The sequence below is a fragment of the Medicago sativa genome, chromosome 7 (assembly GCF_051527215.1).
Source record: "Medicago sativa cultivar Bolivia chromosome 7, Bolivia_mono, whole genome shotgun sequence".
NCBI classification, from domain to species: domain Eukaryota; kingdom Viridiplantae; phylum Streptophyta; class Magnoliopsida; order Fabales; family Fabaceae; genus Medicago; species Medicago sativa.
The window spans coordinates 63,164,215-63,308,055 of record NC_140755.1 but is presented as its reverse complement, the minus strand read 5'-3'; the positions used below and the strand labels follow the sequence as shown (position 1 = coordinate 63,308,055).

At 34.8% G+C, this 143,841-nt stretch overlaps 2 protein-coding genes, 3 long non-coding RNA genes and 4 pseudogenes across 7 annotated transcripts; 5 read left to right on the top strand and 4 right to left on the bottom strand.

The window, feature by feature from the left end:
- Positions 1-10,028: 10,028 nt before the first annotated feature.
- LOC146907548 (uncharacterized protein At5g02240-like) lies at positions 10,029-14,019 on the top strand. The gene is made up of 7 exons (XM_085722395.1): positions 10,029-10,438; positions 12,111-12,382; positions 12,732-12,768; positions 12,863-12,960; positions 13,060-13,121; positions 13,246-13,369; positions 13,687-14,019. Exons 1-7 carry the CDS (start codon positions 10,156-10,158, stop codon positions 13,804-13,806), a joined length of 996 nt encoding a protein of 331 aa, XP_085578521.1. The 5' UTR covers positions 10,029-10,155; the 3' UTR covers positions 13,807-14,019.
- Positions 14,020-17,281: 3,262 nt separating this feature from the next.
- LOC146907547 (scarecrow-like protein 9 pseudogene) lies at positions 17,282-20,393 on the bottom strand (annotated as a pseudogene). Its single transcript, XR_015017475.1, has 2 exons — positions 20,284-20,393; positions 17,282-19,922 (listed from the first exon to the last, which is right to left on the bottom strand). The product of XR_015017475.1 is annotated as a scarecrow-like protein 9 pseudogene (transcript).
- A 39,237-nt stretch (positions 20,394-59,630) lies between these two features.
- On the top strand, positions 59,631-61,226 carry LOC146907546 (uncharacterized). Its single transcript, XM_085729123.1, has one exon. The coding sequence runs from the start codon at positions 59,631-59,633 to the stop codon at positions 61,224-61,226; it is 1,596 nt and encodes a 531-aa protein (XP_085585249.1).
- Positions 61,227-67,006: 5,780 nt separating this feature from the next.
- LOC146907545 (mediator of RNA polymerase II transcription subunit 20a pseudogene) lies at positions 67,007-67,915 on the top strand (annotated as a pseudogene).
- Positions 67,916-76,608: 8,693 nt separating this feature from the next.
- LOC146907544 (mediator of RNA polymerase II transcription subunit 20a pseudogene) lies at positions 76,609-76,926 on the bottom strand (annotated as a pseudogene).
- A 5,366-nt stretch (positions 76,927-82,292) lies between these two features.
- Positions 82,293-84,124, bottom strand: LOC146907543 (uncharacterized). The gene is made up of 4 exons (XR_015018279.1): positions 84,027-84,124; positions 82,865-83,417; positions 82,614-82,689; positions 82,293-82,526 (listed from the first exon to the last, which is right to left on the bottom strand). It is a non-coding gene; the product is annotated as an uncharacterized LOC146907543 (long non-coding RNA).
- A 5,313-nt stretch (positions 84,125-89,437) lies between these two features.
- Positions 89,438-91,287, bottom strand: LOC146907542 (uncharacterized). Of its 2 annotated transcripts, XR_015019123.1 has the most exons (5): positions 91,008-91,287; positions 90,426-90,488; positions 90,290-90,310; positions 90,137-90,205; positions 89,438-89,602 (listed from the first exon to the last, which is right to left on the bottom strand). It is a non-coding gene; the product is annotated as an uncharacterized LOC146907542 (long non-coding RNA). The 2 variants fall into 2 exon arrangements; XR_015019122.1 differs by lacking the exon at positions 90,290-90,310 and having other exon boundaries at positions 89,450-89,602; positions 91,008-91,282.
- Positions 91,288-91,449: 162 nt separating this feature from the next.
- Positions 91,450-92,323, top strand: LOC146907541 (mediator of RNA polymerase II transcription subunit 20a pseudogene; annotated as a pseudogene).
- Positions 92,324-137,596: 45,273 nt separating this feature from the next.
- Positions 137,597-139,552, top strand: LOC146907540 (uncharacterized). The gene is made up of 2 exons (XR_015019246.1): positions 137,597-138,814; positions 139,237-139,552. It is a non-coding gene; the product is annotated as an uncharacterized LOC146907540 (long non-coding RNA).
- The last annotated feature ends 4,289 nt before the right edge of the window (positions 139,553-143,841 follow it).

Here is a 143,841-nt window from a genome sequence, read left to right as displayed (position 1 = left end):
TTATAAAAAATTACTATATACAACTATTTGTTGGAAATTTAGGTCTTAATAAAAATAGATTTCATAAAACATGTTCAACAATTAAAAATTAATAGCGGAAGCAAACAAATATTGAACATGATTATGATCGGATCTACGACATGTTTGATTTATCAAGAATAAGAAGAATTAGGTATTAGAAAAACCTGATTAAAGCTTTTATGGCAGCTCTCTAACAGCAACAACAAACCGAGAGATGATAGAGATGATGTGATCTGAAAACAAACAGCAACGGTTAGCGGCGGCTGATTTGGTTCTTCCTCAACCGGTACCTTTATGCCTCAAGTTCTCTTCAGATGGGGAGAAGAGAGAGTTTGCCGTGTACGGTATATTGGGGACCATAGCCTCTTTTATATTGGATGACCATTAGGGTTTTCCATTATTCCGTTAATGGGCCATCCGGACATCCACTCATTGAGTCCATATCAACTAATTAAATATTTAATTAATTATCTAATTAGAAATCTAATAGCCTTATTACTTAATTTGATCACTAATCAACTAAGGCTCACAATTGATAAATAACTAATATAATTATTGTTACAATATTTGCCCACATAATGATATTGGAATATAATAAATAATAAAATATTCCAACAATCTCCCACTTGGGCTACATATCTTAATAATTATATCAGAATTCTTTAGGCGCGCAACTGAATGCTATTTATCTTTAGATTTCAACTTTACAATATGGTCCACCTCATACATTAATAATGGGACCACCGCGGCTGTCGTCACTGACGTATAACGTGACGGAACCCCGACGACCAGCATATCAATGCACTTGATGACATATATCGATATGGATGAGTGGCATGGAAATTTCATGCAATGTGAACTCTAAATCATGTCTATTTCCAACTGGTCCAACTAAAGTCTTTAATGAGATCAAAGTGATGTTTGCAAATTCAATATTTGCTCAAAATGATACAGAATGGTTATAACAAAATAACCTCATGAACTTTATTTCTGCAGAAAATCATAACATAAAGTCTGTATCGATACAAAAATAAAAGTATAGAACATAAAATAAAAGAGACTCCTACTAATCTAAGATATCCTGAATGACAACAACCATATGAAAGACCTTATGTGTCAAGTCTTTGATTAGTGGGTCAGCTAGCATAAAGTTTGTCTCTACATGTTCTATCATTCAACAACAATAATCTATAATGCAATAAAATTTATTGTTGAATAACTATACGACTGAATTATGTCACTATATAACTTGAGTGGTCTTTCAATATATTTAACGATATGCAACCAAGTGACATAAATACTTACAATCATTTCTTGAGTTAGGATGTGCATCATATACATACATCCAAAAGTCAGAGTCTAACACACTAATGATCTCCAAATTGTCAGATCTCTGATGTGAGCATAAACTCTCTTGTTCTCTTTAATAATCCTTAAGGTTGCTTTTAAACAATTCAAACTTTGAATTGCTCAAGTATCTGCCAAACAATCTGATTATATATGCTATTTCCAAATGCATATAAATAAGATCATACATTTGAATTGCTCAAGTATCTGCCAAACAATCTGATTATATATGCTATTTCCAAATGCATATAAATAAGATCATACATAAAAATCCTATAGACAAAGCGTAGGAAAATACTTAATTTTTTGAATTTATAAATTTTCTAATGGGCAATATTTGAGACTGAAAGTCTCTTTCAGTGATTGTCACCTATAATTTATTATGTCAATTTATTTTCAACTTTATTGATATAAATCTTTTGTGATATCTTAATAATACCTTGAGAAGAATCTCTAAGTATCGAAATGCCTAATACAAAAGAGGTGTCCCCAAGATCTTTCATCGCTAAACTTTTGTTAGAGATTTTCTTGGTTTCACATAACTGACATATATCATAGTTGACTAAATAAAATAAAATCGACACATTTAAACTCAAAATATAAATTTACTCCCACTGAGCTTACTAAATTCACAGTTCTCCAAAATATTATCTCAAAACCAAACGAGACAATTACTTTATGAGAATTTGTGGTAACACTAAAGAGACAAATTTCTTAACTTACAAGTGGATTTTATGACTTTGCAAACTATCTACTTTGTATCAATTGACACAAAAGCTTTATTTAGTTGCACCATATTGTATCATTAATGTCACCATTAAGAAACACCATATTGAAATCCATCTGATGCAGCTCTAAAATTATAACAAACAAACTAGTATCATGACTGTCTTAATAGAGTCTTTCGAATAACCTAAATAGAATTTCTCTTTTCAGTCAATTATTAATGACACTAGAAGCCCTAGTTCTTGAGGGTGTTGAGTTTGATCTATATGAATTAATTTCATAACTTGATTGAGATGAAGAACAATAATGTCCTTATGAGGTTCCAAATATACTATAACAATAGTAACTATATGAATTAGTTTAGAACTAATTCTTCCTCGTTCAATTTTGTTCTATTACCATATCTCTCCCCCAAACTCAATATCCTCAAGAAAACTTAACAATTTATGTCTCAAAATTTCCTTAATTTGTGGGACGAAAAAAAATTATAGTTTTCAAACCCTTAAACATTATAGAATGTCATAAGTCATAACTGAAATGACTCTAATAATTGAACTTAAAAGACACATTGAATCATCATTTAAAAATAAAACTCAAAATATCTTGATTTATTCAAAAAGAAATTAAAACAAAAATTAATTCAAATAATGATTCACCAAACTGTCTTTTAAATACAAAATTAAGCTAGTAATGACAATCCAAAAATAGTTTGAAACTGAATAAAATAATCTTTTAAACTTTGTCCATTCTAAATTGATATATCTTTCAACATCATTGAACATAAGTCAGTCAAGAATACCTTTCTTTATTTGCCCTTATCTTTTGAGGTATTTTCCGAATGAGCACTGTTTTATTGTCTCTAGCTTCAACTTTTTCTATATTTGCACACTTTATGAATTGATTCTTTAAAGGATCATTTCTAACTTTAACAGTTATGAACTTATTTATGCAAAGAGTACTAAATGCTGAATTTTCGAACATGTCATATGATAGTCGAAATTACTGAATTTTCGAACAAGTCATCTGATAGCCGAAATTACAGCATCTCAGCAAGATTAAATATTTACATAATGTGCTCCTAATATTTTCTTTGCCTGATAATCTTAATGAAATACTCACTCTCCAATGAGAGCTTGTCTTTCTCTATATTGCTTTAAATGCACTTTAGTTTAAGAAAAGAAAATATGACAAAAATATGTCTTCTTAAATAACACCTCAAATAAATATGATATCTTAGCTTTATTATCACATGTGACCTATAGAATTTGGTGTATACTCACTTGTCAAACTTGATTCTCACATTGGTACTGAATTTGTGAGAGAATGTGAGTTTTACCATTCTTATCTAAGGTCTAGATCCAAGAACAATAACAATGTTATTCTTTAAATCCTATATTAGAATTTAACTTAAATTAGCAGATACATAAACTATTCAATGTTATTCTTTAAATCCTATATTAGAATTTATACATAAACTATATTAGTTTAAAGAGAACAAGAGTATTTAAAGTACTCACCAAAATACGTAGTGCACCATCAATATCAAGTCTTTAAACAATAATATCAATTGCTAGTGGTAATTTACAACAATGATCAAACAAGGACAATTTACTTTGACAAAGAATAAATTCTTATAATTGTCATATGTTTATCATAATATATGTGAATGTAAACTCTTAAATATTTAAATAAGTTTACACCAACACAACATCACCACACATGTCAGTAAAATATTAAAGAAATGTGCTTCTTTATTTGTAAATAAAAGACCTTAACAAGATACCAAGCGCACCATTAAAACACAATCTTTGGATTGCTAAGAATTAACTGCAAGCGGTACTCTCAATGCAGTGATCAAACATTGGTGATAAGTCCTGTCAAATAATAGTCACCTTTGGGCATCCTATTACCCACATGGATAATTTCGTTATAATCACCACATGTTTACCCTCGCAAGTGCACAATTATCCGGCCAAGTTGCGCCTTCCTTGGGGCCGAACAACAACTCGCATGAATAATTTTACACTACATCTTTTGTAAGCTTAATTGAAATCAATTTACACAACAGAGGTTACTTGGGCAACATTATTGTTTCAACTGACTCAACTAATTTTACTAGACAATTTTAATATAAATTAAATGGGGTGATAAATCCTGTCAAATAATAGTCACCTTCGGGTATCCTATTATCCACATGGAAAATTACTTTATAATCATCACACATTTACTATCATATGTATGTAACTATCCAGTCAAGTTGTGCCTTCCTTGGGGCCGACGACAACTCACATGAATAATTTCATACTACGCCTTTTGTAAGTTCAGTTGAATCAAATCTACGCAACAGAGGTTACTTTGGCAACATGTTGTTTCAACCAAAACAACCGCAATTACTAGACATTTCAAAATAAATTAAATGAGAATGGTCTTAAATTTACAAGGCACTACTGACATAATGTAGGCCAAATTAGTTCTTTATGTTGCTAAGTAATCATGAGGTCACTCGGCAACCCTTAAGTGTGAAGACAAATTCACGAATTTGAAAGAAGATGGAAGTCACAAATCACACCAATGTGTGTATGACAATACTTAAGTGTGAAGACAAACTCACGAATTTGAAAGAAGATGCAAGTCACAAATCACACCAATGTGTGTATGACAATACATTTACATATATTGCATAAAAGCCACAACAAACATAGCATGAAATATGTCCAAAATGCATGATAAGACAAAATATTATTGTAGAAAACTTAAAACTTAATAACAATAAACTCTAACATCATAATCATGCTATAAGAAAAATATTCAATTTCAAACCAAAAGAAAATTGAATCTTATATACACCAAAATATTCATGCCACAATTGATTCACATATACCAATTGATTCTTTAAATAAAATACTGAATAACTCTAGACTCAATTATTTCCTAAATCAGGAAATATACTTTATGTTTATAAATAAACAAACAAAACTAGAATTATTATTTCTCAAACTTTTAAGAACCAAATTCTTAGCTTATGTACCAAAAAAAAATGTTCATAATATTTTGAGATTCATTATTAAAAGGCAATAAATATATCACAAATATATTTTAATCTTTATGTGCCTACTTTTCAAAATAAACTTTAAGTACAAAATCTTTGTGAATCAAAACTAATTTCAAATAGAAATTAAGCTGCAAGATATGATAATGATATTTGAAAATTATATTAACCAAAAAATTTGATTTAAATCAAATTAACAAAATCAAAATAAAATTCAAATCATTATTAAATCTCAATAGTGCACAAATACACATATGTGCAGCAAACTCGATCCAAATAAGAAAAAAAAATATGCATCCTTATCTATAAAAAATTCTGAAGCTTTATAGACGGACCCAAAGATTTAATCAGCCGTAATTTTATAACAAACAAAAATAATTTGCTCACTGAAACCAAAAAACTTTCAATATGATTTATCCAAATTCACATGAAATCAATTCACGTGAAAGTCAAGACACAAATCACAACAAACCAAAGGAAACATATAAAAATTCATGAACATTCCAATTCATTAATGATTGCTAATAGAAACCATTAATTATTATACCAGAGAAACCATTAATTATAAATCACATGTAGTATATGGTTTCAAATCACCAAAGGCAATCAAAGAAAAACAACTAATATATATGTTACATATGCTGATGTTATTACGTGCCTTTACAAACCTGGATTATCATCCTTAAAAGAAACTGCTCAATTATAATCAACACATAAAACAAAAATTGGCTACTGTATAACGGAAAACCGATAGCAACCTTAATACAAAGCCTTGCTTATTTAACCGTGACAAACCCAATATGCAATCATATATGTTTTTATGATTGCAGATTCGAACACGCACCTCATTATATAAAATATTTTTACTATGTTTTTATCCTTTGAGTTGTATTAACAGAACCAAGTAAATTGTCATATAAAAGGGTTAGAATTAACTAATTCCATGAGTAATTTTAGAATAGTTGTAGAGAATCATGATAGAAATGTTGATTTTAGATTTGATAGTGTCAAGAAGTTGATACAATGGGTGTAAAATTACCTTATACAATGATTCTAAGATAACTAATATAACTAACTTCTAACTAATCATAATTAAATTCTAACTACCTTAACTTAAATGATAGTAAACTAATTCAAATTCAAATTCAATTATATCTGAGCTTTTTAGCCCTCTTTGTAATAAAAAAAAATCAATTATATCTAACAACTCGCTGTAAGTTAGAAGTGTAGATTAACAATTTTAACTTGAGATGAATAATCCAATCCAAGAAAAAGAAAATACAATGACACGGTGTAATGAATTAAAAAAAAATAAATACAATCGTAATCACATTGACCAAACATGAAAAATAAAATAAATGAATCGTTTGGAAGAACCTAGTTCAATTTTTAGATGAAACAATTCTTAGTCAAAATATCCTTACCTCAAGGCCATACTCCAGATTATGAGAGCTTCTTTCCTATGTGAATGCCGAAATGCATAGCTTCTAGAATTCTTCGATCATAAATATTGTGTTCACACCAATATTTTTCTAACTTTTTACCGGACATTCTTTTTTATGGAAACTTTTTATCTTGGATTTTTTTTTTGCTATTTTTTTTATTATGAATTTCACATAGGCTTTGTTTGAGAGTTTGGAGGAGGGGAGGGTTTTGGGTGTGAAAAATATATAGAAAAATGGACAAATCTTTCACATTTTTTGAAAGAGCAATTTTTTAAAGAGTGATAAACTAATACTTATGATTAATATATTTTTAATTTTAAGAATATTATAACAATATGGATTGAGTTTGAAAAATTCATATGAACCCCCTAAAATCCTCCCCCAATATAATTTTAGATTTTCCCCTAATGAGGGAGATTTTGTATTACGAATAAAAAATTAACTCTCAAAGCCACCTCCTTCCAATGTTTTCTATTTCTTCCACTTGCTACTTTTTTTTTTTTGCCAAAACCCTCCCCTCCTTCCTCTCCAAACTCCCAAACAAAGCCATAGAAAATTATCCCTTATGTAATTATGTTCAATTCCTTTCAATTATTTGTCATCGTAAGTTGTCAACATTCAATCAAATTCATGAATAAATTATCAACAAATCATTCCGCATGATGAATTAATTAATTGTCTAAAAAATTATTAATTTTATCAATCATTCATAGCAATCATATTTGAAGATGATGAAATGTTCATTGACATTCTTGCCACTCTATTTAATTTGTATGAAACAAACCATTAAGCTATAACTAGGTTGATTATAACGTGTTTTAAATGCACAACATACATCAAACTCATGATTCATGAAGAATACTAGTTGATACGCAAGTTGCTTACATAAACTAATATAACGGTCTTCATCATAGTTCCACGTAGCAATGTAATTTCTAATTAATTAAGTTCAACTAAGCATAGTCTAACTAGCTAATCCCATCGTTAAAATAAAATAAAAAAATATTATGCTTTAAGAGGTCCCAAGAAGTTTTTTTTTTTGGGGAGGAGTTCCCAAGAAGTTAAAACTTTTATGTGGAAGCGACCATGTACAATGGGAAAACAATTTCAATACCCTTCAACACCCACTTTTTCAATTCTCAACACTCCACATCATTTTCTCTCTCTTAATTCAACACTCATTCAATTTTTACCACTCCAATGGTAAACATTCAACACCCTACCCCACCACTTTTTATTTCTTATTCATATTTAATTTTTGTTTTTATAATTACATAAAATTATAATTATCAATTTAAATTAAATTAAAATAATACAATTAATTTTTTTTAAAAACAATATTTATTTAAATGGGTAATCAGAAGAATTTTGGGTGTTGAATTGATTGTTATTGGGATCCATTTCACTAATCAAAGACTAAAACTTTAAAAGAAAGACTAATAATGAGATTAAGAGAGTGAAAAACTTGATTTTTTTTCTGTGTCCAAATGAAATGATCCAAGTCTCATTTTATAGAGAAAAAAAAATGACGAATTTTGGTAAAAAAAAATAAAAAAAAAATTATTTGCAATGAAATAATTGAGTCCAAATTATTAAGAAGATAAAAATCCAAGCAGCCAATCGTAGCAAGCCACGTGGCAATGTTTTTATCACTTCCTCTTTCTCTTTCCGCCTTTCCTGTTCCTCACACTCTCCTGTCGGCGCGTGCACGTCACGCGCCAGTTTTGGCCAATCTCGAGCTTCCACGTGGCAGGTCGGACAGCATTTCAACAAGTTGAATTAATTCACCCTCTCTTTCCTCAAAGTGATATTCAACAAGGGCACTGCAATGGCTTCAACATATTGAATATGGGATTCAATAACCCATTGTAAGTGGTCTTATAGGTGAATAATTACCCCTAAGTTAGTCAATGATGATATATAAAATATTATAAAGCAAAGGGAGGGGTCATTTCTATTCTCACCTTAAAAATGCGTTACAAATATGAATTTGCACAACCGGGCTTGTGATAGTTGAACATCATTTTTTTTAAACGGGCTTAGGGCTTAAGCCCAAATCAACTATCACAGGGAGAGAATGGATGAAATTTTCTTTTCCCACATGAAATTTTACTATAAAACCCATAGAAAATACCATTTTCTCTCCAACTGCAGTTAACTACCGTTCGCTAATTCATGGACAAATCAGCTCATCGTTTTACCTCACACACCACCTTGTCTAATGGCTAAACTTGATAGAAATTATATGTTTGACGATCATCACATTTAGGGATTTAATTATCCTATTTAAAAAAATTGGAGGATGAATTTTATCACTGTTTGGTATATATTTGAAGACCAACCAACAAACATATTCACTCCACACTATGAAGCTCGGATATCTGATACGATACGATACTGATACGTTGATACGAAAAAATTTTAAAATATAAGATACGATACAGCTGGGATACTTTAATAAAAAAAATTAAATTTAAACTGCATATTGAAACTCAAAATACAATTTATGGGCAAAACTCAAAAATAAATAAAGACAGGCGCAAAACTTAGACAAAAAAGACATAGAACAATGATAAGGCACAACAATAAAATTATCTTCACATGACAATCAACAATAGCATCGTTCTCAAACAAACAAAAAGACACAAAACAGATGGCGGACAACAGTAAAATATAAATATAAGTAATATTGATAATAAATAAAGTGACAATTAGTCAATTACATTCCTTCAAAAAAAAAAATTAGTCAATTACATATATGATATATCAGGATGAGAACACTGTTATTTAGTTAATTACATATATCTCAAAATGATAGAAACATCATGTATCCGTGTGTATCGCTTGCGTATTCCCTATGTATCTGAAAAGTATCAAACAATTGTTTTTTAAAAAATAAAATTTAATCTCCGGATACTCTCTCAATACATATCGGAGTGTATCAGACATGTATCGGTGCAGGAGACGTATCTGATACGCTACGTCGTCTATTTTAAAGTATCCGAGCTTCCGAATTTCCGGATGCAATTTGACATAAAAAAAGAGCGAAAATTCAATTTGCTTCCCGACAATTTTATTACCCTTCGATTTAATCCTCAACAAAAAATAATACTAAATTAATCCATAACATTTTCAAATTGAGAACAAATTATTCTCTCTTTATAATAAGCTGGGAACTAATTTGTCCTCGATATATAAATTTGATGAACTAATTTTAGCATTATTTTTTGTAATGGACTAAATTGACATGAAGAAAAAAAATTGTGAAAAACCAAATTGATGTTAAGTTTTAAAAAATAAATAGCAGCAAGTTACATTTGTCACGTAACGTGTGATGATCTAAGATAAGGTAAAGGGATAAGAAAATCTGAAATATGAAAGTATAAACAAAAAGAGCAACAAAAACCCTATTTTAGTGCTACACTAACATCAGAGGCAACAACTATAATCAGAAACAACAATAAAAACATGCTATTAATAATATACTTGAACTAAAGTCTTGCATTCTTCACTCACTTCAAAACTTTCCTTAATAATAACAATGATGTTACTGTGTGAACTACTTTGATGGTTATTATGGCTACTACTACACGTGTTCCTTTTGTTTCTGCTACCACATTTTTTGCTAACCAATGCCATAAATATTCTTTGGTGGCAAGGACAATTCATTCACCAGTTTCTTATGCATCATTAAGGCTTTCTTGTTATTCTACTTCTTTGGTTTCACTTGCATTACCAAGGAGTTTTGAGGGTGTGAAGAGAGGTGCAAATAGAAGAAGTGTTGTTGTTGTTGCTATGGCTGAGTCTTCAAAGAGTACTGTGCTTGTTACTGGTGCTGGTGGTCGTACAGGTTTGGTTTGATGGGTTTTGTTTAAATTCTTTGTTTTTTGCTTTAGAGAGAGAGAGAGATAAAGAATTTTTGGACTAGAAAATGACATTTCATGTTTTATTTTTGTTTCTTGATTTTGTTGCTGAAATGTGTGAAAGTATAGGAATATAAATGCAGGGTTTTGTAGATTTCATTGGAGTAATATGAGTTTTAATTAAGGTTTAGTGAATGTTAGAATTATTTATGAAGCACAGATAGAGACATGAACACCAGACACGACACAGACACTGATGCGTCAACACCGATAATAATTTGAACAAATGACATAATTCGATGTAATTATATGTGTCAGTGTCGAACACCGATTTTGTGTGGTGTGTAGCACAGGACACGCCTAATCCGAGGAGGGTCCCAACATTATATTGAATATGTAAAAATTAAGATTGTTAAAATTGAGGTTTAATTTAGGTTTAGTGAATAGTAGATTGTTAAAATTAAGATTTCTGACTTGGGGTATTAATGTATCTAACTTGACATAAACTGAAAATTTCTGATTTTTTGTATGGGTTCTATTAGTGACTTGGTGATGCAAATATAATTTAAGATTCTCACATGAGATTAGGCATCAAAATGAGTTTATAGTGGGAGGAATCTCTTGCTCTACCAGCCGGTTTTGTAGGATTCAATTACCTCCAACCTAAATTTTAAGATAGTATCATAGCCTGTCCAGGTCACCTGCTATAGTGGGAGTCATTCAAGTCATGCTCTAGATGTTGTCTTCGGCATGAGGGAGTGTGTTAAAAGTCAGACTCAAAATCAGGTAAGAAAATGAGTTTTTAAGTGGGAAAGACCTCTACCTATGCAAGGTGATTTTGTAGGGTAGAGTTAGCCTCAACCCAAATTTTAAGATGTAATATAGGAATTTGTGTATAGTTCTGCTTCCTAAACCAAAAATTAGGTCTACAAACAGAAAATTAATGCATATACCGGGTTCGAAAAAACAGTATCGGGATGCAATTTAAACCACAACATTAAGGTTTTTGATGTCTTTGTGGCCACAGGCCCACCACAAATCGCGATTAGTCTCACTTGACTGCGATTGTTTGAAATATTAAGAATTTTGATCTAACTGCATTTCTTGTTAATGACGCAATGGCAAAAACGTTTGTGTAGTATTTGCATTAGTTAGCAGTAAATTTACAGTTACAAAGTTTTTTGTTCGCATTAGTCTCTCTTTCGGCCTTCAATTGGAAATGTATGCTACTGTCCTAAGAACCTAAACTTACAGAGGTTTTTGTTTGCAATATAGAAAGTGATTATAGTTATTTCAATTTAGTTTTTAAGTAGCATTCAGACCGGTTTGAACAATTTTTCATCACATTGCTAAGATCTGTGTAGTTTCAAAGGTTGGATCATATAATCCGGACTCGACTTTTGTTACTAACTGACCCGAAAGGTAGATTATGATTCATACTCTAACCACATTCTATGAATCTTTCTTCAAAAGTACAAATACCAAAGACAAGTATAGCATTATTATATTTCTATTTCAAGGCTCAAAAAGTTCTACGCCTGGTCCATCTATATTATAAAGTTGAAGTAAATTACGCTGAAGACTACATGTGTTAGTTGATACTATCCTTTTTATCACTTTCTGATTTCTTAATCTGGTTTAATTGATGTTACTTCGCAGGACAAATAGTTTATAAAAAATTAAAAGAGAGACCAAACGAATACGTCGCTAGAGGGCTAGTTAGAACAGAAGAAAGCAAGCAGAAAATTGGTGCTGCAGATGATGTTTTTATTGGTGATATAAGAGATACCGAAAGTCTTGTTCCTGCAATTCAAGGTATAGATGCTCTCATAATCCTTACTAGTGGAGTACCACTGATGAAACCTGGATTCGATCCAACTCAAGGAAAAAGACCCGAGTTCTATTTTGAAGACGGTGCATACCCTGAACAGGTACTATTAGGCTCTGTTTGGATAAACAACTTAAATTAAGTATTTATAATACACATGTTTGTTTATAACCTATTTCTGTATCAAAAGGTAAAATAAAGTCAAAATGTTTTCATAAGTTATCCTGGAGAGCTCATGGAAATAAGCTGAAAACAACATATGACCATGCCATAAGCTGTTTTCAAAATCTCTCTCAAACAGTCGCAAGTGCTTATGCGGCATGTTAAAACATGCCACTAGATGAGCTCAAATAAGTCAAACCAAACAGGCGCATGATACATTTTCCATATGGCATGCTTAAGTTGACAATATTATCCTTTTTTATTCATATTTTAGTAATTTTGTTTACTAGGTTGACTGGATCGGACAGAAAAATCAAATAGATGCTGGTGAGAATCTATGCCTTTTCTACATAATCATAGATCAGAATATAAACTTAAAAATGCTTGTTGTATTGAAATTAATTTTTATCTACATGAACAGCTAAGGCTGCTGGAGTAAAGCAGATTGTGTTAGTAGGGTCTATGGGTGGAACAGACCTTAACCATCCTTTGAACAGTTTGGGTGATGGGAATATATTGGTATGTAAATTGTAATGTTTCGTTCTACAAAATTTTGGCACAACGTTTATGAGAAAAATGCATGTTTGGTAACGAATGTTGTTTTTGTATTGATTGTAGGTTTGGAAAAGAAAGGCTGAACAATATCTGGCTGACTCTGGTATTCCGTATACGATTATAAGGTACACCGGTTTCTATTACACTGAACAACATCTGTATGATTCCTACTTTTATTTGGCATCTAACTGGAAACTAATTGAATTGTATATATAACGAAAATTTTCCCATTTTTCTAAATTGAGTCAGGGCTGGTGGTTTGCAAGACAAAGAGGGAGGTATCCGAGAACTCGTCATAGGGAAGGATGATGAGCTTCTAAAGACCGACATCAGAACCATAGCTAGACCTGATGTTGCAGAAGTCTGTATTCAGGTATCTTATTTAATTATTTTATCAGCTGTATGTGCAAGCAAGTAAGCTCTCTCCAGTCAATGGTAGATCGCGGTAATTAGCGGTTTGTTCAAGGTCTGCTATAGCCATTATTTGACAAAACGTCGTACTAAATAGTATGTTGCAGAACAATAGTGTGATTTGTTCAGATTCTGCTATGCTCCAGCAATATAACATTGTTATAGATGCTATTTGACAAACCTGGCTCTTTATCTCTACCAAAACACAATTCCACCATTTTCTTATATTGTTGCTTAACTATGTGATTTGGATGTCCCTTGATTCAATTTGTTGAACAGGCACTAAATTTTGAGGAGGCTCAATTCAAGGCATTTGATTTGGCATCAAAACCTGAGGGAACAGGTTCACCAACAAAGGACTTTAAGGCTTTATTTTCCCAGATCACTACTCGTTTTTGATTTCGAATATCGATGTCATTATCTTAAAATGCTTGTTATTTACATTTGAGATTGAACCATAAGACAACTATTAGTGCTATCTAAAGCAAATTTACATTATGTTTTGGTAATTTAGAAAAAGATTGTATCTCAAGCAAATTATAGACTTTCCCAGTTCTGTAAACTTGAGAAACACTCATGTCTAGTTATCAGTGCAACAGTTCATTATCTTCATTTTAATCGTTTTAAGTATTTGTAACTCCTTTCAAGTATATGAATCTAGGTGTTAATCATTGCATATGAATGAAAATAGTTGTTTGTTGGGACAAAAACTAAAATCTATCTGTATGATGAGACTTGTTTACTATTTTGTTGTAGCATTGATAAAATTTCAAATTAAACTCCTTGTTGTAGCATTAATCAAGTTTTATTTTATCATAATCCTCCAAATCCCAAGGAGCTCTGACAATGAGTATTTTGTTCAGAAGGTAAATAAAGTCTGATTATGGATTGTTCGAGTTAGAGTTTGAACATAGGAACTATCTAAACTATTAGACCTTAACTAAAGTTATTAACCACTTACATCTGGCCGATTGGTTTTACAACCTAGTATATTTGTCCTGTTTATGGTGAAGAATTGGCATAATCATGTTTTATTTTGTCATAATCCTCCAAATCCCAAATGGAAAGGAGCTCTGACAATGAGTATTTTGGTCAGGAAGTAAGTAAAGTCTGACTATGGATTGTTCGAGTCAGAGTTTTAACTTAGGAACTATCTAAATGATTAGACCTTAAATAAAGTTATTAACCACTTGCATCTGGCCAATTGGTTTTACAACCTAGTATATTTGTCCTGTTTATGGTGAAGAATTGGCATAATCATGTTTTATTTTGTCATAATCCTCCAAATCCCAAATGGAAAGGAGTATTTTGGTCAGGAGGTAAGTAAAGTCTGACTATGGATTGTTCGAGTCAGAGTTTTAACTTAGGAACTATCTAAATGATTAGACCTTAAATAAAGTTATTAACCACTTGCATCTGGCCAATTGGTTTTACAACCTAGTATATTTGTCCTGTTTATGGTGAACAGTTGGCATAATCATGTTTTATTTTGTCATAATCCTCCACATCCCAATGAAAAGGAGCTCTGATAATGAATATTTTGGTTAGTAGGTAAGTAAAATCTCACTATAAATTGTTCGAGTCAGAGTTTAAGTTCATGAACTACCTAAACGATTAGACCTTGACTAAAACATATTAACCACTTGGATCTGGCCAATTGGTTTTACAACCTAGTATTTTTAAGTCTTTTGTGAGACCAAACCTAGTCCTTTGATTAAGCTCTTATTGCAAGATAAGGCTTGACATAAGAAAAGACAAACTTCTTAGTCTTCTCAATAAATGCTTTGGACCTCATAAACTCCACAAAACAAATTGACAAATCTAAGGATAACATTCACTTTGTGGTTGGAAGCTTCTTTCAAAGATCAAAAGGTCATCCACAAAAAACAAGTGAAATATAGGTGGCATGTTCCTGGATTGTTTAATGGGTTTCTACTTATCATTTTGGATTGCCATCTAAATGAGATTGACACCAATCTCTCCTTAGTCAACATTTTTGAGGCTAGGTCATGGTTTTTTTAGTTTCTTTCAACGTTATGAGATCATTCATTGTTGGTTAAAAAGTTTCGTTAACTTGTGTCCTTAAAACACATGTAAGAAATTTAAAAATAACACTTTAATATTGATAAAAACAATGTTTTGACTTTAATAAAATTGAATTAATGCACAACTTTTAAGGCATTTATTTTTACAATGAATTCATTAACACGTGTCTTTAAGATACAAGATAACACTTTCTTTAAAATCTTTCACAAACTTTTGATCAACCATTTCAAATGACGTGGTGTTTTTTCACATGCAGCTTATCAATCACTAAAGTAATTATAAGCTCAAAAAATCACTTTTGCAAGATTATTTGCACTATTTATTTGTCATCTAGCTTGTTTTGTTCAAGAAAAGTCATCATAACTGATCTAGAAAGTCTGGCATTCCCCACTAAAGACTTTGTTTTTTTTCTTCTTCATAAAATTCCAAGCACATGTTGACTGACATTGACAAATGGTCACTTTCAATAGTCTTATTCTTGTTTTCCACTATTAGGAGTGCATCAAATAGGTTTTTGCTGTCCACATGAAATCAAAGTAAATATGCAGTTTCTTTCCATTTTTCCTTTTTTTGGTATTCTAATTTAGTGCCTAAAATCAAGATATTTTTTTTTATAAATGATTTGTCACTATATATGATGTGACAAATCATCATGGTATCCTCCATTCTTTTGACGTGTGTAACCAATCTGATTTGATGAAAACTATTACTCCCTCCGTCCCGGAATATCTGACCCATTTTATAAAAAAAAGTGTCCCAAAATAACTGAGTCATTTCAATTTTCAATACAACTTTCATCATTCCCAATATAATATAACACTAAATAATACACCATCCGGTCACTATTATAAGCAAAAATCAACATTTTAGATTCATTCAATTAATGATGTATATAGTCTTTATTATAGACCACATACATCATTTAATGAATGAATCTAAAATGTTAATTTTTGTTTATAATAGTGACCGGAGGGTGTACTACTTTTATCATTCACAATACAATATATTCCACTTTCCCCTTTATTTATACATTTTTCTTAATCTGTGTGAAATGAGCCAAGGGCTCAGATAAATTGGGACAGAGGGAGTAATGTTTTTACTATAAATATTAAAATTATACACTACTCTCATGTCTCGAATAAAAACGAAAACTAATAAAAAAATTATATATTCGATTCAAATTTTAGACCAAATACATCAATTTTTTTATTGATTTTTGCTTATATTAGAAACTAGGGAGTATTGCGTTGTGACATGAACAATATGTATTTAAATCTCTTAACCATTTAATCACAACAGATTTGATCCAACTAGTATATATGAAAAATTATATGATAAGAATGTCAATCGTTTAAGCGTGTGTTATGTTAAGAATGTCAAACGTTTGAGTGTGTGTTTGGATGTTCGATGAATCACCGCCACCACACTGTTGCAATTGCACCCCCTCCAATCACGGTTTCACATAAGCTCCAAGTGTTAGCTTCAATCTCTAGTGCGTGTTCACCGCGATTGAGGGAACATCCAAACACACACCAACTAGAATTCACTTACTTCAATAAATTAGTCTTCGCAGTTACACACACGAAAATACCTTCGTTTAACAAAAAACCGTTAGAACCAGTTTTGAAACTTATTTCAGTTAAAAACCTGATTTTAAATCCTGTTTAAAACCAAACCTAGTTATAAAACACAGTTAACAATCCATCTGGTGTGCATTCCATAATTCTAATGAGGAACAGAGAACATAAGGCTCATAAGATTCTGTTTAAACATAAAACATACAAGCTATAAATAAACTATCAGAAGGATTGAGACAGAAACCTCAAAATGAGTAATATCAATTAAAGGATATAGTTTTATTCCATGTCAAAGTTATCAATAACATTACATTGAATCATTTCCATTTGACAATCCTCAATTTACCTATCAAACTAAATACTTCCTAAATGATATTATTTTTTCACCTTTGATCATACATATTGAGCATAGACTATTAAATTATCAGATTAAATTGTTAGCTCAAAATACATTGAACAACAATGACAAGAACCAGCATTGTTGACTAGAACTGAGAAATGGGATCATTGCAGTACCTGTTTTCCTCATATGTCAAAAAACTAATTCACAAAGCACTAGTGAGGTGCACTTGGACTATCTTAGTTGTCAAGCAAGTTTCCAACAAGAAAGTGCGTAAACGATTCGCCCTTTCCAACCTTGTAATAACCACTTGCTATCTTCGTCGATTACAAAATCCTTGTGGTAGCTAGACCTTACTTTCTCCACTGCTCTTTCTACCGTGGTTTTCGCAAAAGCCTGTTGCAAAAACCCGGCTCTAAGAATACGAATTTGCCATTGCCTGTATGTCTCTGGCCTCTCTACCCTCTCACAACCTTCACAAGCTATAACATTCAATGCTTCCTTCCCAAATATCTCTTTCTCAATTAGCATCCTTTCCCAATCCTCGCGAGGCACAATACTTTCAAGCATATCGAAAAGTGAAGAGAAGTGAAACAACGCCTCCCTAAATCGAGTAACAAAGAAAGGAGCATTAAAGGCTCCATTAACAATGCCGTGAATGAATATATTCGGTTTGATCCTTCTTATCAAACTGAGGATTTTATTCCTTGGACTGTCGACTACCACAGATTCATCCAGCAAGTTTCTACCACGGTAAAAACAGGTAACAACTAGGAATTCATCTTTTTCAATCTTGAGTTCCTCAAGCTGGATGGTGTCCCATTTTTTTGCTATGGCATTATACTCAAATGGCACATTAAAAGATTCAGCATACGCTGCCAAGCGCGAACCGGTTTCTATAATTCTCTCTGCAGGCCTGAAACCAGGTTGTGGAAAGTCTATTCCTGTGATCCGAAGTTTCGGCGGTCCTCCTGGTCGTAATGAAAGTCTTTGTATGAAAGTAGGCCACTGGAAACCATAGAGGATACCAAAGTCTATAACATGGACCCTCATTGAACTTGCGGCAGATTTAAATATAGTGACATTCGAGACAAAACTAGTCATCTTCCGGAAAGGGCAAGCTGCAAGGTATAGATGATAAGCTTTCAGAAAGTCAGCAGCAGATGTTCTTTTACTGATTAGTCCTTTATAAATTTGGCTTCCTGTACCAGCCAAACGTGCCTCAAGGCCATCGGCAAATATATGAGCCAACCGCTGATTTCCATCTCCAAAAGGGTTTGAGTGCTGTCTGATCTGCTTTAGCAACTCATGTGCACTTTTATGGTCGTCTGCCGCCACAGCTTGTGCACAAAGAACAAGCAGTGTTCTCAAATCAATCACTTCCTTTTTCCCGTTTTGTTTTTTACCTCGCCCTTTCCTACTAGTCGTAGCTTTCGATGTATTACTTGGCAATGTTATAATCTTTGTTTTTACTTGTAACGCCTCGCGACGAGCCGTAAAATGCGTCTTAGCATCTCCTAAACTATGAAGCAGGAACGTATCCATCATAGTTGAACGCAACAAAGGTTCTGAGTAAATCGCTGCTTGCTTGCTGCTTCTATTTTCTTCTATGTCTACTCCTCCGTGTGGATGCTTCCTTCCCTTGGATCCAAAAAGAAAAGAATCCCTCTCATCCTTCTCGTCCTTAACCGATAGTTCATCTTTCATCACTCTAGGCTCTAGCATCGAATACTTAGCAACATCAAAATTTTGAAAGAGGCCATTTCCATTAGGGAGAAACTTATTAGCCTCCTCAACACCCTTTTGAAATTGCAAAATTGGTTGACTCTCACTATTCTGATCCGAAACCTGTAGATCACTGTCTGGAGAATCCAGAGTCCCTTCCACAGTACTTCTTACACTGTTTGTCGAGCTATAAGATGATTGTGCAATGCTATTTCCTTGAAAACCATTATGAGGAAATTGAGCTTCCCTTAAGTTTCCGCGCAAAGAATTGTTGGTAAAAATGCTACTAAGATCACCATCATCAACACAAGTACCATAATTATCAAAAAAGTAATTATCTCCAACACCGTCAGTTTCATTACTAAGACTCTGAGGATTTCCTAATGGCGAAACCGGGTACTTTTCGCCTATAACTTCGTAAAATGATTTCTCAGCAATTTGAAGATCTAAAGAATCTTGAAGCATACATGTTTTATCTTCCATATCTTCTTCCATAAGGATGTTATTGATGTAACTCAAAACAGCATCAGAAAATTCACACTCCTCAGGAGAAGGTTCCTCATGTGTCGAAATCGAGGTCGTTGTTGAAGAAGGTGTATAATCAGCAGGTATTATATTAGAACCAAATTCAATACTTTGATCAAAGAAACCATTTTCAAATCTTTGATTCTGAAGAACAGGCAAAGATTGATTCCTCAACTGGATCTCATTTGTTGAACCAAAATACCCTTTAAGATTTTGATCCATCATAATCTATTTTTTTCAGCTTTTTCACTTAAAAATTCAATCTTTAGTCCTAAACAATCTTCAAATAAATGGCCCTTTTCCTTCAAAATCAAAACATAATCATCAAAATTCATATTAAACCTCATCAACATAGGTCATTAATTGGGTTGCAAAAAAAACATAAAAAAAGTTTGAAACTTTCAATGATATTTACACAAGAAAAAACTATCATTCTTACACTTTATTAAATAAAAATTATACAATACACCAAGAGCTATAGTTTCAAACATGAAGCTCAATAAAGTGGTTGAAAATCAAATAATCATAACAAAATAGTAAAAAAAAAAAAAAATAGTAAAAATGAATAAGCAGATACAAACTGTGAAGCTATAAAATAAAGAGTAACATAAAAACATAAATAAAGAAGACATGGAAGCAGTGGAGACAAGTTTGGTTGCTTACCTTTCCTCACCACTACACAGACAGCACTGGTTCCAAGCAGAGAAGTTAGAGAGAGAAGGAAGGAGAAGGAGAGAGAGTGCGAAAAGGGCGCTGAAATATCATACTAAGATAGTAAGATGTGTTTGTTATAACATGTCAAAAAATAATCATTCTTAAAGGTTAGACTAATAAAAATATTTAAAAAGTGTAGCTACCAACTAAGCCCGGATCTATGAAGCCCCGATACGAATACGGATACGGGTACGATACGATACGGGTACGCGAATACGTCAAAAATTTCAAATTTAGGATATGATACGGCTTGGATACGTTTACAATTTTTTTTAATATATATATATATATATATATATTAGACATAAACGCACAAAAAATAAATAGCGTGAAATCTTAAAACTAATTACACCAAGTCAAAATACAATGGACCATTCACCAACTAAGATATCATTTAAACCAAAACATACCATATAAACAACCTGCACTATGATGATACCAAGGTAGTATGAAGATAGTCACCCTTTTCAAGTAATGGCCAATAAAAAAAAAAAAAAAAAATCTTCAAAAAAAAAGTAATGGCCAATATAATGATCCCAATTTACAAAAATTAATACTTGTGATCAAAATACAAATAAAAATTTTAAATAAAAATTAAATTAAATCATTCGGATACTTCTGGGATACGTATCCGGGAGTATCCTTAACGTATCCTTAAGGTATCCAATATATTTTTAAATAAAAATTAAATTAAATCATTCGGATACTTCTGGGATACGTATCCGGGAGTATCCGCGGAGTATCGGTATCCGATACGTATCCGACACGGGTACGGCACCATTTTGGAGTATCCGGGCTTCATAGGCCCGGATACTCTAAAATAAAGATGTATTGGATACGCATCAAATATCAATACTTTATATATACTCACGAATGCGTACCCGCGAAGTATCGAAATTAATTATTTTAATTTTTAAAAAATATTTTATCAGATACTTATATGATACTCCACATATACACAAGAATATTTATAAGATACTTCACAGATACGTATACCAGAAAAAGATGAATGGTCAAAAGTGAGACAATGTTGTAAAAATTCATACTCACGAATACGTACCCACGAAGTATCGAAATTAATTATTTTAATTTAAAAAAATATTTTATCAGATATTTATATGATACTCCACATATACACAAGAATACTTATAAGATACTTCACAAATACGTATACTAGAAAAAGATGAAGGGTCAAAAGTGAGACAATGTTGTAAAAATTCATTTGAGATGTATATGATTCAATTTTAGATATGCATCAATATAATTGTTTCTCGATGAACCACTTAAAATTATATTTCTTGTAGATAAAGATAACGAGAGAGGTGATTCAGTTAATCAACATTAAATATATTATGGCTTACAAGAAAACTTTACATTTTTTTATTTTATTTTGATCACATGTATTATTTTTTAAAAATTGTCTTTTATAATAATATAATAATGAAGAGTGATCAATGTTTATTTTCTTCAAGTATTTTAAGTACATGTAAGTTTTATTATAAATTTTTTGTTAACGTATCATAACTATATCGTATCCTAAATTTTAAAAAAAATTAACGTATCCGCGTACCCGTATCGTATCAAACCCGCACTCGTACCCATATACAGGCTTCATAGGTACCTACAAATGAGCGAGACCATATCCAATGGGGTCTTTCGTCTTTAAGACTTATTATGTACGAGATATCCATATTAAAGAGATTAAATGATTGTTAGGTATTACTATTTGTGCAAAGTGCTAGGTTGGAGAGATTAAGTGATTGTTAGGTATTACTGTTAAAAAAATAAAATAAAAGGTGATGCATACTCCTGTTACCCGTTTAAATACTCAAAAATAGGTTTCTCCCTTGTGAATACTATAACTCGGTAGAGTGTTTTTTGCCTATACCAAAGTCAAAGTTTTGAACTTTTATGTCTTAAATTATATATATATATATATATATATATATATATATATATATATATATATATATATAGGGTTATGATAGAAGACACCTTTTGTGAAGGTGTCTTTTATCAAGTTACTCTATGAGCATTTGTTAAAAGACACCAACTACTTTTTATGAAGGTGTCTTTTATCAAAGTTATAACTAAAAAAGTGAAAATCACACCTTGAGGTGTGACTTGATAAAAGACACCACACTACTTTTTATGAAGGTGTCTTGTAACATAACCCATATATATATATATATATATATATATATATATATATATATATATATATATATATATATATTAGCAAAAATTATCAAAAATTGGTTTTTTAAAAATATTCATTGAAACAAATATGTGAAGGTATTATATGTTATCATTTTTTTTAAAAGATCATTTGCTTTTTATTATCATTTTTTTTAAAAGATCATTTGCTTTTTATATATTAGTAGAAAAATATGAATAAAATTTGTACAAAAGAGAAACGAAAAATATGTATAAAATATGTATAAAAATTTGTACATGGAAGCTTTCAATTTGTCCATGCTTGGTAAGCAAAGTTGGAAACTCCTTTCAGACTCGTCTTCTCTACTTACCCGAATCCTCAAAGCTAAATATTTCCCGCGAATGGATTTCTTGGATGCCCCTCTCGGTCATAATCCAAGCTATACATGGAGAAGTCTTTGGAGTACTCAACATTTACTTACCTTAGGCCATAGATGGAAAATTGGAGATGGTTCTAAAATCAAAGTGTGGAGCATGCCTTGGGTGCGTGACCTTCCGTCCCTTAAGCCATCCACTCCTCCTCCACATAATTATGAGGACTTAACTGTTAATTATCTGATGCTACCGGATCTATCTTCTTGGAACCATGGCCTCGTTCATTCTTTATTTAATCCCGGTGATGCTGCTGCAATTTTATCTACACCACTCTTTAATAGACGAAGTGAAGACACATGTATATGGAAGGCTACGGTCGATGGATCTTACTCAGTTAAATCGGCTTATCGCATTTGCATCGACCTCCTTAGTGATTCTTTACCGCTGCCCAACTCGATACAATGGCAGCTCCTTTGGCACCTCCATGTTCCCCCAAGAGTCCGGGCCTTCCTATGGCGTGCAGCTCATCATTGTCTTCCTACACGAGATAATCTTTCCAAGCGAGGCGTCCCTTGTTCCGAAACCTGTGTATCATGCGATCTCCTAGCTGAATCTCACATGCACTTATTCTTTGTCTGTCATAAAGCAATGGCTTGCTGGAACCTCCTTGGCATAGGTGGCATTATTCAAGAGTTACTACACAGGGCAGATTCTTTCCAACAAATGCTTTTTGACTTATTTAGCAAACTCCAGGATCAACAAAGGCAACTAGTTGCTATGACCCTTTGGAGTTTGTGGAGGAGTCGCAACCTGTTACTTTGGGATGACAACGACACTACTCCAATTCTCACTGTCACTCGTGCCCAGGACGCTCTTCATGAATGGAGTTGTGTTCAAAAAGCAAAGCACCCGGCGCATCATGATGATCAACCCCCTACATGGGAAAAGCCTCCCCATGGCTCAATCAAGTGTAATGTTGATGCGGCTCTTCTCAATGGCAACTCGGTAATGTGCTATGGTTTTTGCTTTCGAGACTCTTCCGGCCATCTTCTCTTTGGTAAGTCTGATTTCAAAATCTTGTCGACCACCGTCCTAGAAGCTGAGGCTATAGGTTTTTTGGAATCCCTCAGAATGGCAATCTCCAAAGACCTACGCAATGTTGCTTTTGAAACAGATAGCAAACTTTTGGTTGATTTACTAGGAAATACTAATCATCCACTCAATGAAATTGGTGATTTAGTTTCGGAATGTAAAACTCTCTTGATAAGTAACCCCGACTATGTAGTGTCGTTTGTTAGGAGGCAAGCAAATAGTGTGGCTCATAACATTGCTAGAGCTGCTCTATCTAATCCTAGCCCCCATGTCTTTTATGATGTTCCTACTAGCTTGTACTCTTTGTTTATGAATGAAATGCAGTAAGTTTGCCTTTGCTCAAAAAAAAAAAAATATGTATAAAATATACTATGTTAATAATGCACACCGTGAAACTAGATCAATCATTGTAGGATAGAAGAGGTATAATAAAGGAAAAATTATATTTTTAGTCACTTAACTTAATTTGAAGTAAAGATTTGATTATTTATCTTTTTTTATTGCATTTATGTTCATTTGGTTCATTTGCACATGAATTTTCAAGCTTGAAATCTATGTTTTTTTTTATGGTCTCTCAATCTTTAAGTATATGGTCTTTCATCCATGTTTACATATAAATCTTACATTTAAAACTTAAAAATTCATAGACAAATGGACCAAAAGGACAAACTTGTAACAAAAGAAAAATAAAATATCAAATTGTTACCTGGTATTAAGTTAAGAAATAAGAGTGTAATTTTTCCTATAATAAATTATAATTGAGTACCCAAAATCACTTAATCATAGTCCTTGCTTTAAATTCAGCATTGAGAATGCAAAGGGATACCCAATTTATTTTGGGTAATGAAGGGAGAATGAAAGGGATAATTCGTTAATTTTGGGTCATGACGGGATGCCCCAAAGAGTTAGATTGATTCATTGGAACATGAACAAAGTCTCATAGACATTAAGTTTAGGGTTAATATGTGTTTACCCCCCTGTAATTTGGGCGAGTTTCGGTTTTCCCCCCTGTAAAAAATTTTGTTTGAATTGCACCCTTGTAAATTTTTTTTTCTTCGGGAAAACACCCCTCCCCCCTCCAACTCAGCAGATTCGCTGACGTGGCGCTGACTTGGCTTTTTTTTTCATTTTTTATTTTTTTTAAAATGCCACGTCATATTTTTGTTTTAAAAATATTTAAAAATAAATTTTAAAAAACAAAAAAATCCAAAAAATAATAAAAAAATTTAAGTTTTTTTCCAAAAATTTAAAAAATCGAAAAATAATTTTAGAAAAATCCAAAAAAACATAAAAATATTAAGTTTTTTTTCCAAAAAATTTTAAAAATCGAAAAATAATTTTGAAAAAATAAAAAAATCCAAAAAATCATAAAAATATTCAGTTTTTTTTACAAAATTTTAAAAATCCAAAAAATTCAGAAAAAATATTAAGATTTTTTCCGAAATATAAAAAAGCAGAAAAATAGTCATATTTTTTTTTCCAAAAAATTTAAAAATCGAAAAAAATTAGATTTTTTTTCAAAAATTTTAAAAATTAGAAAAATAGTCAGATTTTTTATTCGAAAATTTTATACCATAATTTTAATAAAATATTGGGAAAAAAATCATTTCATTCCACAAATTTTTTTTGCCTAATGATTCTAACAAAAATCTGTTTTGGGGCTATAATAAGAATTTTTATTCTCAAATAATATCAGAGGGTTTTGTCATCGTCGTGGAAAGATTTTATAAGATTTATGATTTATGAATTCTACCTCCTCTAATGTAGAGATTAATTATAGGAAAAATGGAATTTCCACGACTTTTATAAAATACTCTAAATTTGTATTCAGATTTTTAAAAATTAATTTTTTTCCAGAATATTTTTTAAAAAATCTGACCTTTTTTTCTAGTATTCAGATTTTTAAAAATTAATTTTTTTCCAGAATATTTTTTAAAAAATCTGACCTTTTTTTCTAATTTTGAAAATTTACTTTTTTTGTATTTTGAAAATTAAATTCCAGAATTTTTAAAAATCTTTTTAATTTTAAAAAAATCTGATTATATTTTCTGATTTTTTTCTAATTTTTTAAATTTCCAAAAAAATCTTAATAGTTTTTTTATAATTTTTAAATTATTGAAAAAAATCTAATTTTTTTTCGATTTGACGTGGAAAATTTTTTAAAATTATTTTTCAATTTTTAAATTTTTTGGAAAAAAACTGAATTTTTTTATTATTTTATTATTTTTTTATTTTTGGAAATTATTTTTCGATTTTTTACATTTTTGGAAAAAAAACTGAATATTTTTATGTTTTTTTTTATTTTTCTAAAATTATTTTTCTATTTTTTAAATTTTTGGAAAAAAACTTAAATTTTTATATTATTTTTTGGATTTTTTTGTTTTTTAAAATTTATTTTTAAATATTTTTAAAACAAAAATATGACGTGGCATTTTTAAAAAAATAAAAAATGCAAAAAAAAGCCAAGTCTGGGCCACGTCAGCGAATCTGCTGAGTTGGAGGGGGGAGGGGTGTTTTCCGGAATTTTTTTTTTTTACAAGGGTGCAATTCAAACAAAATTTTTTACAGGGGGAAAACCGAAACTCGCCCAAATTACAGGGGGGTAAACACATATTAACCCTTAAGTTTATGGATCCTCTCACCATGCAAGACAATAAGTTTATGGACCCTCTTAAGACAATATAAGTCTTCTTACTCGACTCGCACTTGCATGACAATTCACACCAAAAAAGTTATATTAAATCGGATATCATGTAAGAGATGTTATAATAAATTTGAACACCTCTCGTGCATTCAATGTATTGAAAGTTGAAATATTTGACTTTATAAGGAATAATTTCTTAATTTAGAATTCTTAAATAAGGTCTTTTGGAGGCATTCGTTAACAAGACAATTTTTGTATGAGAAAGATAAATTGTGAGTTGTTTGACAAAATTATTCTTCATTAATGACATGATGCATAGACTTTTTTTAGAAGTCTATTTAGTTTGAGAGATGATATTTGTACAACCATTTTCTAACAACTTTTTGACAACTTTCTCTCTCATACTCACATTATCTTCTTATTCTCTCTCTTCCTTTTTCTCTCTCTATTATTTTTGACCAATCAAAGAAAAGAAAACCAAAGTTGTCCAAAGAGTTGTACCAAAAAGTTTTTCAAATATCACTACTCATTTAGTTTAGAAGGTCAAAGCACAAACTATTAAAAAAGTCTCATAGGCCTATTAGATAGATCAACTTAATTAAACATGAATATTATTCTTTATCATTATATTATATCATATTTTGTACTTGATTTAAATTATAAATTGGTTAATTTTTTCAGTAATTTAAGCTTATTATATATTAATTGTTCGCAAATTTAAATGTATCATTATAAACTACGATTGGAATATGATATAATATATACTCAAGTTCACTAAAATTTAATGTTAAATATCAAAAGGGAGTTTAATCTCATTAATTTATTAGTTCGTTAGTCTATTTAAATTTAGATCACATTACTTATTTAAAGATATTAATATGAAATAGACTTTTAAACAGGCTAGCATATCATATCAGACTTTCAAAATGTCAAACCCGGGTCTAAAAAGTAAGCATATGACAGAACGCTTAAGCCTTTAAATTTTTAACATATCAAACTTAGATCTTACAAAGTCTAATTCGACTAGCCTATTCCACACTTATTAATAAGAGAAAGGATATTTGTATAACCATTTTGTGACAGTTTTCTCTCTCATACTCTTATGATGTTTTTATTTTCTCTCTATTATTTTGGTTTCCATGTTAATATCTACTCACTCCGGTCACATTTATAAGCAACATTTGCTTTTTTAGATTCATTAAATAATTGATGTATCTAAAATATAATATAGTCCACATACATCATTTATTTAATGAATCTTAAAAAATAAAAGTTGCTTCTAAATGTGATTAAATGGATATTTTTCTTTTTAAATTTATGATTGTTGGAACTTATCACATAAATAATTGTTCAAATAACACACATACATCCAAAAAGTCGAACTTGATAACACAAGCTTATGATCTAAACGGAGACATCCAAAAAGTCGAATTTAATCTACACGGAGATATTAAGATGTTGGAACTTACACCCAAAAACCCTGGTTAACTCCTTTTAGAAATATAAAATATATTTCCTGACTCAATTTACTTTAGAATATAGAAAGTGGAAATCTGATAAAATGGGAAGCATCATGGGAGCATGTGAAGTTAAGGTCTACAATGCTGGATGTGTAGCCAAAAAAATAATTCATAAAAGGTTAAAAGCGTATGAGAGTTCGACATGTGTTATATGCAAAGAAAGGGTTCGATACTAAAGCGAGTAAGAGGAAGACACGTATATTCTTATACATGCAAAATAAAATAGGGTCCTATGTTACTTGTCGGCCCAAAGTATTTTTCGATATTCTAAGTTCGTTTTTTTATCAACAATATATATTTTAAGTTCTAACAACACTTTTTGTGGCAATAATACTTTTTTTATGAGGAAAGCTAGCATATAATATATTTGTCAAAAAAAAAAAAAAAAGCTAGCATATAATATAGTGTGGTCCATGGTAAATCATTTAATCAATATTTATGAAAGTTGCTATTGAGTCCATCATTCGACACACCTATTTTGAATATCTTCTACTTTTTTTTTTCTATCCTCACAAATGTTTCAGTAGGAGAGAAGATATTTAACAACTTAAATGTGATAAATTTTGAGGCTAATAAAAATGCATTTGATAAATTTAGTTTGATTGAAAGAGAGATAACAATACGTTGTCGAAATGTTATTTTTCTTAGTGTTTGGTTTGGAAGAGAAATTGTGAAGAGAGAAATAGGTGAGAGAGAGTATGGGAAGAGAGAAGTATGTGAGAATTAGAGTAGATTTGAGGGGTTGTTTGGTATAAGAGATAGAGAGAAGAAATAGAGAAGAGAGAAGTAATACTTGTTTTGAAAAGTACTACAATGCCCCTATGTTGAATAACATTTTCAATCAAATTAATTTTTTATTTTATTTAAATACATTTAATTAATTAATTCCACTACTTATTTTAATTAAATAGAATTTTTTTAATAAAAGAAACAATGACTAATAAGCCCCTACCTAAAAATATATCTAATCAAAAAAATACTTCAACTTTTTTTTAGGGAAAAAAATACTTCAGCTTAAAAAATATTTGTTTGTGAAATTTAATTTTTGTAAGAACAATAAAACAACCATAATATCTTATTAAAAACATAAAAATAAAACAACGATCAAACAAATAAATTTTTTATAAAAAGATAGCTTAAAAAAAATTGAAGCTCGCAAGTTACTAGCTGCTGGCTACAGTGGGATATTAATTAACATATAGAAAAAACCAACATGAGTACATAACAACAACATGGATAACCCCTCAAAAAAAAAAAAAGCAACGTGGATAAAATGGTTCTCTCAAAAACTTTTTAAAAAAAACATGGATAAAATAGTAATTATACCAATTAGCTAGCCCCCTCTCTCTTTTCTTCTATGTGATGGAGAGAAACCAGAAAGTTAAAATTTGGTCTCTCCTATTTCTCTCTCTGACTTCTCTCCTTTACCAAACTGAAGAAATGCACAATCTCTCCTCTATCTCTCTCTCTCCCCTATTTCTCTCTTCTCTATTTCTCTAGAAACAAACACAGTAAGAGAAATGATAAACAAGGTTGAGTTTAAGGTTGAGTTTGACCAAACTTGATATCCATATTGCTGACTACACTTGTTGTTTTAATATTGACTTATTCTCTCTTTTAATCATATTTGTGTAAGTGTCTTTCAATTTTTTATAAAAGGATTATAAATATGTCAACTATTAGAGAGTCCAGGAAAGCATTGAAAACAACAAAAGCCAATACTTCTGAGAGACGCCACATATTTATCTAAAACTTAATGATCACATCTTTATCTAAAACCTAATGATATTAGATATATGAGTGATCCATCTTATATGTCTAACACCAACTTTGTATAGACTCACACATATAACCCCACATCAACTTTGTATCGAGTATTTTGAAAATAATTCATCCTTTAATCTTTTTACTTCATTTCTAGTTTTTTTTTTTTTTTTTGTACAAACTTCATTTCTAGTTTTAACAATGTCATTCTCTTTTTGTATTTTTTTTTTCTTTTCATAACTTAATGGATAAATATTCACATTTCTAAGATAAATAAACGGGATGTACGAGGTTTGAACCCTCGGCCCTTGCATATTGTTTTCTATTGTCAAAATATTTATTAAAAAAAAACCACTGAAAATGTAATTGTATTGCAGTGGTGTGAGGACATAATACACATCAAAAGTCAATTAAGCCATGTCGAGTTTATCGGCAATTCGTTTTCTACATAGTACACTCTCCCTCTCTGTTTTTTTGTTTTTTTAATGAAAGAGGTTTTGAGCCGGTAAGCCCACACTTTTATTTTGAGAGGACATAAATACACTCTTAGAAAGGCGTGGTTATTGTTAATTCGCGGCTAAAATATGGTTTTAGTCCCTGCAAATATAGCTCATTTTGGTTTTGGTCTCTGCAAAAAAAAACTTTTGAAAAACGTCCTTTGCAAAAATTTTTGTTTTTTAAAAAAGTCCCCGGCCCCACTTTCTTGCATAAGTCATACATGTGGCATTTAATTTGATATAAATAAATAGAAAATAAATTAATAAATCAAAAAAAAATTTTATTTATTTTTATATTGGTTTTTGTTTGTTTTAATTTTAATTTCAATCATTTGCTAAACAATCTTTCAGCTTGAACCTCAATCTTCATCTTCAACATTAGAATCACACAACTCAAACCCATGAATTCATCCAATCATCTTCTCCAAGCCTATTAACATAGAAAAATCCTCAATCAAACCCAAATCAGTGAAAAATCAAATCCTGATTCAACTTCGATCATCTTTTCCAAATTCAATCATCTTCTCAAAACTCAATCAAACCCAAATTCCTCAATCTTAGTGAAAAATCCATCAACTCCAAATTCCTCAATCACAGATCTGTTTAAAAAAAATCGATTTCCATTTTATTAAAACATATCAATTCAAACCAGACCAATTCAAAAGAGAAGGGGATTAGAAAAACGCCATATGAGAAATGTTGACGAAAGTGAAAAGGGTTTCTGAAACACTAGCCGCGTCGGTAGCGCCGCACCATTTGCTCTGATTTTGCAGCTCGATCAAGCTGCTTGACACTGCATATGCGCTCAACATCATCCAACAAATTTGGGAATTTAGGATTTTAAGTCTTTGTATCAACAAAAGGTTTTTATGCAACACTTTCGATAAGTAATTCACATCAATCCTGTTTCATATTAACATACCACTCATTCTCGTTCTGAATTGCATATGCATAATATCAGATCTGAGTGTTTGTGGTTGATTTTTGAAAGATGAACTTGGGTGGTTTAGAATGACTTAGAGAGAGATTGAAGAATGTGAAGATGTAGTTGGATTGTTGAGAGCTTGAAAGAGCGAGTACCAAGAAAGGGTGGGTGGTGTTCAAAGATGAATGGAATGATTTCCAAAATTGGAGAAGAGGGTGAGAAGATATAACCTGCATATATGTTTTGTTGGGTTTCAAAGCATCTTCTTCTTCCCCCATTTTATTTTAATGATTTTAAAACAAACAAAAACCAATATAAAAAAAAATAAAAACATTTATTTTTGATTTATTAATTTATTTTCTATTTATTTAAATCAAATTAAATTCCACGTGTATGACTTATGTACAGTCAGCAAGGGCCACCTAAGCAAAAAGGTGCCAAATATGCAAGAAAGTGGGGCCAGAGACTTTTTTAAAAAACAAAAATTTTTGCAAGGACGTTTTTCAAAAGTTTTTTTTTGCAGGGACCAAAACCAAAACGAGCTATATTTGCAGGGACTAATACCATATTTTAGCCTTAATTCGCCAATAAAAAGTTGGCTGTATATGGTTATTTTATACTACTAAGTTACTAGGGTTTAATCTTGATTATATGAACTTGTGTTGGAAAAAACAGACAGAAAAATAAATGAACAAAAGAATAACCCAAGATATCGTGAAAACTTCGAAACCGGAGAAAAAACCCACAAATGTTACAACGCATTTGTGGTTCTCTAATGACAACGAGAGAATAACGCTATGTGAAAATTGTTACAACAAAAAAATAACACTGTGAAAATTGTTATGACATATAGATTACCATCAACCAGTCCACATCCCAAATACAACCTACCCTTCGCAACACTCTAAAACAAGTATAAGGGAAAGAAAATTCCTATAAACTTAAATTGTGTATGACTGGTGCATCTTTTATTAAAGAAAAAGAGTCTATATATGAGCATTGCTCTCAATGTGTCTTGCATTTCAAGAAACTTGCCATACGAGAAAGTAAACAAGTGAAGGAACCACCTACTTGTCTTGGACGTCAAGAAACAACATTACTTGTCTTGCACTACATATTCCTTTATGAAACTAAGCAACGTGGGACTTCAACATGTATATTTTCAACCAACACCAACAATCTCCACCTTTATTTAAAATAATACATTTGCTTTCATTGTCGTCATCGACAATCATATTTCAAAAGGATTATCATACTCCACCATAAACAATATAGTCACTTGAAGTTAAACAACTCCAAAAGTTTTCATATGTTGCCTTCACTAACAATCATAGTTAAAAAAAGAGCTATCATACTCCACTGTAAGTATATACTTCACTTGAAGCTAAACTTACTTTAAGAATTTTCACATGTCGATAAACAAGTTGAAAACATAAGGTGCAACCTCCATATTGGTAGGAAGCTCTTCAACCACCTACATAATCTCACAGTACACGTTGTACTTGTACTAACCCGATAGAAATACTCATTCTTTGCCCTGGAAACACGGAAATGCCATGAGGACACACTTTTCAATTTTTAGAAAATATCATCAACTCACATAGTGAAGGATACTGTAACACCCACGACGTGGCTTTCGATATCCCGCCAGTTGGATACGAAAGGTTCCCGCCAGTTGGAACGGGCACTATCCGTAAGGATGACCCCACGTTAATAAGAGGAACCGAATCACATCGGAATGAGAGGGATCCGGAGGCCGTGTAGGTATGGGACTACATGGTTGAAGGAAGGCTTATAAGAATTGTTAGGTACTACCCATATCAACAAGATGCATCTTCTTTTCGGTAGCTCAATCCATAGGAACTCCACAGTTAAACGTGCTTGGCTTGGAGTAGTACTAGGATGGGTGACCTACCGGGAAGTTTCCCGGTAAGCGTGCGAGTGAGGACAAAACACGCTGAAAAGACTCGTGTTGGTTTGTGGGGTTAGTCGGCAATCCTAAAAGCAGTCTGGGATGTTACATATACATTACTAACATTTGAATCAAGGCCTTTTCTTACTTTTCTCCAATAGGACACTTAAGCCTTACATGCTCAGAATTTCCACATTTTCAACATTTGAGAACCATTCCATTATTTTTATTCACATAAGGCTCACCTCTAGCTACAAACACTGAGTTTGATGAGGTGTTAACTTTTCAATCTTCCTTCTTCAGCAATTAGTTTGCTTGCAACTTCTTCAAAGCTCATAGTTTCATCCCATATATCAAAAGAAGTTGAATATACTAATAGGAAGATAGAAGAGACCATATAAGTCTCAATGCTTTATGTTGATCTACAATCTTCACTCCTATTGTTTACAATTCAGAGACATTACCATTGAGAGTACTTAGATGATCAGATACTTTCGTATTTTTATCCATGCGTAAGCTATGAAACCACTCCTTCATTAACAACCGATTTAAGACACTCTTTCATTTTAGTTCTCTAGTACACTAATTTTCTGTTGCGGGTTTCACTTTATCGAATACGTAGGAATTGCTTAACTCCATTTTTGTTTTATTAAACCTACTTTTTAAAAACATCCCACATGTACCAAAACACCGTTATAACCTTAAAAGTCCTTAAAATGTGTTTTGTAATATTAAATTTGATTGACAGTTTAGAAAATTTTCAAGCATCTGGTAGAGTTTTGAAACTTGTAAAATTGTTGTGAGTCTCTTAAAATCTTCAAGTCTTCACTCCTTTATATAGAGGTGTGAAAGATACGTTGAAGATTACCAGCACATCAAAAAGAGTCGTTGTTGAAGCTTGATAATCACCAATAATTTGTTGCTTGAGTTGGTTATTGTCCTATGAAGGAACAATTTCAAATCCATTCCCTGAATAGAGAGTCACCAGCGTATTCACATATGTTGTCTTGTACTACTGCTGACATGAAGAGTGGAGTAGTGGTTGTACAATTGTACTATGTCCTTTTTCCTACGCTCTTCAGTGGATAAGCTTTCAATGCCTTATATTTCCTCTGAAATAGTCGTTGCTCCATGCTTCCTGTAACATCCCGATATTTTAAATACATTATATTTTATATAGGTAATTTGTACTCTTTTGGCAACTTATATTATATGTAAAGAATTTAAGAAAGTTGTAACACTATTTTTATTAATTAACTAATTAGAACCTTTAGTTGTTTATTTAACTATGTGTATAGTTATCTACTTGTCTTGATCAATTTGATAAGGTATAAGTGTCTTTGACTTGGTAAATTATTTTAATATTAATTAATTAAGAGAATGTTAAAAATAAGCTAAAAGCACAATATCAAAGAAGAAGAGGAGGAAGAAGATGAAAACACTTTGTATTATTCTCTTCACAAGTGTGTCTTTACAATACAATATGAGCCCTATTTATAGGACACAAGATGAGTAAGTGAGTGATCAAGACAATTAAGGTCCACTAACTATTCACTTACTAATGGGGGTTATAGGAAGGTGAAGAAGGATGGACATGGGAGTTATAGAAAGGTGAAGAAGGATGGACATCCACTAAGTCATTATTTCATAACACTCCCCCTTGGATGTCCATTAGGATATGCCTCATTAAAACCTTACTAGAGAAAAACCCAATGGGAAAAAATTTCTAGTGAAGGAAAAAGAGTACAACATCCTTTTGTGTCATAATCTGCCTCGTTAAAAACCTTACCAGGAAAACCCAATGGGATAAAACCATGGTTAAGGGAAAAAGAGTGCAGAACACATTTTTGTCTCCCCCTCATAAAGACAACGAAGAAGTTCAAAATCTTTTATAGTAGTATTCAAAATCTTTACTTGGCGGTGACTCTGTAGAAACATATGATCTATCTTCATACTCTTCTCCAAATTAGCGGGTTTTAAGATATCTTCATATTGAGTTGTTGAAAGAACCTCCTTTTAAAATTAGAATGCCGCAAGTTTCTTGTATGTATAAAATCAAAATCTTTAATAAAAAAAACCATTCTACACTTCCTTGATGTGGTGTTAGCAAGTTTCTTGTTGCAATATCTGTATTTACTAAAATACCACGATATATATAATAAGTAAAATACGTTAGTGTCATCACTTGACCAATTTAAGTTGTCCATAATTTTCTTGGGGCATGATCTTTACTCAAATCAAGTGACATCATATTTATTCTAGTTTAAATAACAAATTTTAGAATCTCTTCAGGATTTCTAATAATATTTTATACCATTATCATAAAATCGATTATAACGAATTCATTTCCAAATCCTTAAAGTGGACTGTTTTATCTTGGTTTTCGGGTGTCAAACATTGATTACGTTTGAACCTTTTTAACCGGTGATATCTTATTTTTTCTTGGGAAGGGAAAAAGTAAGCAAAACCCTTGAGAATCGAGGTCCGGGAGTTGTTTTCGCTATGGGAAGGTGTTAGGCACCCATAACGACTATAGTATCCTATAGGAACCGTCTTTAACTTCTACGCGCGCGCTTTATTTTTAAATGCTATTTGAAAAGCGTTATTTACACCTAAGGGTTTACTAAGTGAAGAATTGGAGGGAGAAGAATGTGTTTGAATTTTTATTTTATTTGAATTGAAGGAATTTTGTCCTTGCCTACGTACCCGTTTAAGGGATCAAATCCACCGTAGTTCTCTCTCAAAAAATGTTTTTGTTTTTGTTGGTTGATTTTAAGTTTGAAAATTAGATTTTGAAGAATGGAGATTCAGAGGCCTTAAAGGCATGAGATTGTGAAATTGTGAGGTTGAATTAGTTATTTTGCAAAAGAACTCTAAGTGGGATTAATTTTCATTTAGAATTTGATTAAGAAAATGAAAAGAAAATTAATGGGATTTTGATCCCAAGGTTTATTAAGAAAATGGTTTGAGTGAAGTTGTTCACATTTGTTTGGAAAATGATTTTTTTCTAAGTGTAAATCCTAAGCATTCATCTAAACATACAATCCTAAACATACATCTAAACATGCATATTCTACCCATATACCTAAAGTGATGTGTGTGCATGTGTCGGTGCTTCTGTCAGTGTACATCATTAGAGTCCATTGTCCTTATTACATCATTGGCCTAGATACATTCTATGGTCTTGCAAGAATTTTAAAGGGCATAAAGTAAAATATTACAAAATTCCTATGTTTTACATTCTAATTTTGCATGGAATTTAAAGTGTAAGAAATAAAAGGATGAGAATGTGAGATGGAGGATGAAATGCTTATGGGATGCATGAAACATGGAACAAAATGGTTAGTAGAATAAAGCATGATAGAATAGAAACTAGAAGCAAAAGAAGGTACTAAGGAAATTGACAAAAAGTAATGGAATTTTTAACCTAGAAGTAGCAAGATGCACCTAAAATTTACCATGATATCAAACCAAGTATATGCCCTATAATCCTCATATCATGCCAATTAGCTAAAATTTTTATCACATTCAATGATATGAGAAGAACAAGAACATATTCAAGTCAAGAATCATGATGCATTTTATGCATTTTTGGCATTTTATTCATAAATCTAACTTGTAAACAAGCAACTAAACATAAGGCATACACATATAGCAAAAACACATACAAACAGCAGCTAAAACTTCACAAAATCATGTGGTAATGGATCCAAACATTTATTAAGAGATGGGAACTAAAATCAAACAATTTTCACAAATTTTTTAATGCAAAACATCACAAAATAGCAAGAAAATCAATCCATTATTTTTCCAAGTTTTAATATGCAAAAATCATCACAAAAATACCACAAAACTATCAAGAAGTGTGTATGAAAATTTTTAGAATTTTTAAAGAATTTTTAGACACGAAAACATATAGAAACTTCACAATTCTTAACAAAAATAGTAACAATTTGACAAGAAAACACCACACATTTTTAATCAAAATTTTACACATGATAACATCACAAAAATATCAAGCAAAAGATCAAGAACACATAGGAATTTTTCTAGGATTTTTATCAAAGCTTTTGAACACATAGGGGTGCAAACAGCAAGAAGCAGTATCAAAGTAGCAAAAAAACGAAGTCCAGTAAAACAAAAGGCCCAAACCCACACAGACATGGATCTTGGGTTTCCAGGGAGTTCAGGGACCGTTGGATTGATCCAAACGGTGTAACCCTAGATCAAACGGTCAGATGCATGGTTCAAAGGTGAACCAGACTGGTTCAGGTGAACCGGTCTGGTTCACTCTCTCTATATAACCTAAGAGGCCGGTCTAGGCCTCATTCGTCCCATTCATTTCTCTCTCTTCCCTTCTTCTAGTGTGAGAAGCTCTCACTTCTGTCCTTCGCCGGCGTTCTTCCCTTCGCCGTTTTTCTGGAAAACAACGGCTGAGGAAGATGAAGATTCATCGGAATCTTCATCACCACCGCCGTGAATTCCAGATTCCGGCAACGCCTCAAACCAACCGGTTTGTATGGATCTAAACCCTAATCTACTTGTTTTTTCCCACAGATTATGAATATGAACTCAGTTCTTAAAAATAAACGGTGAATCTTCGTAGATCTATGTTTTAGGGTTCGGTTTAAAACTCCTTTGGATCTTTTCAACGTTTTTTCGCAGGAAACTGCTTCTATGTCCTCGATCTATTCTGATTCACCGTTTATTCATGTTAACAGACCTTCGTTGAGCTTATTGCAATGAAAAACGAGGGAGTTTTTTGATGAATACCTGGTTTTAATCGGAGATTTCGAACGTCAAGATCCTTGCAAGCTTCTGGTGAGTTTGGACCGAAAATAAATCGGTGTTCTCTCTTCTCCTTCTTCACTGGTTCGAAACTGACTTTGATTCCTCTTCTTTTCTTCTCAAACCTTCGTCTTGTGATCGCCTAAGGGCTTGAATTGCAAGAGGAAGGAGAAAAACCGTTCGATGATGAGGTTTTTTCGCAGAAAAAATCACTGAGAACTTGATGCAAAAATTTCCAAAAGAAACTTGTCGAATTGAACGGTTTTGATTTGTGCTTTTGTGATATTCATGCTGAATTTGTGTAATTGCTGATGAATCTAGTAAGAATCAGTGATGAATTTGTGGATTTGTGATGAATTTGATGCAGTTAGGGTTTGTGTTCTTGAGTTTTTTCTGGAGGATTGGGAAAAACGGTTACAGTTTTGATCTTGGAGGAGAAGAGAGAGAATTGTGAATGGTGTTTTTGGTGATGTGTCAATGGATGAATGGTTTTCTTGACCCTGCATTGAATGATGTGGCCTTTATATAGGCTGACATGTGGACTCTGAGCCACTCAGGACCTGCCACGTGTTATGAAATGATGACCTGGACAAAAACTTGGACAAAAGGACTAGTCTGCAAATTCTAAAACTAAAAGGAACAATCTGTGAATTAAAAAAAGACTATTCTGCAATTTAAAACTTAAAAAAAAGAAATTTCGAAATAATAAGAAAAAAAAGGACTAAAAAATAATATTTGAAACTAGGAAAGGGACTTAAATGCAATTTTAGAAGTTTTAGGACTTAAAATGAAATTAAAATAAAATTGAATTAAAATTGGTAATATGGAAAATAACGTAAAGTGAAACGATTAAAATTGACAAAACGGACTAAAACGAACCAATGGCTTAAATGAGGTACTTTAAAGTAACCTTTATCTGCCGAAATTTCTTGTGAAATGACCAAAATGCCCCTGAGGCTAAAACGACTAAAAATGACTCAGATGCAAATTTAAAAATGGATTTTTAACAGGGAATTTAAAGCAAGAACTTATACAAGCAAAATTAAAAGACTCAGAGACAATTTTAAGAGTTTAAACAGGGTTTTAACACTGGAAATGACTAAAACGCCCCTAGGGGCTAAACTGACTCGAAATGATTTCAAATGCAATTTTGAAATGGATTTTGACATAGAATTGAAACAAGGACCTACTCAAACTATTTGAAAGGACTCAAACCATTTTTAAAGGACTGTAAGAACTTTTAACATAGGAAATGACTAAAATACCCTTTTTCGTGAATTTTGCAAATAACATTGAAATAAAATGCAGAGAAAGATGTAATTGCTCAGAGACAGTTCAAATGACTTGAAATGCAAGAAAAGAAGAATTGAGTTAGTATTTTTAGGTCCAAAATTAGGGTATAACAGCTGCCCCTATTTAAGTTTCTTTGTCCGGAGAGTCAAGAGACGAAGTCTTTGAATTGACAGGATGAAGATACTTAAATATTAACATTTGCACTGTTTTTGGACATAAAAATACGCTCTCGGATTTTCACCATCATGAATGTCATGCAGCATTTTGATTATGAATGCAAGACAAACAACTGGAGTCTATGGAGCATGTCATGTCACTGGGGATCCAGGTGGACATTGACAGGATAGACATACCAGGGGATAGAAAATAGGATACAAGTTGTTCTTTGGATCGAACTAGTCACTTGACCAAGGAATACAAAACAAGAGATAGGTACAAGTTGTTCTTGGGATCGAACTTGGCACTTGACCAGAAACATAGACATATAGGCAGATACAAGCTATTCTTTGGATCGAACTTGACACTTGATTGAAGGTACAAACAGATAGACAGGTACAAACTGTTCTTTGGATCGGACTGACTGTTTGGCTGGAGGTATAGACAAAAGGGTAGATGCAAACTGTTCTTTGGATCAAACTTGCCGCTGGATCATCACCACATCATGTAAGTAGGTGCAAACTGTTCTTTGGATCGAACTTGTCATTTGACTGATAACAAAGCATAAACTGGGTACAAACTGCTCTTTGGATCGAACTTGTCGTTTGTCCGGAAGTATAGGTATATAAGCAGGTACAAGTTGTTCTTTGGATCGAACTAGTCGCTTGACCGATAACAAGATATGTCTTGGAAGTTGGATTTAGAAAGATACAAATTGAGAGTAAGTTGACATTGATTTGTTTTGAAAAATAGACATGACCATTTTTGTTGGCCCAAAAGCAAATTGAGAGTGGATTGACATTGATTTGAATTGAATTGAAAGTTGACATTGAAAGAGAGATTGAGAATTTGAGATTGATTAGAGACATAGACATAGACATTGGATTGGAGAATTGAAATTGACATTGAGATTTGATTGAAAATTGAGATCGAATTGAATTAAATTGACATTGAAATTGGATTGAAGGTTGGAATTGGATTGAATTTGACAATTGAAATTGAAATTGTGATTGGATTGAAATTGGATGATTGAAATTGAAATTTGAGAGTTGAGATTGCATCGAATTTGACAGTTTAAATTGAATTGAATTGGAATTGAGACTGGAACGAAATTGGAGATTGAGATTGAATTGGATTGGAAATTGAATTGAATTGAAAGTGAAAACTGAGTTGGACCGGAAATTGAAATTGGAAATGCAATATGTATGTATGGTATAACAGGATTATTGAATGTATGAGCACATAAAATGCATGATTATGCATGTATGAATGCTTGAAATGCATGATTGGTTTGTAATTTGACAAGAAAGCTTCACAGAGATAGAGGAAACATTGGAAGATTGGGCACGTAGTGGCTCGTGCTGCATCATATTCACAGGGGAAAACCTCTTTGGAGAGACCGTCGTTGAGAGACGTATCGAAACCATGGCTGAGGGCAATATAAACCTGTAGAGGAGGGAACCTTGGAAGATTCTTGGATACAGGTCGCCGTTGCTAGGCGTGTCAGTGCTGGGAAAACGTTGGATATTCGCATCTGTGGTCAATTCTTTTCAATATTTCATTCTTTCATTCTTTCATTTTTCCATCCCATTTTTGCCTGAACCGCCCTTTCGGGTTTTCGATTCACAGGGGAATAAATTCTTTTCATTGCCCCATTTTTGCCTGAATTGCCTTCATAGGTTGTCAATCAGCGGGGTGCTCATTTTTGCCTAAGCCGCCCTTTCGGGTTTTCGACTTAGCGGGCTTTCCATTTTCATTTTTTCAATTTTTTTTATTTTCATTCTGTTTTTTCATTCTTGCCACTGACCACAGATCATCCTGGGGAGTAACCTGCTTGTAACATGTATTGAAATAGACATTGACATTCATTTATTCATGCATGTTTCATTGAAATGTACCTTATTGCTCAGGTTTGTTTTCAAAATAGACAGGAAAAGAATTTTCAATTTTCAAAAATGTTTGTTTCAGACATTGACATTATCAAATAGAAAGGAAGTGTTTTGTATATAGCATTGAAAGTAGAAAGAAGAATAGAGTTTCAAACAAATAGCACAGGCTCTAATTGATGTAGAAGAGTGAGGGTCAGCCAAAGGCATGACTTCACGGATTTACAAAGCTTGGAAAATGGTAATTTTATTGGTTGGTGATACATTGAACACGATGACCGCTACATTTCATAGAAATTTTGAATTCACAAGTACAGAAGCTTTTAATGAAGATGATCATTGACAGTTGCAGGAGCCCAAGGGGTGATGGTAGCTTGCCAGATATAGTTACTTGTCTTTTATCAACCTCATTTTTGCATGAACCGCCCTCTCGGGTTTTCGGCTCATCGAGGCGCTCATTCTTGCCTGAGTTGCGTACAATCTCAGCGAGCTCTTTCATATTCATTTTTTTTGTCCCTAACTTTTGCCTGGATCGCCCTTTCGGGTTTTCGATCCACCGGGAAGCGCATTTTTGCCTAGGCCGCCCTTTCGGGTTTTCGACCTACCACGCTGTTCTTTTCTTTTTAGACAAAGTATTTCTTGACTATATCAGCATTAACAGGATTTGGGAGTTCAACACCATCCATGTGTGTAAGAATCAAAGCACCACCAGAGAAAGCCTTCTTGACAACATAAAGACCTTCGTAGTTAGGTGTCCACTTGCCCCTTGGGTCGGGTTGTTGACTTATCCTTCTTTTCAATACAAGTTCGCCTTCCTTGAATTCTCGAGGTCGGACTTTCTTGTCAAAAGCATTCTTCATTCGCACTTGGTACAACTGTCCATGAGTCATAGCATCCATACGTTTTTCTTCAATCAGATTGAACTGGTCATACCGACTTTGACACCATTCAGCCTCAGTTAACTTTGCTTCCATGATCACTCAAAGAGATGGAATCTCCACTTCCAGAGGGAGAACTGCTTCCATACCATACACCAAAGAGAAAGGGGTTGCCCCGGTTGAACTGCGCACTGTAGTACGGTAACCATGCAAGGCAAATGGTAGCATCTCATGCCAGTCTTTGTAAGTAGTGACCATCTTCTGAACAATCTTCTTGATGTTCTTGTTAGCGGCCTCAACTGCACCATTCATCTGAGGTCTGTAAGGAGAAGAGTTGTGATGTTCAATCTTGAATTCTTCATAAAGCTTGCATCATGCTATTGTTCAGATTGGAACCATTGTCAGTGATAATTTTGTTGGGAACATCGTATCGACAGATGATATTATTCTTGATAAACTTCACTACCACTTGTTTGGTCACATTTGCATAGGAGGCAGCTTCAACCCACTTGGTGAAGTAGTCAATTGCCACTAGAATGAAACGATGTCCATTGGAAGCCTTTGGTTCAATTCTTCCGATCATGTCAATGCCCCACATAGAGAAAGGCCACGGGGAAGAGATAACATTGAGAGCGTGTGGAGGCACATGAATCTTGTCAGCATAAATTTGACACTTGTGGCATCTTTTGGCATGTTTGTGGCAGTCACGCTCCATAGTTATCCAGTAATAGCCGGCTCTTAGCAGTTTCCTTGACATGGTGTGACCCGAAGCATGGGTCCCAAAAGTACCGTCATGTACATCATGCATCAACTTCTCAGCTTCTTGTTTGTCAACAAATCTCAACAAGACCATGTCATAATTCCTCTTGTATAGGATTTCTCCGTCCAGAAGGAATTTACTAGCCCATCGTCTCAAAGTCTTTTTATCCCTGTTGGAAGCACCAGGTGGATATTCATGATTCTGCAAGAATTGTTTGATGTTGTGATACCAAGGCTTTTTGTTATTCCCATCTTCATCAGTCTGATCTGGCATATTTTCAATAGTAAACACGTGAGCGGGTCTATCAAGACGCTGTACTTTGATTACGGGCACATCATTCCAATGGTTCACACGGAACATAGAAGACAAAGTAGCAAGGGCGTCAGCCATCTGGTTTTCATCCTGAGGGATGTGGTGCAGCTCAACCTTGGTAAAGTATGTCAACAGACGTCTTGCATAGTCACGGTATGGGATCAGCTTCTCATGATGAGTCTCCCATTCACCCTTTATCTGATTAATGACAAGCGTAGAATCTCCATACATGTCGAGGTGCTTAATTCTCAGATCGAGGGCTTCTTCAATGCCCAAAATGCATGCTTCATATTCAGCTATGTTGTTTGTGCATTCAAAAGTTATTCGAGCGGTGAAAGGAATGTGGTGCCCCTGTGGAGTTACAATGATGGCCCCAATTCCTTTACCATAAGCATTAACAGCACCATCAAATACCAACCCCTACTTGCTATTGGGGTCTGGCCCTTCATTGATCAGTGGTTCTTCACAGTCTTTTGCTTTCAGATACATGATCTCTTCATCAGGAAAATCAAACTTAATCGGCTGGTAATCATCAAGAGGTTGACAAGCAAGATGCTCAGCAAGGATGCTTCCTTTGATTGCTTTCTGAGCTTTATACACAATATCATATTCAGACAACAACATTTGCCAACATGCAATCTTTCCAGTAACAGCAGGCTTCTCAAAGATGTACTTGATTGGATCCATTCGGGATATCAACCAAGTTGTATGATTCATCATATAATGACGCAGGTGTTTGGCAGCCCAAGCTAAAGCACAACAAGTCTTTTCAAGCATTGTATACCGAGTCTCACAGTCGGTGAACTTTTTGCTCAGATAGTAGATAGCATGTTCTTTCTTTCCAGTCTCGTCTTGTTGACCGAGAACACAACCCACTGAATCATCTAACACTGATAGATACATAATCAAAGGCCTTCCTTCCACTGGTGGGACAAGGATAGGTGGTTCCAACAGGTATTCTTTAATGCTATCAAAAGCTTCCTGGCATTCATCGTTCCATACAACAGGCTGATTCTTTCTGAGCAATTTGAAAATTGGACCACAGGTAGTAGTCATGTGAGATATGAATCTTGAAATATAATTCAGACGCCCGAGGAAACCTCTGACTTGCTTCTCAGTTTGAGGAGCCGGCATCTCTCTGATGGCTAGGACTTTATCAGGATCGACTTCAATGCCTCTTTGGCTGACAATGAAGCCTAGCAACTTTCCAGATCTCACACCAAATGTACACTTATTAGGATTCAACCGCAGCTTGTACTTTCTTAATCTTTCGAACAACTTTTTCAAATATACAACATGCTGCTCTTCATCACTTGATTTCACAATCATGTCATCAACATATACTTCAATCTCTTTGTGAATCATATCATGAAACAGAGTAGTCATACCCCTTTGATAGGTAGCACCAGCATTTATCAAGCCAAACGACATCACTTTATAACAGAACGTTCCCCACGGAGTAATGAAGGACGTCTTTTCTCTATCTTCAGGTGACATCCGTATCTGGTTATAGCCAGAGAAACCATCCATGAAGGAGAACACTTTGGATTGAGCAGTACTGTCAACAAGAACATCAATATGAGGCAATGGGAAGTTATCTTTTGGACTGGCTTTATTCAGATCTCTGTAATCAACACACATTCGAACTTTCCCGTCTTTCTTTGGTACTGGTACGATATTGGCAATCCACTCAGGATATTCAGCTGTCATGAGGAATCCTGCATCAATTTGCTTATGCACTTCAGCCTTGATCTTAAGAGCCATGTCTGGACGAGACCTTCTCAATTTCTGTTTGACAGGAGGACATTCAGGTCTTGTCGGTATCCGATGTTCCACAATCTTGGGATCTAGACCCGGCATATCTTCATAGGACCATGCAAAGACATCTGGATAATCATGGAGAAGCTGAGTAATTTTCCTTTTCACTTCTGGCTCAAGTGCTGCACCGATCTTGATCTCTCGCTTGTTCTCTTCAGTACCCAGGTTGATAAGCTCAATCTCTTCCTGGTGAGGCTGAATGGCTCTTCTTTCTTGCTCAAGCAGTCGAGTGATCTCATACGGTATCTCTTCATTATCTTCCTCATCTTCAGCTTCATATACAGGGAATTCAAAATTTGGAGGAACCATAGGGTCACTGTGTTCAACGGGTTTATTATGGTTCAATCTGCATAATATGATTGCGATGATTTTAGAAAAAATGTTTTTTATGCAGATTTTTGAAATTAATAAGAAAATACATATGTTTTGGTTTTTTCTGGCATTACCATTATTTCCAAGAAAAAAGGCACTAAAAAGTGAAAAACAAAGAGTCGTGAGAAAGACGACAACTTTTATTGATAACGGCAATGCCGAAACAAACATGCCCTTATAATGATATCACTTTCGCCTTGGGCAGAGCGAATGGATTGTTATTTTGAAAACAAAACAAAGAAAACATGAGCAACAAGACACATTACATGGAAGCATGCATGACTAAAGGAACATCAATGGCTCCCAATTTCTCACAGTGCCTCCTGGTACAACAAATGTAGGCACATAACTACTCTCAGCAGCATATTCAGCAATAGCATTGATAAACCCAGCACTGTAGAAAGTTCCTGTTGAAACGCTTGAGGTCGGGGAGAATCCAAGGCCCTCTTTACGCTTGTTTTCCAAAATCTGAATCACTTTGCCCCAGCCAGCAGCTTGCCCTTCTTGAACAGCTTTCTGGGCGTCTTTCAATGAAGCCATAGCAGTACCAGCTCTTCGAGGCTCCGCGCCTTCAACAGTCAATCCTTGAAATGACGTCCCTTCAGCGGACCCTGCTTCAACACAAGAGAAAGATGATACTTGGCTAACTAGATATGCTTCTTCACCATGTATAGTGACAATCTTACCATTCCTTACGAACTTGAGTTTCTGATGCAAAGTAGAGGTTACTGCCCCAGCATCGTGAATCCACGGTCTTCCGAGGAGACAACTGTAAGAAGCATTGATATCCATGACCTGGAAAGTGATCTGGAACGTCTCGGGACCAATGGTAATTGGCAAGTCTACCTCTCCAAGAACATCTTTGCGAGATCCGTCGAAAGCCTTAACCAAGTAGCTGCTTCCCCTCAGAGAAATTCCATGATGACTCAACTGCCTTAGTGTGGATTCCGGCATTACATTTAAGGACGATCCAGTGTCCACCAACACATTCGATATCATGTCAGACTTGCAGTGCACGGAGATGTGCAGGGCCAAGTTGTGGTGTTTTCCTGCTTCGGGGAGGTCATCATCACCAAATCCCAAGTTGTTACAAGTAGTAATGTTACCCACTATTCCATCAAACTGATCCACAGAGACTTCATGATCAACATAGGCCTGTTCCAGTACCTTCATCAACACTTTCCTGTGAGCTTCTGAGCTCAAGAGCAGAGACAAAATGGATATCTTTGATGGGGTTTGCAGCAGCTGGTCAACAATCTTGTAGTCACTCTTTTTAATAAGCCTCAGAATTTCGTCCAGATCAGACTCTTCAATAGATTGGCCTGATGGGCCGGGGTTCTTGTCAACAGGAGGAGCCACTGGTGGGGTTATTGTGGCAATAGGTGTAACCACCTTCTTTTGAAACAAGGGTGGACGGACTTTCCCGCTTCTCAAAGCTGTAATTTCACTAGCGACGTTATCAACTGTAGCTGGGGATACCAGAGGCACTTCTACTCCGTTCTCAATCATGGTTGCATTGTACTTGTAAGGAATTGCTTTTGTAGAGGCATATGATACAGGGCCAGGTAATCTGATTACCAAGGGTTCAACATTCCTTGTCTGGGATGCACTTTCAACAGGAGAATCATGAAACACTGGCACAATCACGCAAACATCACTGACAATCAAGTGTTTGTCGTCCATCAGGCTCTGTATATCATCTTGCACCACACAACAACCCATAGGATTTTGAAGACATTCTGAACAAGAAGCATGATCGTGATTGAACAAAGAAGCCTGGCAAAGTTTGACATGTAGCGGTACCAAGGGAGTAACAACATTGCGGACATCCAACATGGGGTCCTCTTGAGGTACGGGGATTCTTTCGAAAGCCTCGATCATGTTAACAGCAGCATAGTTTGGAAGTGGATTGTCAAGAACATGAGGAACACTATTTTCAAAAGTCAACCGTCCTTTTTCTATCAGGTCTTTTACAATATACTTCAGAACATAGCACCCTTCAACATCGTGGCCTTGAGCACCCTGATGAAATTCACATGTAAGATCCTGTCGGAACCTGGGCGGCAATGGATTAGGCGGAGGCTTGCCTGGTCTAGTAACACAGTGTCCTTTAGCGAGTAAAGTTGGGAGCAGCTCAGCATACCGCATAGGTATTGGTGGAAAAGAAGGTCTGGGTCGGGGACCCTGTTGTTGCTGTTGTTGTTGCTGAACAGGAGGCTGTTGTTGTACTTGTTGAGCAATGGCATTAACAGGCACTGGCGGTTGACCCGGTGGCAGAGGATATTGCTGATAGAATGGCGGAAAGAAAGGATGTTGAGAGTACTGCATGTATTGGAAGGGCAAAGGTAATTGAGTAGCAGTTGTAGATGGGTTACCAGATACCATCCCTACTTCGGATTCTTTCCTCTTATGGTGGCCATTACCATACTTCTTTGGTGCACTGGCTGAAGATTCACCCTTCTCAAGAACAATGATACCCTCTCTGACAGCCTCCTCTAGGCGAGTTCCCATGGTAACCATGTCGGAGAAGTTGTTTGGAGCAGAGACTATCATTCTTTCCTTATATTCCTTCTTCAGAGTCTTTAGGAATGTCTGTGTTAATTCTTCCTCATCGAGTCGAGGAGAAACACAGGCAGCTGCCCCACTCCATCTCTGAGCATATTCACGGAAGTTTTCATCTGATTTTTGAGACAAAGACTTAAGAGAGTCCCTATTTGGCCTCAGACGGGTGTTGAACTCATAATGACTTTCAAAAGCAGCAGCAAGATCTACAAAAGTATGAATGTTGTCTTTGCTCAAACCAGTGTACCAATCTGCCGCATCTTCTGATAGGCTGTCTTGGAAGCAGTGTATCATCAGTGCATCATTATCTACATAATTGGCCATCTTTCGGACGTACCGAATGACATGGCTATGTGGACAGGAAGATCCATTGTATTTGTCAAAATCTGGCACCTTAAACTTCTTAGGAATCTCAAATCGGGATACTAGGCATAGATCACGAGCCTTAGCAGAGACGTTGTTTCCACGGCTAGCTTTGACCTCACGGAGTTCTCCAGCCAACTCTCTCAACTGTTGTTTCATAGCCTCCATTGCAGGGTTTTGTCCACGCGGAGTATCGACATCAATCACTTGTTGCACAGTGTGGACAATAGGGTCGGCAACAACAGTAGTCACCTGAGGCATAGCAGTGGATACAGGAATCTGTCCTTGACCAGCAAAACCAGAGATACCAGCAGCAGTATTAGGAGAATAGTAAGCCGAGAGTCCATAAGGACGCCCATTGGGCATAACAAAACGAGCATCGGTAGCCACAGTAGACAGTGGGATAGATGGAATTGCTTCAGTAGAAGCTGGAACAGATGTGGCTGGTTGTTCTTGTGCAGCCATCATGGTGGACATAGCGTCATGAGCCTTAGCCAAGTCCTCTTTCATAGCAGCCAATTCGGCACGGAGCTGAGCATTTTCTTCTTCAAAGTTAGCCATAATTCTTCTCTTGTGAAATCTTGTTTGATGAACTCTATCTGGTTGGTAAACCTTGCGAACACGAGCCACTTTTCAGACTGCGGCGGACAAAACCAGGAGGCAATGAGCACGAGAGAAGTTTTTTTGTGACCAGTGAATGCATATGATGCATGAGATGTGTTAATGCATATGCAAAAAAGACTCTTTTTTATGTTATCGAAGGGTTTTAGACAAATGAGAAGTTTGTAAACATTACTAACAACAATTAACATAAACGGGAAACAAATAACCAACATATAGTTTTACAAGACGATTCCCTTTGAAATGCTAAGCCAAGGGATAGACTTTGAAATGTAACGCAGACATAACAACTGGAAATAACAACAGGAAATGGAAATCCTCAAGCATAGGAAGTGGAAGCATCATCCTCAGACTCAGACTCATAGCTGCAGTATCGTGCATAGAAGTCACGGGCACCCTTAGCCCTCTTAGAGTCTCTCATAAGCAACCTATCTTTCTCTTCAATCTCTCTCTTAGCCTTAGCTAATTCTTTCTTCAATGTCAACACCTCATGAGTCTTCTGCTCATCCTTTCCATCCAAAGTCATGATCAAGTTCTCAGCCTCATAGTATCTAGTCCTCCACTGATGCTTCTCCTGACTTTCCACAGCTAGATGCTCCTAATACATCTCCTGGGTAGGTGGGAGTAGAGGCAAAGGCTTGGTAGGAATAGATGCAGACACATATCTCATAGAAGGGTAAGGCATACCAATCTCCTCAACTTGGTTTATCACCCACTGTGTATAGGCCTCATGAGCAACACCGGACCTTACACCCATGTGCTTCACCTCTTTCTTTCGAAGTTTAGACCAAGCTTCCATGAAATCCTCCCTTATTCCCGTGGGAGCATTGGAGTAGTGGAAGAAGTACGGAGCTGTAGCAAGATTGATGGGCTTTTCTCTCATCGGGAAACCAAATTGTCGCAAGGCGAGCTCCGGGTTATAGTTGATTCCACCCCGGGTACCAAGAAAAGGTACATTAAGAAACTTTCCACCACCAAAGATAATTTCCTTAACTCTAGAAGCTGGAGTGAGCCAAACCACCTCATTAGGAGTGAGAGTCATGATCCTTTGTGAAATGGACCAATTCTCCGGATTGTCGTGGAAAGACTCCCGAAGGTGTGAAATAAACCACCTATAGAGGAGAGGCGCACAACAAAGAATGTATCCACGACCCTTACCGGACCGATCATGAATAGCATGGTATGTGTCAGCTAGCAAAGTAGGAACCGGATTCTTGGAATGGAAGATCATAATAGCATTCATGTCCACGAAGTCATCAAGATTTGGAAAGAGAATAAGCCCATAGATGAGGAGTGCAAGAATAGCCTCAAGAGTGTCCTGACAAGTGGTCTTGAGGTTGGCTTTCTCAAGAAGATACTTCGAAGTGAACCCTCGGATACGAGCCTTAGTGACAAGATTCTTGGAGACATCGGTGGTCTTGAGATAGAGATCTTTAGCAATAACCAATGGAGTGAGAGGATTTTCAGGTCCTGAGAAAGGTACCCCCTTAGCAATAGATAGACCCATCAAGTGAGAATAAGCCTCTAGAGTAGGCACCAACTGAAAGTCGGGAAAAGTAAAGCACCGATACTCCCGATCATAGAATTGCACTAGAGTGTGCACCAGCTTCTCATCCACATTAGTCTGGAGAATAGTAAGTAAAGCCCCGTAACGATGTCGGAAACCAGTCGGATCCTCGATCTTGAGTGCCAAATCTCTCAAACTAGCTAAATCCACTTCCTTGAACTTGTAGGACTTAGTCTTCCCCATTCCTACAATGTTTACAAATTCAATTTGTCTAAGCCCTTCGATAATAATGCATGGAAAAAGTTTATGCATGTATGCATGTATGCATGAATGCATGATTATGTTCAAGTTCGGAGAAAACATGGTGGGTTGAAGTTCAAAGTCAAGGAGTCACGGGTGGACACGGTGTCCGGTAAATCTAGGGCTTTAGGAAATAGTAACCGGGTTCTAAAAAAGGTTCCCAAGTTGCAACCTCTCCGACGTACATCATGGTGTCACGAGACAACACTCGCTCCCTGATTATCCGTAGGAAGGTCTAACTTGAGTGTAGTATCGCGTGACGACTAAAACTCGAGACAACACTCGGTTTAGCCTCCGCACTACGTCCTAGAAAATGGCCATGGATGGGTTTGGTTATCTACGGTTCATAGCGTCATAGAACAATTAGAAGTAAAGTGCCTAAACGCGACAACACGCGCCGACAACATCACCCCCAAAATGCCTTAGCTATGTGGGATTGATCGCATAATCCAAAACACGAGGCAACCCCCGGAATGAATTGTCGATTATATCCCTCCTAAATCCTAAGTTCACTCAGCCCGGGTGCAGGACTTTTGATATTCTCACCCCACACGTTTGCAAGAAATTAAACATTTATTCACATAGGAAAGCAAGTAAAAGAAACAAGTAAAAAGAGCGCAAGCGTGGAAATAAAGACTAGGCGTAACTCTCGAATCCTCCCCAGTGAAGTCGCCAGCTGTTTTATCTTGGTTTTCGGGTGTCAAACATTGATTACGTTTGAACCTTTTTAACCGGTGATATCTTATTTTTTCTTGGGAAGGGAAAAAGTAAGCAAAACCCTTGAGAATCGAGGTCCGGGAGTTGTTTTCGCTATGGGAAGGTGTTAGGCACCCATAACGACTATAGTATCCTATAGGAACCGTCTTTAACTTCTACGCGCGCGCTTTATTTTTAAATGCTATTTGAAAAGCGTTATTTACACCTAAGGGTTTACTAAGTGAAGAATTGGAGGGAGAAGAATGTGTTTGAATTTTTATTTTATTTGAATTGAAGGAATTTTGTCCTTGCCTACGTACCCGTTTAAGGGATCAAATCCACCGTAGTTCTCTCTCAAAAAATGTTTTTGTTTTTGTTGGTTGATTTTAAGTTTGAAAATTGGATTTTGAAGAATGGAGATTGAGAGGCCTTAAAGGCATGAGATTGTGAAATTGTGAGGTTGAATTAGTTATTTTGCAAAAGAACTCTAAGTGGGATTAATTTTCATTTAGAATTTGATTAAGAAAATGAAAAGAAAATTAATGGGATTTTGATCCCAAGGTTTATTAAGAAAATGGTTTGAGTGAAGTTGTTCACATTTGTTTGGAAAATGATTTTTTTCTAAGTGTAAATCCTAAGCATTCATCTAAACATACAATCCTAAACATACATCTAAACATGCATATTCTAGCCATATACCTAAAGTGATGTGTGTGCATGTGTCGGTGCTTGTGTCGGTGTACATCATTAGAGTCCATTGTCCTTATTACATCATTGGCCTAGATACATTCTATGGTCTTGCAAGAATTTTAAAGGGCATAAAGTAAAATATTACAAAATTCCTAAGTTTTACATTCTAATTTTGCATGGAATTTAAAGTGTAAGAAATAAAAGGATGAGAATGTGAGATGGAGGATGAAATGCTTATGGGATGCATGAAACATGGAACAAAATGGTTAGTAGAATAAAGCATGATAGAATAGAAACTAGAAGCAAAAGAAGGTACTAAGGAAATTGACAAAAAGTAATGGAATTTTTAACCTAGAAGTAGCAAGATGCACCTAAAATTTACCATGATATCAAACCAAGTATATGCCCTATAATCCTCATATCATGCCAATTAGCTAAAAATTTTATCACATTCAATGATATGAGAAGAACAAGAACATATTCAAGTCAAGAATCAAGATGCATTTTATGCATTTTTGGCATTTTATTCATAAATCTAACTTGTAAACAAGCAACTAAACATAAGGCATACACATATAGCAAAAACACATACAAACAGCAGCTAAAACTTCACAAAATCATGTGGTAATGGATCCAAACATTTATTAAGAGATGGGAACTAAAATCAAGCAATTTTCACAAATTTTTTAATGCAAAACATCACAAAATAGCAAGAAAATCAATCCATTATTTTTCCAAGTTTTAATATGCAAAAATCATCACAAAAATACCACAAAACTATCAAGAAGTGTGTATGAAAATTTTTAGAATTTTTAAAGAATTTTTAGACATGAAAACATATAGAAACTTCACAATTCTTAACAAAAATAGTAACAATTTGACAAGAAAACACCACACATTTTTAATCAAGATTTTACACATGATAACATCACAAAAATATCAAGAAAAAGATCAAGAACACATAGGAATTTTTCTAGGATTTTTATCAAAGCTTTTGAACACATAGGGGTGCAAACAGCAAGAAGCAGTATCAAAATAGCAAAAAAACGAAGTCCAGTAAAACAAAAGGCCCAAACCCACACAGACATGGATCTTGGGTTTCCAGGGAGTTCAGGGACCGTTGGATTGATCCAAACGGTGTAACCCTATATCAAACGGTCAGATGCATGGTTCAGGTGAACCGGTTTGGTTCACTCTCTCTATATAACCTAAGAGGCCGGTCTAGGCCTCATTCGTCCCATTCATTTCTCTCTCTTCCCTTCTTCTAGTGAGAGAAGCTCTCACTTCTCTCCTTCGCCGGCGTTCTTCCCTTCGCCGTTTTTCTGGAAAACAACGGCTGAGGAAGATGAAGATTCATCGGAATCTTCATCACCACCGCCGTGAATTCCAGATTTCGGCAACGCCTCAAACCAACCGGTTTGTATGGATCTAAACCCTAATCTACTTGTTTTTTCCCACAGATTATGAATATGAACTCAGTTCTTAAAAATAAACGGTGAATCTTCGTAGATCTATGTTTTAGGGTTCGGTTTAAAACTCCTTTGGATCTTTTCAACGTTTTTTCGCAGGAAACTGCTTCTATGTCCTCGATCTATTCTGATTCACCGTTTATTCGTGTTAACAGACCTTCGTTGAGCTTATTGCAATGAAAAACGAGGGAGTTTTTTGATGAATACCTGGTTTTAATCGGAGATTTCGAACGTCAAGATCCTTGCAAGCTTCTGGTGAGTTTGGACCGAAAATAAATCGGTGTTCTCTCTTCTCCTTCTTCACTGGTTCGAAACTGACTTTGATTCCTCTTCTTTTCTTCTCAAACCTTCGTCTTGTGATCGCCTAAGGGCTTGAATTGCAAGAGGAAGGAGAAAAACCGTTCGATGATGAGGTTTTTTCGCAGAAAAAATCACTGAGAACTTGATGCAAAAATTTCCAAAAGAAACTTGTCGAATTGAACGGTTTTGATTTGTGCTTTTGTGATATTCATGCTGAATTTGTGTAATTGCTGATGAATCTAGTAAGAATCAGTGATGAATTTGTGGATTTGTGATGAATTTGATGCGGTTAGGGTTTGTGTTCTTGAGTTTTTTCTGGAGGATTGGGAAAAACGGTTACGGTTTTGATCTTGGAGGAGAAGAGAGAGAATTGTGAATGGTGTTTTTGGTGATGTGTCAATGGATGAATGGTTTTCTTGACCCTGCATTGAATGATGTGGCCTTTATATAGGCTGACATGTGGACTCTGAGCCACTCAGGACCTGCCACGTGTTATGAAATGATGACCTGGACAAAAACTTGGACAAAAGGACTAGTCTGCAAATTCTAAAACTAAAAGGAACAATCTGTGAATTAAAAAAAGACTATTCTGCAATTTAAAACTTAAAAAAAAGAAATTTCGAAATAATAAGAAAAAAAAGGACTAAAAAATAATATTTGAAACTAGGAAAGGGACTTAAATGCAATTTTAGAAGTTTTAGGACTTAAAATGAAATTAAAATAAAATTGAATTAAAATTGGTAATATGGAAAATAACGTAAAGTGAAACGATTAAAATTGACAAAACGGACTAAAACGAACCAATGGCTTAAATGAGGTACTTTAAAGTAACCTCTCTCTGCCGAAATTTCGTGTGAAATGACCAAAATGCCCCTGAGGCTAAAACGACTAAAAATGACTCAGATGCAAATTTAAAAATGGATTTTTAACAGGGAATTTAAAGCAAGAACTTATACAAGCAAAATTAAAAGACTCAGAGACAATTTTAAGAGTTTAAACAGGGTTTTAACACTGGAAATGACTAAAACGCCCCTAGGGGCTAAACTGACTCGAAATGATTTCAAATGCAATTTTGAAATGGATTTTGACATAGAATTGAAACAAGGACCTACTCAAACTATTTGAAAGGACTCAAACCATTTTTAAAGGACTGTAAGAACTTTTAACATAGGAAATGACTAAAATACCCTTTTTCGTGAATTTTGCAAATAACATTGAAATAAAATGCAGAGAAAGATGTAATTGCTCAGAGACAGTTCAAATGACTTGAAATGCAAGAAAAGAAGAATTGAGTTAGTATTTTTAGGTCCAAAATTAGGGTATAACATGGACAAATGATGTCATCTTTTCAATAATTTTGATAGTGTCTATTACGCAAATGAAATCCTTCAGGGAGTTTCATATATCACTATCAAGTGAGCCATACAAATATATTGTAGCACATCTTTCATATAATTTGAGTCTTTCATGTGCTACTGAATTTAATCAAGTATGAAAAAGTTCTTGAATTCACTTCAGGTGAATATGTGCCTAAAGAATATATGTCTCTTAAAAATAAATGGTAGACATTACCAATTCACTTCAGGTGAACATATCAAACTCTCTATATATGTATTTTACCATTCTAATTCCCTTTTCGCGCGAAAAATCATACATATCTAATTAATTTCACATCTTCGAGTGTGCGGACTACAGGTCCAACAATCCAGCTTTGCAAAGTGAGTTTGATTTCACTGGAATTGTCTCTTTCCATCTGCATATATTTTCTTTTTCTATAATCTTTAATAGACTTTAACTCATGATCCTCATAATTACTTATCACATATAGCGCTATATTATATTAAAAAAAAACATGTCAACGTTGACTTCATTTCGGTTCCATCTTATTCCATTGAGATCTTTCATTCATGACATAATTTATTAATATTTTATAAGTTTCAGGTACCTGATTAGTTCTTCTGGAACTGAAAAATCAATTATGTCATAAAATAATTTCTATATCCTCGTTTGGGTTATCATTCCTTAAAGCTCCTTTTCTTATTCGAGGCTTTTTATATTTGGAACCGATTGATCTATCATGCTTCAGGCACGATTAAGACACATTTGCGATATTAGATTATCCATCATGGAAATCTATTTTGTTTGGAGCATTAGCAGCTGATGTTTGATTTATTTATCTTTGCAAATGAGTTATATATTGAGGATCAAGACGAGACAATAATATTTTCTTTCAAATAATTTATTTAAACTTCAGGTTCACATTTTCAGCTGCTTATTATCCCTCCCCCTAATATTGGGAAAATTAATCCATCAATTGACAATCAGTTTGCTGAGCTGTAAATAAGTTGGCTCAACACAATTAATGATAGATGGAAATTAATATCAAATATATTTTCCCAATATTCTTTCAATATCTATCTTAGTGCATTATATTGGAGTAATTGTGATATACACAACACATCCAAAATTCACTTGGATGAGAAATATTAGGTTGTTAACCTAAAACCAATGATAGATTAAGGGGAGGACATATATAGTAATTTGTTGGCTTGATGCAGATCAATATCTCAACAAGATTATTGATTTCCAAAATAGAGTTTATAAGGCATGGTTTCATAACCAAACTAGAGTTTATAAGGTATGATATGATAAGTATCAATTATACAATTAACTTTAGACGTCTAAAGAATGGATCTTCAAGTCCATTTTTATGAGCATATGCTACCAGTTGTTCAATATCAATTGACAAATGATACTTATCAAATGCTTTCTGAAAAGTTCAGAAAATAAACTCTTAGTTAAATTTGTTGACATAATAATCTCCATTTTTTTTTTCATTTAGTTTTTGCATCATAATAGATCCGGGATAAGCCAACCGGTCTTGCCAACAATTTGTAAACTTTTAGTTTACAATAATATGTGCTTCCATTGCACTAATAATATAATATGTAAACTTTAGGTTTACCATAATATGTGCTTCCATTGTACTAATATAAGTGCAGTCAAATCAAAGACAAAAATAACTTTTCCACTACACTTATTTTCTTCAGATATAGAGATATTTAATATCTCTACTTTTTTTTTTTTTAATATGATATCCATTTAGATGGCTATCTTAAAACTCAATGAATTTTTATGAGACTTAGATTAATATAATTCAATCTTAATATGTAACTTTGTTCCTTCATGAAACAATATTACAGCTCTTCAAGAGCCTTCATTGATCTTATAGTTCTTCGGGAAATATACCACAAATGATCAAAATGAATCATTATTTAAGAAATCCTTCAGGGATTGTTTAATACACTCAGAGTGGACATTTTGAAACATGATTTGTAAACATCTGGTTTACAATAATATATGTTTAATTTGTTTTAATCCATTTGATATATATAACTTAGCCAATTCAAAGTCACATATTTGCAATTCAAAGTCACATATTGTATTTTTGATTCTGAGGTGATTGGTGTTAGAGATGTTTTCAAGGTCACATATTTGCAATTCAACTCCAACCAACAACAAAAATCCATAAACAATTTTCACTTACTCCGCCACATTCGCCTCATCAGTAATACTCTTGAAAACATCTCTAACACCAATCACCTCAGAATCAAAAATACAATATGTATTAACATCAGCATCAATCTCACCCTCCTCCAACTCCCTTTCCTGTTTATCATCATCATTGTCCAAATCAATATTATTGATCCTATTGTTATTACTATGAGCATTAGCATTAGCATCAACATCTTTATCAACAAAAAATATCATTCAAAGGCTTATTCTGAAGCATAACCACCATGACATATAGTGGTATACTTTGAATACATATTCTGCACTTTTGCATCATTATTATATATTACTATTATTATTCACCTTATCAAAAATCCTCTTCACTCGTTCCACTGAAGCAGTATCAACAATCTCACCCTCTTCCACATCCATTACTTCTATGTCTTTCGATTTATAACAATCCAAAGACGATCGAAAAACCATGATAAGGAATAACACAATGCACCACAAATATGAAACAGTAAATCTCAAAAATCAAAATAGAACGAAAATAATTAAGTCAGTGATTAAGTTAAGGTTAGAAATTCTCAATTTCAATTCCCTGTGTACATTTAGGCATGGCTTTTAATTATATATAGAGCCACAAAACCCTAAACCCTAAACTTATTTCTAAAACATATATATTTAGCTATATAGAACTACAAAATATATTTCTACATCATGTATTTTAATATACAAAACTATAAAACTTATTTCTAAAACATATATTTATACAGAGCTACAAAACTTATTTCTAAAACATATATTTAAATATATAGAGCTACAAATTTTTTTTTTTTTTTAAGAGCTACAATCCTTATTTCTAAATCATATATTTATACAGAGTTGCAAAATTTATTTCTAAAACATATATTTAAATGAGTTTAATTGCGGTGGGTTGACAGTCCAAAACAGTTTTGCACACAGAACCAATCAAAACATTCTGAATTGCCACGTTTAACCCACATAAATTAAAATAATTAACTGATGTGGCAATTCAAAATGTTTTGATTGGTTGTGTGTGCAAAACTGTTTTGGATCGTCAACCCACCACAATTAAAATATATAGAGCTACAAAACTTATTTCTAATACTTTAATAAAAATAAATTTTAAATATATTCTAGACAAAAATATAATTATATCTACAATATTTTGGAAATTTTATTCTCAACAAAATATAATTCTGAAATAAAATAATGGTCTTGTTAATGGATATCTCCAGGACACTCTTTAAGCATTCTAAATTAGAATATTATTCCTTAAAAAAAGTCAAATAGTTCAATTTCCATTGTATTAAATGCACAAATTTTTATAAAAAGTTATCATTTACGGCCCTTAAAAGAGTGTTCCGGGAGCACTCGTTAACATTTCCCATAATAATTTTAATCTAATTCTTCATATTTTTTTATATGGAAGTTCTCTCATAAACATTTTACATACAGAGCTCTAAGAATTTTTAGCAAATTTTGACCCTCCAACTGTTTTCTATCACCATTTTTATCCTTGATTTTAAATAAAATTATGTGTACCTTTTATATTTTTGAATAATTTTTTTTATAGAGATATTTACAATATTATGACAATCTCTCCAACAATTTTTTCTAAAAAAGTATATATTAAATATGAATTTGTAAGCGCTAAAAAACTCAAAAAATCATATTTAATTTGGGTCAAATTGTACTTAGTTCCTACAATACAAGCTTTCAAGTTTAATCCAGAAAAAAAAATTGTTAACTTTTGGTCCCAAATTGCCTTTTATAGGGACTATTCTTGCAAATTGTAATATTTTAGAAGACTAAAATTTACATTAAAATTTAATAGGGATTAAAAATATATTTAACCCTTAATTCTTCCATAGTTAAAAAAATAAATAAACATTTGTAAGAGAAACTTTTATAATGTACTAAACATGACTGTAAAAATAATTCAAAATTTTGAAGGATGCACATGTGTTTACTTACAAGAATGAACCAAAAGTCGTGGCGGATAATATTTGGCAAACCGAAATTTGCTGAAATTTTTTAGAGTGGTTAAAAACAAAATTTAAAATATTTATTCTAATCAAAAACTTCCATCAGCTGCGGCCATGCCTTTCGACTGGCAGGCGGAGCGGACTGTGCCGGTGAGTCCATCCAATGCTGCGATGGTTCCTCCTCCTCCCAAGCCCGTTAGCAGAGTCTCTTTCGCACAGGCTCTTACATCAACTTCTACGACTTCCTCAAACGACAACTTGCCGCAACCAGTATTTCGAGGTGAGTCTGTAAGCATCACAATCTCACAAGAAATGTATGAAAAGGGTATGTTTGCTTGTAAGCGTAACCTGAGAGGACGGCTTGTTCTCAATAAGGGAGATACACCTTACAGTACCAAGGACATTCACACAAAACTGCAGAATCATTGGAAGACTGCAGGGCCCTGGAGCATGCGCCCTCTAGGGAGAGGTTTTTATGAATTCACTTTCGCCACAGAGAACGATTTAAGGATGGTTTGGGCCATGGGAACGATTAATATGAAACCAGGTGTGCTTAGATTATTTGAATGGACCAAAGACTTTAATATGCACAAGCATCGTAACTCACATGCCCAGGTCTGGATTCGGCTGTTGGAACTCCCACAGGAGTACTGGATGGATAGGACTCTACGGGAGATAGCTAGTGCTGTAGGCACTCCACTCCTCATCGATAAGGCAACGTCCAATCGCACTTTTGGTCATTATGCCCGCATTTTGGTTGATATGGATTTTTCAAGAAGGATTTTTCATGAAATCACGGTGGAGAGAATAGGTTACGCTTTTACAGTGGAAGTGGCCTATGAGTGGATGCCTGATTATTGTACACATTGTCACAACATAGGCCACGATGTTTCAGCTTGTCGTTGGCTATATCCGCGTAAGGACAGCAGTGCATCCAAGGAAGCAATAGTTCAAGGCAAGAAACTGGTTCCGTCGAGGCAGCAGAATTGGGTACCTTCTAAGGAAAACCCTTCTGGTATAGGTTCCTCTATAGCCTTTGCTGCCCCCCAAAAGGAGGCTGCACCAGCTCCTACTGTAGTGGATCCTAATGTAACAGTCACGCACCAGAATGCTGCAGTTTCTAGTGGACAGTTTGAAGACATCCAGGTGCAGCAGCAGCATCCTGTACATCACGTAACCTCTCAATTAGATGGGGCAGACACATTACAAATGGGGACATCAAGTAACAGCACTGGTACCGTGGATGCAAGAGTAGAGGCGCAACACAAAGAAATTCCAGCAAAGACAATTCCTCCTTCAGAAAACATGGCAAACCAAATGCCACTTGAGAATGTCACAGATGCAGTGGCCCGTACTGCTGTAGTGGTGTACGAGGATCCAGTTATCACTCCGGTCAATATTGATGGGGTTGGATCGGACACTACTCAAATTGAAGGGTCTGTTGATAAAGAAGATGTTGCGGCTTCCCAACACGCAGTAAACAACAACACAGATGAGGCAGAGGTAAACCCACCCGTACAACAACATGTCAGCAAAAACATTCAAGATGGTCTTGATTTATGGGCCAGAATCCGGGAATATGATCAACGTATGGCTGATGAAGGCTACACTCAAGTTCTTACCAAGGCGCAGAAAGAAACTCGTAAAAAGCTAGTCCTTGGCACGTCCTATAAAACCCGCGCAAAGGGTGCTCTTCCTTCTTCCAAATGATTCTCGAATATGGGTCATGGGATTCAAAGTTATAGTTGGTTAGATACTCTTCCGGCTGATCGTCAGTTGCTTATGGTTTTCTTCGTGATAGAGTTGGTTTGTTTATCTACAGATTTTTGTTAGTCTGTAGTAGTTTATTTTCAGTTTTTTGTTTATTTGGCTTCTGAGGGTTTTGGCCTAGTCCCCCCTCTTCTTGTATATTTTTTTTCCCTTTCTTTAATAAATTTTTTAGAGTTTGGCGGCATAGGACGGAGGTTTCCCAGATGCCAACCTAGTTGGTGTCGGTGTTTCCTCCCGATGTATGCCAATACTCCTTGCTTAGCAAAAAAAAAAAAAAAATCAAAAACTTATTTAACTCTTACTAGTATTATACATCAATAAACTTGCACGCAACATAACCAGTTTTGTTTCCTTTGCAAGAAAATATTATACACATTAGTTGAGAAGACAATTTTTTTTTGAAAAAAAAGATGCTTATAGCATTTCATCTATACTATATATAAAGAAAACTACCCCTTTCAGCACACTTTTGGGTTGGACTTTTCTTTTCAAAAATACCCTTAATTTTTAATTTTAAGTTTAAATACAAATAATACTTGTAACAAATCTATACTATATATAAAGAAAACTACCCCTTTCAGCACACTTTTGGGTTGGACTTTTCTTTCCAAAAATACCCTTAATTTTTAATCTTCAGTTTAAATACAAATAACACGTGTAACAAATAGATAATAATAAATTTAATTTAAGGAGAAAACTTACACACAATTCCTTATGAATTGTTCTTACTGTTAGCTAATTATAAAATAACATGTGGATTACTAATCCATGTCAATAATCGTCCCCGTTAACCCTGTTTTACCTCCGTTAACCATAGATCAAACTCACAAATCTAGCACAAAACAAAAACTCATGTTACTTTTTTATTAGCCGATTTTATGTTGTACATCTGTGTTGTTCCCCTCAATACAACCGACAAAGATTGCCAAGTATTTTCATATCCCTTCCACAAAAAAACAGTATTTCCATATTATTTTATTACTTCCACAAAAAACAGTATTTTTATATTATTTTATTAATATAAGTTATTCATTCTTAGTCTTTGATCAATTGTAACAAACGTGAGAAAAATAATGGTAAAGATTGTACTTTAAATTCTCTTAAAAAAGATTAGTAACAAACGTGAGCAAAAAATAATGTTAAAAATTGGACTTTAAATCCTCTAAAAAAAATATTAGTAACAAACGTGAGCAAAAAATATTGTTAAAGATTGGACTTTAAATCCTCTAAAAAAATATTAGTAACAACATGAGCAAAAAATATTGTTAAAAATTATATTTTAAATCCTCTAATAAAAAGATTAGTAACAAACGTGAGCAAAAAATAATGTTAAAGATTGGACTTTAAATCCTCTAAAAAAAGATTAGTAACAAACGTGAGCAAAAAATAACAATGTTAATGATTGGACTTAAAATACTCTAAAAAAAGATTAGTAACAAACGTGAGCAAAAGACAATATTTAAGATTGGACTTTAAATCTTCTGAAAAAAGATTAGTAACAAACGTGAGCAAAATATAATGTTAAAGATTGGACTTTAAATCCTCAAAAAAAAGATTAGTAACAAACGTGAGCAAAAAATAATGTTAAAGATTGAACTTTAAATCATCTAAAAAAAGATTAGGACTAAAAATATCTTATACTAGTTGTTATACTAGTTGTTAACTCCTAATATTTAGGAATAGTTAGTGGGACTTAGTTTTCCCCATAACCCACGTTTAGGATTGATTGAGGGAAGTATTATTCTCTTAGTTAGTTATTATAGTCTATCACAATTCATACTGCAGAATCGTTTATTTGTTTCTCTAACTCTCATAACCGTGCTTCTGCCGTCTCACATCATCAGAATATTTAGACCTCAATTGCATGCCTCTTTCCTTGTGTAAATCAAATGTTCTCAAGCTGTTCACATATCACTCCTTAATTCCATCATCATCATCATCTCCTGTTCATCCAAATTTCTTTCTAAGTTCTTTAAGTATTTATCTAGCAACTACTTTTCGTAAAACTCATGGAAGTTTAAGGTATACTCTGTCCTTTTTATCTTGTTTACTTCCATACTCCAATCTCAAATCCTAGAATAATGTCTCATTGGAGCTATTTTCGTTTTCTCTAAACCTGTCACCGTAGACTTCAACCACGCTTTCGTTCACTGTTCGATTGAGCTAATTTTTGGACAGAGTGTTCACAACACGGGGTTCTTTATTTTCAACGGTCCATCGTCAAAATGATGTCTAGAAGAGAAATTACGGTTACAGTACAACAATGAAATTGAGGCTTAAAGTAGCGCTAAGGAAGTAAAGCGTATAAAAGGTAAGGGCTCTAGTCTTGACCATGATCTAAATGAAAATGATAGGTTATGATGTTGAATTTGATATGCTTCTTGATTCGATGGTTGAGTGAAAAGATTTATTATGTTTTTATTAATTTTCTTGTAGTTGATAATTCTAAGAATTGATGAGTTGCAATTTTGTTAAAGTATGTGGTTTGATGAATGTGTAAATATTGATGATTGCTTATTTGTGAAATGAAAAATGTTGTTGAGTTAAAATGATTCTCTGGGGTGTATGTGAGTTAGAGGTTGTGTGCAAGTTTATTATTTTATGTGGTTTAAGTGTCAAAAAAATAAAGAAAGAGTGCATAGCATGCATATCATTGCATTTGATGGATTCTTAAGTGTCAAATGGGGCGATTCAATGGAATATTAAGTGCCAAAAGGGGCGATTATCAAGTGCCAAATGGGGTGATTCAATGGAATATTAAGTGCCAAGAAGGGCGATTATTATATTATTTTATCAAGTGCCAAATGTGGCGATTCAATGGATTTTTAAGTGCCAAATGGGGCGATTATTATTATTTCAATGGATTTTAAGTACCAAATGGGGCGATTATTATTATAAATGGGGCGATTCTTTATTATATGCCAAATGGGGCGATTAAAACTGTTATGCCAATTGGGGCGATATCCGGATCATTGTCTATTTGCATTTCATGCATCAACATCGACATTGAGTCTTGAGTCTTGTGTTTGTTCTTATTATATCTTTGAGTGATGAATATTTTAAACTAAAAAGAAATGATTTTAGCACAATTCCTTGATGATGGTTGTATATTCTTATTTGATGTTATAATTTATTGTTGATTTTATTTCATGGGTGTTGAAGACTAACCCTTACAACCAACATTTTAGGTTCAAAGGAGATATGATGTGTGCATGATGTTTTGCTTGAAGCGTGTACGCGGGGAAACAATTTGGGTTTTTCCGATTTGTAATTTTAAATGTTGTTTACTTTTAAGAATTTTAACTAAATTAGTTTAAAGAATTCTGTTGAAGTTTTGTTAGGAATTATTATTGAAAAAAAATGAATAGTCTTATTTTTCTAAAAAAAAGAAATATACGTAAATGTCTTGGATTAAAATCCAGGACGTTACACTTCCATTCCTTCTGCAATCATAAGCATTTAGAATAACAACATTTAACTAACTGCACCTTCCAGTCTTCAGACTCTGATGAACTCCAGCTTCCGATGATCTTCAGACTCTGATGACGTCAGCTTCTGGTAGACAGCTTCTGATGATCTTCAGACGCTCTCTTTTTCAGACGCTTTCTTCTTCAGACTCTATCTTGCAACATAAGCTTCCTTTTTGTAGATTCCATTGGTCTCATTTGTTCTTCGAGAACGTATACTTGATATAATGACATTTAACTTTTTTGTCTATGGTCCTGCACACTTGAACAAATATTAGCATATCCAATTGACATTTTTAATACCTTGTTATCATCAAAACTCAAAGGTGGTAATGTTAAACACATTTTGTTCCAACACACTGTTCGTAGCGCATATCGCTTATGTGTTAATGAGCTAGTTGATTTATCTCACCTTCAGTGTCTGGGTTATTGGTTGGGAATTTGGAAACTTAAAGTGTCTCCAAAGGTTAAGAACTTAATTTGGAGGATGTGTTGGGGCTGTTTGCCAACCCGTGTCCGGTTGCTTGATAAAGGCGTGCAATGCCCCATTAGTTGTGTCAGTTGCGACTCTAACCATAAGGATTTGGCACATATTTTCTTCGTTTGTCCATTTGCGGTTCAAGTTTGGTCAATGGCTGGTTTATGGCACGACGTACAATTGGCCGTGGCTACATCACCCTCGGTTCTGGATGCAATTTTCTCACCGGTACAATCTTTGTTCGTAGTACATTCTCAAAAGTTAGCAGTAATTCTCTTGTTATTTAGATAGTGTAATTTACTTATTATTTTTAGGGTTTGTCTATCCTATGAAATCATTAAGAAAGCTAAAAGCAGTAATTTTTATGAGTTTAATTACTATGCTCTATCAGAATACAATTATTTTACACATGCATGTACAAACTAATTGTACACTGACAAGTATACTAATTAAATTCAATTTTTTTATTGAAAACAACAATTATTTATTATAAAATTATGTACTCCCTCTGTTTCATATTATATGACGTTTTAGTTGTTTCACACGTGTTAATAAATGTATTAATTTTGTGTGGGAAAGAAGTATTATGAATTGTTTTACAAAATTGTCCTTAATAAATCATATGAATGAATTGAAAAAAGACAGAGTAATAAATAGTTAAAGATATAATAGGAAAAACAACATTAATGTTCTATTGATATTGGAAATTGACAATTTAGGACAATGGTGTTCGAAAAACAACGTATAATTTGGGAGGGAGAGAATATTTAATATAAGGTGTACAAGTTCCAAGATAAACTTTTTATTTTTGACTTCAAACACTATCTAAGTATGCATATAATAGAAAACTCTTTTGTTGTTGCTACTGCTGCTAGAGTTTCGAGGGGCACTCCTGTGTCCATCTATCTACTTTTTTATCCCCTATATTGATATTTGTGAATTGTAATTTTTCAAATTGTAACAAATCATGCATATGTTTTTTTACTCATGCTAATAATATTTTACTATATACGTTTCTAACTTAAAAACAATATATATAATAATTAATTTAATTATCAAAATTAATGAAAAATCAGTTTAATGGTATTTTTGACCAAAAGAAAAAACCAGCCCAAATTGTCTTTCTCCTTTATATATTGGCATAGTCTAGATTAGTCATCGGACAAGTTGTTCATCCATTCCATGACATGTTAGCCAAAAAAATGTTTACTGCAATTTTAATTACATCTTCCTTTTCACGATATTTGTAGCTTTTAAGACATTTACACATACCCAGAAATCAAATAAATTTCGTCAATTTTATGAAATTCTGCGTTTTTTCTATAATATTTTTAAATTTTTACTATTATTTATCTCTCTAGGATAAATGGGTAAGAGTATTATTGACAAACTAATAATTAATATTGTATTGAAACTTGAAAGTGACAAGTTAAATGAAACAAAATTATTCTTCGAAAACGACAAGTATTGTGAAACAAAGGGGCTATCATATTCCTAATTTATTTAAAAAAAACACTTGAGAATATTTGAAAATTTCCTAACTTGAAACATTTGACCAATTTTTTATATTTAATGTGTGCATTATTGGTATTTGGAATTTTTTTGTTGACCAAAATATTTGGAAATTTCGTAATTGAAAACTTTAAAGCTATTTAATAAAAATGTTTGTTTGACTTTTTGTATTAAATTTGTAATAGAATATGACAAATCTTTGACTGGAAAATTATATATAATAGAACAAATCAATCTAAGATGAAAGACATTATATGAGCCATTTTCACCATTAAAATCAACCAACCCAAGTTCAAGTTTTAAGAATCACATCCAAGATGACTGTCAGAAGGATTTTTCACTGGCAACCGAGCCAAGGCGCAACAGTTAACAGCCATATACTGAATGAAATCTCACAGTGTGTCGAGAATTTCAATGGCGTCAAAGACGGAAGATGCAAAGCTACCATCACTTTCTATAAACCTAATTTACAAGATCAATCAATGAGTGCCCAGTTCCCTCGTGATTTTCTTGGGATATCGCTAATGGAACAACCGAACAAATATTACTTCATTATCCGCGAGCATAAGATTGTTGTTGAGGCTGATTCTTCAATCTTAACTATCATGGAGAAACTTCAGTCCTATAAATCTAAAGTTGCAATTAATTGTGAGGGTTTGCAGTACAATCTGGGAGATTTTCAGATGAGACTGATTAAAGTTATTCCAAATCAAGCTGAAAATCTCAGAGGAATTCTAATGGAGATTGAGTATCTCCCTATTTCTTCACTTGAAAATGCCAAGCCAATTTTGGAAGAGTTCATTGAAATATGGCGAGAAGTTTTGTCCAAGAAATCATTACCCGGTCAGTTCATGCGAGTGGAACCAGTTTTTGCAGATTACGGGCTCTCGGACAATTACACTTTGCAACACACAGCTATCCAGTATGCTTCTGCATTGCGCCAACTATTTGCATCTGTGCAGCTGAGTTAGTTAGTTAGGACCATTGAAAGAATGTTGTTCCTAATTATTTAATTTTTACTCCTTTTTAACTAGACATTTAATTTATTTGATGCATGGAAGCTATGGAAAAGTCACAAGCCAAACGTTAGTAACCGAATTCCATTTTCTCTTCTCATTTTCACATATTATATAGAAAATCATGAAGCATTTATACAATGTTGTTTCAGTTTCCCCAAGTATTTTTTCATGTTGCTAATTATTTAGTTGTTTTTTTTGGATATCTGTTTTTCTTTTCTTTCTGTTTCAATAAAGAATCATTTTTCTTGTCAATTATTAATAATTTATTTTAGTGAGATCAATTTTTTCTCCCCCTTATGTGTTTTTTTTTTACTCTAATAGCAACAAGGTATTGAGTGTTAGAGACATAAATGTGTATCATAGAAAGAGTATAAAACATTAGCTAGCCATATCAATTTCTTCTGCCTCTTCCCTCTCTCCTTCAATATCATATTGTAAAATAGATAACGAATTGGAATTCACATTAACAGTTGAAATAATGCAGCATCAATCGTTTATAATTAAACATTAATAACAATTATTTTTTATTGGAGAAATTGGTGACTAATTTTACATATGCAAAATTTTACACTATTAATTCACACTAACTAAAGTCAACAGGGACTTTGTAACAAAAAGGTGATCAACCATTTTAACTCAAAGTGAATTCGTTTAAATCAAAAAGAATTTTATTTAGGCATTTCTGTTTTATTTGGTATCAATTGAACTATCCACTGTTAAATGGAAGCTCAATTGGAAGAGTACTTGCTAAGCATACTATTCAAGTAGACACTTTCATCAAGCTTTTAGCACAACTTTGAAATTTGTTAAGTTCCATGATATATTTTGTGTGGTAACCAAAAAATAATTTGTGTTTGTTACATCTTTTTTAATATTTGAATTCACTCTCATCTATTATTTTTTTCAAATGATAAGGAAAAAAATCGGACAAATACTATTTGTTACATTTTGTTTTAATATAATTATATTTCCATCCACTCTTATATTAAAATCTATACGTCACTCTTTAAATATTTTATTTTATTTCCATTTGTCTAGAAACTAAAAATAAATAAAATTAACGAAAGGGGGTATTGTAGGTCCGTTTTGATATAAACAAGATTCTAATGCATATTTTTCTCTAGTTTTGATTCAGAATATTTTTTCCATAACATTTTGATTCACAACATCATTAAAAATGTGAAGCATTAAATAGTAAATTAAAGTATTGAAAAAATTACTAAAGCCGATATAATATGTCTATTTAAAAATGATTTTATAAATTTTTAATATATGTAAAAATATTATAGTTTAATTATCATTGTCATTGGAAATTATAATGAAGTGCATTATAGTTGTTTGATAGGTGGTTCAAAGTTAGAAAAAAATCATACAGTATTTACTTATGATAAAATGGGTTAACATGCTTGAACCAAAAAAAAAAAAGTGTTGGCATGTACATGTTTAATTTTTAAGATATGATTGTAATTTAAACATCTCTTAAATATGAGGTGTATAATTTACTCTATGTTTTTACATTTTAAGGGATGAGAGTGTATATTTTAACACGAGAGAAAAGAATGGGTGTAATTCAAACTTTTAAAGATAGGAGATTGCAATTTACATCCAGACAATAGTAAAAATAATAAACTATATATCTATTCTATTAATAACACATTTGAAAAGTCAAAACTGTTGGATTAATTATTTAATTAATCAATTATGGATTGACAATAATCAATTATTATAAGTTGATGTCATAATATAAATTATGGTCTATTGTGTTAAGCACTAATTATATGATGAATTTGAGTGATTGGGCTTTTGTTACTAAATGGACCGTGATGGGTTGGACCATTTAGATAAGCTCAATGAGAGGTCCCTGCCCTCAGCCGTTTAGCTATTTAAACGTCATCCCATTAGACGGTTAATTATTCTGAATATTGGTGAAAACCTAGAGCTAGACGGAATGAGGGTAGTTACCCCTCTCATAGTTGTCGGCGTTGTCTACGGTTATCCTCATCAACCTAATTCAAAGGTACACAATCTCTAGTTCTTTCTTTGTTATTGATGATATGCTATAATTTGTATCTAGTGATCTATGGCTAAAAATTTAAAACTTTCATCAATTGGTATCAGAGCCTACTAGATACGTTTTATGGCTATTGTTAAGTCACAACACCGATCCTATTTTGTTATTTATTGTCGTAGATCGATGATTCTTGTTTGTGATTATATGCTATGTGCATCGTATTTTTTTTTCTTGTTTTATTGCTAGAAGCATAGATGCATCATACACTAAAATCATAAAGCTTTCTTATGCCTTTTATTTAAACTGTTACGATGCACAAAAATCTATATATGGTCATGTGTTTGTGTACAGTTTTGGTTGAACGCCGACTTATTATGCCAACTTATTCTGCTATCGACGTCCTTCATAGAAAAATCATTTGAGTGTTTTTTGTCAATTGATGTTGTATACATAAATCATAATTGAAATCGGCAGTTTCTAGTATATTATATGAATAATAAGAAATCGATGTTTGTCGATATTATCAACCCTGCAATTTCAATCTGAAATTTTCTCTCGAATGCGATCTTATTCCTCATAAAACCAAATTAGTAGATCGCTGTGTATTATTCTATGAGAAATCAGTTTCAATTTCAGATTTTGGTATGAACCCTAATTTCTTAAAACTGCCATTAAGTTGATAATCCGTAAAATTGATATGTGGGTTCTTTTCTTATCTCAATTTCGATCAGATCCATACAAAAATCGCCGCGTTTAACCACGCAAATCACCATATCGAATCGGGTTAATCGCGGGTCGTTTCGACCCGTTTCCTTTTTTCTGGGCGAAGAAGACCAGTTTGTTTATTTATTTTTTTATTTAAAAAAAAAATTGCTAATAGCCGCGCGCGCTTTTCAGCTTTATGGGGGCGCGTGAGATAGCTAGAAAATTCCAAATTTCATGTATTATTTACCAAATAATGGTTATTTTTATTATTCTACACATGTTGGTAAAAATTTTGGAATTTTATGACCCCGGAGTGTTTTATGTAATTTGTTTGGGATAAATTGTTTCCTAAAATATCATATTCTCTTTCTCTTATGGTAAGATTCCTTACTCTTATTTGACACTATGAGAAATCTCACTTTCTCATATGCGATTAATGTGTCAATGGAAAATTTTATATCCCTAAATTAATTAGTAAAGATTATATTATTTTGGGATAAAAATATAATTTATCTTGTACCCAAAATATTCGGAAGATTTGATTTATTTTATACCCTTAAAATTTGGGATTTAAATTCTTTTGAAATCTCTAATTTTTTTATGTAAATTGATATGAGAATCATATGTTCTTTTAAATCATGCATTCTTTAGATTTGAGTCTAAAATATAACACTTATGTAAATTATTCTTTTAAAGTGTTAGTATTGTGAAAAATCTTTAGACTCAGTCTTATATTCTTGTCTCAAATATCTTGTATAAACTAATATATTTTGAGAATTGTTGATATTGTATTTTTGATGCATGAATTTCAAAATTTTGTCAAATCTTGTAAGGATTAGATATCAATTAAATTGAGAATAATTTATTTCAAATCATGTATTCTTATTATTTGAGCTTAAACTATTGTGAATTTTTAGAAGGTTCAATTTTATTAATTCTAATGCCAAATATATTGAATTTAATATATTCTTTAATTCATATTGTCTTAGCATAAAAATCCAAAGTTCACTAATTGATCATTCTTTTGGCGACATATTTGAACTTAGACACTTATGCCTGATTCTTGTCACAAATTGATTTAAAGGGTCTTAATAATATTTTGTTTTCAAAAGGAGTATAGTAAGTTGTATATTATATATGTCATTTATATTAATTGAATCTAAAATTGACATATTTCTCTTTAATATACATTATGTTTTCTGCTATACTCTCTAATCTAGACCTTTAATTTATTACTCTAAATTTTGTGACAAACACCATTAACTATCTAATTATGTGTCTTGTCGCAATTAAATATTTGGATCACAATTATGTTGAACTATGAATGAGGCGTGGTTACATTTTTTTTATGCTAAAATTCTAATGATGAATTAAAATTTGTAAGCCTATTTGTTGTTTATCTGTTAACTATTATCATAACAACTTGTTAAGAATTGAGGCAATTTTGAAAATATGTATCATCCTTATATCTGAAGTCTTATAGAAATCATATTGATTTATAATTAGAGTCTCACATATGTTTATTTACAATTGCTTATTCTCCATTGATGAATATTTTGAGATGACTATATTATAAGATATTCTCGTTAAGTCATCAACAGTCATTGACTCTAAGTATAAGGATGAATGTCACACTCTCCGAGGTATGTTGTGATTTAATTATTTTATCCTCTTGTGACTTATTGCTTATTATTGCATATATGAAGAAACTTAGTCTTTCTTCTCTTTTGTTGAGCAATTATGATATCCTATATAGAAGTGAAATCCTTTTTCAGAATATTCTAAACAGAACTCTGTTGTTATATACTATTTTCTTACTATAATGCTCCATTTTGTATTTATGTTCTTTCTAATTTATAGTGGGAGTATTGAAAATTTTATTCTAAGAGTTCTATTCTGGATAAATTAGAAAACTATTTGACACACTTCTATTCCAAATGACAATTTTTGTTATTATACTACTTCATATAAAAGAAATTCTAAAGTCATATTTATGATGTGCTAATTTAAAATTTTGTTAAGCACATTTTTCTATCGTTTGAATATGACCGAAGTTGAGTAAATTAAGTACAATTGTTTATGCATGATATTATTATATCATATTCTCTTAAGCATAAAAATTATTTATTTGTATAATTGTAATCTCACCTATCGTGGGTACAATTATGCGAATTTTGTTAAATAGTTTAGCATTATATTGGTAACAGTCATACCCTATCGGTGTGTTGTTATTAATATAATTGTTATTATTCAATGTACCTAAAATGTTTATACTTATGTCAATTATAATACTCTATCAATGTCTAAATTTTGTAAGACATAAGAATGGTACATTGTGATGATATAGTTCTTACTTATTATCCTTAAGATCTTTGAATGAGATTAATATAAGTAAGTTATTTTGTTAAAAGACATGTAGAAAATTGTATAAATTTTGCAATCCAATATTATTATATTTTGAATTAAATTTATAACTATATGTGATTATATATATATATATATATATTTATATATATATATATATATATATATATATATAAATATATTTTGGATTGCCACTATCCCTTTGTTATGTGAGTGGCGGACATACCCTATCGGTGTGACGTTACTTAACATATCATTTTGTGATAGAGAAATAGTTGAATAATTTATTTAAAATATTTTCAAACTTTTTAATTCAACTATCATTGTTTTTTCTCTATCAAGTGGGAGAATCGTTGCTATGTATTGTGTAACGTGATGGACATACCCTATCGGTATGACATTACTTAACATAATCATCCTTTTGTGGGTAAGATAGTTTAACTATCATTCTCCACCAAGTGGAGAAAATATCATTCTTCAACAAGTGAGAAAAATTCTACATGTCAACTAACTATATCTCATAAACAAATATATTTATTTGTTTTCATATTTTTAGATATGAAATTTTTGTAGAGACTTATATTGAGGATATTAGTTATGCTATTGCTATTCTTTAATACTTATGGAAGCTTGTGACTATTTTCTCTTATATCCTCAATAATAATAAAATATAAGTCTTGTGTATTTCCGCTGCTTGTAACCTAATTGTTTCTCAAATTTGTGTAAGTATAATTATAACATTTGAGTTTTGAGTGAGTTATTAAAATTGTGAATAGAGTCTCATATTCTATTTTATAATAATAGAGACTTATCTCACTCATATGATGATAAACCTTTTATATAATCATCATATTTGTCGTATAGAGGTTACTATATTTATAAAATTCTTTGGAATTTTAATTGTGAAAAAGGAGATTTTGTGTTATAAAATTCTTAAATGAAAATTTACGTCCTCCTTAATTCTAAATGCAGAATATGTGGTTAACTACGAAACCCAATTCTTGATAATATCTGCTATTGATAAAATATGTATTTATGGGGATTTCATATTATTCTTGAGTTACCACTTGTGTTAATAATTCTGCTATGCTCATGTGCAAAATATGTGGTTGAGTTCATGAAACTCTATTGGCTAAAATTATATAACCACTTATGTTGATAATCTTGCACTGGTAATTAAGTATCCCACTGTTTAATATTACATTATTATAATATTTTTTTGTATCAGTGATCACTAATGAGAATCCCACTTACTCTTGTTTATATATATGTGGGATCAGTGGGAGTGTGTACACAACATTATATATTATGAGCTCAAATGAGAAATCTCACTCTTGTTTATATATATGTGAGATCAAGAGAAATGTGTACACAATATTATTCTCGTTATCGCCATATACTCTTGTGCACACTATAAAATATGGCATAGTTTAAGAGACTTTAAACTTTAGTCTCATTCTATTATATTGAGATATATGTTAAAATTCTATCGATCTCAATGAGCATCATAATTGGATGCTTAAGTCAATTTTGTTGGAATATGCACAATAACTTCTTGGCATGCAAATATATATTGTGCTTCTGTTTTACCAACATTCCACATTTTTTGAGGTCATAAATAGTAAGTACAATGTATAATATCAATACTCCTATCGAGTATGATATTGTGTTCTTGTGGTACTTATAATTTGAGATAATCATAAATGTTCTTTTGTTATTGACATTTCAGTGGCCACATTAATCCACATTTTTTTCTTTAAACTACGTGTCTATGTTAATCCAATTTGGGATTATTGAATTTCCTATTTTGCTTTTATGGATTTTCATAGTCACATTTTTTTTATAAAACTTGGATTAATTGAATGTCATAGAACATTTATCGACTTTGACTAAATGTAATTACTCTCTCTTTATAGGCTATCCCTATAAGTAATTACTATTCTTATACCTATGTGGATATATGACTTTTATGGAATTGAAAACTCATTGGCAGAACCATTAACCACAGACTTATATATATGAGTATTGTAACTCATAATGATTTGATCAAGTCTATGTTATTTTGGGTTAGTGGGAGTTTGTTATAGCATTTTTTAAAATGTTTGGGCTATTCTTTAGTGACATATTCTTTTTAATTCAAACGTGTCACTATAGATTCATCATTTGTTAGAAAAGTGAGTCTTTGATCTGTATGATTTGTTTTCCCTATCGGATTCAATTTCTGCAGCATTAAAGCTTACTTCTCTTTTGAATGATTAGTGCTTTGACCATACATGTAATTTTAAATTTTAAAATTCTTTATGACAAGTGAATTTTTTATTCTTTCAGTAATTGAGTATTGTCATCCAAGTGGGAGATTGTTGGATTAATTATTTAATTAATCAATTATGGATTGACAATAATCAATTATTATAAGTTGATGTCATAATATAAATTATGGTCTATTGTGTTAAGCACTAATTATATGATGAATTTGAGTGATTGGGCTTTTGTTACTAAATGGACCGTGATGGGTTGGACCATTTAGATAAGCTCAATGAGAGGTCCCTGCCCTCAGCCGTTTAGCTATTTAAACGTCATCCCATTAGACGGTTAATTATTCTGAATATTGGTGAAAACCTAGAGCTAGACGGAATGAGGGTAGTTACCCCTCTCATAGTTGTCGGCGTTGTCTACGGTTATCCTCATCAACCTAATTCAAAGGTACACAATCTCTAGTTCTTTCTTTGTTATTGATGATATGCTATAATTTGTATCTAGTGATCTATGGCTAAAAATTTAAAACTTTCATCAAAAACAACCATCTCACAGATTCCAGCTAAAAGTTATTAAACTGAGAGCACAACAATTAAGGGGTTCTATTTCTTGGAAACTCTTTTGAATGATTTGTTTTCTCCACTCCAAGTCCAGTTAAAGTGACTTGACATTTTTGTATGAGATGCAGTGACTTGCCAATTAATGTTGGAAACTCTATTTTTTTTTGTTTGAAGGAATCATAGTTGTCTTTATATTTTTGAGTAAATTGTAATTGTTATTTCCTTAATGTTGGATTACCTTAATGTTGGAGAAATTATTTTAATAAAATCAAGAGAAGAATTGTTGATATGAAATTAATCATCTACATTTAAATCAAAAACATTAGGTATATGTGTCACTTCTCTTAAATAACCAATGATTTACCGATTTAGTTGATTTGAAATTAACCACCTACACTTAAATCCAACTCTACAATATCTATAGGTTAAGAGAGTAGAACATAAGAAAAAGACTAGTGGGTTAAGTGTTGATGTTGATTGAAAACATATATTTTGAAGAAGTATCACATTGATTAGAATTGCAAAGGAATATGTAGTGCAAAACAAAAAAGGTTATTTCTTGAAGTGTAAGGCAAGTAGGTGGTTCTTCCTTCACTTGTTTACTTTTTTGTTTGGCAAGTTTCTTGAAATGCAAGGAAAGTTTCTTTGTTACAAGACGCACCGGTAAGAAACACTTTAAGCTTTTATCTTACTATTTTTCTTTCTCTTATACTCTTAAGTTAGAGTGTTGTTAGCCTCAGGCATCAAATGAATTAAATGTCTAGTTAAAGAGGAGTAAAAGAAAATTATGTAATCTTTTAACTCTTTTTATGTCATCAAATAAATTAAATATCTAGTTAAAGAGGAGTAAAAAATAAAGAATTAGGAACAACATTCCTTCAGTGGCCATAACTAACTAACTAACTCCTTAGCTGCACAGATGCAAATAGTTGGGGCAATGCAGAAGCATACTATATAACTGTGTTTTGCAAAGTGTAATTTTCTGAGAGCCCGTAATCTGTAAAAATTGGTTTCGCTCGCATAAACTGATCGGGTAAGGATTTCTTGGACAACATTTCTCGCCATATTTCAATGAACTCTTCCAAAATTGGCTTGGCATTTTCAAGTGAAGAAATAGGGAGATACTCAATCTCCATTAGAATTCCTCTGATATTTTCAGCTTGATTCGGAACAACTTTGATCAGTCTCATCTGAAAATCACCAAGATTGTACTGCAAACCCTCACAATTAAGTGCAACTTTAGATTTATTGGACTGAAGTTTCTCCATGATAGTTAAGATTGAAGAATCAGCCACAACAACAAGCTTATGGTCGCGAATGATAAACTAATATTCGTTGGGTTGTTCCATTCTTCAACCATCTTCCTCCTTTATCACCATTCTTCAAATTTCTCCCTTTGGGTTATCTAATGTCGTTCTTGAGAATCTTACACTAGACATGTTAGCAAGTTACGTAGAAATCATCCCAATCATTGTCTCGAAACTCTTGGTAGATGTTTCATTGTTTCTTTGAGCTTGTTCCTGAATTTTCGAGATGGCTTCAATTTGACTTTGGGTTGTCTGCATGTATTGGGTTGATTCAGAAGTGTAACGACAATTAGGTAATCATTGAATCACCCCTTCGTCTTTGGTTGAAATTAAATCGAGAAATCAATAGTTTATAACTTGCCTTATGTTTGGATTTAAGAAAGTAGAACATAACCACATGATCAACCGAGAAATCAGTTGTTTTTAAATTGCAGGGTTCCCTTAAGGTTATAAACTGAATGAAAAATTTAGTAATAGAATCGAACAAGTAAAAAGGGGTTCATCATGGAAACACAATCAAATAGGTTTATTTGTACATGACAACCAACATCATTACAAAACAATAGAAAAACATACCCTAGAAAGAACAAGAGGATGTTGGAGATCCTCTGCCTTGAAGCTCCTAACGCTTGACCCTTGTCTTGTATCGCTAGCGTTCTGAATGAATAAAAGAGTGTGCAAGGGTCTTTATTTATAGTGCATCATTACTTAGGGGCTAAGAGAGTGAAAATATGCTTTTTCCACCAAAAGAGCTTGGAAAACAATCAATTAGCAACTACTGGCCGTGTCCATGCGCAGGGCACATGGAATTGTGCGCAATGGCACATGAGGCAGCCCCTCCTGTGTGAATTATGCAGTTTTCGACCCTTTTTGAAGCGTTCTTCCATCTTGCAATGCCTTGGAACTTCAAATGAATTTTCTTCCCTTTGTATTATCTTCAAATGTCTTCTAAGAACCATTGAACTTTAATCTTCATATCCTCGATCCTTCACTTGATGGCTTGTTTTCCCGATTTACATTATTTCTCACTAAAAAGACTAAAAAACACCTATGGAGTTACATGATTTATGATAAAAATTAATTACAACGACTCGAATGAAAACAATACTAAAATTTCCTCAAACCATTGAAAACTCCTCAAATTGACTTGTAATGTGTCTTCAAATGGAAAGAAAATAACTAAAAACATCGTATGTTTTTTCATCATCAACTTTTCAACCTTCGGATTGCACCAGGATCGAGTCTAATTGTGGGGCAATTTCTCACTTCTTCTACTTCTGTCTTCCTTCCTTATTCATTAAAACACCCATTTTAGGCTTAAGAAGCATACTAGATATAAGACATAACTCTTGCTAAAATCAACTATGTTATGGTCCACTCACACGGCTACATGTGTACAGTATTACACGGCCTCAAGGCTTCGCACTCAAAGGAGTACGCCAACTCGCCTGCGCTATGCCAGACTGGAGCACGCCTCCCTGTGGGGATCACGCTACACGTGTCCACTCCCGTTCCTAATCATACACCGCATAACCCGGAGGCGGTTATGCCAAGAGCGCGCCTATATAAGAGTGAACTTGCTTCACCCTCAAGAGACACAAAACTTCTAAGACTTCTCTCTCAGTTCCATTACTGACTTAATCGTCAAAGTGCTAATGTGCCTGTGGGCACCTTTCGTTCCACCACAGAAGACGTTTTGCCACCACACCGGAAGTCGTTACCGATCATCGGAGCATTATACACAACCGTTGCAACTCAACCGTTCTCACCGGACATATCATTTGGCGCTAGAAGGAGGGGATCGTTCGCTAAACCACCTCAGTCCAACGATCCTCCACAGTAACCGTTTTCTATTACACGCATCTTCCCCGTAACTATTTTCGGATTACACGTTCCTCCACCGCAACTGTTGATAGTTACCATCCTACCTTCGAATTAATGTCCGAAACTCGCAGAAGAACCACCGTGAGTCATTCCGCCACCTCTTAAGGTCCGCGTTCGATGATCCAAATTATCCAGAGTTGAACGGTTCTGATACTTGAACCCATGAATCCTGAGGAAAGCGATGTTATCCTCGATACTACTACCAGTGTCCACGCTACAACGACTTTGAATGCAACGGCGCTGCCTCCACCTCTCTCGTGACCGGAGGACGTTCCTCCTCCGTCTCCTCAAGCTCCACCGCCTCTGGAGACGAACGAAGTCCTCATGGACCTGGTAAATATGCTCCACCAACAGAGCGATAGACTTGAACGTGTGGAGAAGAATCAAGAAAAAATTTCAACGGTAATCGCTATGCACATCGAAGAATATCAACAGAACAAACACCGAACCACACCTTTGGCAGCAAACTATGATATATCCACGCCAGTGGACCACTAGAAGAAAGGCAAGAAGCCTCCCAAAGATTCTGACGAAGGAAGTAGCGGAATGCGTCCGCTTCAATCAGAACGCTACAAGCCTTCGAGACGTCGTGAAGAAAGAGATTCTCCCCCACACCGCGGTTACCACGAAGGACCTTTCACCAGAAGAGTAGCGGAATACTAAATTCCCCGTGCTTTCGCGAAACCACCCAAGCTCGAAACTTACGACGGCATGGCAGGTCTGGACGAGCACATAGAACACGTGGATAGCGTGCTTGACTATCATTACGCGAGAGGCGCGGTTAAATGCAAATTATTCGTCCTCATGCTGAAGGGCGCCGCCATGGGTTGGTTCAAGGGTTTGCGAGGCAGCTCCATTGATTCATGGGAAGAACTGTGCAGTGAATTCAAATCCCACTTCACCGCAAGGCGCAGGCGCCAGAAAAACTTGACAACCTTGAACGCTATCATCCAAGACACGAGGGAAACTCTTAGGGAATATGTAGAACGATTCATCCGGGCGGACGTAGAAGTTTCGGGAACCCACGACTGACTAAAGTATTTTATACTCGAAAGCAACCTCCGCGATGACTGTAAGTTCAAACAGGAACTAGGGCTTCGGGCGGTAAAGGATATGAATGACCTCCCGAAGGGCGCCCAACCATATATCAATTACGAAGAGAAAAAGTTGGCGGTGGAAGCACTCAAGAGCAGACAATCATACAAAGCGGGCAATGATGGCCGCCGTAACGATGGAGAGAAAACAAAAGGCTCTCGCCCTCACCCAAGAGACTACACTCCGCTCAACGCTACGCGTGAAACTATCCTACGGGAATGCTACACCACGAAATTCAGAGCAGCGGGCATCAAAGCACCACAATCCTTGAAAGAATCGGCGAGAACCGACAAAACGAAATATTGTCGTTACCACCGAAGTCGAGGCCACGACACGGGAGGAGAAGTAATTTTCTCTAAAATGTTTTGCATAAGAGAGATTAAAGTGTATATTTTAACATAAGAGGAGAGAATAATGTAATATAAGTATCTCTTAGTGGAGGATAGTGTAATTTACTGTTGTTATTATGAGTTTAATTACTATGCTCTATCAGGATACAATTATTTTACACATGCATGTATAAAATAATTGTACATTAACAAGTATACTAATTAAATTTAATTTTTTTTATTGAAAATAACAATTATTTATTACAAAATTATGTACTCCATCGGTTCCATATTATATGACGTTTTACTCATTTCACACGTGTTAATAAATGTATTAATTTTGTGTGGGAAAAAAAATATTATGGGATGTTTTACAAAATTATCCTTAATAAATGATAGGAGAAAGATAAATGAATGAATTGAAAAAAGACAGAGTAATAAATAGTTAAAGATATAATAGGAAAAATAACATTAATGTTTCATTGATATTGTAAATGGACATATAATTTAGGACAATGGTGTTTGCAAAACAACATATAATTTGGGACGGAGAGGATATTTAATATAAAGTGTACAAATTCCAAGATAAATTTTGTATTTTTGACTTCAAACACTATCTAAGTTTGCATATAATAGAAAACTGTTTTGTTGTTGCTACTGCTAGCGTTTCGAGGGGCACTCCTGTGTCCAACTATCTACTTTTTTTACTGCGTTAACGTGTATAAATTATAAGGAATATTTGTTTTGTACAATTATGGATTTCATTTTTTTGAATTATTTAATATTAATTTTCTTGGGATATATAGATATTTGTGAGTTCTTATTTTCAAATTGTAACAAGTCATGCTTATGTTTTTTATTCATACTAACAATATTTCATTATATATGTTTCTAACTGAAAAACAATATAATAATAATAATGATAATAATAAATTGAATTTATCAAAATTAAGGAAAAATCAGTTTAAAAGCATTTTTGACTAAAAGAAAAAACCAGCCCAAATTGTCTTTCTCCTTTATACATTGGTATAGTCTAGATTAGTCATTGGACCAGTTTTTCATCCATTTAATGATATGTTAGCCAAAAAAATGTTTAGTGCAATTTTAATTACTTCTTCCTATTCACAACATTTGTTGATTTTAAGACATTTACACATAGCAAGAAATCAAATAAATTTCGTTTTTATTTATTTATGAAATTCTGTGTTTTTTCTATAATATCTTTAAATCTTTACCAAGTACATTATTTACTCAATGAATCTAAAAAGTCAACTTTTTCTTATAAATAGGACCGGAGGGTGTATTATTTATCTCTCTACGATAAATAGGTAAGGGCATTATTGACAAACTAATAATTAATATCGTATTGAAACTTGAAAGCGACAAGTTAAATGTAAAAAAATTATTCCTCAGAAACGACAAGTATTGTGAAACGGAGGGGCTATCATTTTCCTCATTTATTTAAATAACACTTAGAATATTTGAAAATTTCCTAACTTCAAAAATTTGACCAATTTTCTATATTTAATGTGTGCATTATTGGTATTTGGAATTTTTTTTGACCAAAATTTTTGGAAATTTCTTAACTGAAAACTTTAAAGCTATTTATTAAAAATGTTTGTTTGACTTTTTGTATTAAAATTGTAACTAGTTACAAACCCGTGAGCACAGGTTGAATTACGTATTTTTTTTTAAAAATTGCTCTAAAGGAGAGATGTTCAAATTATGAAACATTGTCATTCTTCGTAAATTTGAGAACGAAGGTCGCATAATAAGAATTTTAGTTCTTCATTGATTGTCTAATGCTAGTCTAGTGAGGAAGAAAAAAGAAAAAAAACTTAACCAAGAAACAGTTATTCTTCATTCGCATGTTCGTCACTTACTGAAATGAATACTCGATCAACACAAGGTGAGATGCCAATAAAATAAAATTAGTGTTTCAATTATTCATACCATCTAACAAAGAAAATGTTAGGTCCTTGTTTGCCTGTATAAAGGGCGCATTCTCTTTTAAGATGATTTCAGGACTCAAAATTCAATGCCTTATCTACCCTCACTTATTAAAAAAATACAAATTTGCAAAATTTATTGTAAGAGAGTAAATACTTAAATAATTGAGCATATGTACATTTACTTTAAATAACAATTCAAAGTAAACAGGCTCTTCATTCTTGGTATGAATAACATAAAAGATTTGGTCGTGATCAAGTTCAGCGCTAAACCAAGGTGACCAAACCTCCCTGACCAACCAACCTATGAAAAGCAGAACATCCATCAGAATATGTACATGGAATTGGTACAAAGCAAATTGGATTCAAAATGAGCAGAAATCAAACATACCCTGTGCAAATAAGTTTCTGAGTTCTTCGGAAAATCAAAGTTAATAACAACATTAACTGCTTAGATGTCTAATCCTCTAGTAAAAAGATATGTAAATGTTTCACATAAAGGAAGAGAAATGAAAACGATGAATTATTAGGACAATATATCTATATTGTAGGTTAAATATCGTTCCAAGCAACTTACGAAAAATAAATACACTGCCTGTTTATAAGAGGTTTTTTTTAAGTGGTATCACTAAATAGGCTTACATGATCTGCAATCTCTTGATAATATCTAAAAATGAAGGACCTTATGGAGTGCATCAGAGTGAACCATTTCTGGCTAAAATCAGACCAAATAGCATCAGCCTTGGGCCCTGCCTCCTTCAATGTTTTCACTTTCTCTATGAATTCCAACAGAATTTCCTCACATGATAGACTTCAATTGTTAGTCATTCTAAATGACCTTAGATAAATATGAAATGGAAGGGTTCCCTATTACTTACATCTTTTCACATGAAGATTTGTAACTATTCCTATTGGAAGGTCTGGAGAGTCAAAACCCATCTCCATCAATGCATACCTCAATTCAAAGTAAGGTAATAGTGAAAATTCAGGTAAGGATTATTCAAATTAGTGTCCAACCAAGATCATTGTTCAACCTAAAATGCACATAGTACTGTAGTGCAACTGACAGAACAACAGCCATGAATTCAGTTCCAGGTGTGATGACATTTGAATCAAAAGTTGCCGATTCCTCTTTAGGAGGAAGTTTTCTGCCCTCCCTCTCAAATTCCTCTCGTAACCTTGATTCTTCAATAACCTATCACACAAGAGAACACCAGTCAAAAAAGGTAAATCAAATTTACGCTTTAGCAAAATATTTCATTATTTTCCCGGTGAAATTAAAGTTGAACATGTATCACTTAGTAATACTACAATACTATAGCACTACTACAACTACTATTTGGCAACACTTGGTACTGAATCGCTTATTCCTGAGTAATATCAGTTAGTTAAAATTTCCCTTCACTATAGTGCCTATATTTTCTGAGCAATAGCAGTTTGTTAAAAATTCGTTACACTATAGTGCCTATATTTTCTTAGCAAAAGCAGTTCGTTAAAATTTCGCTACACTCTAGGGCCTATATTTTCCTAGCAATAGCAGTTTGTTAAAATTTCGCTACACTATAGGGCCTATATTTAACAACAATTACGTCAAGACTATGAAACCTACACAAAATGCAGCAGGATAATACCCAATAATAGAGTTTTTAATATTTCAATAAACACATAAGTAATCAGACCAATGTGCAACATTGGTCTATGTACAGTTAATGGAAATCGCTGCACATTAATTAAAAACCACGAAAGATTAAATTCTCCAATTAATCACAAAATCAAAAGAATGAAAAAATTCATCACAACATACCGCATCAGATGCATCTTTAGCAGCCCTAAACCGAGAATATTTCTATCCATGTATTTTTGTATATGAACTGAAGGGAATGTGAGCGGGCAAAGAAAGTTTGATGAGTCATTAATTAGTCTGTTTTATTGCATTATTTAGTTTAGTTTTATTAAAGATTTAGTTTTATTTTATTGCATTTTATTTCCTTTTAGAATATTTTACTTTAAATTGGTTTTTATTATATTTTAGGAACGAATATATGGTGGAAGGTGTCTTGGAGCAAAAGAAAGAGGACTGGAGCAAATACGGTGCAGAAATACGAAGATACGAGACAAAAATATGTTCCCACCAAGTCAGAACCTTGGCACGGCCAGTGCCAACATGTGGCACGGCCGTGCCACCCTCCAGGCCAACTTTTGCTGCTTTTCTTCAAGCCCAAGTTACCCTGTTGCAGCTTTACTGTTTTGCCGTTTTAGTTGCTTAGTTTCTAAGTCGATTGTAAAGCTATAAATAGAGTAGCTCTCCACCATAAACATTCACCTTACTTTTCCTTAGAATATTTCAAGTATTATTTCAATAAAGTCTTTTATTTACCTTCCTTCGCAATTTATTTTATTGTCTTCTCTCTTCTTCCCCCATGTCTACGATGATCATGAGTGAGTAGACTTCTTTGTCTTGGGATTGTTGGGCAGTCTAATGACATAATCCTAACGAACCAAGCTTTAACCCTAATTCTATGTAGCCGTAATTTCTAATTTGGATTCACCGTTTTAACATGAATTAACAATTATCAAACTGTGGAAGCGAAAGCGGAGGGTTTGATAATTGTTAATCCATCATCCCAAACATCAATTCATAAAGCGAGAGCGGAGCTTTGATGTTGGAACAAGTGAATCTAGACAATAATTGCAAGACAGTGAAATAGTCCTTGCAATTATTGAGACATATGTAGTTTCAATCCTTATAAGCATCTTCTAGTAATCAAGTCAGCGAAATAGGCTTGGTTACTAGAAGTAAACTCTCACCGGACTTTCATCGAAAAGGTGAGGGGCTAAAGGAAACCGGTCTTAAGAAATTACGGTGTAAACCATGGAATTAGAAGTTAAAGTCTTGTCTAGTGAAAGATTTGTTATTATGACAAACCAATAATCCCAAGGCTCCTTTATTATTATTGTATTTATCTTCAGCAATCAAAACCTCCTTTTACTAAACTTTCTCCTCCTCTAATCATTCTTTTAAAGTTAATTGAATTAAACAACTCCCTAGCGGAACGATAATCTTCTTACTACTATTACTTCGATAGGCCGTGTACTTGCGGTTTGGCCCAATCAAGATAAAGTGGCAAGGAACCAGCAAGATCTCAAGGAGGACCTCCCTCAAAGAAGCAAGCACAAGTCAAGAATCATGGGATCAAGTTTAAGGACAACTCACAAAGGTATAGGTATAAAATTCTAATCTTTAAACCCTTGCATCCTTCTCGATATCCTGATTCTCATACTTTGAATATGCTAGAGCTTAGAAATGATGTCTATAGGTTGATAGGAAGGCTAGGTTGGACTGATATGTTAAGACCTATGAGGGATTATGAGAATTTCACCTATGAATTTTTGAGTTCCATTGTTTTTACTAAAGATAGGTTGAATTATGATAACTCTAACCATAAAGTTTCCTTTAGGCTAATGAATATTGATTATGATATGTCTCTTCAGCACTTTTGCGATGCCTTAGGTTTTGCAAACGAGGGGTATATCCATGATTCTTGGGATCCTAGCCTTAAGCCGGTTGACTATCAACCCGCTGTCTTTTGGGAACGTATCACCGGCCTTAGCTCCTTTGTCACTAAAGCCAATAAAGCTAGCAACATTCACAACCCCGTACTTAGGTACCTTTAAAGGGTAATGGCTTGCACTATTTGGGGTAGGACCAAGTTAGGGAACTCTAGGACAGATGAACTCTTCATGATATGGGCTATATAACCACCCTGTGAATGTTTGTTTCTACTTGCTTGATTATCTTTCCTATGTAGGTAATAGGTCTGACGGTAAGAGAGAGATAGTAGTAGGTGGTATCACTACATACACAGCTAGGCAATTTGGAGTGGGTGAAGACGAGGGGATAAAACCAATTGAGGGAAACAATAGGCTTAACATAGACACCTTCATTTCTATGAACTTCATTAAACATCAACCGCCCATGCAATATTCACTCAAGCTCAATGTGTCTATTTTGATATTACTTCCTAACCCATCTCGAACTAGCATCGAGGTGGAAGCAAATTTGTTGTATGTTGATGATGACCAGGTACATGAAGAGCAAAATCTTAATGAAGGAGAAGGTGCTAACTTGCACCATGAGGGAGAGCACCATGACCAAGACACCGGCGAGCTAAATGACAATGAAAGATGGGCATGGATGCAAGCTGAAATTGAGAGGATAAGCACCGAGCAACAAAGGCAAGGTGTTGAATTATCGGGGCTAAGAAATGATGTCCAAAAGGGCAACCGCATGACACAAGAAAACAATGAGATGCTCCGCCGGATGATGCAACACCTACAACTCCAAGGTCCCCCTTATGGACCTCAATAGACATTGTGAGCTTTCCTCTTCCTCTCTTCCCTTCTCTCTTCTCTCTTTCTCCTACTTTTCTTCTACTCTTTCTTTCTTCTTCCTCTCTTTTAATTTCTTTTTCTTTGAATCATTGAGGACAATGCTTCCCCTAAGTGTGGGGGGGGGGGGGGGGGGGGGGGGGGGGCTAATAAAGTGTCTAGAGTCGTAGTGTTCCCAAACTCCCTTGAACTTTATTCTTTTGTTTAGTTTTTATAGCAAGAGGCATGATTAGTAGCCTGTTTTTAATGTAAAATATGGCATAAAAATTTTGTTTTGTCTCTTCTTTAAAAGTTGTTTCTTGTACATGAAAGTAGTTTCTTGTGTTTCTTGTGTTCATGCTATACCCACATCTTGTTTTATTGTGAAAAATCTCCAATGAGAAAAGCACCCAGTTGCAATCTTTGAGCAAGTGTATGAATATGTATTTTAAGGAGCACGTTCTATCTTTAGTGTTAACTTAGACCCTTTAAAGTCTTAAGAGTAAAAGTAGTATAAGTTTGTGTGGGAAAAATCAATGTTCTTAATTGTTATATTCTTAAATTGTTAAGTTATAATGGGGCGGGAGAATGGCACCAACATGTGGGGGAAAGGACAATCCCTAACTTCCTAATTGTGGTGGTGACTCCCTAATTTGAACTTATAATGAAACAAACTCATCAATGCTAGGGGGAAAGGACAATTACATCCAAAAAGACTTCCTACGCGGAGATGATAAAATTTTGCAGCACTACTTAGGGTGATTTTGAATCTAGGGGGAAAGGACAATTACATCCAAAAAGACTTCCTATGAGGATAGATAGCCCCTAAGCATCTGCAGCCCCTTTGAGCTTAATTGTTAATCTAATCTAATTTAATTTTAACTTAAATTCCCATCACTCTTATATGAAATGAAGAAAGGACTTTTCTCGGTTACTTTAGCATTAAGAATAGAACCTGTTCCTCATAATATCTGTCTTATACAGGAGCAATAAAAAGGTTGGACTGCACACACACACACACTCACTTGAGACTTGATGTTGGGTTGAATAGGTTCACGAGGGATGTTTGAAATTTTGATTAGTGTACTTGAAGCAAAACCTTTCTTTTGAGACATGTGTTCTTAATAGTATTGCCATGATTAATCTTTTGTTGCTGCTATGTCCATTGCCTTTTGCTTGAGGACAAGCAAAGATTCAAGTGTGGGGGAGTTTGATGAGTCATTAATTAGTCTGTTTTATTGCATTATTTAGTTTAGTTTTATTTTATTGCATTTTATTTCCTTTTAGAATATTTTACTTTAAATTGCTTTTTATTATATTTTAGGAACGAATATATGGTGGAAGGTGTCTTGGAGCAAAAGAAAGAGGACTGGAGCAAATACAGTGCAGAAATACGAAGATACGGGACAAAAATATGTTCCCACCAAGTCAGAACCTTGGCACGGCCAGTGCCAACATGTGGCACGGCCGTGCCACCCTCCAGGCCAACTTTTGCTGCTTTTCTGCAAGCCCAAGTTACCCTGTTGCAGCTTTACTGTTTTGCCCTTTTAGTTGCTTAGTTTCTAAGTCGATTGTAAAGCTATAAATAGAGTAGCTCTCCACCATAAACATTCACCTTACTTTTCCTTAGAATATTTCAAGTATTATTTCAATAAAGTCTTTTATTTACCTTCCTTCGCAATTTATTTTATTGTCTTCTCTCTTCTTCCCCCATGTCTACGATGATCATGAGTGAGTAGACTTCTTTGTCTTGGGATTGTTGGGAAGTCTAATGACATAATCCTAACGAACCAAGCTTTAACCCTAATTCTATGTAGCCGTAATTTCTAATTTGGATTCACCGTTTTAACATGAATTAACAATTATCAAACTGTGGAAGCGAAAGCGGAGGGTTTGATAATTGTTAATCCATCATCCCAAACATCAATTCATAAAGCGAGAGCGGAGATTTGATGTTGGAACAAGTGAATCTAGACAATAATTGCAAGAAAGTGAAATAGTCCTTGCAATTATTGAGACATATGTAGTTTCAATCCTTATAAGCATCTTCTAGTAATCAAGTCAGCGAAATAGGCTTGGTTACTAGAAGTAAACTCTCACCGGACTTTCATCGAAAAGGTGAGGGGCTAAAGGGAAACCGGTCTTAAGAAATTACGGTGTAAACCATGGAATTAGAAGTTAAAGTCTTGTCTAGTGAAAGATTTGTTATTATGACAAACCAATAATCCCAAGGCTCCTTTATTATTATTGTATTTATCTTCAGCAATCAAAACCTCCTTTTACTAAACTTTGTCCTCCTCTAATCATTCTTTTAAAGTTAATTGAAATAAACAACTCCCTAGCGGAACGATACTCTTCTTACTACTATTACTTCGATAGGCCATGCACTTGCGGTTTGGCCCTATCAAAGTTCATATCTTGCCGTATAGTTTTTCATGTTCATAGCAATAGATGTTTGATTGCTTGCTCTGAAGTGATTCCTCCTATGTGTTTTTACTGTTTTTTTACATCTCCGGCGAACGGTGGAAAAAATAAAGCGTCAGAAGTGGATTAAAATCTATATGATTTAAGCAACTATCACAGCTAGCTTTGGCCTTGTCATTAGAAACAACGTCAATTTTTTCAACGGCCTCAACATCCACATGATTATCATAGCAAGGTTTCTCCTCATCATCAGAAGAGATGTCTATGACATCTTGTTCAACCTTTTCATTATAAAGCAGGAAATGGATTACGTATAAATTTATAGTGAAAAGAAAACAAACATGTTTAGCTACAGAGTAAACAGAAAGTAAGCTGTATAAAACAATCTGAGTGCTGGGTAGTATTTGTCTATCTAATCTAAGAACAAAATATTCTCAAAAGATCAGGAAACTCACCCAATCCATGTGTGGTCCATATGCGTATATGTATCTGATCAATTTTGACTTCATGGACTTCGATTGCCCGAATAAAGACCAACAAATTTAATATCATACAGAGGAGTTGCATTGCCCGGTATATTGCAGTCACCTATTGAATCAACAACAAAACTGTCAAAATCTAACATATTTAATGATAATTATTCTCTTCTTCTTCTGATAATAATAATGTTGCACTCAATATCTTCCTAGCCTAATAAAATTCATGGTCTTATACTCCTTTCAATTAAGAAAAACACAAATACAAACACACACAAAAACAAATTCAGCCGTGTAAGTAGAAAAAAGTGTTTTCAATTGTAGATCATGGAATATAGCAGTTTGTTCAAATTCTACTAAGCTACAGTGTTTCATAGCTACTATTCAACAAAACTTTGTTCTAAATAGCGTATCACGAACCAATAGCAATTTATTAAAATTTCATAGCACTGTAGCTGCTTTTTTTTACATTGGTAGAAAATATATTGGGGGCGTACGCGCAATGCATATGACCAAATACACAATTAATGATTCATTTCTTCATCCAAGTGTCTACTACATTTTTTAGTTTTAGGTTTGATTAAAGTAGTTATCCATGTTTAGTAGTAAATTACATAATAATGCATAAACTAATAATGAATGAAACCTGAGAAGCAGCCTGCAGGTTCAGGACCATACGCTAACAATGGAGGAATCATGAGTTTGCGTTTCCCACCTAAGTAAAAGTAGTAGATAAATTTAGCAAGTGTCGTATACCATGAATCAATTAAACTTAAACACTTTAAATTTAATTTAATACCTATCCGCATTGGAGGTACTCCTTCACCCCCAAAAAAAGGATCAAATTAAGGTAGAGTTTTAAAAAAAATAGAAAATGAAAATAGAAAATCATACATCATAGAAATTCAAGCCATGACTAAAAACCAGGATTATACCTTCAGTTTGATTGCCTCTCCAATATCATTTATTTGAACTCTTTCAAACTTGATGCATAAAACCTATCAACAAACAAAATAGAGATTAAAAATTGAATAAAATCTGTCAACATATATTTAGTTAGTCAAAATTGCATGCCTTGCATATTGGGACAAATAGTAATTAGAACAAACCAACTTAGAACAAAACAATCCAAACAAAATGGTCACAAATTTTTACCCAAATTAGGACAAACCAAATTCAACTCAAACAAAACAGAAACAAAATCTTCAGGACCATGTAAAACTAACAATATGATTCATTTTCCTATTGAGACATTTTCTCAAACACTTTGTCAGTGTTCAATTTCACAACAAAAAAAATCAAATAAAAAACCCTTTCTGTTTGGAAAACAACGTCGGAGAAATCACAAAAACAACTTTCTGGAAACATGCAACCCAAATTACAATCAAAACCAAATAAATTTCTGGAAAAACAAAACCTTTGACATGCAATCACATATCCAAGGAATCAACAAAACAGAAAACACCAAAAATTCATTCAATCATGATTTTTAAATCACCAAAGGATAAAGATAGTACCTTGATTGAAGAAGAAAACGATGCTTTGATGAAGAAGAAAAGTAAAGGGACGAAACCGTGTTGCTCTGAAGCCATGGAACGCGTAGAGAAGGAACGCGTTTTTTTTTATTCCAGAGAGAAATGAAGAAGGAAAGAATCCTGTTACTAACCAAATACATAGGAGGAAAGGCAATTGTATGTATGGATAGCTATATATAGGGTAAAGAGTGGTGAGGTGTCAATAACAAAATTTTATCAAATTGGAAATGACATCAATGACCTTCAATGCACTTATCAAGGGCAAAATTGGAATCATCAAGGCCTTGTTTTGCTTAGAATAAGTTAGTAGATATAATATGACAAATCTTTGACTGGCGAATAATATATAATAGAACAAATCAATCTAAGACGAAAGACATTATATGAGCCATTTTCACCATTAAATCAACCAACCCAAGTTCAAGTTCTAGGCATCACATCCAAGATGACTGTCAGATGGATTCTTCACTGGCAACCGAGCCAAGGCGCAACAGTGAACAACCATATAATGAATGAAATATCACAGTGTGTCGAGAATTTCAATGGCATCAAAGACGGAAGATGCAAAGCTACCATCACTTTCTATAGACCTAATTTACGAGACCAATCAATGAGTGCTCAGTTCCCTCGTCATTTTCTTGGGATATCGCTGATGGAACAACCCAACAAATATTACTTCATTATTCGCGACCATAAGATTGTTGTTGAGGCTGATTCTTCAATCATAATTATCATGGATAAACTTCAGTCCTATAAATCTAAAGTTGCAATTAATTGTGAGGGTTTGCAGTACAATCTGGGTGATTTTCAGATGAGACTGATTAAAGTTGTTCCAAATCAAGCTGAAAATTTCAGCGGAATTCTAATGGAGATTGAGTATCTCCCTATTTCATCATTTGAAAATGCAAAGCCAATTTTGGAAGAGTTCATTGAAATATGGCGAGAAGTTTTGTCCAAGAAATCATTACCCGGTCAGTTCATGCGAGTGGAACCAGTTTTTGCAGATTACGGGCTCTCGGACAATTACACTTTGCAACACACAGCTATCCAATATGCTTCTGCATTGCGCCAACTATTTGCATCTGTGCAGCTGAGTTAGTTAGTTAGGACCATTGAAAGAATGTTGTTCCTAATTATTTAATTTTACTCCTTTTTAACTAGACATTTAATTTATTTGATGCATGAAGGCTATGGAAAAGTCACAAGCCAAACGTTAGTAACCGAATTCCATTTTCTCCTCTCATTTTCACAAATTATCTAGAAAATCATGAAGTATTTATACAATGTTGTTTCAGTTTCCCCAAGTATTTTTTCATGTTGCTAATTATTTAGTTGTTTATCTGGATATCTGTTTTTCTTTTCTTTCTGTTACAATAAAGAATCATTTTTCTTGTCAATTATTAATAATTTATTTTAGTGAGATCAATTTTTTCTCCCTCTTCTGTGTTTTTTGACTCTAATAGCAACAAGGCATTGAATGTTAGAGACATAAAGGTGTAACATAGAAAGAGTATAAAACATTAGCTAGCCATATCAATTTCTTCTGCCTCTTCCCTCTCTCCTTCAATATCATATTGTAAAATAGATAACGAATTGGAATTCACATTAACAGTTGAAATAATGCAGCATCAATCGTTTATAATTAAACATTAATAACAATTATTTTTTATTGGAGAAATTGGTGACTAATTTTACATATGCAAAATTTTACACTATTAATTCACACTAACTAAAGTCAACAGGGACTTTGTAACAAAAAGGTGATCAACCATTTTAACTCAAAGTGAATTCGTTTAAATCAAAAAGAATTTTTTTTAGGCATTTCTGTTTTATTTGGTATCAATTGAACTATCCACTGTTAAATGGAAGCTCAATTGGAAGAGTACTTGCTAAGCATACTATTCAAGTAGACACTTTCATCAAGCTTTTAGCACAACTTTGAAATTTGTTAATTTCCATGATATATTTTGTGTGGTAACCAAAAAATAATTTGTGTTTGTTACATCTTTTTTAATATTTGAATTCACTCTCATCTATTATTTTTTTCAAATGATAAGGAAAAAAATCGGACAAATACTATTTGTTACATTTTGTTTTAATATAATTATATTTCCATCCACTCTTATATTAAAATCTATACGTCACTCTTTAAATATTTTATTTTATTTCCATTCGTCTAGAAACTAAAAATAAATAAAATTAACGAAAGGGGGTATTGTAGGTCCGTTTTGATATAAACAAGATTCGAATGCATATTTTTCTCTAGTTTTGATTCAGAATATTTTTTCCATAACATTTTGATTCACAACATCATTAAAAATGTGAAGCATTAAATAGTAAATTAAAGTATTGAAAAAATTACTAAAGCCGATATAATATGTCTATTTAAAAATGATTTTATAAATTCTTAATATATGTAAAAATATTCTAGTTTAATTATCATTGTCATTGGAAATTATAATGAAGTGCATTATAGTTGTTTGATAGGTGGTTCAAAGTTAGAAAAAAATCATAGTATTTACTTATGATAAAATGGGTTAACATGCTTGAACCAAAAAAAAAAGTGTTGGCATGTACATGTTTAATTTTTAAGATATGATTGTAATTTAAACATCTCTTAAATATGAGGTGTATAATTTACTCTATGTTTTTACATTTTAAGGGATGAGAGTGTATATTTTAACACGAGAGAAAAAAATGGGTGTAATTCAAACTTTTAAAGATAGGAGATTGCAATTTACATCCAGACAATAGTAAAAATAATAAACTATATATCTATTCTATTAATAACACATTTGAAAAGTCAAAACAACCATCTCACAGATTCCAGCTAAAAGTTACTCCCTCCGGTCCTTATTATAAGAAAAAGTTAACGTTTTAGGTTCATTGTGTAAATAATGTATCTAGCCTATATTTATAACAAGATACATTAATTATTCTATGAACTAAAAAGTCAATTGTTTCTTATAATAAGGACCGGAGGGAGTATTAAACTGAGAGCCCAACAATTAAGGGGTTCTATTTCTTGGAAACTCTTTTGAATGATTTGTTTTCTCCACTCCAAGTCCAGTTAAAGTGACTTGACATTTTTGTATGAGATGCAGTGACTTGCCAATTAATGTTGGAAACTCTATTTTTTTTTGTTTGAAGGAATCATAGTTGTCTTTATATTTTTGAGTAAATTGTAATTGTTATTTCCTTAATGTTGGATTACCTTAATGTTGGAGAAATTATTTTAATAAAATCAAGAGGAGAATTGTTGATATGAAATTAATCATCTACATTTAAATCAAAAACATTAGGTATATGTATCACTTCTCTTATATAACCAATAATTTACCGATTTAGTTGATTTGAAATTAACCACCTACACTTAAATCCAACTCTACAATATCTATAGGTTAAGAGAGTAGAACATAAGAAAAAGACTAGTGGGTTAAGTGTTGATGTTGATTGAAAACATATATTTTGAAGAAGTATCACATTGCTTAGAATTACAAAGGAATATGTAGTGCAAAACAAAAAAGGTTATTTCTTGAAGTGTAAGGCAAGTAGGTGGTTCTTCCTTCACTTGTTTACTTTTTTGTTTGGCAAGTTTTTTGAAATGCAAGGAAAGTTTCTTTGTTACAAGACGCACCGGTAAGAAACACTTTAAGTTTATATCTTACTATTTTTCTTTCTCTTATAATCTTAAGTTAGAGTGTTGTTAGCCTCAGGCATCAAATGAATTAAATGTCTAGTAGTTAAAGAGGAGTAAAAGAAAATTATGTAATCTTTTAACTCTTTTTATGTCATCAAATAAATTAAATATCTAGTTAAAGAGGAGTAAAAAATAAAGAATTAGGAACAACATTCCTTCAGTGGCCCTAACTAACTAACTATAACTAACTAACTCCTTAGCTGCACAGATGCAAATAGTTGGGGCAATGCAGAAGCATACTATATAATTGTGTGTTGCAAAGTGTAATTTTCTGAGAGCCCGTAATCTGTAAAAATTGGTTTCGCTCGCATAAACTGATCGGGTAATGATTTCTTGGATAACACTTCTCGCCATATTTCAATGAACTCTTCCAAAATTGGGTTGGCATTTTCAAGTGAAGAAATAGGGAGATACTCAATCTCCATTAGAATTCCTCTTTATTATATGCCAAATGGGGCGATTAAAACTGTTATGCCAATTGGGGCGATATCCGGATCATTGTCTATATGCATTTCATGCATCAGCATCAACATTGAGTCTTGAGTCTTGTGTTTGTTCTTATTATATCTTTTGAGTGATGAATATTTTAAACTAAAAAGAAATGATTTTAGCACAATTCCTTGATGATGGTTGTATATTCTTATTTGATGTTATAATTTATTGTTGATTTTATTTCATGGGTGTTGAAGACTAACCCTTACAACCAACATTTTAGGTGCAAAGGAGATATGATGTGTGCATGATGTTTTGCTTGAAGCGTGTACGCGGGGAAACAAATTTGGGTTTTTCCGATTTGTAATTTTAAATGTTGTTTACTTTTAAGAATTTTAACTAAATTACTTTAAAGAATTCTGTCGAAGTTTTGTTAGGAATTATTATTGAAAAAAAATGAATAGTCTTATTTTTCTAAAAAAAAGAAATATACGTAAATGTCTTGGATTAAAATCCAGGACGTTACACTTCCATTCCTTCTGCAATCATAAGCATTTTGAATAACAACATTTAACTAACTGCACCTTCTGTTATACCCTAATTTTGGACCTAAAAATACTTACTCAAAATATTTTTCCATCTCTGATGAGTGTCTTTGACCCTTGAGAGATTGCCAATTTGCTATTGTTTTACACTGGTTTTTTTTACTCTGCTTTATCTTCCAATTTTGCTTTAAAAATCCTTTCAACTGGGTATTTGTCTATATTTTCTTGCATTTCAAGTCATCCAAAAATGTTTCTCTTGTATTACAAAGTCATTTGAACTTGTCTCTGATCAATTGCATATTTCTCTGCAATTTATTTCAATGTTATTTGCAAAAAATCATAAAAAAGGGTATTTTAGTCATTTCCTGCATTCAAACTCATTTTAGTCTTTAAAAATTGTCTCTGAGACCTTTCAATTGGTTTGAATAAATTCTTGATTAATTCCATGTCAAAATCCATTCCAAAAAATTGCATTTGAGACATTTTGAGTCAGTTTAGTCCCTAGGGGCATTTTAGTCATTTCACATGAAATTTTGACAGAGAGAGGTTACTTTAAAGTACCTCATTTAGTAGTTGGTTCATTTTAGTCCTTCTTGTGTTTTTTTATTGGTTTCACTTTACGTTATTACATTTTTTACCCAATTTTATTTTTAATTTGCATTTTAGTCCTCCAAACTTTTAAAAATTGCATTTAAGCGCTTATTTTTTGCATTTAGGTCCTTTTGGTTTTAAATTTGTTTTTTAGTCCTTTTTTCTAAATTGCAGAACAGATATGATGTTTTGAAGATTCAAGTTTATTGTTCTTAGAACGAGGAAATGAGATAATGTTATGAGGGTCAAAGATCCTATATGAATTATGTTATGCAATTATGTGTGTCTCCAACATATGTATGTAAGTCAAGAAAGAATAAGAAAGAAGTTACTTTAAAGTTCAAGAGTTTTTTTTCTGGATTGAGATATAAATCATGAGTTATGCATGATTAAGTGCATACTCTCTTATGTCAAACTTGTTAAATGATCACGATACTTGCTATGAAGATTCCGAACTATGATTTATAACTTTTAAAGTTAAAACGGGTGGTAAGGGACTTGGGAACGATGATTATTTTAAAAAAACATGATTTCATAATGTTTTCTTTTAAGTTATACAATTATTCGTTCCAAGGACCCGAATACCAAAGTTTAGAAAATTTTCTTAATCAAGATGTAAGAACAAGTATCGTTATTATCTAACAAGATGCGACACTTGAGAGTATGTAGGACACCATGTAAGGTAGGATTTGATGAAGTAAACAACAGTTTTTCGAAAAGTCTTATGAGACGCACAAGTATATGTTAAGAGAATTCAAATGCAAGAGGTCTAAGTCGGAAGTTTTAAGGGCATGTAAGTTACAAGATGGGTTGATGAATGTCATAAGTGTCGGCGTATTTAATTTCACTTCTCTACGACAAGATATATGAGTTATCCATGAATTCGGGTGCAATAATGAGATCGAAAGATTTCTTAAGACTCTAAAAAGAGACAAGAGATTCGTAGAATCGTCAAGATAAGTAATGTCAGAAAGAGGCACATGTCTCAAGGTACAATAAGTAAACTGATGTATGCATTATATGTTTACCCGATAAGATGAAGTATGCATGAAAAGATGTTTTAAAGTTACAAGTAAGCACTGTAGGGCAAACCTGGTCTCTGGTAGGATTCCAGTTAAAAAGGCAAATCCTGAGTGTACATGTTCATGACAAGTTACCTTTAGGGATGGTTTATGTTAAGCGGGTAAGATCCGAGTCTGAGACAATAAGTTTATATGTAGCAAGGTAAGTTCTGAATCATGATATACTAAGAAAACTCTAAGTTTGAGTAATATTAAGATTAAGAAGGCTATGTTCAGTTACATGTGGATTAAGAAACAAGATGAAGACATGATGCGATGCACCCTTTGGGATAGGTATAAATGGTAAATGTTTGGCTCAGACCATAGATGGTAAGTTTTTGTCATAATGATTGGTAGTCGATCTCTAAATTTCGAGGACGAAATTTTTTTTAAGGGGGGTTGAATGTAATATCCCGCTCGTCAGCTAATGGAATTATCAGTCAAATGTATCAGAGGTTAAGTAATGAGGAATGTTAAGTATGATGGAAGATATTATTATGTAATATCACTCAAGTATGGACTTATGTATCAGTGTCAGGTAAACACGACTAAGACCAAGGGCATTTTGGGTATTCGCACGCAAGGAGTATATAAGCAAGTTTGAACCCAAAATATTCATTTTCCCTTTCACTTTCTCTCTATAGGTTTTGAGAAGAAAGTTTCTCCTCCTTCTCTCTACCATATGCGCCCTCCCTCTTCTCTCTAAGACATCCAATCTTCCTTCAAAACATGATTCAAGCATGGATTATGGTAGCTTAGCAAGCAAGAAACAAGAGAAAGCATGAATTTAAGCATGGTTTGGGTTGAAATTCAAGAATCAAGAATGAAGAGGAATCTAGGGTTTGGGCTTGGACTTGGATGAAAGCAAGCAAACTTGTTTAGGTGAGTTCCATAGATAGTTTACCTTCCTTGGGTTGTGTAAATTCATGTTAGAAAGTAGTGATTTATGTTTATGAGGGATTTAGAACCCTAATGGACTTTTGATAAATTCTTGTTGATTACTTGTTAGTTTGTCATGAAATATGTTTATAAATGTATATATATGTTGCTGGGTGATTATGGTGCATTGCAGGATCAAACTGGACGAGTTTTGGGTCAAAATTGGAAATTTTGTACCACAGACCCGAAGAACTGCGCTATTAGCGAAATCTACGCTAATAACGAAATTCTTCAGACATGCCACGCTCCAGGGGCGCTAATAGCGCAGGCCTCTGGACCAGCCAACATGCTTTTTGGCTGTTGGCTCAGTGTGGGGTCGGTGGTGCGTCCCGATGCTTTTCTTTCAACGTTTTACAACTTTATAACACCAAAACAACATCTAGGCAATGCACATAACATCAAACGATTCTTGAAATGAAAATCATGGCAAACCTAATAAGAATTACAAGAGTGAATCAAGAGAGTTTAAGCCGATATTACTTGGGTAGCTATGAAATAAGAAAAGGGCATGAATGTAGAGCCTCAACATAGTGTTGAGAACTAGCAAGATAGCATGAATTATAAGTATGTATATGAACAAGTAAGAGTTTACCACTAATCGGTTCGATTAAGGTTCCGAGGTAAACAATCAAGTATGTACATGTTTAACTTATGTATACGACAAGACCATGATTTAATAAGTGTAGGTGACATGTCTCTTGCTATCCACATCAGGGGGATACAAGGGGTTCTCATGATGAGAACGATTCAAGCCGTAAGGGACCCGCATGTCACCGAGTAAACAAGACGTAGGTTCTCGTGTCTCTTGTTATCCACGCCAGGGGGATACAGGAGGTTCTCGACCTAAGGGGAATGGTTCAAGCCGCAAGGGACCCGCACGACACCGAGGGAGTCCGATGTACGTACATCGGTCATGTATGGGATTGATCTCGGGGTTACTCCACCCGGGACTATCCGTAAAATGAATCAAGATAATAATTGTTTGTTCAACGCTAACCAATGAATGAACTTAGATACGTTTATGTATGATATGATTATGATTATGTTATGTTCATGATTATGCAAGAGTGAATCCATGCAAGTTTATGTTTAAGAATAAGAGCATTAGATGCTACATGACAAGTACAAGGCATGGATTAGAGCAAGTAAAGAACATGATACCGATGACGATCTTAGGTTTCCCCTAATCGTCCGGTTTAGATTAGTGTCATGATATGTTATGTTTAGGCCTCGATACGTAGAGCGTATTCTTGGCACTACCGTCTAAGTATGCAAGTCCCCACACACGTATAATCAACCGTCAGGTTGTAATATAGACACGTGGTGACCGTAGGTTTCCCCTTGAAATTGCCTATAGCCTAGGATTTAGGGGAACTCACTGAGACATTATGTCTCATCCAAATCCTTATTTGTTTCAGATAAGCAGGATGTTATGCATATTCGGAGCCGGATGGATATTACTTTAAGGGTTCGTTCGTAAAGCTACGGGACGATATGGACATCAAGGATGTATTTTTTTATGTATGGATGAGTTGTATTGTATTATGATTTATACGAACGTGACTTGATGTAAATATTATTCATTCGTAAAATTTTATGTTGTATATTTTAATGTATCCAGTACTAATATTAACGCACGTGCCAGACTTTCTAGATACGTCTGGTATGGGTGTTACATTCGAGAATGAACCCCGGCCACCACCAAAAAAATTAGTTTTAGTTTTAACAAAATGACGATTTTGCACTTAAATTTAAGAAAAACATGGATTAAGAGAAGAATATAATTTTCCTGAACTTCGATTTTTATAGATTGTTGTTGTTTTTGGATTTCCAAAGTGTTGTATTTTGGTTTTCCAAATTCTATTTTCTACCGAAGTTGTTACTAGGTTGAGTCACGACCAGATCGCTCTCTTTAAGACGTTTCGTGGCACTGCCCAAAATTGTGCAAGGCAGACTATCAACCACGCCGCCTCCAGGATAAAATAAGCCCAGCTACAACTGTGCGGTTAACTACTGCACTGTAGAAAACCGTTTGAGAATTACACCTTCAATATGGTGTTTTATCTTGGTTTTCGGGTGTCAAACATTGATTACGTTTGAACCTTTTTAACCGGTGATATCTCATTTTTTCTTGGGAAGGGAAAAAATAAGCAAAACCCTTGAGAATCGAGGTCCGGGAGTTGTTTTCGCTACGGGAAGGTGTTAGGCACCCATAACGACTATAGTAACCTATAGGAACCGTCTTTACTTTCTACGCGCGCGCTTTATTTTTAAATGCTATTTGGAAAATGATATTTACACCTAAGAGTTTGCTAAGTGAAGAATTGGAGGGAGAAGAAAGTGTTTGAATTTTTATTTTATTTGAATTGAAGGAATTTTGATTCCTTGCCTACGTACCCGATTAAGGGATCAAATCCACCGTAGTTCTCTTCCAAAAATGTTTTTGTTTTTGTTGGTTGATTTTAAGTTTGAAAATTGGAATTTTGAAGAATGAGAGAGAGAGGCCTCAAGGGCATAAGATTGTGAAATTGTGAGGTTTGATTAGTGATTTTGGAAAAAAGTCAAGTATGATTAATTTTCATTGAAATTTGATTAAGAAAATAAAAAGGAAAATACAATGGGATTTTGATCCCAAGGTTTATTTAGAAAATGATTTGAGTGATATTGTTCATGTTTATTTGGAAAATGATTTTTTTCTAAGTGTAAATCCTAAACATTCATCTAAACATTCAATCCTAAACATACATCTAAGCATGCATATCCTAGCCATACATCTAGCAATATCTATGTGATGTGTGTGTATGTGTCGGTGCTTGTGTCGGTGTACATCATTAGAGTCCATAGTCCATATTACATCCTTCACCTACATACACACTACTTCCTTGTGAGAAATTAATCCCACACAAATGAATTAAAAGCAAAAGAAATGTAAAGAAATGGGATGAGAAAGTGTGATGGAGAATATGCTTGTGATGTATGAAACATGAAACAAGAAAATGTTAGTAGCATATGATAATATCAAAGAAAATAAAGCAAGTAAAATATCAAGGCAAAAGCATAGAAAACTTCACAAAATAAAGTCAAAAAATGCAAAAATATGACTAAAATTTACTCACAAAATGCAAGAATCCTATTGCCTAAAAATCTCACACTCTAACACATTTTTCAAAGGCCTAGAATCAGGTCTTAAAATGAGAATTAAGGCAATCATGATGAACTTGACATTTTTAAAATGAATTTAGACACATATGCATTGTTTATTCACAAACATGACTTGCAAACCAAACAATTAAACAAAGTTCACACACATGAAGCAACGGCACACACAAACAGTAGCTAAAACTTCACAAAATCATATGGTATAGGTCACAAGCTTTTATCAAGAAATTGGAATTAGAATCAAGCAATTTTCACAAGCCTTTAATTCAAAAACATCACAAAATAGCAAGAAAATCAACACATTATTTTTTTATCAAGTTTTAAAGTGCAAAAGTCATCACAAAAATACCACAAAATTAACAAGAAATATACATGAAAATTTTTAGAGTTTTTAAAAGGTTTTTAGACTCAAGAACATATGAAACTTCACAATAGTAAACAATTAACAAGAAAATACCACACATTTTTAATCAAGATTTAACACATAATAACATCACAAAAATATTAAGAAAATGATCAAGAACACATAGGAATTTTTTTAGGAATTTTATAGGACAAAAATAAGCATGCAGGGGTGTGTATAGCAGGCAGACAAGTGCATATAGCAAAAAAACCAAAAAAAACGAAAAGAAAGACCCAGGCCCAAAGGGAATATGGATCCTGGACTATCCAAACGTATCAGGGACGTTGGATTGATCCAGGATCCTAAACCCTAGATCAAACGGTGGCTATCAAGGTCCAGGAGTGAACCAGACTGGTTCAGGTGAACCGGTCTGGTTCACGTCCCTTTAAAAACACAAAGGACCGGTCCACAACTCACTTCTCTCTTCTCACTCTCTCTCTAACTTCTCTCTCTCTCTAAGAGCTCTGCAAATGGCTCGTCGGAGAGGATGAAGACTGGTCGGAAACTTCATCTTCTCCGCCGTAGCCTCCAGATTCCGATGAACATGCAACTTACGTTTCTTTAGAACTTAAAAACACCGTAACACTCGTTTCTTCGTCCTCTATCTGAATCTTTCATTATTTTTTGCAAAAGAATAGATCTTGCTAGATCTACACTTTTAGGGTTCGATTATGTTGAGATTGACGAAGAACAAGTTGAAATGATGCTTTGATGTTCGTTTTACGATGTGAATCCTCACCTCTTCCTCTATTTGCAAACGTTTTCAAGAAAAATGAGGAAAAAAGTGCAGATTCACACCGATTTACCTCGATCTGACTTCGCTGATGTATTTTTTTTAAAAAAAAACTGAGGAGTTTTAACGTGTTTACCTGTTGACGATGGGAAAAAGGGAGAAGACGATGGAATACTTTGATCTTCCTTTCGTCTCTTGATTTCTGAACCCTAACCGTTTCGATTTCCTCGCAGATTTGAGATCCTCTCACTGTTGTTCTTCGATTTGGCACTTGATTCGAAACCCTAGGGTTTTGGATTAGATCGAATTGAATTTTGAACCAGTTTTGTTGAAAGTTTCTCTTCGTGTTCTCTGATTCTTCGATTTCTCTTCTTCTCTTCTTCGATTTTCTTTCTGTGATCGCGTCCTTCGCTTGAATTGCAGGAAGAAGTTTACGGTTCAATGATGAAGGTTCTCAGAGAGAATCACTGAGAACCGAAGTGAATTTCTCCAAGAATCTGTAGAAAATTCGTTGAATTCGTCGTATCTGAGTACTTCAGTGCTTCTATGATATTGAATTCAGTGTGAATTGATGGATTTAGGTGTGGATTTGATGATTTTGGTTGGAATTGTGTATCTGGAAAACGGTTAGGGTTCGAAGATTCTTCAAACCTTCATCGTGTTCTTGATATTCTTCTGGTTTTTGATTCTTTGATTTGGGAGAGAGAAATGTGGATGTGTTTGTGAGTTGGCACTGTGTGATTGATCCTTCTGACACTTGTGCAGTGAAAGTGCCCTTTTATAAGCTGCCATGTGGCCTTCTGGGCCAATAATGAGCTGACACGTAGACTGGACATGAACTTGGACTGGAATTTGGACTTGGGGCCTTTCTGCAAATTGTGAAAATTAAAGGGCCAATCTGCAAATAACCAAAAAGGACTAAAAAGTAAACTGGACAAAAATAGGACCATTCTGCAATTGTTAAAAAAAGGACTTAAAATTCGAAACAAAAAAGGACTTGGATGCAATTTTTGGAAACTTTAGGACTAAAATGAAAAAATTAATAAAATTGAATTAAAAACGTAATTTGAAATGAACGTAAAGTGAGACCAATAAAAAACACAAAATGGACTAAAACGAACCAACTACTTAAATGAGGTACTTTAAAGTAACCTCTCTCTGTCGAAATTTCGTGTGAAAAGACCAAAATGCCCCTAGGGACTAAAACAACTCAAAACGACTCAAATGCAATTTTAAAATGATTTTTAACAAGGAATTTAAGCAAAAGTTTATACAAGCATATTGAAAAGACCCATAGACAATTTTTCAGAGATTAAACAGAGTTTTATCACATGAAAAGACTAAAATGCCCCTAGGGGCTAAACTGACTCAAAATGACTTCAAATGCAATTTTTGAAATGGATTTTGACATGGAATTGAAATAAAGACTTATTCAAACTTTTTGAAAAGACTCAAACAACTTTCAGGGACTAAAATGAGTTTGAATGCAGGAAATGACTAAAATACCCTTTTCATGAATTTTGCAAGTAACATTGAAATAAAATGCAGAGAAAGATGCAATTGATCAGAGACAAATTCAAATAACTTGAAATGCAAGAAAAGAAGAATTGAGCTAGTATTTTTAGGTCCAAAATTAGGGTATAACAGCTGCCCCTATTTAAGTTTCTTTGTCCGGAGAGTCAAGAGATGAAGTCCTTGATTTGACGGGACGAAGACACTTAAATATTAACATTTGCACTGTTTTTGGACATAAAAATATGCTCTCAGATTTTCAAAATCATGAATGTCATGCAATATTTTGATTATGAATGCAAGACAAACGAAATGGAGTCTACAGGGCATGTAATATCACTGGGGATTTAGGTAGACATTGACAGGGGACAAAAGATAGGTACAAGCTGTTCTTTGGATCGAACTCGCCACTTGACCATGGAATACAAACAGGAGATGGGTACAAGCTGTTCTTTGAATCGAACTTGCTGCTTGACTGGGAATAGAAATACAAGACAGGTACAAGCTGTTCTTAGGATCGAACTTGTCACTTGACCGGAACCATGGACGTATAGGAAGATACAAGCTGTTCTTTGGATCGAACTTGTCGCTTGATTGAGAATGTAAACAGATAGGCAGGTACAAACTGTTCTTTGGATCGAACTTGCTATCTGACCTGGAGGTATAGACAATAGGTTGATACAAGCTGTTCTTTGGATCGAACTTGCGGCTTGATTAATATCACAACATGTAGATTGGTACAAACTATTCTTTGGATCGAACTTGTCGTTTGTCCGATAACAAAACATAAGCAGGGTACAAACTGTTCTTTGGATCGAACTTGTCGTTTGACCGGAAGTATAGGCATGTAAGCAGGTACAAGCTGTTCATTGGATCGAACTAGCCACTTGACCAATAACAAGATACAAATTGGAAGTTTGATTTGGAAAGATACACATTGAGAGTAAGTTGACATTGATTTGACTTGAAAATAGACATGACCATTATTGTTGGCCCAAAAGCAAATTGAGTGTGGATTAACATTGACTTGAATTGAATTGAAAGTTGACATTGAAAGAGACATTGAAAGTTGAGAATAATCAGAGACATAGACATAAACATTGAATTGGAGAGTTGAAATTGGAGATTGAAATTGAATTGAGTTAAATTGACATTGAGATTGGATTGAAAGTTGAGATTGAATTGAATTTGACAGTTGACATTAAATTGAATTGAAATTGAGATTGGATTGAAATTGGAGATTGAGTTGAATTTGAAAGTGGAGATTGGGGATGAATTGAAAGTTGAGATTGAATTGATTGACAGTTGAGGTTGGAAATGCAACATGTATGTATGGTATAACAAGATTATTAAACGCATGAGCACATAAAATGCATGATTATGCATGTATGAATGCTTAAAATGCATGATTGGTTCGTAGTTTGACAGAGAAATTTCACAGAGACAGATAAAACATTGGAAGATTGGGCACGTAGTGGCTCGTGCTACAACATATTCACAGGGAAATCCTCTTTGGAGAGACCGTCGTTGAGAGACGTATCAAAACCATGGCTGAGGGCAATAAAACTTGTAGAGGAGAGACCCTTGGAAGAGTCTTGGATACAGGTCGCCGTTTGTTAGGCGTGTCAGTGCTGGGTAAACGTTGGATGTTCGCCTCTGTGGTCAATGCTTTTTAATATCTTTTTCATTTTTCAATCCCATTTTTGCCTGAACCGCCCTTTCGGGTTTTCGATTCACCGGGAATAAATTCTTTTCACTGCCCCATTTTTTCCTGAATTGCCTTCATAGGTTGTCAATCAGCGGGGTGCTCATTTTTGCCTAAGCCGCCCCTTCGGGTTTTCAACTTAGCGAGCTTTTCATTTGCATTTTTTCAATTTTCATTCTGTTTTTTCATTCTTGCCATTGACCACAGATCATCCTGGGGAGTAACCTGCTCGTAACATGTATTGAAATAGACATTGACACTCATTTATTCATGCATGTTTCACTAGAATGTACCCTATTGCTCAGGTTTGCTTTCAAAATAGACAGAAAAGAGTTTTCAATTTTCAAAAAATGTTTGTTTCAGACGTTAACACTATCAAAATGGAAAGAAAACATTTTGTATATAGCATTGAAAATAGAAAGAAAAATAGAGTTTCAAACAATAACACAGGCTCAAATTGATGTAGAAGAGTGAAAGTCAGCCAAAGGCATGACTTCACGGATTTACAAAGCTTGGAAAATGGTAATTTTATTGGTTGGTGGTACATTGAACACGATGACCGCAACATTTCATAGAAATTTTGAATTCACAAGTATAGAAGCTTCTGATGAAGATGATCATTGACAGTTGCAGATGCCCCAAGGGGTGATGGTGGTTTGCCAAATATAGTTACTTGTCTTTTATTGTCAACCTCATTTTTGCATGAACCGCCCTTTCGGGTTTTCGGCTCATCGAGGCGCTCATTTTTGCCTGAGTTGCGTACAATCCCAGCGAGCTTTTTCATATTCATTTTTTTGTCCCTAACTTTTGCCTGGATCGCCCTTTCGGGTTTTGGATCCACCGGGACGCGCATTTTTGCCTAGGCCGCCCTTTCGGGTTTTTGACCTACCACGATGTTCTTTTCTTTTTAGACAAAGTATTTCTTGACTGTATCGGCATTAACAGGATTCGGAAGTTCAACACCATCCATGTGTGTAAGAATCAAAGCACCACCAGAGAAAGCTTTCTTGACAACATAAGGACCTTCATAGTTAGGTGTCCACTTGCCCCTTGGGTCGGGTTGCTGGCTTATTCTTCTTTTCAATACAAGTTCGCTTTCCTTGAATTCTCGAGGTCGGACTTTCTTGTCAAACGCATTCTTCATTCGCACTTGATACAACTGTCCATGAGCCAAAGCATCCATACGTTTCTCTTCAATCAGATTCAATTGATCGTACCGACTTTGACACCATTCAGCCTCAGTTAATTTTGCTTCCATGATCACTCGAAGAGATGGAATCTCCACTTCCAGAGGGAGAACTGCTTCCATGCCATATACCAAAGAGAAAAGGGTTGCCCCGGTTGAACTGCGCACTGTAGTACGGTAACCATGCAAGGCAAAAGGTAGCATCTCATGCCAGTCTTTGTAAGTAGTGACCATCTTCTGAACAATCTTCTTGATATTCTTGTTAGCGGCCTCAACTGTACCATTCATCTGAGGTCTATAAGGAGAAGAGTTGTGATGTTCAATCTTGAATTCTTCACATAAAGCCTGCATCATGCTATTGTTCAAATTGGAACCATTGTCAGTGATGATCTTGTTAGGAACACCATATCGACAGATGATGTTATTCTTAATAAACTTCACTACCACTTGCTTGGTCACATTTGCATAGGAGGCAGCTTCAACCTGTTATACCCTAATTTTGGACCTAAAAATACTAGTCAATTTTTCATTTCTTGCATTATAAGCCACTTGAACTGGCTCTGATCAATTGCACCTTTCTCTGCATTTTATTTCAATGATATTTGCAAAATGTACATGCAAGGGTATTTTAGTCATTTCCTATGTCAAATTTCTCTCAGTCTTTCAAAAATTTTTTTGAGTCCTTTCAAATGGGTTGAATAAGTCTTTGTTTCATTCTATGTCAAAATCCATTCCAAAATTTGCATTTGAAGTTATTTTGAGTCAGTTTTGCCCCTAGGGGCATTTTGGTCATTTCAAGTGTCAAGTCACTGTTTAAATCCTAAAAATTGTCTCTGAGTCTTTTAATTTTGCTTGTATGAGTCTCTGATTCAATTTCTGTTAAAAAATCCATTTTTTTCCAATTGCATCTGAGTCATTTTTAGTCGTTTTAGCCCCCAGGGGCATTTTGGTCATTTCACACGAAATTTCGGCAGAGAGGTACTTTAAAGTGCCTCATTTAGGCCATTGGTTCGTTTTAGTCCGTTTTGTCAAATTTTAAACGTTTCACTTTACGTTTAGTCAAATTACCCTTTTATTCCAATTTTATTTTAGTTTTTTTTCTAAGTCCTAAAGTTCCTAAAAATTGCACTTTGGTCCTTCATGTTATTTTCCCTTATTTTAAGACCTTTTTTTATTATTTTTATGTTTATATTAGGTCAAATTTCGTTTAAGTCTTTTTGGTCAAAATTGCACTTTAGTCCCAAAGTCCCAAATATTGCAAGATAGTCCTTTTTGTGTCCAGGTCATCTCTTTTTAAGTTCTTATTTTTTGCAGGTCAGTCCTTTTATTTCTCAAAATTGCAAACAGGTCCCCAAGTCCAAAAATAGTCCAAGGCCGAATTATTTCAAGTTCGGTTCCAGGTGTCACAAGGCTATTGGTCCAGAACACTACACTTGGCCTATAAATTGAGGCCACATCACCAATTACACAGAACTTTCCCAATTACTCAGTGACACATCACCATCAGAAAACTCTAACAGAATTTCTCTCTCCAATCACCACCGTAACAGAATTCCATCACCACCGTAACAGAATCCAAAACCACCGTAACAGAATCAAAACCACCGCAAAAATTCTCAGTTTCATACCAGTTCCACCACATTCATCATCAAACACACAGAATCAGTATGAACTTTTGAAAAATCAAAACGGAGGCATAAAAATTCAACGAAGTTCTTTTGAGTTTGGTTCGTTCTCAGAGATTTTCTACGAAAATCATCATCATCGAACGTTTTCCTTCTTCCTCTTGCAATTCAAGCCCGTAGGCGATCACAAGACGAAGGTCAGAGAGAGAAGAAAGGGGAAATTGAAGCAAGATCACAGTTCGAAGAAGAGAAAGATCAAAACACCGATTTATTTTCGGTCCCGAAGCTCGCTCAAGGATCTTACGTTCGAATCTCCAAACAAATCCAGGTATATTCATAAAAACCTTCTCGTTTTTGCTTCGAAATCATCATCGAAGGTTTGAAATCAAGAATAAACGGTGAATTGAAGAAAGATTTTGAAAAAGATTCGAAGAAGTTCGAACGAAATCCTGGAAATATGAATCGTCCGAAATTCACCGTTTATTTCATCAATTGAGATTCAAATCCATGATTAATGAAGAAAGTAGTTCGAATTAGGGTTTTGATTCAGAAAAATTCGAAAAGAAAGTTGAAACCCTAAAAACGTAAGGATCCAAAATCAAACCTGTAGAAACATGTAGATCGAAACGTTTTGAACGCTCGTCTTCAAAGAACTTGTAGATCGAAACGTTTCGAACTCTTGTTCTCCAAAAAGTCAAAATCGAACGGTTCAAACAACTTTCTTCAGAAAAGTAGCAAGATCGAAGTGTTTCGTGTCCATTCTATGTTTAATTTGAGTGTTGATTCATAGTTCATAGTCCAAAATCATGTTCGATGTGTGAATGCCATGAACGGCGCCGCTAGGGTTAGGGTGAGAAGAAGAGAGAACGAGAGAAATCTGAGAGAAGAGAGAGAAACGAATGGGAAAATGAAATGAACCGGTCTTCAAGACTTTTTATAAACAGACTGAACCGGTTTGGTTCAGTCTTGGACCACTGGCTTTGCGTCCTGGCCGTTAGATCTGAGGGTTGATCCAGTTGGATCAATCCAACGGCCTTCTGTGATTCCTGAAGGATCCAGGATCCGTTCCTCTCTTGGGCTTGGGTTTGGGCCTAGTCTTACTGCGTGTTTCTTTGTTTTTTGCTATTCTTGTCACTGTCTCTTGCTATTTGCACTTCTTCATGCTTTAAAAATTTAGTTAAAAATTCCAAACCATTTTTCCATGCTTTCTTGATATTTTCTTGGTGTTTTTCTAATACTTTTCCACTGGAAATTTTGATAAAAAGTATATAGACAATTTTAGTGTTATTTTCTTGGATTTTATGTTAAAAAAGTGGTGAAAATTGGTCCAACTTTGTTTCTTGTCCTTGATGTATGTTTGTGATACATAATATGAGCGCCTATAATTGTTTAGCCACTGTTTGAACAGGGTTTTGATACTTGTATGTGAATTTTAGTTAGTTACTTAGCTTACGAGTTACTTGTGTGAATAGATAATGCAAGTATGGTTAAAGTTTGTTTTAAATGCCAAGTAAATCATATGGTCTTAATTCCCATTCCAAGACTTTATTATAAACCTTTTGAAATGTAATTGGAATGTGAGAATTATAGGTCACTTGGTTCTTGCATTTTTTATGAACAAGTTTTAGCTATATTTGCACTCCTTAGCCTTTATTTTCTATCCTTTATGTCCTAGTGTTTCTCTTGCTTTATTTCCTTTAATATTGCCCTATGCTACTAACCTTTCCATTTCATGTTTCATGTTCATCATAAGCATTCCCACTTCATCTTCTTCTTCATCTAGTTTCTTGCATTTTAGGTTTCAATTCCATGCCAAGTTCAAAATGTAAATACTTAGAGGTTTTGTAATATTTTACTTTCATGTCATTTTAATTTCTTGGCAAAGAGGCCATAGAATGTATCTAGGGTATGGTGTAAAGGACAATGGACTCTAATGATGTACACCGACACAAGCACCGACACACGCACACACATCACTATATAGCTAGAATATGCATGTTTAGATGTATGTTTAGGATTGTATGTTTAGATGAATGCCTAGGACTTCTACTTAGAAAAAACCAATTTTCCAAACAAATATGAACAACTTCACTCAAAGCTTTTCCAAATAAACCTTGGGATCCAACATCCCATTGTATTTTCTTTTCCATTTTCTTAATCAAATTTCAATGAAAATAATCAAACTTTGACTTCTTTTGCAATTCACTAATCCAACCTCACTATTTCCTAATCTCATGCCCTTGAGGCCTCTTTCTATTCTTCAAAATCCCATTTTCAAACTTAAAATCAACCAACAAAAACAAAAAACATTTTTTGAAAGAGAACTACGGTGGATTTGATCCCTTAAACGGGTACGTAGGCAAGGAACAAAATTCCTTCAATTCAACTAAAATAAAAATCCAAAAACATTCTTCTCCCTCCAATTCCTCACTTAGCAAATTTTAGGTGTAAATAACATTTTCAAATAGCATTTAAAAATAAAGCGCGCGCGTAGAAATTAAAGACGGTTCCTATAGGTTACTATAGTCGTTATGGGTGCCTAACACCTTCCCGTAGCGAAAACAACTCCCGGACCTCGATTCTCAAGGGTTTTGCTTACTTTTTCCCTTCCCAAGAAAAAATAAGATATCACCGGTTTAAAAGGTTCAAACGTAATCAATGTTTGACACCCGAAAACCAAGATAAAACAGCTGGCGACTTCACTGGGGAGATTCGAGAGTTACGCCTAGTCTTTATTTCCACGCTTGCGCTCTTTTTACTTGTTTCTTTACTTACTTTCCTATGTGAATAAATGTTTAATTTCTTGCAAACGTGTGGGGTGAGAATATCAAAAGTCCTGCACCCGGGCTGAGTGAACTTAGGATTTAGGGGGGATATAATCGACAATTCATTCCGGGGGTTGCCTCGTGTTTTGGATTATGCGATCAATCCCACATAGCTGAGGCATTTTGGGGGTGATGTTGTCGGCGCGAGTTGTCGCGTTTAGGCACTTTGCTTCTAATTGTTCTATGACGCTATGAACCGTAGATAACCAAACCCATCCATGGCCATTTTCTAGGATGTAGTGCGGAGGCTAAACCGGGTGTCGTCTCGAGTTTTAGTCGTCACGCGATACTACACTCAAGTTAGACCTTCCACGTATAATCATGGAGCGAGTGTTGACTCGTGACACCATGAGATACGTCGGAGAGGTTGCAACTTGGGAACCTTTTTAGAACCCGGTTACTATTGTCCTAAAACCCTAGTTTCACCGGACACCGTGTCCACCCATGACTCCTCGACTTTGAACTTCAAACCCACCATGTTTTCTCCGAACTTGAACATAATCATGCATTCATGCATACATGCATACATGCATAAACTTTTTGTCATGCATCGTTATCGAAGGGCTTAGACAAGTTGAATTTGTAAACATTGTAGGGATGAAGATGACTAAGTCCTACAAGTTCAAGGAAGTGGATTTGGCTAGTTTGAGAGATTTGGCACTCAAGATTGAGGATCCGACTGGGTTCCGACGTCGTTACGGGGCTTTACTTCTTATTCTCCATACTAATGTGGATGAGAAGCTGGTGCACACTCTGGTGCAATTCTATGATCCAGGGTATCGGTGCTTCACTTTCCCAGACTTTCAGTTGGTACCTACTCTAGAGGCTTATTCTTCCTTGACAGGTCTATCTATTGCTAAGGGGATACCTTTCTCGGGACCTGAAGATCCTCCTCCTCCATTGGTTATTGCTAAAGATCTCCATCTCAAGACCACCGATGTCTCCAAGAATCTCGTCACTAAGGCACACATCCGAGGGTTCACTTTAGAGTATCTTCTTGGGAAAGCCAACCTCAATACCACTTGTCAGGACACTCTTGAGGCTATTCTTGCACTTCTCATCTATGGGCTTATTCTCTTTCCAAATCTTGATGGCTTCGTGGACATGAATGCTATTATGATCTTCCACTCCAAGAATCCGGTTCCTACTTTGCTAGCTGACACATACCATGCTATTCACGATCGTTCCAGCAAAGGTCGTGGATACATTCTTTGTTGTGTGCCTCTCCTCTATAGGTGGTTTATTTCGCACCTTCCGCAGTCTTTCCACGACAATCCGAGGAATTGGTCTATTTCACAGAGGATTATGGCTCTCACTCCTAATGAAGTGGTTTGGCTCACCCCCGCTTCTAGGGTCAAGGAAATCATCTTTGGTGGTGGAAAGTTTCTTAATGTACCTCTTCTTGGTACCCGGGGTGGAATCAACTACAACCCGGAGCTTGCTTTGCGACAATTTGGTTTTCCGATGAAAGATAAGCCCATCAATCTTGCTACAGCTCCTTACTTCTTTCACTACTCCAATGCTCCCACAGGCATTAGAGAAGATTTCATGCAAGCTTGGACCAAACTTCGGAAGAAAGAGGTAAAGCATATGGGTGTGAGGTCCGGTATCGCTCATGAGGCCTATACACAGTGGGTAATAAACCGAGCTGAGGAGGCTGGTACGCCTTACCCCTCTATGAGATATGTGTCTGCATCTGTTCCTACCATGCCTTTGCCTCTACTCCCACCTACCCAGGAGATGTATCAGGAGCATCTAGCTATGGAGAGTCGGGAGAAGCATCAGTGGAGAGCTAGATACTATGAGGCTGAGAACTTGATCATGACTTTGGATGGAAAAGGTGAGCAGCAGACTCATGAGGTCTTGACACTGAAGAAAGAGTTAGCTAAGGCTAAGAGAGAGATTGAGGAGAAAGATAGGCTGCTTATGAGGGACTCCAAGAGAGCTAGGGGTGCCCGTGACTTCTACGCACGATACTGCAGCTATGAGTCCGACTCTGAGGACGATGCTTCCACTTCCTATGCTTGAGGATTTCCATTTCCTGTTGTTATTTCCATTTGTTCATGTTGGGTTTGTCTTGTAAAACTACATGTTGTTGTTTGTTTCCCGTTTACGTTAATTGTTGTTTGGTAATGTTTACAAGTTCGTAATTTGTCTAAAACCCTTCGATAACCTAAAAAGAGTCTTTTTTGCATATGCATCAACACATTTCATGCATCATATGCATTCATTGGTCACAAAAAACTTCTCTCGTGCTCATTGCCTCCTGGTTTTGTCCGCCGCAGTTTGAAAGGTGGCTCGTGTTCGCAAAGTCTACCAACCAGATAGAATTCATCAGACAAGATTTCATAAGAGAAGGATGATGGCTAACTTTGAAGAAGAAAATGCTCAGCTCCGTGCCGAATTGGCTGCTATGAAAGAAGACTTGGCCAAGGCTCATGATGCTATGTCCGCTATGATGGCTGCACAGGAACAACCAGCCACTTCTGTTCCAGTTACTGCTGAGGTGATTCCCTCTATCCCACTGTCTACTGTGGCTACTGATGCTCGTTTTGTTATGCCCAACGGCCGTCCTTATGGCCTCTCAGCTTACTATCCTCCTAATACTGCTGCTGGTGTCTCTGGTTTTGCTGGTCAAGGACAGATTCCTGTGTCTACTGCTATGCCTCAGGTGACTACCGTTGTTACCGACCCTATTGTACACACTGTGCAACAGGTGATTGATGTTGACGCTCCACGTGGACAAGATCCCGCAATGGAAACTATGAAGAGACAGTTAAGGGAGTTGGCTGGAGAACTCCGTGAGGTCAAGGCTAGCCGAGGAAACAATGGTGCCCCTGCCAAAGCTCGTGATCTGTGCTTGGTATCCCGATTTGAGGTTCCTAAGAAATTCAAAGAGCCAGAATTTGACAAATACAATGGGACTTCTTGCCCACATAACCATGTTATCCGGTATGTCCGAAAGATGGCTAACTATGCCGACAATGATGCACTGATGATCCACTGCTTTCAGAGTAGCTTGACGGATGATGCAGCAGATTGGTACACTAGTCTGAGCAAAGATAACATCCATACTTTTGAGGAACTCGCTGCTGCTTTTGAAAGTCAATATGAATTCAATACCCGTCTGAGACCAAACAGGGACTCTCTCAAAGCCCTATCTCAGAAATCAGATGAGACCTTCCGTGAATATGCTCAAAGGTGGAGAGGGGCAGCTGCCCGTGTTTCTCCTCGACTTGATGAGGAAGAATTAACGCAGACATTCCTGAAGACTCTTTAGAAGGAATATAAGGAGAGAATGATAGTCTCTGCTCCTAACAACTTCTCTGATATGGTTACAATGGGAACCCGTCTAGAAGAGGCCGTCCGAGATGGTATTATTGTCCTAGAGAAAGGTGAATCTTCAAACAGTGCGCCAAAGAAGTATGGCAATGGTCACCACAAGAGGAAAGAATCTGATGTAGGGATGGTGTCTGGTAACCCGTCTGCAGCAGCCATGCAACTACCTTTGCCCTATCACTACATGCAGTACTCTCAACATCCCTTCTTCCCACCATTCTACCAACAATATCCTCTGCCACCGGGTCAACCACCAATGCCCGTCAATGCTATCCCTCAGCAAACACAACAACAGCCTCCTGCTCAACAGCAACGGCAGCAACAACCGGGTCCCCGACCCAAACCCTCTTTTCCAACAATACCAATGCGGTACGGTGAGCTACTCCCAACTCTACTGGCCAAGGGACACTGCGTCACCAGACCAGGCAAGCCTCCGCCTAATCCATTGCCTCCCAGGTTCCGACAGGATCTGACATGTGAGTTCCATCAGGGTGCTCAAGGCCATGATGTCGAAGGTTGCTTTGCCCTGAAATATATTGTGAAAGATCTGATAGAAAAAGGACGGTTGACTTTTGAGAATAGCGTTCCTCACGTCCTTGACAACCCACTTCCAAACCATGCTGCCGTCAATATGATTGAGGCCTTTGAAAGGGTTCCCGTTCCTCAAGAGGATCCCATGTTAGATGTCCGCAATGTCGTAACTCCCTTGGTGCCATTACATGTCAAGCTGTGCCAGGCTTCTCTGTTCAAACATGATCATGCTTCCTGCTCAGAATGTCTTCGGAATCCTATGGGCTGTTGTGTTGTGCAAAACGATATCCAGAGTCTGATGGATGACAAATACTTGATCGTCAGTGATGTATGCGTGATTGTGCCAGTGTTCCATGATTCTCCTGTTGAAACTGCATCTCATACAAGGAATGTTGAACCTTTGGTGATTAGGTTACCTGGTCCGGTATCATATACTTCTACAAAAGCAATCCCTTACAAATACAATGCAACCATGATTGAGAACGGAGTGGAGGTGCCTCTCGTATCCCCAGCTACAGTTGATAATGTTGCTAGTGAAGTTACAACTCTGAGAAGTGGAAAAGTCCGTCCACCCTTGTTTCAAAGACAGGTGGTCCCACCCATTGCTACGGTAACTCCACCAGTCGCTCCTCCTGTTGACAAGAACACCGGCCCAGCAGGCCAATCTATTGAAGAGTCCAATCTGGACGAAATTCTGAGGCTTATCAAGAAAAGTGACTATAAGATTGTTGACCAGCTGCTACAGACTCCTTCAAAGATATCCATCCTGTCTCTGCTCATGAGCTCTGAGGCTCATAGGAAAGTGTTAATGAAGATACTGGAGCAAGCTTATGTTGACCACGAAGTCTCTATAGATCAATTTGATGGGATAGTGAGCAATATTACTGCCTGCAACAACTTGGGGTTTGGTGACGATGAGCTCCCCGAAGCAGGGAAACGCCACAACTTGGCTCTACATATCTCAGTACATTGTGGATCTGACCTGATGTCCAACGTATTGGTAGACACTGGATCGTCTCTGAATGTAATGCCTGAATCCACACTAAGGCAATTGAGCCATCATGGAATTTCTCTGAGGGGTAGCAGCTATCTGGTTAAAGCTTTTGATGGATCCCGCAAGGACGTTCTCGGGGAAGTGGACCTGCCAATTACCATTGGTCCCGAAACATTTCAGATTACCTTCCAAGTCATGGATATCAATGCCTCTTACAACTGTCTCCTCGGAAGACCATGGATCCATGACGCTGGAGCGGTAACTTCCACTTTGCATCAGAAGCTCAAGTTCATGAGGAACGGTAAGGTTGTCACTATATATGGCGAGGAGGCATTTCTGGTTAGCCAAATATCATCGTTCTCTTGTGTTGAAGCAGGGTCCGCAGAAGGGACGTCATTCCAAGGCTTGACTGTCGAGGGTGCAGAGCCCCGGAGGGCTGGTGCTAGTATGGCCTCACTGAAAGATGCCCAGAAGGCTGTTCAAGCAGGGCAAGCTGCCGGCTGGGGCAAGGTGATTCAGATTCTGGAAAACAAGCGTAAAGAGGGCCTTGGATTCTCCCCGACATCTGCTGTTTCAAAGGGAACCTTCTACAGTGCTGGGTTCATCAATGCTATTACTGAAGATGCTGCTGAAGGAAGCCACGTGCTTGCATTTGTTATACCAGGAGGCACTGTGAGAAATTGGGAAGCCATTGATGTTCCTTTAGTCATGCATGCTTCCATGTAATGTGTTTTGTTGCTCATGTTTCTTGTTTTCAAAATAACAATCCTTTCGCTCTGCCCAAGGCGAAAGTGATATCTTTGTAAGGGCGTGTTTGTTTCGGCATTGCCGTTGTCAATAAAAGTTGTCGTTTTTCTCACGACTCTTTGTTTTTACTTTTTTAGTGCCTTTTTTCTTGGAAATAATGGTAATGCCAGAAAAAACCAAAACATTTGTTATTTTCTTATTAATTTCAAAAATCTGCATGAAAAACTTTTTCTAAAATCATCCCAATCATATTATGCAGATTGAACCATAATAAACCCGTTGAACACAGTGACCCTATGGTTCCTCCAAATTTTGAATTCCCTGTATATGAAGCTGAAGATGAGGATGATGATGAAGAGATACCGTATGAGATCACTCGACTGCTTGAGCGAGAAAGAAGAGCCATTCAGCCTCACCAGGAAGAGATTGAGCTTATCAACCTGGGTACTGAAGAAAACAAGCGAGAGATCAAGATTGGTGCTGCACTTGAGCCAAAGGTGAAAAAGAAAATCATTCAGCTTCTCCATGATTATCCAGATGTCTTTGCATGGTCCTATGAAGATATGCCGGGACTAGATCCCAAGATTGTGGAACATCGGATACCGACAAGACCTGAATGTCCTCCTGTCAAACAGAAATTGAGAAGGTCTCGCCCAGACATGGCTCTTAAAATCAAGGCTGAAGTACAAAAACAAATTGATGCGGGTTTCCTCATGACGGCTGAATACCCTGAGTGGATTGCCAACATCGTACCAGTACCAAAGAAAGATGGGAAAGTTCGAATGTGTGTTGACTACAGAGATCTGAATAAAGCCAGTCCAAAGGATAACTTCCCATTGCCTCATATTGATGTGCTTGTTGACAGTACTGCTCAATCCAAAGTATTCTCCTTCATGGATGGTTTCTCTGGCTATAACCAGATACGAATGTCACCTGAAGATAGAGAAAAGACGTCCTTCATCACTCCGTGGGGAACGTTCTGCTATAAGGTGATGCCGTTTGGCTTGATAAATGCTGGTGCTACCTATCAAAGGGGTATGACCACTCTGTTTCATGATATGATTCACAAAGAGATTGAAGTATATGTTGATGATATGATTGTGAAGTCCAGTGATGAAGAGCAGCATGTTGTGTATTTGAAAAAGATGTTTGAAAGACTGAGAAAGTACAAGCTGCGGTTGAATCCTAACAAGTGCACATTTGGTGTAAGATCTGGAAAGTTGCTAGGCTTCATTGTCAGCCAAAGAGGCATTGAAGTTGATCCTGACAAAGTCCGAGCCATCAGAGAGATGCCGGCCCCTCAAACTGAAAAGCAAGTCAGAGGTTTCCTCGGGCGTCTGAATTACATTTCAAGATTCATATCTCACATGACTACTACTTGTGGTCCCATCTTCAAATTGCTCAGAAAGAATCAGCCTGTTGTATGGAATGATGAATGTCAGGAAGCTTTTGATAGCATTAAAGAATACCTGTTGGAACCACCTATCCTTGTCCCACCAGTGGAAGGAAGGCCTTTGATTATGTACTTGTCAGTGTTAGATGATTCAGTGGGTTGTGTTCTCGGTCAGCAAGACGAGACTGGTAAGAAAGAGCATGCTATCTACTATCTGAGCAAGAAATTCACCGACTGTGAGACTCGGTATACGATGCTTGAAAAGACTTGTTGTGCTTTAGCCTGGGCTGCCAAACGCCTGCGTCATTACATGGTGAATCATACAACTTGGTTGATATCCCGAATGGATCCAATCAAGTACATTGTTGAAAAGCCTGCTGTTACTGGAAAGATTGCGCGTTGGCAAATGTTATTGTCTGAATATGATATTGTGTACAAAGCTCAGAAAGCAATCAAAGGAAGTGTCCTTGCTGAGCATCTTGCTTGCCAACCTCTTGATGATTACCAGCCAATTAAGTTTGATTTCCCTGATGAAGAGATTATGTATCTGAAAGCAAAAGACTGTGAAGAGCCACTGATCAATGAAGGGCCAGATCCCAATAGCAAGTGGGGATTGGTGTTTGATGGTGCTGTTAATGCTTACGGTAAAGGAATTGGAGCCATCATTGTGACTCCGCAGGGGCACCACATTCCTTTCACCGCTCGAATAACCTTTGAATGCACGAATAACATAGCTGAATATGAAGCATGCATCTTGGGCATTGAAGAAGCCCTTGATCTGAGAATTAAGCACCTTGACATCTATGGAGATTCTGCACTTGTTATTAATCAGATAAAGGGTGAATGGGAGACTCATCATGAGAAGCTGATCCCTTACCGTGACTATGCAAGACGTCTGTTGACATATTTTACAAAAGTTGAGCTGCACCACATCCCTCGGGATGAAAACCAGATGGCTGATGCTCTCGCTACTTTGTCTTCTATGTTTCGTGTCAATCACTGGAATGATGTGCCTGTAATCAAAGTGTAGCGTCTTGATAGACCCGCTCATGTGTTTACTATTGAAAACATGCCAGATCAAGCTGATAGAGATGTGAATGATAAAAAGCCTTGGTATTACAACATCAAACAATTCTTGCAGAATCGCGAATATCCATCTGGTGCTTCCAACAGGGATAAAAAGACTTTAAGAAGATGGGCTAGCAAATTCCTTCTGGACGGAGAAATCCTATACAAGAGGAACTACGATATGGTCTTGTTGAGGTGTGTTGATAAACAAGAAGCTGAGAAGTTAATGCATGATGTACATGACGGTACTTTTGGGACCCATGCTTCGGGTCACGCCATGTCAAGAAAGCTGTTAAGAGCCGGCTATTACTGGATAACCATGGAACGTGACTGCAACAGACATGCCAAAAGATGCCACAAATGTCAAGTTTTTGCTGACAAGATTCATGTGCCTCCACATGCTCTCAATGTTATCTCTTCCCCGTGGCCTTTCTCTATGTGGGGCATTGACATGATCGGAAGAATCGAACCAAAGGCTTCCAATGGACATCGTTTCATTCTGGTGGCAATTGACTACTTCACCAAGTGGGTTGAAGCTGCTTCCTATGCAAATGTGACCAAGCAAGTGGTTGTCAAGTTTATCAAGAATAACATCATCTGTCGATATGGTGTTCCCAACAAAATTATCACTGACAATGGTTCCAATCTGAACAATAGCATGATGCAGGCTTTATGTGAAGAATTCAAGATTGAACATCACAACTCTTCCCCTTATAGACCTCAGATGAATGGTGCAGTCGAGGCCGCTAACAAGAACATCAAGAAGATTGTTCAGAAGATGGTCACTACTTACAAAGACTGGCATGAAATGTTACCTTTTGCCTTGCATGGTTACCGTACTACAGTGCGCAGTTCAACCGGGGCAACCCCTTTCTCTCTGGTATATGGTATGGAAGCAGTTCTCCCTCTGGAAGTGGAGATTCCATCCCTTCGAGTGATCATGGAAGCAAAGTTAACTGAGGCTGAATGGTGTCAAAGTCGGTACGATCAATTGAATCTGATTGAAGAGAAACGTATGGATGCTATGGCTCACGGACAGTTGTATCAAGTGCGGATGAAGAATGCTTTTGACAAGAAAGTCCGACCTCGAGAATTCAAGGAAGGCGAACTTGTATTGAAAAGAAGAATAAGTCAACAACCCGACCCAAGGGGCAAGTGGACACCTAACTATGAAGGTCCTTATGTTGTCAAGAAGGCTTTCTCTGGTGGTGCTTTGATTCTTACACATATGGATGGTGTTGAACTCCCAAATCCTGTCAATGCCGATATAGTCAAGAAATACTTTGTCTAAAAAGAAAAGAACAGCGTGGTAGGTCGAAAACCCGAAAGGGCGGCCTAGGCAAAAATGCGCTTCCCGGCGGATCGAAAACCCGAAAGGGCGATCCAGGCAAAAGTTAGGGACAAAAAAAATGAATATGAAAAAGCTCGCTGAGATTGTACGCAACTCAGGCAAGAATGAGCGCCTCGATGAGCCGAAAACCCGAAAGGGCGGTTCATGCAAAAATGAGGTTGACAATAAAAGACAAGTAACTATATCTGGCAAACCACCATCACCCCTTGGGGCATCTGCAACTGTCAATGATCGTCTTCATCAGAGGCTTCTGTACTTGTGAATTCAAAATTTCTATGAAATGTAGCGGTCATCGTGTTCAATGTACCACCAACCAATAAAATTACCATCTTCCAAGCTTTGTAAATCCGTGAAGTCACGCCTTTGGCTGATTTTTACTCTTCTACATCAATTTGAGCCTTTCTATTGTTTGAAACTCTATTTTTCTTTCCACTTTCTATGTTATATACAAAACATTTTCTTTCTATTTGATAACGTCAATGTCTGAAACAAACATCTTTGAAAATTGAAAAACCTTTTTCTGTCTATTTTGAAAGCAAACCTGAGCAATAGGGTACATTTCAATGAAACATGCATGACTAAATGTCTATCAATGTCTATCTCAATACATGTTACAAACAGGTTACTCCCCAGGATGATCTGTGGTCAATGGAAAGAATGAAAAACAGAATGAAAATGAAAATGAAAAAAGAAAATAAAAAGCTCGCTAAGTTGAAAACCCGAAAGGGCGGCTTAGGCAAAAATGAGCACCCCGCTGATTGACAACCTATGAAGGCAATTCAGGCAAAAATGGGGCAATGAAAAGAACCTATTCCCCGGTGAATCGAAAACCCGAAAGGGCGGTTCAGGCAAAAGTGGGGTTTGAAAATGAAAAATGAAAAGAATATTGAAAAGCATTGACCACAGATGCAAACATCCGATGTTTACTCAGCACTGACACGCCTAGCAGCGGCGACCTGTATCCAAGGACCTTCCAAGGGTCCCTCCTCTACAAGTTTTATTGCCCTCAGCCATGGATTCAATACGTCTCAACGACGGTCTCTCCAAAAGAGGCTTTCCCCTGTGAATATGTTGCAGCACGAGCCACTACGTGCCCAATCTTCCAATGTCTTGTCCATCTCTGTGAAACTTTCTCTGTCCAACTGCCAGCCAATCATGCATTTCAAGCATTCATACATGCATAATCATACGTTCTATGTGCTCATACATCCAATAATCTTGCTATACCATACATACATGTTGCATATCCAACTTTCAACTGTCAACTGTCAAATTCAATCCAAATTCCAACTGTCAAATTCAATTTCAAATTTCAACTTCAATTCCAATTCCAAATTCAATTCAATTTCAACCTGTCAAATTCGAAGCAATTTCCAATCTCAATTTCAATTTCAACTGTCAAATTTGAAGCAATCTCATTTCCAATTCCAATGTCAGTATCCAATGACAATGCCAAATTTCCAATCTCCAATTCCAATTCCAATTTCAATGACAATCTCCAATGTCAATGTCAATGTCAATCTCCAATTTCAATTCCAATTTCAAGGTCAATCTCCAATGACAATCTCCAATGACAATCTCCAATGTCGATGTCTAATGTCAGTGTCAATGTCAATGTCAATTTTCAATTCAATTCCAATGTCAATTGCAACTTTCCAATCCAATGTCTATGTCTATGTCTCCGTTCAACCTCAACTTTCAATCCCTCTTCCAATGTCAATCTTCAATTCAAACCAATGTCAATTCACTCTCAATTTACTCTTGGGCCAACAAAAATGGTCATGTCTATTTGCAAATCAGGTCAATGACAATTTACCCTCAATTGGTATCTTGTTAAACCAGACTTTCAATTTGTATCTTGTTACTGGTCAAGTGCCAGGTTCGATCCAAAAAAGAACCACTTGTACCTGCTTATATACCTATACCTCCGGACAAACGGCAAGTTCGATCTAAAAGAACAGTTTGTACCCAGCTTATGCTTTGTTACCGGTCAAACGGCAAGTTTGATTTGAAGAACAGTTTGTACCCAGCTCATGCTTCGTTATCAGTCAGACGACAAGTTCAATCTGAAGAACAGTTTGTACCCAGCTTATGCTTTGTTATCGGTCAAACGACAAGTTCGTTCTAAGGGAACAGTCTGCACTTTCCCACATGATGTGGTGATAATCCAACAAGCAAGTTCGATCCAAAGAAACAGCTTGTATCAATCCTTTTGTCTATGTTTCCGGCCAAACAGCCAGTTCAATCCAAAAGAACAGTTTGTGTCTGCCTATCTGTTTGTATCTTCAACCAAGTGTCAAGTTCGATCCAAAGAACAGCTCGTATCTGCCTATGTGTCTATGTTTCCGGTCAAGCGCCAAGTTCAATCCCAAGAACAGCTTGCACCTATCTCTTGTCTTGTCTTTCTTGGTCAAGTGACTAGTTCGACCCAAAGAACAACTTGCACCTTATTTTCTACTCCCTGGTTTGTCTACCCTGTCAATGTCCACCTGAATCCCCAGTGACATGATAGGTTCCATAGACTCCAGTTGTTTGTCTTGCATTCATAATCAAACATTACATAACATTCATGTTTTTGAAACTCTGAAAGCGTATTTTTATGTCCAAAAACAGTGCAAATGTTAATATTTAAGTATCTTCGTCCCGTCAACTCTAAGACTTCGTCTCTTGACTCTCCAGACAAAGAAACTTAAATAGGGGCAGCTGTTATACCCTAATTATGGACCTAAAAATACTAGTCAATTTTTCTTTTCTTGCATTATAAGCCACTTGAACTGGCTCTGATCAATTGCACCTTTCTCTGCATTTTATTTCAATGATATTTGCAAAATGTACATGCAAGGGTATTTTAGTCATTTCCTATGTCAAATTTCTCTCAGTCTTTCAAAATTTTGTTTGAGTCCTTTCAAATGGGTTGAATAAGTCTTTGTTTCATTCTATGTCAAAATCCATTCCAAAATTTGCATTTGAAGTTATTTTGAGTCAGTTTTGCCCCTAGGGGCATTTTGGTCATTTCAAGTGTCAAGTCACTGTTTAAATCCTAAAAATTGTCTCTGAGTCTTTTAATTTTGCTTGTATGAGTCTCTGATTCAATTTCTGTTAAAAAATCCATTTTTTTTCCAATTGCATCTGAGTCATTTTTAGTCGTTTTAGCCCCCAGGGGCATTTTGGTCATTTCACACGAAATTTCGGCAGAGAGGTACTTTAAAGTGCCTCATTTAGGCCATTGGTTCGTTTTAGTCCGTTTTGTCAAATTTTAAACGTTTCACTTTACGTTTAGTCAAATTACCCTTTTATTCCAATTTTATTTTAGTTTTTTTTCTAAGTCCTAAAGTTCCTAAAAATTGCACTTTGGTCCTTCATGTTATTTTCCCTTATTTTAAGACCTTTTTTTATTATTTTTATGTTTATATTAGGTCAAATTTCGTTTAAGTCTTTTTGGTCAAAATTGCACTTTAGTCCCAAAGTCCCAAATATTGCAAGATAGTCCTTTTTGTGTCCAGGTCATCTCTTTTTAAGTTCTTATTTTTTGCAGGTCAGTCCTTTTATTTCTCAAAATTGCAAACAGGTCCCCAAGTCCAAAAATAGTCCAAGGCCGAATTATTTCAAGTTCAGTTCCAGGTGTCACAAGGCTATTGGTCCAGAACACTACACTTGGCCTATAAATTGAGGCCACATCACCAATTACACAGAACTTTCCCAATTACTCAGTGACACATCACCATCAGAAAACTCTAACAGAATTTCTCTCTCCAATCACCACCGTAACAGAATTCCATCACCACCGTAACAGAATCCAAAACCACCGTAACAGAATCAAAACCACCGCAAAAATTCTCAGTTTCATACCAGTTCCACCACATTCATCATCAAACACACAGAATCAGTATGAACTTTTGAAAAATCAAAACGGAGGCATAAAAATTCAACGAAGTTCTTTTGAGTTTGGTTCGTTCTCAGAGATTTTCTATGAAAATCATCATCATCGAACGTTTTCCTTCTTCCTCTTGCAATTCAAGCCCGTAGGCGATCACAAGACGAAGGTCTGAGAGAGAAGAAAGGGGAAATTGAAGCAAGATCACAGTTCGAAGAAGAGAAAGATCAAAACACCGATTTATTTTCGGTCCCGAAGCTCGCTCAAGGATCTTACGTTCGAATCTCCAAACAAATCCAGGTATATTCATAAAAACCTTCTCATTTTTGCTTCGAAATCATCATCGAAGGTTTGAAATCAAGAATAAACGGTGAATTGAAGAAAGATTTTGAAAAAGATTCGAAGAAGTTCGAACGAAACCCTGGAAATATGAATCGTCCGAAATTCACCGTTTATTTCATCAATTGAGATTCAAATCCATGATTAATGAAGAAAGTAGTTCGAATTAGGGTTTTGATTCAGAAAAATTCGAAAAGAAAGTTGAAACCCTAAAAACGTAAGGATCCAAAATCAAACCTGTAGAAACATGTAGATCGAAACGTTTTGAACGCTCGTCTTCAAAGAACTTGTAGATCGAAACGTTTCGAACTCTTGTTCTCCAAAAAGTCAAAATCGAACGGTTCAAACAACTTTCTTCAGAAAAGTAGCAAGATCGAAGTGTTTCGTGTCCATTCTATGTTTAATTTGAGTGTTGATTCATAGTTCATAGTCCAAAATCATGTTCGATGTGTGAATGCCATGAACGGCGCCGCTAGGGTTAGGGTGAGAAGAAGAGAGAACGAGAGAAATCTGAGAGAAGAGAGAGAAACGAATGGGAAAATGAAATGAACCGGTCTTCAAGACTTTTTATAAACAGACTGAACCGGTTTGGTTCAGTCTTGGACCACTGGCTTTGCGTCCTGGCCGTTAGATCTGAGGGTTGATCCAGTTGGATCAATCCAACGGCCTTCTGTGATTCCTGAAGGATCCAGGATCCGTTCCTCTCTTGGGCTTGGGTTTGGGCCTAGTCTTACTGCGTGTTTCTTTGTTTTTTGCTATTCTTGTCACTGTCTCTTGCTATTTGCACTTCTTCATGCTTTAAAAATTTAGTTAAAAATTCCAAACCATATTTCCATGCTTTCTTGATATTTTCTTGGTGTTTTTCTAATACTTTTCCACTGGAAATTTTGATAAAAAGTATATAGACAATTTTAGTGTTATTTTCTTGGATTTTATGTTAAAAAAGTGGTGAAAATTGGTCCAACTTTGTTTCTTGTCCTTGATGTATGTTTGTGATACATAATATGAGCGCCTATAATTGTTTAGCCACTGTTTGAACAGGGTTTTGATACTTGTATGTGAATTTTAGTTAGTTACTTAGCTTACGAGTTACTTGTGTGAATAGATAATGCAAGTATGGTTAAAGTTTGTTTTAAATGCCAAGTAAATCATATGGTCTTAATTCCCATTCCAAGACTTTATTATAAACCTTTTGAAATGTAATTGGAATGTGAGAATTATAGGTCACTTGGTTCTTGCATTTTTTATGAACAAGTTTTAGCTATATTTGCACTCCTTAGCCTTTATTTTCTATCCTTTATGTCCTAGTGTTTCTCTTGCTTTATTTCCTTTAATATTGCCCTATGCTACTAACCTTTCCATTTCATGTTTCATGTTCATCATAAGCATTCCCACTTCATCTTCTTCTTCATCTAGTTTCTTGCATTTTAGGTTTCAATTCCATGCCAAGTTCAAAATGTAAATACTTAGAGGTTTTGTAATATTTTACTTTCATGTCATTTTAATTTCTTGGCAAAGAGGCCATAGAATGTATCTAGGGTATGGTGTAAAGGACAATGGACTCTAATGATGTACACCGACACAAGCACCGACACACGCACACACATCACTATATAGCTAGAATATGCATGTTTAGATGTATGTTTAGGATTGTATGTTTAGATGAATGCCTAGGACTTCTACTTAGAAAAAACCAATTTTCCAAACAAATATGAACAACTTCACTCAAAGCTTTTCCAAATAAACCTTGGGATCCAACATCCCATTGTATTTTCTTTTCCATTTTCTTAATCAAATTTCAATGAAAATAATCAAACTTTGACTTCTTTTGCAATTCACTAATCCAACCTCACTATTTCCTAATCTCATGCCCTTGAGGCCTCTTTCTATTCTTCAAAATCCCATTTTCAAACTTAAAATCAACCAACAAAAACAAAAAACATTTTTTGAAAGAGAACTACGGTGGATTTGATCCCTTAAACGGGTACGTAGGCAAGGAACAAAATTCCTTCAATTCAACTAAAATAAAAATCCAAAAACATTCTTCTCCCTCCAATTCCTCACTTAGCAAATTTTAGGTGTAAATAACATTTTCAAATAGCATTTAAAAATAAAGCGCGCGCGTAGAAATTAAAGACGGTTCCTATAGGTTACTATAGTCGTTATGGGTGCCTAACACCTTCCCGTAGCGAAAACAACTCCCGGACCTCGATTCTCAAGGGTTTTGCTTACTTTTTCCCTTCCCAAGAAAAAATAAGATATCACCGGTTTAAAAGGTTCAAACGTAATCAATGTTTGACACCCGAAAACCAAGATAAAACACAACCCACTTGGTGAAATAGTCAATTGCCACTAGAATGAAACGATGTCCATTGGAAGCCTTTGGTTCAATTCTCCCGATCATGTTAATGCCCCACATAGAGAAAGGCCATGGGGAAGAAATAACATTGAGAGCGTGTGGAGGCACATGAATCTTATCAGCGTAAAGTTGACACTTGTGGCATCTCTTGGCATGTTTGTGGCAGTCACGCTCCATAGTTATCCAGTAATAGCCGGCTCTTAACAGTTTCCTCGACATAGTGTGACCTGTAGCATGGGTCCCAAAAGTACCGTCATGTACATCATGCATCAGTTTCTCAGCTTCTTGCTTATCAACACACCTCAATAAGACCATGTCATAGTTCCTCTTGTATAGGATTTCTCCGTCCAGAAAGAATTTGCTAGCCCATCTTCTCAAGGTCTTTTTATCCCGGTTGGAAGCACCGGGTGGATATTCATGATTCTGCAAGAACTGTTTGATATTATGATACCAAGGTTTTCCATTATTCACATCTTTATCAACTTGATCTGGCATATTTTCAATAGTAAACACATGAGCGGGTCTATCAAGACGTTGTACTTGATTACGGGCACGTCATTCCAATGGTTCACACGAAACATGGAAGACAAAGTAGCAAGAGCATCGGCCATCTGGTTTTCATCCCGGGGGATGTGGTGCAAATCAACTTTGGTGAAGTACATCAACAGACGTCTTGCATAGTCACGGTAAGGGATCAGCTTCTCATGATGAGTCTACCATTCACCTTTTATCTGATTAATAACAAGTGCAGAATCTCCATAGATGTCAAGGTGCTTAATCCTCAGATCAATGGCTTCTTCAATACCCAAAATGCATGCTTCATATTCAGCTATGTTGTTCGTGCATTCAAAGGTTATTCGAGCAGTAAAAGGAATGTGGTGCCCCTGCGGAGTTACAATGATGGCCCCAATTCCTTTACCATAAGCATTAACAGCACCATCAAACACCAATCCCCATTTGTTATTAGGATCTGGCCCTTCAGTGATCAATGGCTCTTCACAGTCTTTTGCTTTCACATACATAATCTCTTCATCAGGGAAATCAAACTTAATTGGCTGGTAATCATCAAGAGGTTGACAAGCAAGATGCTCAGCAAGGATACTCCCTTTGATTGCTTTCTGAGCTTTGTACACAATATCATATTCAGATAACAACATTTGCCAACGTGTTATCTTTCCAGTAACAGCAGGTTTCTCAAAGATATACTTGATTGGATCCATTCGGGATATCAACCAAGTTGTATGATTCACCATATAATGACGCAAGCGTTTGGCAGCCCAAGCTAAAGCACAACAAGTTTTTTCAAGCATCGTATACCGAGTCTCACAGTCAGTGAACTTCTTGCTCAGATAGTAGATAGCATGTTCTTTCTTTCCAGTCTCGTCTTGTTGACCGAGAACACAACCCACAGAATCATCTAACACTGACAGATACATAATATAAGGCCTTCCTTCCACTGGTGGGACAAGGATAGGTGGTTCTAACAGGTATTCTTTGATGCTATCAAAAGCCTCCTGGCATTCATCATTCCATACAACAGGCTGATTCTTTCTGAGTAATTTGAAAATTGGTCCGCATGTAGTAGTCATGTGAGATATGAATCTTGAAATATAATTCAGGCGTCCGAGGTAACCTCTGACTTTCTTTTCAGTTTGCGGGGCCGGCATCTCTCTGATGGCTCGGACTTTGTCAGGATCAACTTCAATGCCTCTTTGGCTGACAATGAAGCCTAGCAACTTTCCAGATCTTACACCAAATGTACACTTGTTAGGATTCAACCGCAACTTGTACTTTCTTAATCTTTCAAACATCTTTTTCAAATACACAACATGCTGCTCTTCATCACTTGACTTCACAATCATGTCATCCACATATACTTCAATCTCTTTGTGAATCATATCATGAAACAGAGTTGTCATACCTCTTTGATAGGTAGCACCAGCATTTATCAAGCCAAACAGCATCACTTTATAACAGAACGTTCCCCATGGAGTGATGAAGGACGTGTTTTCTCTATCTTCAGGTGACATCCGTATCTGGTTATAGCCAGAAAAACCATCCATAAAAGAGAACACTTTAGACTGAGCAGTACTGTCAACCAGCACATCAATATGAGGCAATGAGAAGTTATCTTTTGGACTGGCTTTATTCAGATCTCAGTAATCAACACACATTCGAACTTTCCCATCTTTCTTTGGTACTGGTACAATGTTGGCAATCCACTCAGGATATTCAGCTATCATGAGGAAACCCGCATCAATCTGCTTTTGCACCTCAGCCTTGATCTTAAGAGCCATGTCTGGACGAGACCTTCTCAATTTCTGTTTGACAGGAGGACATTCAGGTCTTGTCGGTATCCGATGTTCCACGATCATGGGATCTAGACCCGGCATATCTTCATAGGACCATGCAAAGATATCTGGATAATCATGGAGAAGCTGAGTAATCTTCTTTTTCAATTCTGGCTCAAGTGCAGCACCAACCTTGATCTCTCGCTGGTTTTCTTCAGTACCTAGGTTGATAAGCTCAATCTCTTCCTGGTGAGGCTGAATGGCTCTTCTTTCTTGCTCAAGCAGTCGAGTGATCTCATACGGTATCTCTTCATCATCTTCCTCATCTTCGGCTTCATATACAGGGAATTCAAAATTTGGAGGAACCATAGGGTCACTGTGTTCAATGGGTTTATTATGGTTCAATCCGCATAATATGATTGTGCAAGGAAGACTATCAACCACGCCGCCTCCAGGATAAAATAAGCCCAGCTACAACTGTGCGGTTAACTACTGCACTGTAGAAAACCGTTTGAGAATTACACCTTCAATATGGTGTTTTATCTTGGTTTTCGGGTGTCGAACATTGATTACGTTTGAACCTTTTTAACCGGTGATATCTCATTTTTTCTTGGGAAGGGAAAAAATAAGCAAAACCCTTGAGAATCGATGCCCGGGAGTTGTTTTCGCTACGGGAAGGTGTTAGGCACCCATAACGACTATAGTAACCTATAGGAACCGTCTTTACTTTCTACGCGCGCGCTTTATTTTTAAATGCTATTTGGAAAATGATATTTACACCTAAGAGTTTGCTAAGTGAAGAATTGGAGGGAGAAGAAAGTGTTTGAATTTTTATTTTATTTGAATTGAAGGAATTTTGATTCCTTGCCTACGTACCCGATTAAGGGATCAAATCCACCGTAGTTCTCTTCCAAAAATGTTTTTGTTTTTGTTGGTTGATTTTAAGTTTGAAAATTGGAATTTTGAAGAATGAGAGAGAGAGGCCTCAAGGGCATAAGATTGTGAAATTGTGAGGTTTGATTAGTGATTTTGGAAAAAAGTCAAGTATGATTAATTTTCATTGAAATTTGATTAAGAAAATAAAAAGGAAAATACAATGGGATTTTGATCCCAAGGTTTATTTAGAAAATGATTTGAGTGATATTGTTCATGTTTATTTGGAAAATGATTTTTTTCTAAGTGTAAATCCTAAACATTCATCTAAACATTCAATCCTAAACATACATCTAAGCATGCATATCCTAGCCATACATCTAGCAATATCTATGTGATGTGTGTGTATGTGTCGGTGCTTGTGTCGGTGTACATCATTAGAGTCCATAGTCCATATTACATCCTTCACCTACATACACACTACTTCCTTGTGAGAAATTAATCCCACACAAATGAATTAAAAGCAAAAGAAATGTAAAGAAATGGGATGAGAAAGTGTGATGGAGAATATGCTTGTGATGTATGAAACATGAAACAAGAAAATGTTAGTAGCATATGATAATATCAAAGAAAATAAAGCAAGTAAAATATCAAGGCAAAAGCATAGAAAACTTCACAAAATAAAGTCAAAAAATGCAAAAATATGACTAAAATTTACTCACAAAATGCAAAAATCCTATTGCCTAAAAATCTCACACTCTAACACATTTTTCAAAGGCCTAGAATCAGGTCTTAAAATGAGAATTAAGGCAATCATGATGAACTTGACATTTTTAAAGTGAATTTAGACACATATGCATTGTTTATTCACAAACATGACTTGCAAACCAAACAATTAAACAAAGTTCACACACATGCAGCAAAGGCACACACAAACAGTAGCTAAAACTTCACAAAATCATATGGTATAGGTCACAAGCTTTTATCATGAAATTGGAATTAGAATCAAGCAATTTTCACAAGCCTTTAATTCAAAAACATCACAAAATAGCAAGAAAATCCACACATTATTTTTTTATCAAGTTTTAAAGTGCAAAAGTCATCACAAAAATACCACAAAATTAACAAGAAATATACATGAAATTTTTTAGAGTTTTTAAAAGGTTTTTAGACTCAAGAACATATGAAACTTCACAATAGTAAACAATTAACAAGAAAATACCACACATTTTTAATCAAGATTTAACACATAATAACATCACAAAAATATTAAGAAAATGATCAAGAACACATAGGAATTTTTTTAGGAATTTTATAGGACAAAAATAAGCATGCAGGGGTGTGTATAGCAGGCAGACAAGTGCATATAGCAAAAAAACCAAAAAAAACGAAAAGAAAGACCCAGGCCCAAAGGGAATATGGATCCTGGACTATCCAAACGTATCAGGGACGTTGGATTGATCCAGGATCCTAAACCCTAGATCAAACGGTGGCTATCAAGGTCCAGGAGTGAACCAGACTGGTTCAGGTGAACCGGTCTGGTTCACGTCCCTTTAAAAACACAAAGGACCGGTCCACAACTCACTTCTCTCTTCTCACTCTCTCTCTAACTTCTCTCTCTCTCTAAGAGCTCTGCAAATGGCTCGTCGGAGAGGATGAAGACTGGTCGGAAACTTCATCTTCTCCGCCGTAGCCTCCAGATTCCGATGAACATGCAACTTACGTTTCTTTAGAACTTAAAAACACCGTAACACTCGTTTCTTCGTCCTCTATCTGAATCTTTCATTATTTTTTGCAAAAGAAACGTAGATCTTCCTAGATCTACACTTTTAGGGTTCGGTTATGTTGAGATTGACGAAGAACAAGTTGAAACGATGCTTTGATGTTCGTTTTACGATGTGAATCCTCACCTCTTCCTCTATTTGCAAACGTTTTCAAGAAAAATGAGGAAAGAAGTGCAGATTCACACCGATTTACCTCGATCTGACTTCGCTGATGTATTTTTTTTAAAAAAAACTGAGGAGTTTTAACGTGTTTACCTGTTGACGATGGGAAAAGGGAGAAGACGATGGAATACTTTGATCTTCCTTTCGTCTCTTGATTTCTGAACCCTAACCGTTTCAATTTCCTCGCAGATTTGAGATCCTCTCACTGTTGTTCTTCGATTTGGCACTTGATTCGAAACCCTAGGGTTTTGGATTAGATCGAATTGAATTTTGAACCAGTTTTGTTGAAAGTTTCTCTTCGTGTTCTCTGATTCTTCGATTTCTCTTCTTCTCTTCTTCGATTTTCTTTCTGTGATCGCGTCCTTCGCTTGAATTGCAGGAAGAAGTTTACGGTTCAATGATGATGGTTCTCAGAGAGAATCACTGAGAACCGAAGTGAATTTCTCCAAGAATCTGTAGAAAATTCGTTGAATTCGTCGTATCTGAGTACTTCAGCGCTTCTGTGATATTGAATTCAGTGTGAATTGATGGATTTAGGTGTGGATTTGATGATTTTGGTTGGAATTGTGTATCTGGAAAACGGTTAGGGTTCGAAGATTCTTCAAACCTTCATCGTGTTCTTGATATTCTTCTGGTTTTTGATTCTTTGATTTGGGAGAGAGAAATGTGGATGTGTTTGTGAGTTGGCACCGTGTGATTGATCCTTCTGACACTTGTGCAGTGAAAGTGCCCTTTTATAAGCTGCCATGTGGCCTTCTGGGCCAATAATGAGCTGACACGTAGACTGGACATGAACTTGGACTGGAATTTGGACTTGGGGCCTTTCTGCAAATTGTGAAAATTAAAGGGCCAATTTGCAAATAACCAAAAAGGACTAAAAAATAAACTGCACAAAAATAGGACCATTCTGCAATTGTTAAAAAAAAGGACTTAAAATTCGAAACAAAAAAGGACTTGGATGCAATTTTTGGAAACTTTAGGACTAAAATGAAAAAATTAATAAAATTGAATTAAAAACGTAATTTGAAATGAACGTAAAGTGAGACCAATAAAAAACACAAAATGGACTAAAACGAACCAACTACTTAAATGAGGTACTTTAAAGTAACCTCTCTCTGTCGAAATTTCATGTGAAAAGACCAAAATGCCCCTAGGGACTAAAACAACTCAAAACGACTCAAATGCAATTTTAAAATGATTTTTAACAAGGAATTTAAGCAAAAGTTTATACAAGCATATTGAAAAGACCCAGAGACAATTTTTCAGAGATTAAACAGAGTTTTATCACATGAAAAGACTAAAATGCCCTAGGGGCTAAACTGACTCAAAATGACTTCAAATGCAATTTTTGAAATGGATTTTGACATGGAATTGAAATAAAGACTTATTCAAACTTTTTGAAAAGTCTCAAACAACTTTCAGGGACTAAAATGAGTTTGAATGCAGGAAATGACTAAAATACCCTTTTCATGAATTTTGCAAGTAACATTGAAATAAAATGCAGAGAAAGATGCAATTGATCAGAGACAAATTCAAATAACTTGAAATGCAAGAAAAGAAGAATTGAGCTAGTATTTTTAGGTCCAAAATTAGGGTATAACATATGGTATTACAACCACTCTTTAAATACCGAAACCACTTTAATATGGTACTGTTACCACTCTATTATGGTACTGAGACCACTCAAATATGGTGTTACCACCATTCTAATTATTAACTTCTCCAACTATGATACTATGATCACTCAAATATGGTTTTACACCATTCTAACGTCTAACTTCTTCAAGAATCGAAGAAGAATATATTTTAAGATCATTCATAATTTTGAAGGGACATTATACCGAAAAAGGGACTATGATCTTAAATTATTATTTATTCCGAAGGACATGAAAATATCGAAGGGACTATGAACTTAAGACCATTCTTAATTCCGAAGGGACATTAAACCGAAAAGGGACTATGGTCTTAAGAACACTCTTAATTCCGAAGGGACAGAAAAAGGAGACGAAGAGAAGAAAGACTCGTCAACACAAGTCAAGAAAGGGAGAAGAGAGAAAGAGTTCCCGACAACTCAATGAAACTCTTTGGTGTGTTTTTTCAAATAAGTGAGCTCTCCTTTTATAAGAATAGTTTGTAACTAATTTGGAGAAACTTAAGAATTAAGTAAACTTAAAAATTAAGCAACCACAGATCAGCTCAAGTAACAGACTAATCGGATTAGTTCAAAAAGAAACAAATCCATTAACGAAGGAAAGATAGGAAATTCAGTTGGATTCTCGATCTTATCACAACCAACATAAGCTAAAATTATGTGAAGTGATATCCATGAATAAAAAATAATAATTGTTATTATTTTCATCATTATCAGGTATTTAAAATTAAATACCACTATTTTAAACACTACCAATGTGTGTGTTTTATTTTATGTTGGACTCCCACACTCTATTTTTTCAATTCACACAACACTAGATCAAAGTTTATTAACTTGGTGTTTAATCTTCCAACCTTCCAATTTCTTTCCATCTTCACACCAATGTTCCAACAATCCCCCACTTGAATTTAAAAAATGGTTTCAATAATAACGTCAAAACGTTTCTATAAGGTTGCTAATAAACAAAGGTGTCACCTATAACTTGAACCTTTGCATAGCGGTTAATATTCCGATTTACAAGAGTTGCTTACAACATTGAACTCTATCTCAGACATAGAACCCGCACACAAACCTTTTCCTAAGGTGTATTCTAAAAGCCCGTGCGTTTATGGCCATGCACATCTATCCCAGTTTTAACGAACACTCTAGGTATTCTGCCCCGAATTCCATAGGAACCGGCCTCTGTTTCAAATTTGTATAGGTGATTCTACCAAGAGTACTCCTGTAGCCATGTACTCCACTCAACATAGAGTATAGATCTCATTAAGAGTTTATATTATCTCATCCTTCTGTCGCTGCAGGATTCATGTTTTTTTAATTTTTCTCATAACATGTTCTATCACTTATGACTTGTTATTACCCATTGAACCTATTTCTTGGGATCTCCAGTCATGTAGGTCGGGTTACCATCACTTGTGACCTTTGGGCATCAGTCCCATCCTATTGGATGTGTTTAGGACTTTCTTTCTAGTAATTCCTTTCATCAAAGGATTGACTAATTCTTTATCAGTACGTACACGATATACTTTAACCGTTCCTTTTGAGAGTAGCTAGATCTCTTACCCTTTATGTGTTCATGCCTTAATTATCGTCTCTTTCCATTATACTAACGATTTTTGTAATAGCTGCAGACTATCACAATGAATTAACACTTTTGGCAACGGTTTTACCCACTAAGGGTTCTAACCTAGCAAACATCTTATCAACTTGCTTCTTCAGTAGTTTTATCTAGTGTTCTTATCTCAGATTCATTCCATAATGGACTGAGTCAAGATCATTTGTTTTAACAAACAACTCCTACAGTGATGCTCAATGTGTAGCCACTGGTCGCTAAATACTCATCTAAAGATGTTCCTCTATCTTGTACCATTTAAGTACAATAGGTTACTCCTCATGAAGTAATCCTAGAGTCATAGTCTTTTTAAGGCAGCTCATGACTCTTTCTATAGCATGACAATGTTTCTCATCCGTCTACTGGTAAACTTGCACAAGAGTTTCACGACATTATCAATGTCAGGTCTAATACATTCAGTGGCATACCTAAGTACAGCCAATGATGCTCGCATATTCTGTTTTTCTAACTCCATCTCAAGTGTTCTTACACTTGGATCATAATATATGATTGCAAGTTTACGGTCAAATATGGTTAACTTCTCCAACTATGATACTATGATCACTCAAACTATGATACTATGATCACTCAAATATGGTTTTACATCATTCTAACGTCTAACTTCTTCAAGAATTAAAGAAGAATATATTTTAAGATCATTCATAATTTTGAAGGGACATTATACCGAAAAGGGGACTATGATCTTAAATTATTATTTATTCCGAAGGACATAAAAATATCGAAGGGACTATGAACTTAAGACCATTCTTAATTCCGAAGGGACATTAAACCGAAAAGGGACTATGGTCTTAAGAACACTCTTAATTCCGAAGGGACAGAAAAAGGAGATGAAGAGAAGAAAGACTCGTCAACACAAGTCAAGAAAGGGAGAAGAGAGAAAGAGTTCCCGACAACTCAATGAAACTCATTGGTGTGTTTTTTCAACTAGGTGAGCTCTCCTTTTATAAGAAGAGTTTGTAACTAATTTGGAGAAACTTAAGAATTAAGTAAACTTAAAAATTAAGCAACCACAGATCAGCTCAAGTAACGAACTAATCGGATTAGTTCAAAAAGAAACAAATCCACTAACGAAGAAAAGATAGGAAATTCAATTGTTCTATTTTATGTGGGACTCCCACACTCTATTTTTTCAATTCACACAACACTAGATCAAAGTTTATTAACTTGGTGTTTAATCTTCCAACCTTACAATTTCTTTTCATCTTCACACCAATGTTCCAACAATTGTTATGCTAGTAGATACACTAAATACTTCTCTCCACTTTTCAACTCATTCATTGCGGGCAATATTGGTATATGGAAATTTTGTAACTCTATACAGATTTCCAAAATATTTTTTTTTACAAGATTACCCAATATATATATATATATATATATATATATATATATATATATATATATATATATTTAGAAAGAAAGATTCCCAAATATATGTTTGGTGCATTTTTTAATTATCAATATTCCCCATTTATTTTTAAAACAATAAAAAGATTGAGAATATGTTATAGATTTGAGGCCAGATTCATCTCCAACTTTGAAATTCATACCTTTGACCAATCTTTTCCCATTTAATGTGCATTAATGGTATTTGGAAAGAAAAAAAAATTGACCAAAATATTTGGAAATTTATTGACTGACGATTTTAAAGTATTCTCATTTTATTAAAAATGTTAATATATAAGTCATTTTCATCGTCAAAACCAAGTTCACTTTCTTAGCTCGCTTGTACGTTCCTGAAACTGCAAAGCATTGCATCCTTTTTCGATTCCTATCAACTTACCTCTCTTGAATACCATAAGACCAAAGTTGTGGCGTCGCTGTCGTCGTCAATCTAGTCCATCTCAGGCATCACGCCTCCCCGATGAGCTTATCTACGAAATCCTACCGTGGCTTACGGTTAAACTTCTGATGCAGTTGAAATGTGTCAGTAAGTCCTGGAAAACCATTATCTCTGATCCTAAATTCGCCAAAATGCACCTCAATCGGTCTGCAAGAAACCCACACTTGTCAACGGAATTCTTTATAGATGATCGTGATTCCAGTTTTATTCACTTCCCTCTTGCTCATTTACTGGAAAACCGGTCCATCACCGCTCCTAAGGATCCTTACTACCGGTTGTGGGACAAGGTATGTTCCATGATTCTTGGTTCCTGCAATGGATTGCTTTTCTTGCGCGGTTATGATCATGGCGAGAGTACTAATTCTAAAAAAGTATTGTGCCGCTTCTGGAACCCTGCTACGAGAACAATATCCGATATATTAGGATCTAATTTCGATTATGATAATGGGGAATTTTATGAGTTCGTGTTTGGTTATGATAATTCAACCGACACCTATAAGGTTGTAGCCTTAAATTAAGATGGTAATGATGTGAGAGTCTTTACCTTGGGTGATAATGTGTGAAGAACTATTAAAAGTTTTCCTGTAGACACTCTTCTATTGCTCTCTAGTTCCGGTATTTGTAACGGTGCATATTTGAATTCCACTGTTAATTGGTTGGCATGTATGAGAGACCGTTGGATTCATAATCGTGTTCAGAAATGTGTGATTGTTTCACTTGATCTAGGTACAGAGACATACTCACAGATGTTGCTCCCTGAACCTTTTGATGAGAAGATGTCAAGTGTACCGGTACATCTTTGTGTCTTGAAGGGCCTCCTTTGTTTTTATCATGACATAAAGGGAACTGATTTTATGATATGGCAAATGAAGGAATTTCGAGATTATAAGTCTTGGACCCCATTACTTAAAGTTAGCTATCAAAATATTCAAATGAATCATGAAATTGGTCGTAGCGCACGTTTAATATTAAGACCATTGCATCTTTCTGAGAATGGGGATACACTGGTATTGAAAACAAACCAAGAAGATCGAGCAATTCTCTATAACCGGAGAACAAACAAAGCAAAGAAAACTAGAATTAACAAAAAGATACGTTGGCTAATGATGAATTATGTTGAAAGCTTGGTTTCACCTTCTTGAAAGTAAGTTCTTCTCTCCAGTAATAGATATAGTTTTGTGAATTTATGTTATAGATATGCTTGAAAGTAAGTACTTGGTTTCAGTTGTGTGATTATTTACTTTCCTTCGATTTTTTTCATAGATATGCTGAATCAATCGATTGATCCTATTGATATGTTTATAACTCAATTATTATCTTTGCTTATTTTCAGCATATACTTGATAAAGATATATTGCTATTGAATCTAGTTTTTAATATACCAAAAAAACCCTTGTATCACTTATGGTACAGACTTGTATTATTATATGTATCACGGTAGAAGCTAATTAATTTATTTTTCTCACACACGGTCGAAGCTAGTTTTTGAGAATTGACCTTTTCCTTTTATGTGTTTGTTTGTTTGTTTCACTCTCTTGTCTAACAGGATTCCTTTTAAAATTTTAGATTCACAGCCTCAAGTTTGAGCAAATTGAATGTTCTTGATGATACATGTCAAGATGGAAGGATGAAAGATGGTCATTGGAGCTAACTTCTCTTCAGCTATAGTATCTCTGATGAATTGCCTTAATGTCTATTTAGTGTTTCCTAGGAAACATTTGTAGCAACTTATTATTACTTAATAGTTATGTCGTCTTTTTCTATTCCTGTTTGTTTAAAGACAATTGAAAATCTCCAACTCTGTAATTTTAGTACACTTTTTGCGGAACCGTTTGAGTATGAGATGAATAGTGTTTTAGTTGCATAAAATACTCTTAAGTTATATGACAATAGCATATTTAAACTTTTTGCCAGCAATTAACCTTTATTAGCAATTTTTAAATTAAATGTTACCTTTTGTTACTAATTCTAGCTGCAAATAGTTGTCAATCCTATAAGTTAATCAGCTGCATATAGTTGCTTGAAGCTACAAAAGATGTTTTCTCATCTCAAACTGATTGAGGACATTTTATATATAGTATTCGTCGAAATTGTCTACGACAAGAATTCAAAATTTTCATCCCCCATAAGGTCCAACATTGCGGGGAGCAGCAGTGGTTCTTATTAGTGAATCATGGATACAGAGAGTTTTACACTTGATAGAAAGTTGTTAATGTGTCATGTGTGAGTTAAAATTTCACACTGTATGCAAGAGTGGGATATTGAAAAATATATAAGTGATATGACCCATATAACTAATACTTTGAGACATTGGATGAAGATGTGATGCCAAACTCACTTGTGTGATTGCTATTAGCCGAATGTGATGATACAATCCAATTTAAGCTCCAACGTAGCCTTCACATCGCCATATTTGGCTTGTCATTAGATCACAAACGCATATATTCTCACACTGAAGGGAGATATACTAATTTGCAGCTATGACACAAGGAATTTGTGAGCTATTGTGCGTAAAAGAAGTGTAAGAAGATTTGAAGATACATTGTGAAGGCGCTATTAAGTTGTTTTATGACAACAAATCGGTCACTAGTATTGCATATAATCATGTTTAACATCGCAGGGCAAACAAAGGGTTACTAACAAAACGATTCATGAAAGATAACTACAACTTACATTCTTTGTGGCCATCAGCTGCAAGATGTACCAACGAAAGGTTTACCAATAGAACGATTCAACCAACTTACTTAGAACTGTTGTAAATATTAGAATTTAAATATTATTATTTATATATGAGGCACATTAAGCAAGCCCATTATGTTTTGGATTTTTCTCTATTTAAGGAAATTAAATTTCAGCACCGTATAATTACAACTTTGTAATACTACCTTCGTGCCTAAATATAAGATTATTTACGAAGAAAAGTATTTGTCCTTAAATAGAAGACTGTTTATAAACTTTTAGATGCATTTATTACTGTTTATGACAAATATATCTCTTATTAATATACCTATTGTCTTAAAATATGAAAAATCAACGTTAAATGCATTTATACATAAAAGACAATTTAATAATAGTACCTCCCTCCATCCCTTATTATAAGCTCTTTTGACTAATTTCACACATATTAAGAAAAGTTGGCAGTGTAGTTAATTTGTCTAGTTTTTGTGTGAATTTTACTAAATCGTTCTTTATTTATATGTGTATTTAATTATTTAATTTGATTTTTCATATTTAAATGCAAGTTAGTAGTATTAATTAGGGGTATGTTTAAGAAAAAATAATAATAAATGCACTTAATAATTTGTATATGGGATTAAATGTAGGGACTAGACTATTTTTTAAAATGAGGCTTATAATTAGGGACGGAGGGAGTATATTATAGCCTTATAAATTATATCGAAATATACATATGAAAATTGTTAATCGCATTTGAAATTGTAATTAATTTTATTTTCTAGATATTTAATAAATTGCGACATTTTATTGTATATGTATTTTAGTACTATACATAATTAACTGAATTAGTTGTGTTGTTTCATTTTTTTTTGTGGTGGCCGGAGTTTGAACCCCGGACCTTGCATATATTAATACATTGTCCATACCAATTGAGCTAAGCTCACGAGGACGTGTTGTTTCATTTTATATCCGAACAACATAGCTTGTTTGTCTTTTAAAAAATAAAAAAAATAACTTGTTTTTTTTTTTATAAATAAAATTTAGGGTGATCCACAATTCTTAGGTCAATTGTCTAAAATGCCAAAATCGTTAGGGGGACATCGTTACCGGAGTTCAAACCCCAACTCTCTACTTATGTGTGTAAGTTTTGATGGTTATTTGTCATTTCGTATATCTACCTAAAAAATTAAGGTGAAGAGACCACATGATTTATTTTAGAGGGACGTGACTTTTTTATTTTGATCATAATACTCCATCCGGTTCTTAGTATAAGAATAAAAATAAAAAAAACATCAAAAATCAAGACAATAATTAATCGTTGCAACTTTTTTTATGACTTTACAAATATACCCTCATAGAAATCTATAATGTATTAAATATATCGACTAATATTAAAAAAACAAGGGTAAATTACATTGACCTCCCTTGAGATTTTCTTAAACAACACAAACACCCCCTCTAGTTTTCAAAAAACACAAACCTCCCCTCAATTTAACACTGTTAAACTTCCGTTAGATTAAACACAAAGTCCTCTTTCGCTACCTGTTTCCAAGCTCTGAACCGAAAGAGAAAAGAAGATATTCTCCAGCGGCTATTTATTTGTGTTGGCTATAAGTTCAGGGAATCTTAAGAGAATGGAAGCTCTTCCTGGAAATCTCACAAAAAAAAAAAAAATCTCTAATAACCTTATAAAAATGTCAAAAAAACACTGAATTAAATTCTTTCTTTCACTAGTTTCACCCCTGATTTCCCTTCTTCTTATGCCGTTCTTCTTCTAGATCTTCTTCCTCTTTTCTCCTTTATCACATCACAACCACTTTGACTAGGTTGATTATTTTTCAACCCTTTATTTCAAACAATTTTTTTCTGATTTTATTTTTTTTGGCATTCAGTGTTGGTAAAATTTCAACCTATAATGTTTAAAGGGGTTGTGCCATTTTGTTCAAATGTGTAACTTTAAGCTATTTCTGAACTTGCTTTATAAGACTATAAGGTGGGTTTAGGACTAATTTTGTTTTATCGGATTATAAACAATTTTGGAGTCAAATGAGTAGTTGTCAAGGATCATACATCAACGGAATAAAATGATTCTGCGGGTGGTTTGGTTTGGGTCCAACGCAGAAATGGGCCGTGGTGGACGAGTCAAAAATGAGCCTTCATGAATTGTCTGATGATGATGATTGTTTTGGTTTGCAAGGTGTGACTCTCATGACGATGTTAGATTGCTAGTGAAAGTGAGGAATTAACAGATATTAAGCGGTGTTAATGTGAGAGGGAGGTCTTTGTCAATTTAATGGCAAAATAAAGGAGGTTTATGTTTAGTTAAAAACTAAAGGGGGTGTTTGTGTTATTTAACAATACTTCAGGGGAGGTTAGTGTAATTTACCCAAAAAACAAACATTAAATGAGGGTTAAAAGAGTCTTTCAAGAAATAAATATACCTTAAAAATTGTGAATTTTCCTTATAAATTGAACCAAAAACTTTTAAACCATGCAATTGAGCTCAACTAGTTAAAGAGCTTAACCAAGGACAAATGGCCGAACCTCGGATAACAAGAGCCCATTTTTCTTAGGAATTCTTAAGTCATGGCCGAATCCCGGATTACTAGAGCCCATTTCCTTTGAGAATTGACATGTTAACGCAAAAAAAAAAAACCAATTTTTTTTTGAAAGATCTTTTATAAATGAGAACTGCTATTTAGTACAGATGTTTAGCTACGAAATTTCACGGGCGCGTACGTTCATTTTCCACGCATTCCAGTTTTTGCAATTTATTTAAATAATAATATAAAATTATAGAATTGCTTAACACACACCCACCGTCCGTTTCTCTTCCTTCCGCAACCGTTTCGAAATGAAAAGCACACCTACTTGTCAGCACTTGTCTTTATTCTGTGTTGCTTCCTTCCACTTCTTTCCACGTTCTCTAATGGCTGTGATCACCTTCAAACATTCAACAGAGTATGTAGTGTACTGAACTGGTAATGCTTGCTTCGTGTTCCCTTGTAGTGCCACCTACTTGTCGGCAACCACACCATTGACGTTGAGGTGTTCTCTAATGGCCGTTCATATTGATGAATGAGTAATTTAGTGTCTCTACAAACCAAAGTCATGCGACATGCCCTCTTTATTAGTTCATTGTCTTTTTTTCTTCTTTCGGTTTGCTGTTTAAGTCATGTTCAGATGGATTAGCATCTGGATAGTTTTATGGAGTAAGTTTTGTATTAAGAACCATTGGATGTGTCTGGGTCTCGGATAATGAAGCATAAAGAAATGATGTGCAAATGAAGGGGCTCATATCAAATTAAAATGATGCTACTGTGGAAGGCTAGTAATTACACATGTATTATGATATTTTCATTGAAGCTAGATTTCGTAAGCATTGATGGATGTGGCTGATTTTTGCAGCAGTGTTGAACACAAAGATCTTGCAATAATTTAAATCTCTTGATGCTAATGCATATATGTGTGAACATAATAAACTTTGACTTTGGG

Bases quoted from the DNA above. Each gene is read 5' to 3' on its own strand.
- LOC146907546 (XM_085729123.1), top strand. From the start codon at position 59,631: ATGCCTTTCGACTGGCAGGCGGAGCGGACTGTGCCGGTGAGTCCATCC.
- LOC146907548 (XM_085722395.1), top strand. From the start codon at position 10,156: ATGGTTATTATGGCTACTACTACACGTGTTCCTTTTGTTTCTGCTACC. The intron at 12,383-12,731 runs GTACTATTAGGC...TTTGTTTACTAG, and splicing joins ACGGTGCATACCCTGAACAG to GTTGACTGGATCGGACAGAA. The intron at 12,961-13,059 runs GTATGTAAATTG...TATTGATTGTAG, and splicing joins TGGGTGATGGGAATATATTG to GTTTGGAAAAGAAAGGCTGA.